The sequence below is a fragment of the Schistosoma haematobium genome, chromosome 2, assembly GCF_000699445.3.
Source record: "Schistosoma haematobium chromosome 2, whole genome shotgun sequence".
Lineage (NCBI taxonomy): Eukaryota > Metazoa > Platyhelminthes > Trematoda > Strigeidida > Schistosomatidae > Schistosoma > Schistosoma haematobium.
Window position 1 is genome coordinate 22,333,065 of NC_067197.1, and position 143,625 is coordinate 22,476,689.

At 35.9% G+C, this 143,625-nt stretch overlaps 4 protein-coding genes across 6 annotated transcripts; 2 read left to right on the forward strand and 2 right to left on the reverse strand.

Annotated features, from left to right (window-relative positions):
• Window positions 1-9,324: 9,324 nt before the first annotated feature.
• Window positions 9,325-52,517, reverse strand: ARRB1_2 (Beta-arrestin-1; the record flags this gene model as incomplete). Of its 2 annotated transcripts, XM_051214635.1 has the most annotated exons (13): window positions 52,229-52,517; window positions 52,159-52,189; window positions 52,066-52,126; window positions 51,072-51,430; window positions 49,599-49,658; window positions 47,291-47,358; window positions 39,209-39,344; window positions 37,068-37,152; window positions 25,371-25,443; window positions 19,169-19,315; window positions 17,705-17,791; window positions 14,986-15,243; window positions 9,325-12,039 (listed from the first exon to the last, which is right to left on the reverse strand). In XM_051214635.1, the coding sequence occupies exons 1-13, from the start codon at window positions 52,270-52,272 to the stop codon at window positions 11,838-11,840; spliced, it is 1,611 nt and encodes a 536-aa protein (XP_051067818.1). In that variant the 5' UTR covers window positions 52,273-52,517. The 2 variants fall into 2 exon arrangements, with proteins under 2 accessions (XP_051067818.1, XP_051067819.1); XM_051214636.1 differs by lacking the exon at window positions 25,371-25,443 and adding an exon at window positions 34,799-34,871 and having other exon boundaries at window positions 11,838-12,039; window positions 39,209-41,047; window positions 52,159-52,517.
• Window positions 37,349-51,273, forward strand: MS3_00006473 (uncharacterized protein; the record flags this gene model as incomplete). Its single annotated transcript, XM_035730881.1, has 6 exons — window positions 37,349-37,355; window positions 41,706-41,784; window positions 42,134-42,257; window positions 43,035-43,061; window positions 49,234-49,412; window positions 51,129-51,273. The coding sequence occupies 6 exons, from the start codon at window positions 37,349-37,351 to the stop codon at window positions 51,271-51,273; spliced, it is 561 nt and encodes a 186-aa protein (XP_035585554.1).
• A 5,636-nt stretch (window positions 52,518-58,153) lies between the features above and the next one.
• On the forward strand, window positions 58,154-80,582 carry EXOC8 (Exocyst complex component 8). Its single transcript, XM_051214638.1, has 13 exons — window positions 58,154-58,258; window positions 59,162-59,401; window positions 60,622-60,758; window positions 65,437-65,582; window positions 66,470-66,626; window positions 67,614-67,902; window positions 68,940-69,293; window positions 69,524-69,823; window positions 72,165-72,298; window positions 73,092-73,214; window positions 75,288-75,393; window positions 78,196-78,383; window positions 79,361-80,582. The coding sequence occupies exons 2-13, from the start codon at window positions 59,206-59,208 to the stop codon at window positions 79,586-79,588; spliced, it is 2,358 nt and encodes a 785-aa protein (XP_051067820.1). The 5' UTR covers window positions 58,154-58,258; window positions 59,162-59,205; the 3' UTR covers window positions 79,589-80,582.
• An 18,878-nt stretch (window positions 80,583-99,460) lies between these two features.
• On the reverse strand, window positions 99,461-113,910 carry WDR20_1 (WD repeat-containing protein 20). 2 transcript variants are annotated; one of them, XM_051214639.1, is made up of 7 exons: window positions 113,577-113,910; window positions 113,280-113,533; window positions 112,766-113,245; window positions 110,830-111,167; window positions 106,094-106,690; window positions 102,797-102,959; window positions 99,461-101,895 (listed from the first exon to the last, which is right to left on the reverse strand). In XM_051214639.1, exons 1-7 carry the CDS (start codon window positions 113,758-113,760, stop codon window positions 101,797-101,799), a joined length of 2,115 nt encoding a protein of 704 aa, XP_051067821.1. In that variant the 5' UTR covers window positions 113,761-113,910; the 3' UTR covers window positions 99,461-101,796. The 2 variants fall into 2 exon arrangements, with proteins under 2 accessions (XP_051067821.1, XP_035585552.2); XM_035730879.2 differs by having other exon boundaries at window positions 99,962-101,895; window positions 113,280-113,910.
• Between the last annotated feature and the right edge of the window lie 29,715 nt (window positions 113,911-143,625).

Genomic DNA, 143,625 nt, shown 5'->3' on the forward strand with positions numbered 1-143,625 from the left:
TTCATTATTCGTTTGATAACCATAATTCGCTTGCAGTAAAATAAATAAAATAGAAATTAAGTTAACTAGTATTAAATTTATGCATGAGAACAATCAAAACATTAAATAATAAGATGTAGAATGAAAAAAAAAGTGAAATATAAGAATGATGAACAATTGTTTACTGCTCTAACTTGATTCGATAAACAATTGAAAACAAGTACCTACACAGAACTCAATAATAAACATTATGATCAAATTAAATTATATTTATCAAACAAAACAAATATTTAGGTAATGACTGATCTCTTCATTATCAATTACGTAATGCTAAGCTGTCAATAAATAGATGTATGTATGATTAGACTAAGTTCTATGGTAATTAACTTACTATCATATTGAGATAAAGAAAGATAATATATCCTATAATCATTCATTTTGGTGTATGAATAAATATAATACCTTTTTGTTGGATCAATAATTTAAAGGGAACAATTAATTGAGGACAATAGAATGTCTAATTTTACTTAAACATTGAACCATATAACATTGGATTATTTATTTAACTGAAATAAGTTATATTAAAAATTAAGTTCTGAAATGATCATGGATGATTGATTTTGACTGGAAAACAAAACCCAAGTTAATAAAAACAGCACAATATTTTTTGTAAAACAGTGAATTACGCATGACTGGTCAATGTTTCTGCTTACTAATGAGTTGAACTGGTTGATGAAATAGGTTTTGGTGCATTCTTCAACAGAGATTTGTATTGGAAAATGTTACTTATTTTGTATTATTTGTTCGAATCTTTCTATTAATGTTTAGGACTGAAATTGATCTGCCACTTATTGGCACATGTGTATCCTCTGTGGATTGCCTTAAGTCACAAGCATTATAATCAAGGATGGATAGTGCCTGGTAGTGGAATTCAGGACGCGAGTTTTGTCTTATTTGGGACTCGTCAGATGACTGTCAGGACTCAGTAGCTAAGTGGATAACGCGATTCTGTTTAAAGTGAACGGTACTGGGTTCGAGTCCATGAGTGAACATCAACTCCAGGATGGATATAGATCCAGCTGACGTGTCCCAAATAGGACGAATCGCGTATCCTGGATTCCACTGCTAGCCACCATCTATCTTTGCTTATATCGAAAAATGTTGTTTTCAAATTTAAGGAGCTAAAATCCTAACTTCAATAAAAATTTGTTAGATGATAATACTTTGACTATAAACTTTTTTGATATGATATAAATGTTAAAACTTTGTTGTAAAATGTCATTTGGTCAACCGACAATCAAGACTATCTCATACTTTAATTGTTTTAAAGATTAGGTCAGTTAAACGTGTGTGATGTTAAGAATAAATTTAGTGATGGTTCTCTATAAAGCCATTAATTCCCTATTCTTTTTCTAAAAACTGATAATTAGTTTTATAATATAATACATTTATAGATGACTTTTTGGATATGAAACATCATTAAGTATCATATAGTGTTTTACATTTAAATGTTATTAGTTTTCTATCTATTGAATTTGGGAATATTGAACTGTAAAAGGTAACAAACTAATTAGGAAAAGAAAGAAATGAATTTTGTGGAAGTTTTTGAAGTTAAAAGTTTGGTGGTTGATAAGCATAGTTAACAATTCGAAAATAATACCCATTCAGAATGTCAAACATATGTGTACAGTATAAAATAAGGTCAGTTTATTTCGTTAGTTCTTTTTAGTTACAAACAAAATAAATTAGGAATTATTGAACATAAGATAAGTATGAGAGATGATGAAGTCTGATCAATAACGATAATAAAATGACGAAATCTACAATAAATTTCGGAAGGTAGAGAGGTTATGCAATAATAATTAACCAGAAAACGTTGCTGTTAATGTTACCACTACTAAATATGACAGTTATTTAATATACTGAGTAATAGTCGCAAGTCTGTAGTAAATTGCACACATTGATATGCTTTACAACTGTTAATACATCTTTCACAAACAATTTCCCTATGAAGTATGAATTGGTGAAGGTATTCAACATTTTAAAATCTATCTATCAGCAGAGATATTAAAATAACTTGAATCAGTATCGAATTAAAGAAGAATTGATCAAGTCTTCAGTGAATCTATAACATGATTTGACTAATGTTCATTAAATTATTTTTATATATTCTGTTGGAATTTGTTATTTTATGTAATATTCATAATTAATGAATTTTTAGATAACAAAGAGAAATGGATAGCTGTTTCATCTTAGTGTGATACACAGCATCTGAGTCTAACTATGTTCTCACGATGGGTCAGATCTGTGACTAATACCATCTACAGATTAAAAATAATTTCCATAAAACTCTTTCATCTAAAGGTACATAAATTTCAGTATAAGGTTTTGTGGGGATTATAGCAGTTTTTAGATTTATTCAACAATTGATCATAGTTAACTCACCATTAAAAACCTGAAAACACTAAAAGACAGTTTAGTTTTAGTATAGGGTTCTTCCACCGTTGGGTGCCCGGTTACTTGTCTGAATATTAAGCATTCGTGTGCGATACTGAAGATCCTGGGTTTTAGTTTCGTGTTCCATAACATGAATGTATACCACTGAGGAGTACCATACCATGGCTAAACTATAACGTAGCACTTCCAGAGTTTTAATGTTGGTCGAACTAAGATTTATTCACGTTTTAAACTATGAAAATATTTAAATTTATTCAACATGTATGCTGAATTTATGCTATTAGGATACTTTGAAATATTCACTATCTTTGATTCGAAATGTTCAAACATTTTCTACAATATGTGTGGTATAGTGTTTATTTGACAGAATACTTACAATTAAGATCTATCAAAGATATTTCTAATTAAATTTATTTAAATTTTATTTTGATTGAAACAATATTACTTTTATTATTATTTATTTATTTCCATTATTACTTGTTTTAATACAAAATTATGATGAACAATTTCTTAACTATTGAGCTTCAGTATCAGAAGGGGTTTTGTAGATATTATAGTGATTTTAATGTTTGAGATCATGAGCCAATCGAAGCTAGATAACCATGGAAAACATGGAAACACTGAACGATTGTTTCGTCTTATTTCCTAGAGTTCTAGTGAGAAGCACCGACCAGTGGAGTTCAAACGAGTCTGTTGTGAGATAGTTACTCACTGAAGACAATGGTGGATGTGTCGCTCAATTTTGTGGATTACTTGAAATTAGACATTATCACCGTTGGATACCGGCCAGCTCAGTGGTCTAGAGACTGGTACCGAGACTGATAGGTCCTGGGTTCGAATCTTGCGGGGGGTGAGACCGTGGTTACGCAAAGCTGAGTCCCATACTTGAACGAAACGTCCGTCCAGTGCCTCCAAGTTTTCTCTAGTGGTCTAGCCTCTACTGACTTGTGATCCTAACCATCAAAATTATTTAGTTTTAAATGACGTTTTCGCAGTTTAATTTTCATATCCATTTTTGTTATCTTCATTTATCAAACATCATCTGTCGTTATTCTGATTCTATGTAATTCATGCTTCACAATACTAAACCGACTTTAAGCTGTTTATAAATAAAAAAGAGGCGAAAAAAACAATATGAATACATTTTCTTTCATTAGTTGTTATAATTCTTTTTATGATGATATTATTGAATGAAATAATTTGTTCTCGGACTTCTTATCAGTGAAACGCTGAATAGTAGAAATGTTCAATAGAAAAGCAAAGTAATTATTGTCTTACTTCAAATATAGAAACTACGGACATCATCATATTTACCATTGTTATTGTATTCTTGTTACTAGTCTAACATTTATAAAAAAGACATTGATCTTTAAGTATTATTACATAATCAAATGACATAGAGCAGAACTAAAAGTCCTTTAGTTATATATTTATATATACATAGATTTAGTCAGGTAGATAGACGAAAAGATAAACAAACAAACAAGCAAACAAGATGACTTGATAAACCGATATGTATATTTGATAAAAGCTGAGATTTGATTCAATAATTAATGTTCTGAACAATTAGAATGATATTAAGGTAATAAAGACTTTTGTAAAGTACACTTACATTTTCGATGATGGAACAATGTGAATTATGTAGTTTGTTTTCTAAAAGACATAATATATCCTTGATACACAATTCAATAATTTAAATTGAATCGACTCAAGAATATGTATTGTATGCAGTAAATTATTAGAAGTAAGCTTTTTTACTTAGAGTCAGCTGAAAATATTATAGAAATCAAGAATTTGTTATTGCTAAACTAAACGATTAAAACTTTTCTATATTTGGCAGATCTTGATTGATAACTACTGAAAAATACATTGTATCTTCGTTCTTCTGTGATCAGCTACGATGTTCCATTGACCTAGGAAACTGTGAAAATACAGAGTATCTTATAACCATTCAACTCTTTTCTAAAAATTCCAGTTAGATAAAAGAAGCTGTGTAGAAACTTTATAATGATTACTTTGGTAACAAGGATAATTTCTATGTTTTTATCCATTTCTGATGGCATTTTCAATGATGTTTTACATTCAGGTGAATTCTCATTATAAAATTGTAACCAATGTAGTTCAAACATGTCACAAATCAGTGATCGACAACAGGATTCGAAAATAATAATCTCTTGATTATGTTAAATAACCCATAGTACAAAATATGGAATATAACCACATATATCAGTTTCAATCCATTCAGCTTTAGAATAATCATAAAAATACTTGTAAAAATTGTTTCCTACCGTGATTAGCTATTGCATACCTTTATCTAGAAAACATTTCCATAACACGTTTTCCACTAGATACATTTCACACAAGAATTAAATGTAATCTCATCTTTCTACAAAATATAAATGTTAAGTGAAATATACTGATAATTATTGTGATTCTACTTGGATTTTATCATAACTAGGTCTGTAACTGATTCTAGGCAGGTTCTTTTTACTAAAATTCACTTGAATACACCAAACAGCTAACACATATGATTAACCAGTTAAAACTATTTTAAAAGCTGAAAAATTCCCATTATATTAAAACATAATTAATATGAGTCAATTGAAGCTAGGCCATCAAGGAAAATCTGGAAGCACTGGACGCCGTTTTGTCCACGATCCCGCCTCCGCGAGATTCGAACCCAGGACCTATCAGTCTCGAGCGCGAGCATGACTGACTTCGAGAAGCATTTCCTGGAGTTCTAGTGAGAAGCACCGACCGATGGAGTTCAACCACATCTGTTGTGAGATAGTTACTCACTGAAGACAATGGTGTACGGTGGTGCGATTCCGTGAATTAGTTGAAGGTGAGAGAGAGAACCTGACACAATTCATATTATTCTACATATTACGCAATCTCGGATTTTTTTTTCCATTATTCACTCTCTCTCATCCCATGTTGACCATGTTTATTCTGATCATTATTTACCTCACCATTTCATTTCACTTATAAACTGATTGAGGTTAAATGCACTTGGTGTTGTTTTACTTGTATCTTCCTATTGTTATTTAGGACTACAATTGACCACTCTCATGTTGCCATATTATTATTATTAGCTTTATTCAATATTATATTTTTGGTGCAATACAGAGTCCTCTGTACAATGTATCTCAATAAGTTTCCGTTTCTTAGTTCTTAGTTGATCCTGACGACAAATATTTAGTGGTCTCCAGTTAAAAGTTAGCAGTCCAGTCAATCGACAACTAAATAATATACATTCATTTGAGGCATATTGCCATTAACCACGACATCATTGATTGAGCCCTTTTTAACCTGTACAACGAAAGGTTTTATACATTTCAGAAAAGCACCTCAATAAGTTATATCAATAATAACCATAATGATGTATCAAAACAAACAAAATTAGATAACTTGTTGAAATATCTAGATGACAGAAATAAATAACCCAGATGTTCAAGCAGGCTGCATCATGTACAGATTGTCTTAATATAGCCTTCAATTACAAGCTTTTTAACATTTCATATTAGTCAACCCCAATATTAACACTTTTAAAATTGGAAAAAAATATCGTTGATTTGTTTAAACTTCTTGTTTCTCAGTTCAAATAGAACAATGATGAATATGTTCAAGTAACAAGTAACCATTTATTCCTTTTGTTGAAATAACCATTATATATCTTCTTCTTCTTCTTCTTCTTCGTAGTTTCTTTTTTCTGATAAAAAAAATAATCTTTTTGCTCTAAACTTTAAATGATTAAATCAATAATATTCATTCAACCAAAAATCATTTAAACTTGATGGGTAAATTTTTTTTTTTAAAAAAAAGAGAAAACAAATTTTTTTATTGAAAAATCAAATAAATAAATGAATCTTTATTTTTTTAATGGATTCATTTAAATGAATAATTTTTATTGAATAAATGAAATAAATATTTGGATATTTATATGAGAATGAATGATTGAATGAATAATAGTTTCTTTATGGAAAGAAAAAATATTAATCGTAAAAATAAAGATTTCAATACGACAAATAAATATTATCGGCGAAACTATAAATTATGAACGAGCCAATCAGAAGCGACTGAGGGATTTCAAGGTCACGGCGCCAAACTCAGTACTTAATGCTAACGTACAATTGGTTCATAGATGATTTTATACAAAATGTGATAATTGAGCGTTGATAACAAACAAAACGGCGAGACTATAATTTGTGGACGAATCAATCAGGTAGAAGATAACAGATCTCAGATTTTGGCGTGAAAGTCTTTCATCTATTTGACTAAATAGATTTCCAGTATTATAGCTGATATCAGTTCGTGATGAAAACTCTATATATAATTCGTAACTAAGGCGAATTGTGACAATTATTGCGAAGTGGATAATAAAAGCACCAGTAACACTAGCTTGAGCCATGTACTACAATATATACGGATGATTGGAGAGCGTACAGACTCCTACATACGCTTTATCATGTGCATTGTTTCGTTATCCACAAGTGGCATTTTGTGTACTCAACAACTGGAGTGCACACAAACAATATTGAAGCTATGTGGTCAAGGCTGAAAGAGTTTTTGCAACCATATCATGGCTCCAGAGACCGACTATTGTGTGGCCATATGGATGATTTTCTCTACTGCGTGAATTACGATTTTAGAACTTCTGAAGTTTTTGAACCATGTATCAGAATTGTATCCAGTTTATTTCTTTGATTTTGTATAATGTATTTTTACTCTATACTTACTGTTTGCTGATTGGCCAATATTCCTCAAGGTCACTTAAGATTCGTTCAAAGATCGGCCATAAATTATAATCTCTCCATAATTTCTTTGTGAACTTTGTTTTTTTATTTTTTTTAGTTCTATTTTTCAGGTGACTGATATAGTTAATTAGTTGGTTCAGTTCAATAAAACAATGAACGTGAGCTCGACTCTTTATGGAAGAAGAGATTCAAACTAAATCTTATTATTTTCTTTAAATTACTTAATAAACTATACTTTAAATTTAATCAAGTAATTCAATACGAAGAAATTTCTTAATAAGACATTCGTAACTCTTTGTCAATAATGAAGCATACTCATTGTAAATCATCTCTCTATTTGAATAAGTTCCTAGACTATGGAATAATCTAACACAATCTATTCGTACGATAAAATCACTCTCATTCTTTGTTCGCTGCATTGATGCATACCGCTCCTCTAAGAATGCATTAAATGTTCTAATACATGTATGTGTATCTTATTCCACGTGTGAAATTTCTAGTCATTATTATTAATGAATTCCTAATTAAAATCACCTACCTGTTGTGACTTTAGGTTAAAACTGTACCTAGCAACCCTAACTAATTTGAATAATATCTAACATTAACAGTATATCACTATAATATATGACAAATGCATTACGGTAGACCTGATTGACATATTTTGGTATTTATTGCTTTGTTGTTCCGGGCTCTCTGCTTTCGTTTTACTTTCTCTAGTTGTAGATAATTATCAATATTTCGTTCTGGTACATGAAATAATCTTAAGTATACCGTTTATAAATCAACAGGCTATCTACTTAAGGAAAATTAAAAGTTCCTGGCGGATGCGTTGGATTGCTGCAACTTATTTACTGCCTAAACAATCACTGAACTAGTATACTTAAAACTATCTTATACCACATTGTTTGTTCTCTACATCTAATGTTACTATTTATATCAAATTTATCATGCCTGTAAACTGGCGTGAATTCTGTGGATACACTTAAGAAAACTCAGTTCTAATCATCATTGAAATAACTGATTCTAGTTTCATGGAAACATGAAAAGTAGTCAAATGTCTTTCATTTAGAAGGATTTCTATGTATTATTTGAATAGTGAAGTACGATTTTTCTAATAATATAAACTCACTGTTTGAAACTTTATTCATTGTCATTCGAAAATATGTACTTTACTAGTATCAATGTGTGAATACCCATGACTTATTTAAAGTAAGAACAGATATTAAAATCTGCATGATAAACACGCTGGTTAAGTGATCATTTAATTTCGGTATGGTAGATTTGTGGAGATTGTTCAGTTAGAAGACAGTTTGTATTATATTCTGAGTTTAACTAGATAACTACTGAAAACATGATGTCATTTGACAACTATTTTCTTATCACTAGTAAAGAAGCACTTGCTATCCAGTTGATCCATACGAAATTAGGGGTTTAAAACTAATGTCCAAACCGAGTTAAAAGAAAATCTAGGATTCAGTTATTGTCTGTGATCTCAGTTATTTTCAAAATTTATTTAAATGATGTATCAGTTAGACAACAAACTTCAAACAAGGTTTTACTACATACAAAAATGATGAATAAATAGAAGAAAATGTCAATGAAATACACGATTTCGATTAGACATAAATAAATATGGAATGTGGAAAAAACTGAATAATTAGTTCACAATATTTGATTCTTATGCAACTGGCACTGTAATCTTTTCCTGATTTCAATAGCACTTAACGTCAACCTGACGACTGACCAGTGTTGACGGCTAAATCATACAGTTGGTCATTTTTGCTATGATAACATAGTGGATTCATGTTTCACAAGTTGGAATATTTAAAGTATATCTAAATCACTACTTACATCAAAACTTAATATTGGGATTATTACAGACCAAACTGTGATCTAGTACTGATCAATATCTTAGTTTTTAAGGGAAATCTTTAATTTAATTTTCAAAAGAACATAGACATTATTTTTCCGAGAAAAATAAACCATCTCAGATGAACTTCGGATTCTTAAAATGAATATCATACACTAATAAAATATTTCTTTATTGTTCATAAAATGATTTTACGTGTAAAGCTAAAATCTAAATAGATACCAGTATGGTAAACTTATAAACTTAATAAAGTGACAATGAAAGTAAACTATGATATGATTCAAGGCTTGTTGATATAGTTCAGCAAATAAAATTTTCTTTCCGATATCATTCACTCAAGCTGTACCATCATATTTGTGATTAATTTATACATAAAATAGTCGACTGAAAATTAAGACGACGATTATATCATATTATGTATCGAAGAAAGTGGCTTTATAATCGTGCGTTGAAGAAAGATAATAATAAAGAATTAACTATGCGAAAAATAATTGTCCACTTGACGAGTATGAGAAAAATGAAGAATGAATCAACAACATGGTGATTATAACGAACAATTAAAATTAATAAGATTAAAAACATTAGATGAGTGTGATGAAATCAGATTACCATTTATAAAAATCAAGCGTTGAAGCCATGGAAAAATGGTTCTCACATATCTCTTTTGACCAGAGTTCAGTTTAGAAAAGATTGTTTGCTAACGGCTTTGCAGTGCATAAATTACTGATATGCACTCCTATCAAACCAAATTATTGATCGTTAACTACAAGACAATCTCAATAAAATTTAGTCTTAATTAGTGAACACAATTTGTATGTAAATATAAGAAGGTACATCAACAATGTGAAAGTTAAACTATATGCGTCCATGAATGGATATCAGCTGAGATGTAAGGATATCCTGGTGACTAGTCCTGTATAATATAAAATGAGCCTTCTGGACTCCAATGCCAGCCATCATTTTTTGTAGGATTCTAAGACATTCATTGCAATTTGAAACCTCCAAGTTTTAAAAAACCATAAAACATAGTCGAGCCACTGTAATATACAGTAATGTATTACTTTGTAGCTAGTGTTTCAGGGTACAATCGACTGTTTAAAAACTTCAATAATAAGTAGAGAAATAAATTACTTCAGTCTGAAATATTCTGTTGTACGGTGTATTTCAAAAAGTCTCTGGAACAGCTTAAATTTCACATCAGTCATAGACTACATAAAATGTCAATGTGCTTATATATTTTCTACGTTTAATTCGACTGTACACTTTGTTTTTATTTTTGATGACAACACAAGTAATGAAGTAAAGAATATAAAGATATATTTTTACCATACAAATTAAAGAAAACTTCATTGGATTTTTAATAGATTCGCTTAATTTCACTTCATTTATTCTTTTCTTTATTCGGTTTGTTCTTTGCAAAAGTTTTTCGACTGATAAATTTTAAACTTAATAATCATAATAATGAATAAAAACAGCTATGAAACAACATAAAGAAAGGAGGATATGTAAATGAGAAACGAAAATAATAGCCACAGGGTATGACAATCAGCAAAGAATAGGTATGTGTGTGTGTGTGTAAAGAAACTGAAGACAATCACAACAACATTTATGATAATGGTGATGTGTCAATAACAATATAACTACAAACAAACAGTTACGGTGACGAATAAAACAACGATAAATAGAAGTTAAGACGAACACTTGATGATGTATTAATGTAGAATTCTCACTTATTTACACGATAGAAACATTAAAGATACATTAGTTAAACAATAATTCATTTCTAAATTATAAAAAATAGATTGAGGGGTCATTTTAAATAAGAAATAATATCAGTAGCATAATCATCATTGTGTTCGAATACAACAAATCTCCATGAGATGAGTCTAATTTCAGTTCAGTAAAACTAAAACCAAAGATATATATATGTATAATACCCAAATAAACACTAAAACATATATACTGATATACTTTTCTTAATAGATGATCATTACTAATCGAACACTTATTACTTACTATACTTCTATCACCAAGTCCATTATTATTTTGATGTAAAACTCAATTAAAAGTTACAAATATACAAGACTTTTATTCTTTCAAAATAAATCATTAAAACTTAAATAATGATAATAATGATATTGACAAATTCCATTAAGAGATTTCTTCATTCATTTACTTTTCATTAGTTTTCATTTAATTTGTGAGATTTGCAACAACAAAATAAAAGAAAATTGATAGATAATTGTTATGAAATAATTTATACTTATGAATGAGAATAAGAAATAAAGTTGAATACATTGAAAATGAATACTTTGAATATATAACATTAGTACAACTTCTATAAGGAAACAAATTGATCAAACTATTCTGATGAAAGACACATATAAAACGAAGAGAAACCAAATGAGCATGGAGGGAGAGAGAGTGACAGAAAGAGAAATATTGAACAGTCAAAATGACCTGTTTATTTTTCCAGTTTTAAATTCAAGCTGATCTAAAAATCATAATCAATCAGCCTGAACAATAATTAAGAAAAGATTTAGTTCAATAAACTGAAATTATTGAATTAAAATTTCTTTTGAAATAAACAAAAGCATTAGTTAAAAGCACTGAATATCAGTAGTATTAGTAGTAGTAGTAGCACCCACAAAAATACAAATAATCACTATAGTTATATATTATAATGAAAGCAAAAGAAAAAAATCATGTAACTATTCAAGAAAGAATGTTAGTAGAAAATAAGGAAATATACATTTTTTAAGAAAAAATTACTGTTATGATGTTGATGATGGAGAAATGACAGCGTTAGGTGTATTGACATTTGTTGCCATTGTTGGATCAGCCGTAGATGAATCAGCTATATCCATACGTTTATCAGATTCATATGATTTTAAACGTAGACGAGCGAAATCTTCAAAAATCAAATCATCGTCATCATCAACACCGCCACCAACACTACTGACTAAATATGCTTTACTGTTTTTGTAATGATTCGTTGTTTTGAAAAAAAAGAATAGCAAAGAGAAATGAATAGATTAGTTTAAAGAAAAGTCCGTTTTTTCACATGGTATTTATTAAAATCATGAGTTCTCACAATAGATATGGTTTTATGTTAATTACTCTTTACAAACCAAGAAATGAAAACATTTGTACACGCACATTCTGATTGATCTAATAATATCCAAGTTAATTATCTTGTCAGCGAGAAATATAAATCTGGCGACTGAAAAGTGCTTACGGTGTTCTGTTTTCGTCATTCAGGCAAGTAAGTTACTTGTTAGAGGCAATTCGCAGTTAGGAGAGGAATACAGGACATGGGTTTAATCGAGTTTACGATTGAAAACCAATACGTACCGAAATTTCACTGCGCCTTACATCTAGTAACCATCATTTTAAATGCCAACCTATCGTTTAAATTGCCTACCGAGTTCAAATAGCTAATAAATTGTTGAAAAGGCATATATAAATTTCTCATTATTTATTATTTCCAACCGTTAGTAATAAAGACCTGAAATGTGTAGTCTGTGTTGGGATACGTGTATCGTGGTAAAATAACCTAGAGATGTTTATGTTACGATTTAGTAAATAAAAATATTGGCACATATTCTGATTTATTCTACAGTACTAAACAGATTGAATATCTGAATAAATGCTAAAAAAAAGTAGATTAATAACTTATGGATTGATTACGGTTAGCCAATAAAAAGCCATCAAAATTTAAGTTCTGTTAGCCAATATTCAACAGAAAATCGTATCTCTCATTATCAGTAACCCAATGACCATTATACGACTCTAACATATATCATACATTGCCGGAGATGTTACTATAGAGATTTACAGGCTACGGACGACAACTAGCACGAATTTCGGTATTAGAGCAATCGTAACAAAAGAATCAACAAAATAATTTGAATGAATAGCCTTAAAGCATAAGAATATCAGATTACCATTAATTTACAACTATTAGGCCCTTTTATCTTATATAAAGTGATATTATTATCAGAATATCACAGTAATGTCTAGTCCACACGATTGCTTAAATAAATACTGTTAAGCTTCATGATATTTGTTGTTTTCCTAGAGTTATATTACATACAAGTTTGAAAAAAGGTATACTACAACTTCACATCATCTGGGCTTAGAAATGTATGGAGTTATGAAATATCAGTATCTCGACGACAAAAAACATTTAGCATAATAATCCTTATTGTGCGATAGGCGCGCATGTTTGCTACCAGATTATAATATTTTTGATCAATAATCCATCTATTCTCTTCTTTTTAATGTACACTTGCAGACATACATGCAGAGATCCAGACAATTCAAATACATATTCACACTCACATACATAAAATACCTATCCTGTAAATAGTACGCTAGCTAACTACAAATAAAATGATGATTAATTCATTTCAACTATATTTTCAAGAAATATATATAATGTCAAGCATAGTTGTTCAAGTGAAAAAGGTAAAACACTTTATTGAAATCAATCGTAGATATATAACACATTCGAAAACCAAGGGGAATATTAATGTGTAAATATTAAATCCCATGTTGTTATTGTGTTTTTTTAGAGAGAGAAGATTTTTTCTAACACCTTCCATCCTGGGTTCAAGTCCCAGGAGGCGGGATCGTGGATGCGCACTTCTGAGGAGTCCCACAATAGGACGGAACGGTCGTCCAGTGCTTCAAGGTTTTCCATGGTGGTCTAACATCAATTAACTCATGATCTCAACAATTGAAAACTAAGAATATTAAAAAGATGCTCTCAGCTCTAAGTTTTCTTAAGAAAAACTCTTGTTCAAATATGATTAATCAACATGAAGTGAGGGAATAAATATTGTTAACCAGATTGAATCAATAAATTTACAGTTGATTTAATTACAAGATATTGAAGTCATATTATGTATTCTATAGATAATCAAACTATTATATTCAACTACAAATAAATACCTCACAGTATTCATTCACTCAATTATCATGTGTTTATTGTACATTTGAACTAAAACAAATATAACACACAAATGCAAATAATCACTAGTTTTATCAATAACTACAATACCACGTGGTTATAAAGTGTGACTTTTTAGTCTTGTTGTGATAAACTATTGATTAATATATGATCTAACCTATGTAGAAAGAAATATACCATGAATTATAAGATTGTGTAACATGATTACTTCGACTATTTAATTGTAGATTTATATTTTTAAAGAAGAAAAAAATCAAACAAATTTTCAGTCCTTTTTATTCGTTGGACATAATTCTAATGATTAATGATGTTGAGGGGTCCAACAATAGGACGAAACGGCCGTTCAGTGCTTTCAGGTTTTCCATGGTGGTCTAGCTTCAACTGACTCATGATCTCAACCATTGAAATTACTATAATATCAACAATACCCCTTCTCAGATTAATAATGTGTTAGTTTTTTTCAAGATAAATATTACATTATTCTATAGTTGCTTTAAATAATAATCCAACTATTTAAATGTTTAATACACATAATAAATCATTGTATTATAGATAAACTATATTAATAAGGAATAAGCTTTAATATCAGTATTATTTCTGTTTAATATGAAAATAGTTTTCATCATAGATAATACCAACAGCTAATAGATTATTGGAAATCAAAGAACATTGGATAGTTAGGGTTTTGTTTTAGTATATTATATTATATACGATGCAACGAATTCTTAGTATAATAAAGTACCGAAATGTATATCAAATCACATTGAATAGTCTATTCGTTACTATTATATTAATTGATTAGTTTTGATCAAGAAAAATAATAGATGTATTTATGATTATATTAAATAGTCTTGTTATTTTATGATTGTTGAATAAAATGTTTAACCTATGTTTATTAATCTGTAACTATAATCAAAATATTTTGGTTACTAATGTATCCAACTCACTTATCATTTATTCCATCATCCAATTTAATTAAATCATCTGTAATATTTACATTACGATCAGATGAACTTTGTTCGTTTGAATAAAACTGGGATTGTTGCAAGATATGCTGATTATGTCTTAGTCTATCATCAGATCCAGATAACAAAGGATGAAGGATATCATTATCATCATCAATAACTAGTTTTGATGAAGTACCATTGACATCTGAATCAGGTTTTGGATGAGTTAGTGTGAATGGAAGTTCCACGCTGACATCACTAAGAAAAACAGTTGGAAAAATTATAAACAGAAATTAAGTCGACGTATTAATAATATCAGAAGGGGTTTTTGTGGATATTAAAGTAATTTCAGTAATTAAGATTATGAGTCAATTGAAGCTAGACCACCACAAAAAATTTGGAAGCACAGGACAACCGTTCTCGTCCTACTGTGCGCATCCACGATTCCACCTCACGAGATTCAAACCCAGGATTTATAGTTCTCGCCCACGAACACTTAACCTCTAGACCACTGAGCGGCCGGCACCCAACGGTGTTAATGTCTAACTTCAACTAATCCGCGAAATTGAGCGACAATTCCACCATTTTCATCAGTGAGTTCCTATCTCACAAGAGACCCGGTTGAACTCCAGTGGTCATTGCTTCTCACTAGAACTCCAGGAAATACCTCTTGAAGCCAGTCACTAATGAGCATATACTAAAGAGTCCCATAATAGGACGAAACAGCCGCTCAGTGTTTCCAGGTTTTCCATGGTGGTCTGGCTTTAATTGATTCATGGTTTCAACTAATTAAATAACAATAATATCTAGGTCACAACTGAATTAGAAAGAACTATCTTCAAACTATTCAGTCATATGCTATTGGTGTTTCTATCTTCAATAAATAACTAAAGCTATTTTTCTACTCAATATCAGCAAGATACAAAATTCCAATTCTTATTTGTTTAAATGAAAACAATACATTTGCATTCAATACTTGTAATGGTAACATGAATTTTGACAGTCAGTGGTTGAAAACTTTTTTTGTGTGTTTAAATAATGCAACCGCATATTGCATTATTCATAAACTTTCGTAATCATAACATTTTTTTGACTTTTAATGTCTTTTCAATGCAGTATTTAAAGTAGAATTTTAACTAAAGTATTTCTCAAATACGATTCACAGATATTCATAAATAACATTTTTTTCTGTGAAAAAAACCGTCACATTTTAATTAAATATTAGATTGGTGACAATGTTGTCTTAAATAAGGATAAATGAAATTCAAAGCATTATGTTTCTTATTATAACATCATGCAAAAAGGTAAAAAAATACAAGTGAAATGTTGAAACAAATATTAATAACATCTCAAATAAACAAACTATTTCGATATATAAGTAGTATATCAGTTAGTGAAGAATCAAATGTAACAACACACTCGGGTTGACAGGTGCAGACTTCATAGTTTAAGCCCTTGTTATTATTTCAATCGATGGTTGACAATAATGTGTGAAATTGTTATGAATAGGTCGTAATGTTGATTTTATCTTCCATGATATACAGAATTTCAGTACTATGTTGCATATTTATATCACAACTTATTTGTCAAAACTTTTATATCACTAGTATTACTGTCATTACTTACAGTAATTATATGATGTGGTAACTTAAAGCGTTTCACATATGTGCCATTTTCTACGTTGCGTATGACTAATTGTAGTGAACAGACCATCCATATGAAGTAAATATATGAAAAGCGAACACGTAAGTACTAAATGCAAATAATTTTAAGTTACATGAACAAGACAAACTTTTACTTAGTAAATGGAAACTATTCTCAAAGATCTGTATTTACAGTTATGGCAGCTAACTACGAAGCTTACAAAATAACCTGTTCAAACAATTAACTTCAACTTACCACGGAATATATCAAGTACAAAAAGCCATGTATAATTATCGAATAAGTTATGTAAATAGAGACTATTCGTTCCTATAATTTATCAATACAAAGAATACAGCATTCAAACAAACCTCAACCGAATTCCAGTGAAAACAACAACGCTTGTATGCAGGTTCATCTAATTGATGGGTCCCAGATAAAACGAAAATTGAAAATTAAACTTAGTTGATAACCACTATCTATCAATTCTAAGTAGCTTGAAACATAATATTTACATCGAGGCAAATCCCATGTAATCCACATATGTCAACAAAGATTGACAAAAATGAGCCCCTTACTAACAATGATATAAATGCAACATTTATTTTGAATAATCTCGATAATGAATGCATGCTTTTGGGTTATTTTTTTAAATAAAAAAAAACCAATATTATCAATAAATTATTAAAACTTAATGAACCCCTAGTTGTAAGACCTTGAAGAAGACATAAATAACATACACAATATTGACTTACTATCCCGAGAAGTGTGAACATGAATTTCTTTGTTAGTTATCATGTTCTTTTCTTATGTTCCAATTATCTAGTTGACTTTTATTTCTCATATACAAACATACATACATACATACATACATACATACAAATATCATAAATAAATATGTGGTCACATTGTTCGACATGTATTATGCTATTATATTAAATAATTCTGGGAAACCATACCTTCATACGGAATCGTTCAGGTTGAATAAAATAATTAATTATTTTAAAATATATGCTGACGAAAATAGATGAATGAATAGTTTATAAAACTAATAAATAAGAATGTACGACCCTCTCACCTTGACACGAATCCTAATACTAATCGAACTTTTACACGATACTGAACAGTCATGCCAAGATTTTCTTTATGGTTCGGATTGCATATACTGTTAATATATTAAAATTAGAAAAAAAACCTAAATAATGATCCACTTCAGTCAGAAGTATTATATTACAATTGAAAGAGTATATTTAGTAAGGAGGAAAATAATTTGGTTGTACAACTAACATCAAAAGAATGTACAACCTAAATGCAATGACAATAATAATCAACATATGCTCACTAAGGACTGGCTTCAAGAGGTATTTCCTGGAGTTCTAGTGAGAAGCAGTGACCACTGGAGTTCAACCGGGTCTCTTATGGGATAGGAACTCACTGATGAAAATGGTGGAATTGTCGCTCAATTTCGCGGATTAGTTGAAGTTAGACATTAACACCGTTGGGTGCCGGCCGCTCAGTGGTCTAGAGGAACGATAGGTCCTGGGTTTGAATCTAGCGAGGCGGGGTCGTAAATGCACACTGCTGAGGAGTCTCATACTAGGACGAGAACGGTTTTCCAGTGCTTCCAGGTTTACCATGGTGGTCTAGCTTCAATTGATTCATGATCTCAACTATTGTTATTTTATCTTAGTTTGAAATCATCTTTACAATTTCAAATCAGATTGAAATAATAATTTTAAACTAAACAATCAGAATAATAGCAATAATATGAGTTTTGTTGTTATTGGATTATTCAATAATATAATATTTATAACTGCTAATTTATTCAATGGATTTCATGTTCTATCATCTATTTCCAGTTTAGAAGTATTAAAAACTTTGTTTAGCAAAGATTCAGATAAACTATTTGACCATGACCATATATATATTTAGAAATTAATGATTTTTGTTAACTCATGTCATGCTTTCTGGTGAGTGACCTATGTTCCTCCACGAGGGGTAACAGGCTTAAACAAGCAAGTAAATAAGTAAGGGATTACATGAAGTAAGGGATTATATGAAGCAATCTAAAGAAATAACGAAAACAAATAGTTAGAAGATATAGGTCAGATATTGCTTATGGTAATATTATGATAGTAATATATTATTATAACTATTATTATTAATAATATATTGCTATGATAATAATATAAAAATTAAACATTTAAACTTGATGTTACACCGTGTGTAAATAATGTTATTATTAAGGTGTTTTACTCTTTCTTATTGAAATCAATTACAATTGAATATAACGTTTATTCTATGGTACAATATTGTGAATAAACTTTTCTTTTAAAACAGAGAAAATAATTACCCTAAAAAGAATGAAACATAGAGCATTAAGTGTTAAATGGATGAAGATAATCAATATAAAGCTTAGACAGTTAAAAGTTGTCACAATAAACACAGTATCATTGAATCACTGAGTATCCATACAAAATTCAGTCAAAATGCAATAGTATATATCTATATTTTAAAATAACAATACAAATAACAAACTTACATTGTAGATGAAGCTAGATTAGTATCTTCATGTTTTAATTTACCATCTAATGCTAGACCACGTTTATGTCTGTTATTGGCAAGTAATGGACGTAGTTTATATACTTTACACCAACCCGTTTGACTTGGTAAAATAGGAAATGACTCACTATCAACCAAAATAATATTAAAAATGTTAACAAATGATTATTGTAAATATTACTCAAAATAAATAGTTAGAAAAGAATAATTGGAATGCATGTAAACTTATCAGAATCATTCTACAAAACTGTGGTAATATTAATTAATGATATTATGGTTTATGTTACCAATCGGAAATGAAATGCATGCGAGCAGAAGATTGAGAAGATTCAATTGAAGAGAACAGAAAGAAAAACAGAAATTAGCTATGATAACAATAGAAGTGAAAGAATCATGAAGCGTGTAAAGAACAACTGATGGGGGATATGCAAATTATATATTAAATGTATAGCTTTCAACAATAAATTGATCTTCCCCACTTAAGTTCTCGTTTACTACGACATTACCAAGGATAATGATGATGATATGAATGATAAAAACAAGTCAGACATATACAGTAATAAACTTAATCAATTATGAAAAAGATACGCATTTACACTTAATGATACTTTTTTATCAAACTTACGATCATTGCTTTGAATTAAAGGTGTTTAAAATTTTCAAAACGAGTTCCAATAACACATACTACGTCTAAGTTGCATTTATAATCCTAAGAGAATTTAATCGTTTTCGCGGAATGCGGTCTTATATCAGTGAGTATCATACAGAGATTACTATTCAGCCGTTTGGGCAATAACTCTCCTGTTATAAGGATGAGATGCTCGCATTAATTTTTTTCTGAATATTAAAGAAAATTATATCATCTAGTCCTAGTAATTGTCCTCATTCCATCGATCATCCCTATGGTGTGGTCAATGGTTCAAGTGACTCGACATCATAATTAGCTTTGTTTGATATTAAATAACTTTATGACAACAGCAGAAAGTGTTGAAATTCGATCAGTAAACAACGATTAACACTAAGTACTAAATAACATAAATGAAACTTATTCGTCGTAAAATCCAATGTAAATAATAACATTAATTGGACAGAACGATTATTTGAAAATTTTTCAGAATAATTCAACCATAAAAGATTTATTGCAGTGAATGAGAGTGATTGATTTCTAAATGTTATAGGGTCTACAATGACTGTGTGTTCGTTTTATTAGGTTTGAATTATATGTGTTGTTTCTTGATGACTAAACACTTAATCTTAATATATAACCAGTTCAAAACAATTTTCAGCTCTTACACTGATTACTAAGTAAGCTGTTTATTTTATAACAACGTATTCACTGAATAAAACTTATTCAACATTATAATTACCATGTTCATTCCAAGCTTTGAATTATTTTCCTAAATATTCGTTATCATCATCATCATAACTGTCACCACTAATTCTGATATTGAATTGCTCTCAAGCAATCGTGTCCATTATCTAACCGACATGTTTTTCTATACCTAATCGTAAAATTCAGTTGTACTAGTTCAAAGATATGTTAAAAAGCTTAATCGAATAAAACATTTTTCTCATTAATTTGTTTAGATTATTCGAAAATCAATTATTGAATAGTAGAATTAGAATTAGAGAAAAACTAATAAATCAGATAGTGAAGTCACTCAATGGCTAGAAAATTCATGTTTTAATTTTCAAATTAATAGAACATTGACAGTACAAACACCACTCTTTATTAGATACACTATGCTAGTCAATGTACATTTTACTAAAGCTAATTACTATCAATGAATTCATTTTGTATACTGGATATTCAAAGTGATTTTTTTCTCGTTCAAAGTAATTACGTTAATATATACGTGATCACAAATTACATCCCATAATTAAAAATCCCTATAATTGATCATACAAACTATTTCGATAAAATAAGTCGATATTATCATTCTATTATGCTCGAATAAGTTGTATAAAACCTAATGATACTACTCACACTTAAAAATAATAAACAAAATTTGTATTTAAAATCTAGTGGTTGAAAGGGAATTATTTTAGTAAATACGAAACCACAGCTCAACTATATTCAAACAAAAGATAAATGACACCTCCTAGAATTAGTTAGTTGAAATAAGTTGAGACGGGATGTGAATCATAAGTATTGCTACAATGAATCTACTGATAAAGTACAAGCTGAAAACAATATATTGGCTTGACAATGACACCCTCCATGAAGTACTATATTTATTAAAATACTGAGTTTGCTAGACTTATAAAGATACCCTGTTTGATTTAATATCCATAATAATCGAAATCTTTCGAATGTATTCACATAAATTATAATATCGTAATTCATATTGTTTGTGCAAACTAGAAAAATCGTTAGTTTAAAAGTTGAACTGACCCAGTACACTCGACAATGTAGTGCAGTAAAGTTTATGTAAAGATATTATTATGTTTTTGCATAATAATAATAATAATAAGTGAAGGAACTTTTTCGAATTTAACAATGATTTTGTACATAAATACATTCCTTTTTAATTAGAAAAAGAATATACATTGGAATTTTGTAAAATATTTCCCACTTAATAATTTCATGTTATATCATAATTTTGTTTCTCACTGTAACTGCAATTTATCGATTCAGTAATCTTGGCAAACATTATGTGCGCTTTTTGTCGAATAATATCTCATTTATACAACTTCGACATAATTTCAATATTAATTCAATGTAAACTAAGTAAAGTCCCAATTTTATTGGCTGATAAGTGATCAATTACCATTCATAATCATTTTATTGTATTATTAGTAGCCATTTAGTCGTTTTGTCTCATGATATCTAGTCATTTACAACCTCACTACTATTTTTTTCAGAAGTAAACTAGCTTTGAACGATTGAGAGGTATCAATTCAGGTTATCAACTACACAGGCGAATGCAAATAATATACTTCTCTATTACGATAACGATAACCAATTGACAAGATTATTGAATTATACTGTTAAATAATAGCAGAAATAAAACAGAGATGATAGTGGCCAGCAGTACAATCCAGGACGCGCATTTCGTATTGTTTCAGGCTTGAGATGGTGGAGAAGATTTGTAGCTCAGGTGGATGATTTTGGTGGAGTTTTGTTCTCTGAGCTGGATGGTTTGGTCGTGTCCTCTGTCTAAGATTTCTACATTTTCCCAATCGAATGAATGTCCGTAGTTATCCACGTGTATTGATATAAGTGAAGAGATATCATGGCGTTTGACTGCTAATTGATGTTCATGTAGGCGTAGGTGGAGGGGGCGTCCGCTTTGTCCGATGTAGTGTTTGTCGCAGTTGGTACAATTTATTTTGTAGATGATGTTTGATTTGTTTTCCTTTGTTATTTCATCTTTTGGTTTGCATAGGATTGATTGTAATGAATTTGTTGGTTTGTGTGCCACACCTATCCCGAAGGTTTTCAGCAGTCTCGTTGCGGTTTCTGATATTCCTTGTATGTACGGTAGGGTGATCCTTTTGTTGATTTTTGTGCTTGATTTGGGTTCTGATGCTGTGTGCCGTTGGTGCTTTTTGATGAAGTTGATTGGGTAGCCGTTCTTTTGAAATATGTCCTTCAGGTATTTCTCTTCATTTTTTCGTGCTGCCAGTGTGCTGCAGTGTGTCCTCGCCTTCTTGAACAATGCGTGTACGCAGTTGATTTTGTGAGCTCTTGGGTTGTTGCTGTTGTAATTGAGGATTTGATCTGTATGGGTCGGTTTCCTATATACTTGAGTTTCCAGTTTTCCTGTATCGGTTCTAGTGATCAATATATCCAAGAATGCTAGTTGGTTGTTTGACTCCTGTTCCATTGTAAACTTGATGTCGTTGAAAACGTTGTTGATCAGTTTGTATGTGTTTTCCAGTTCATCCTTTTTGACGATGACAAAGGTGTCGTCTACGTAGCGAATCCAAACTTTTGGCTTGATCACTGGTAATATCGTGGCTTCTAGTCTTTGCATCACTGCTTCTGCGATCAGTCCTGATATTGGTGATCCCATTGGTGTCCCTTTTGTTTGTTCGTAGATTTTGTTGTTGAATTGAAAATATGTTGTTAGGCATAAATCGATGAGCTCCAGTAGACTTTTAATTTGAAGTGTCGTGTATTTGGTGAGATTTGTGTCGTTGTTGAGTAGCAGGGATATAGTTTCTTTTGCTAGCTGTGGTTCAATTGAGGTGAACAGTGCTGTTACGTCGAAGGATATCATGAGTTCGTCGTTGTTGATTTGAATATCCTTAATTTGGTCCAGGAATTGTGTTGGGGATTTGATGGAGTGTTTGGCTGAATCTACTAGATGTCTCAGTATTCGTGAAATTTCTTTTGACAAATTGTATGTTGGCGTTCCGGGGAGTGCTACTATTGGACGTAGTGGAATGTTTGGTTTGTGTATTTTGGGTCTACCGTAGAATCGAGGGAGTACTGGTCCACTGGATTTCATCCTCCATTGGTCTTGTTTTGTTATTTCTCCTGCTTTGACTAGCTTGTTTAAAGTCTTTGAGATTTGATTGTCTAATTTTTTGACGGGATTTGTGTCCATCAGTTTGTATGTGCTCTTATCTTCGAGTAGTTCTTCGGCTTTGTTGATGTATTCTTCTTTGTCCATGATTACTGTGGTGCGTCCCTTGTCCGCTGGTATTATGATAATATCTTTTCTATTTCTGAGTTCTTTCAAGGCCTTTTGTTCTTGTGGAGTCAGTTGGTTGTTTTTTTTCACCTGTTGAGTTATCGGTACTATAGTTTGCCTTATTTCCTGTTGTGTTTCTTCACTGATTCCGGAAGTTTTGAGTGATGACTCTAGTGCTGCGAAGAACTGTAGTTTTGAGGCGTCGCTTGTATTGTAGTTTAATCCTTTTTGGAGCAGGTGTTCTTCCGTATTTGTCAGTGGTTGTTTTGACAGATTGATCACGCAGTTGTTTGTGTTTTCTTCCATGGGTGGTTTTGAGATCTTGATTAGTTTTTTCTTTAAGGTGTTTCTTCTTTGTTCTCTATGTCGTTTGCATGATATCTCGATGGCTGTTGTCACGATTTCCAAATGTTCTGATGTGAGCATCCTTTGTAGCTTTATCTTTTGGTCTTCTATGACGTGTTGGTATTTGCAGATCCTGTAGTGTGCATCCGTTATCATTAGGTGTACCATTTTTCTTCCACTTTGCTCGGCAATTCTCCATCCTAATGGGCAGTTGATTGGAGGTCTATATCTTACACTTGTTGGTAGAACATGCTGGCGAAGACACTCATGGAGAAAATATAGTTGTTCTCGAGTGGAAGCCTGCCTTTTGGCGAAATTCTCCCATTTTCGAACAACGAGAAGCGTATTACGCTCATATGATTTTGAGATGGTGGAGAAGATTTGTAGCTCAGGTGGATGATGACGACCAAACCATCCTGTTTCAGGCTTGTCAGCCAGATGTTTATGCATGTGATAGTTCAGGTTTGCTTCGGGACCCAAATGAGACGAAACACGCGTCCTGGATTCCACTGCTAGCTACCATCTAGCCTTGCCTATAATGTTTGTGACTTAAGGCAATATCGAAGCAATCCACACAGGATGCATATATGCCAATAAGACTGATCAATTTCAGTCCTAAACATCGACAGGAAAATTCAAACAACCAATACAAAAATGAATTATTTATCATTAATTTGCAATAAGTAATCAATATATTTATGAAAGAATTCTGATGTTGTTAACTGAAATGGAATAACCGGAAATGAACAGTTCTAATTAAATGTAGAAAATGTACAATCTTAGCCATATATACGTATATTATTACGCGAAATGTCATAATGTTTATAATTTGTTGTAAAACACAATAGGTGTATCATCGAATACAGAATAAAATCTAAAATCATTCATAATGAAATTACAAATGAATATGATGAAGTTCACTAACAGTTTTAAATGTAAATAAACTCTAGTTTCAATGTATATGTGGCCAAAACTCACTTTATTAGCATGTCATTTATATTAAACAATGAATGATATGATTATGAGAAATAACTAACATGCACAAATAGGTATGTGTAAAGGAATATTTAAAACATAAAGAAGATTCGAAAAAAACTTTAACAACACTAATACTGTATGAATGAATAAAGAATATAAAGTATGTATACACAATGATCATGATAATCTAACAATACGATAATGTATAAAACTTACTCAGTTTCTAATTCATCCACAACACAGTTATAACGATTGTTATTGTGTAAGCATAATTGAGTATACTGACGAACTACGTAGAGGAGTATAATATGACGAGGCATAGCAGATACATAACATATATGTATATATAGAAAGATTGTGCAAATTTATCATAAAATCACCCAGTGAACAACATCCAACAGAGATTATATGTGTAAGTAATTGTACATGCCATTAGCATTTTATTATCATCATCATCAAACGGTAGAAATAATCAAAAACAGTAGTAGATTAAAGTGAGTTTGAACCAATGGACGAACGAACGAACGAACGAGTAGGTGAATCAATAAACCAGGTCAACGAGAATAATTGTAGCCAAAAAATTATTGTAAATAAATGCATGCATTGTGAAAGAAGAATAAAAATGATAAATAAAACTGGATAAAATAAAATTATATAAGGGTTATAAGAAAAATATGCACATACACATATATAAAAGCATAATTCTAAAATAATGAAAATATTCATTATCAACATTTTGTATTTATTTTTGGATATTACTAATATGGAATTATTGTAAGAGTTTATAAATCAACTCAGTTTATTACATTAAGATTAATTGAGTCAATCACAAAAAATCATAGTTTATTTGACATATGAAAGAGAAGACGATAATATGTAAGTCAACACTTGTACTGAACTATTTTGTTTGACGCCCAATTTGAAAGAGTATATTTTTATTTAGTTAAGTTATTCCGGTTTCGGTAAACTTACTTTTGAAAAATATGTGTTTATTATTAATAACTTAAAATCGTTATAAGATATCAACAACATTGGAGTCAATTATGAGAAGACTGTAAACAGCTAGTAGGTATAGAAAAAAGTCGTAGTTCATTGTAACGCTACCCAGGTATTAATTAACAAAATTTTTGATTCTTTGTAAATGATTAGTATAACTAGAATGAACTTCCATTGAACCAATTTATGAAGCATATGTAGACTATAGAAATGATTATTTGTTCAATAAAGTTCGAAATCAATAACTGCATTGTGTTATTTGATATACAAAGGCATTTTAGTCAGTGAATTGGATTTTCTACTCATTTATTCGTACAATAAGCGGATTGATTAGCACTTGCGAAAATCACGGTTTTACAAGTGCTGCTGTAATAAAATTGGATTCTCAGATTAAAAAAGATTTGCTAATGTTAAGGTTGAAAAATTTCGTAAAATTATCACCTAGTAACAAAGTAATAATCTTATTTAAAAGTGATTAGTCAAATGGTATAGAAACATATTTATAAAAACAAGTATCATATAAACATACGTTTCGTGTAATCAATTGTCATTTCTAATTGTTTTATCTGAGTCTGCTTTCAACTTTGCCTTAATACTTTACGTATTTTTCTAATTTAACCTAGGTGTAATGTGTGGGAAATTCAAGCTGATAATAGGAACAGTAAGTTTTCATTAGTTTAATCCTAATATAGAAATGACGAAGAGCTTAAATGGTAGACGAGTGAAATTCTACATTACCATAGTTCATGAAATAAGCTTACATGTAATATTAAATTTTATACTTACAAAAACAACCGCAAATAATTTATTGTAGTTTATATACATGTCTTGAAAAGTATACCGAGATGAGGTGATATCTGAGAACCCAAAATGTCAAAGTGATGAAAATCTCACACATGTCATAAGTTATTAAGGGAGATATACTAATGGTGATTCGGTACGAAATTTTGGATTTCAACCGTGTCTGCATCTTATTACGTGGAAGTATATGGTCTTGCATGCCACCCTTATGAACTCTCAGAAAATTAACGTCAGTATAAATGCCTCGTTCAAAACAAAGAAAGAGGGTATTTCAATGAACATCATCCAATGCTATGCGCCTACCAACGACTACAGAGAAGACGCTCAAGATCAATTCTACAATAGACTGCAGTCAATCGTCGAGAAGTGCCCAAAAAAGGACCTGACCATTCTGATGGGAGATTTCAACGCCAAGGTTGGAACGGACAACACTGGATATGAAGACATCATGGGACGAGACGGACTGGGAGAAAGAAACGAAAATGGTGAGAGATTTGCAAATCTATGCGCCTTCAATAAACTGGTCATAGGCGGCACCATATTCCCACATAAACACATACACAAAACCACATGGACTTCACCGGATCACTATACACAAAACCAAATCGACCATATTTGCATCAACAAAACGTTCAGGAGGACTATAGAGGACGTGAGAACCAAGAGAGGAGCTGATATAGCATCAGATCATCACTTGCTGATCGCCAAGATGAAATTGAAACTCAAGAAGCACTGGACAATGGGGCGGACAATATCACAAAAGTCCAATACGGCCTTTCTTAAGGATACTAACAAACTCAACAAATTCAAGATAGACCTCAGCAACAAGTTCCAGGCCTTTCATGATCTACTCAATGGAGAAGGAACTACTGTGGAGAGCAACTGGAAGGGGATCAAAGAGGCAATCACTTCAACATGTCATGAGGTCCTGGGTCACAAGAAGCACCATCACAAAGAATGGATTACTGTTGATACACTGGATAAGATTCAAGAAAGGAGGAACAAGAAGGCAGCAATCAATACCAGTCGAACAAGAGCAGAAAAAGCCAAGGCATAAGTTGAATACACAGAAATAAACAAACAAGTGAAGCGGAGCATCCGAACCGACAAACGTAAATATGTAGAAGATTTAGCAACGACGGCGGAAAAGGCTGCAAGAGAAGGAAACATGAGACAATTTTATGACACGACAAAGAAACTCTCTGGAAATCGCCGCAAACCAGAACGACCAGTGAAAAGCAAGGAAGGCGAGGTAATCACCAACATTGAAGAGCAACAAAACAGGTGGGTAGAACACTTCAAAGAACTCTTGAATCGACCAGCTCCACTGAACCCACCTAACATCGAAGCAGCACCCACGGACCTCCCAATCGATGTTGGCCCACCAACAATTGAAGAGATCAACATGGCCATCAGACAAATCAAGAGTGGAAAAGCAGCAGGACCGGACAACATCCCAGCAGAGGCACTAAAAGCAGACGTAGCGGCAACTGCAAGGATACTCCACATTCTCTTCAATAAGATTTGGGATGAGGAACAAGTACCAACAGACTGGAAAGAAGGACTTCTGATCAAAATACCGAAGAAAGGCGATCTCAGCAACTGTGATAACTACAGGGATATCACTCTTCTCTCAATACCGGGAAAAGTCTTCAACAGGGTATTGTTAAATAGAATGAAGGACTGCGTAGACGCCCAACTTCGTGACCAACAGGTTGGATTCCGTAAGGATAGATAGTGTACAGACCAAATCGCAACTCTACGGATCATTGTGGAACAATCAATTGAATGGAATTCATCACTCTACATCAACTTCATTGACTACGAAAAGGCATTTGATAGCGTGGACAGAACAACACTATGGAAACTTCTTCGACACTACGGTGTGCCTCAGAAGATAGTCAATATCATACGGAATTCCTATGATGGATTAAACTGCAAAATTGTGCATGGAGGATAGTTGACAAACTCGTTCGAGGTAAAGACCGGTGTCAGGCAAGGTTGCTTACTCTCACCCTTTCTCTTTCTCCTGGTGATCGACTGGATCATGAAGACGTCAACATCTGAAGGGAAGCGCGGGATACAATGGACATCTAGGATGCAGTTGGACGATCTGGACTTCGCAGATGATCTGGCCCTTCTATCCCAAACGCAACAACAGATGCAGGAGGAGACGAACAGTGTGGCAGCAGCCTCAGCAGCAGTAGGTCTCAATATACACAAAGGGAAAAGTAGGATTCTCCGATACAACACAGAATGCACCAATCCAATCACAATTGACGGAGAAGATTTGGAAGATGTAAAAACCTTTACGTATTTGGGCAGCATCATTGATGAACAGGGTGGATCTGATGCGGATGTGAAAGCGCGGATCGGCAAAGCAAGAACAGGATATTTACAACTGAAGAGCATCTGGAACTCAAGACAATTGGCAACCAACACCAAGGCCAGGATTTTCAATACAAATGTCAAGACAGTTCTACTGTATGGGGCAGAAACCTGGAGAACTACGAAAGCCATCATCCAGAAAATACAGGTGTTTATTGACAGTTGTCTACGCAAAATACTTCAGATCCGTTGGCCGGACACTATTAACAACAACCCACTGTTGGAGAGAACAAACCAGATCCCAGCGGAGGAAGAAATCAGGAAGAAGCGCTGGAAGTGGATAGGACACACATTGAGGAAAGCACCCAACTGCGTCACAAGACAAGCCCTCACATGGAATCCTGAAGGCCAAAGGAAAAGAGGAAGACCAAAGAACACATTACGCCGAGAAATGGAAATAGACATGAGAAAAATGAACAAGAATTGGATGGAACTAGAAAAGAAGGCCCAGGACAGAGTGGGTTGGAGAATGCTGGTCAGCGGCCTATGCTCCATTGGGAGTAACAGGCGTAAGTAAGTAAGTAGGTAAGTAAGTATAAATGCAAAGGATGAAAAATCTCTCGGATAAATAAAGGTTAATTAGTCATGTTATGAACGGTGTGCTGTTAAACAAGTAGAATTTATTGACAAGAATGTGCACTTTTGAATTGCCGAGTAACATACTTCATATATTTTGGTAGTCCCCTCTCGTTATATTGAAAGCCAGTGTGATTGAGATGCTGTAATACATGCTATCATCGGTAATAACAATGAATTTCACAGTCATGTAAGCGAGGTGATTCGGAATTAACTTGTTCTCGCTAAATGTAACTAGTTATTGACCAATACAAATATATATACATAAAGGGTAAGTGATCAATTAGGATTCTTGATATCGTTATGGTTGTGCCACTGTACTAATCTGTGATATTTATGTTATAAACTGCCAAGATGGCCTTTAGTGTTCCCTTATAACCAGCCTAAAAGTGAATTATCCTGTTGTAAAATCTAATTATGAATTTACTGGTTGATGCTGTTAGTAGTTATACGTTTGTTTTGATAGCTAATGAATCAATATCTACGACAACATCGCAAAAGGAACATCAAACCAACTAAGACTCAGATTTTAAACGGTACTGGGACGACTGCAGCAAGTTTTGAGTTTATATAGGTTAGTGTTCTCTGATTCGCGAAGAGGATTGTAAATTTATTAAACCGGAATTCACAAAACTGAACGAAACATTTTAAATCTTGGCTGCGTTTACTATCTCATTAATATTCATGCCTGATAACGGGTGACATATTAAAAGATAGCTATATAATTAGCAGAAAGTAAAATTTAGAACAACATATATAGGCGAACAATATTGTTTTCGATTAGATCCTCATCAGGCTTTACTCGAATATATAGTAATATTTATATGCATATATGAAATTATTAAACCAATCAAGGTAGTTTGTGAGTCAATGATAACAATGAAAACGATTACATAAGTGAAAAGTGAAAAGTACAAATTGGTAGTGTGATAACAGGTGCATTAGTTTTGATAAGAATAATAAAGGCTCAAACCAATGTTACATAATCGGAAACAGGTCAATGATTAGAAAAACATAGACAGTGAGATAACATTTATAAAATGACGTAATAGGAAGTGTTCAGATAATTGGACCGTGAAACGTATATTTGAGAGAAAATAAAATAAAATCGTAGAAGGGGGCGAAGAAAAATAATAAACGAAGAGAAAGTTTGAAAAAATAACAAATAAATTCATTTATTAAGGCCAAGGAAGAGATAAGGGTGTTGCAAATTTCTTCTGAACAGAAAGACTTTGCTTGTTGGCTCGAATTCCTATAGCTTCTGCTATGTATAAGAGACGAGAGCGAACACATTAAGGAAAACTGGTGGGAATACGACAAATAACTTTAAATGACTTGTTTTTGTCCACTACATGACCGCTATCGATCAAGTGTGATAGAACCGAGCTGCGTATTGTCTTGACGTTACCTTTTCCTAACCACGAAAGGAGGTGTTCACTAACTCTTCGGTTCACTTGCCTGGTAGTGCACCCAATATAGCTTTCTCTACAGGAGCAGCTGAATTCGTAGACGCACGGACCTCTCAAAGAGGTTATCAATAAGCTTGATTTTTACTGTCCTTACGTTGATGACACTTTCATCATTGCCGATCAGAACATTAGAGAAGAACAACTACTAGAACTATTTAATAACAAACATCCTGCAATTAAATTTACATATGAAGAGGAAATAGATAACAAACTACATTTCCTTGAAGTTTTGTTAAATAGAAAAGAAAATGGTTCTATCAATAGAGCTGTGTATAGAAAAAGTTCTCCTTCAAGCCAATACACATATTTTTTTAAACTTTGTGCCTCTTCAATATAAGAGAAACTTAGTCAAATGTCTGGCAACTAGAGCTATTAAGATATGCTCAGTTGACACAATTGTTAAGGAATTAGAGCATATTCATAATATGTTGATTGGATTAGGTTATCCACAGGATTTCCTGAAGAAACACCTGCGTGTAACAAGCAAGAAAATAGTGACACTAACGGCTCATAAGAAACCTCTATTCTTGAAGCTGCAATTCAGTGGTGATGTAGATAGTGATGTATTACATGATAGACTGACTAGAGCAGTAAAGAGAACGTTTAATGTTGCCAACCTCTGCTTATCGTATTCGACCCGATCGATGGTGATTCCACAATTGAAGGATAAGTTACCTGGTTATGCCACTTCTATGTGTATCTACGAACTCAGGTGCGCCTGTGGAGAAAGCTATATTGGGCGCACTACCAGGCAACTGAACCAACGAGTTAGTGAACACCTCCCTTCGTGGTTAGGAAATCTTTACTCGAAGACAACCGAATTCTTTTGATAACCGTCAGTAAGAAAATAAGTTAACATCAGATCATTGAAATAATTTGCTTTCCTGTAAGTTACGTGAATGGATTTTTAATAAGTGGACTAAAATATTTTACTGTTTAAGTAATCATAGAATAACACTTAGTACGATTGTTACTCACAAGAAATGCTACAAACTAATATAAAAGACCAACGAAATAGTAAAAACCTTACAATTTTTAAAAATTCTCCTATTTTATTTAAAAACTGACAAAACTTTTTAAATATTTCAGCGATAAACAATTTAAAGAACCAGAAGTCTTAAGAAACGGAATATGTTTGAAACTGCATGATGAGTTGCAGTGAGTAACAAGTTGACTGAAATACTAAAGATAGCTAGTAGTAGGGTTGACTTTATACGTTAAGCCCAAAACTTGATGTATGTTTTTGAAAAACAATATACTGATCGATTTGTTGCTATTATCAAACATATGAAAATTATTAAATGTACTTCAACATGAATGAAATGTACTCACAATTCCATTTGAAGTATAAGCTATTTACAAATAAACTTGCTTCTGGACACAATACGTTTGCAAATACTAAAAGTTTATGAATATTGTTACTTGCTGACATAAACATTACATAAATGGAAGTTTATTTCTAGAATAATATTACAGTTTAGCCGATTGAACATGTTTTAACATATCTAAATGTATAGGAGCTAAAATTTAATGGATCTTTCCTCTTAAAATAAGTAAACTAATGTACCCTATAGAAAAATTAATAAACATACACAAATGACGTATTTATTTCAGAATAGACAGATATATATATGTATCGAAATAGTTTATGGATTTGACAAAACATCAGAAAACTGGTTAGTTTTTCGGTGAGCTAAGTGTAAATAAACCATTTGGTTAAAAATCCTCATAAATTTTCATGATTGTTATTGTTAATAAATTCTCATCAAACAAATAATTAATTTAGTAAAACAAATCTATTTTCGACGATTTCATTGACTAAGATGTACAGAAACAATTATATATTATTTGTAGGCACGAGATCATAGAAGAATTCTCGACCCTAAAACAACTACTAGTGGGGAACGTATACTAGCCAGAATTTTTTGAAGAGAACGGGAAACTCAAACTTTGCAGAGATTCATTAAAAAAGATATATATAATAAAAATTGACCTAGAAGGTGACAAAGAGCACCTGGCTTAAAGGAAAAGTTTCTGGTTCTCAACACCTTTAAGTTTGATATGCTTTAGTCTACTCATATTTACCAGTAGAATAGAGGAAGAGACCTCAGACTCAGCCACTCCAGTATTTGTTCTTGTGAAGCTAGGCATAAATTGCTTGGTTAAAAAGATACAGTAGTAGATTCACAGTAAGTCAGTAATAGATAACTCGTGAACATACAGGTCAATCGATCAGAAAGTGCTAATCATTTAAAATCCTATACCAGATGAAAAATTACCTGCCAAAAGTAGTTAACTTTTACATCCTTCGAGATTTTATTTACATACAGAGGTCAAAACTATGTAACCTAAATAAAATTACTCAACCTATTCTCCTACCACAAACACAATCACTAGCTTTACTAAATTATCACCTATTCCTTCTCTGCTCAATTAACATACTCTTAACAGATTTATTCATGCTTTTAAACCCTTTATGACCAAAATTTTATCTTATCCTCATTTGTAATTTATTTTTATAATAAAATTAGTTGCCTAGTTTTTATGGCACTCTTTAAAATTAATTTCTAAAGATTAACCAAGTATATTTCCAGTTTGTTATTAGAAACAATATCTCTGTAATTCTGATTATTTCATTTTCTGTTGTCATATTCTGGAAATTATTGCTACTATCGCTAGATATAAAATATCATTGTAAAATAGTATTCTCTTGTATGACTATATGACTTTATTGCATGTTTTCCACTCAAACAAATTATTAATTGAATAATTATCATATAAACAATATGAATGAACTTGTATAGAATGGACGTAGACTTCATCTTAGAAAAGTATAAAACTTTACTGAAGTTTACATATTCCATGTTGAAGAGTGAATACTTGGTAATATAAACAAAACAGTTCAAATCTATAAATGATTGTTTATGTACAGTGATACTTTTCCATGAAATTTATCGTATAGAATAGTACTTTATGGAACCTATTTATGTCATCCCAATTTAGCTTAATAAGTTGTTTTTTAGTTAACTATTCAAATGCAGTAATAAATGATTTTCAAACGATTTAAATAAAAGGGAAATTTTTTAAGCATAATTGAATATTCAACCGTGTATACAACTATTGAAATCATTTAAACAATTGGGAGATGAACAATTCTCTTGGGAATCTCATAAATAACTGAAAAGAAACAACAATAACAACACAGATATAACACACAACAATAATAATTTTAAAAGAAAACATACCCAAAATCGATATAGTAATAAAAACAAGATGAAAACTATTCCAACATCACATTCACAAAAGGTAAGGATATATGATCATTCAATAAACTCCATGAATAAAGAGTTATATATATGTATGCATAATTATTTAAGTTATATGCATTAAAGATAACACTAAACTAATTCTTACTCATATTCAGCTTCATCAACTGTACATTTGTATACGGCACGACTAAACAATGTAATGTCTGTAATTTGAATAACTTTAAGGGGGAAAATGTGATCAAAAACAATTACGACAGGAAAAAATAGAAATGCATACAGAAAGATGAAAATTTATGATACATCAATTAAAAATGACGTTTAATTATCTTCTACTGTTTAATTAATGAGAAGGAAAAATAACAAAGGAATATACACTTAATTGCAACCATGAACAACAAGTATACACAGAAGAAATCTGATTATAAAGAGATTTTACGTACTGAAGTGAATAATGAAATACTCATAACAATAAAACTGAAATTAGAAAGAATAATAAAACGGAAGTGTACACAAACAAACGTATATGTAATATATTTGTAAGAATGAAATTTGGAAAAAAAGTGAGGTAATAGTAGTAATAATAATTAGTATAAGCTACCATTCAATCACATTCATTCAAAGACAATTCTTAAATTATATGAAATCGTTTCCTGTATGCAAAAGATGTAATCACTGAAATAAAAATAGTTCTTGGAATAACCATAGACATAAATTCAGTATAAATAATAAATATTATCCAAATATTCATGTAAGAACATCAGAAAGATCCAATCAACAGAGTTTGTTTAAGGCTGACAGATATTCGTCTGTTGTGCTTGGATTGAATAAAAAACACTTTTATCTGAAAATAATCCCGTATACATTTTTTCAATTATAAACTTAACAAACAAAAGAATAACGACTTCTGTATATCATACGTTCATTAAGGTATATTTAATGAAAAAATTTCATTGGTAGAAACGCCTAAATACCTAAGAAATTTTGAATATGTTCAGGAAGAATCAAAATTCTTGAAAGGAAAATTGGGAAACTTTACATTTACTCGTGATGTCAAGTAAATCAGTTTAAAATCTTTCAATGTGATGAATAAACAATCTAATCGTAACCTTCCCTACTTTGATTTGATTGTAATAATCAAAAACTTATCGACTAACTTAAACCTTTATCTAACCAGTTTAGTTTATTAAACTAACTAACATTTCTATTCTTATTTCAGAGTTTTACTACAATAGTTAAACTGACAATACCAGTCAAGGCTATGGAAATCCAAACTTAGTAAGCAATGAAATTATTTGAATATTTACAACTTTAAAAAGAGAAGAAAAGGAAATGAAATATATTACTCATTATAATTTCATTATTATTTTTATTGGATAATATTTGATTGATTGCAAAAATTTTAATAACATATTAAAGTACTAATTTTGGAGAAAATTACTTAATCATATTGACAGTTGACCAAAACTACTATTTCAATCAACTAAAACATACAATCAAACATTCACCAAGCATGAATATTTATAACAATTAGTATCTAAATTATTCAAAATGATTCTGAACTATTGAATAAATAAATAAATCGACAAAAGAAATACTTATTTTTGTACTCTGTACTAACACTGAAAGTTTTTGTTGTAGTTACAATCATATAGGAATATAAATCAAGATTTCTTGTAGAGAAACAAAAAAAAAGGAAACAAAACAAGATAAGTCGAAAGTTGTTGTTTATCATGATAAGAAGGAAAAAAAAATACAATCGGTGTTTTTTGATGGAATCCAAAAAAGAACATGGTAAATTTGGTAAATTTTGGTATTTTTGATTAAGTAGAGAAAACTAGTTTTAATGACTAGGATTACTTATTATGACTATAATAATAGTAATTATTATCATTATTATATTTTTTTTATTGACGTCATGATTAATCTGGACATTGTCGACAAATAAACGAATTTTTTTCAATTCTCACGAATTATTCACAGACATTTCTTTGGATAGTTGTTTACAACAATTTTTGTGGCTATACAGTTAATGATTTTATCAGAAAATCGTGTACGTCAGAAATACTGTTTGTACAATATATATATATATATATATAATCGAGTTTTTCAACCCAATTTCATCTGATTTACATTATATTACATCTGTGACAGTCCAAATACATCCTTAATAACTCAGACTATTAATTAAAAGCAAATTGGGTACACATAAAATAACGTCGAAATTCAAGGAAAACACCTTTGTTAGTTCAATTCTCAAATAACGATTTTAATATAGCTCAAGTTAAGAAAATACAATAGATCATGTTGGACAATAAAAAAATGTCTGCAAATAATAGTCATAATAATTTGTAAGTACGAACCTGTGTAAATGTTTGCCTATGTATGAGTGTTTAGAGAGAGAGAGCGATACTTACCTGACAATTTGATTTTTCTCACTGTCTTATTTGAATTATTGTCTACCAAAACATTGATATCTATTGATTCACCATGATAATATTTCTGTTTATTGTTGTTGATGATGGTATTATCATTGGTTGGAACAAGAAAATGAATGAAGAGGGAAATGAAGGAAAAAAGCAAATAGATGAGAAGACAGATCAATGGATGTACATTTATAATCAATGTAAAATCAGTGTTGTCAGTGTATATTACTGATAATTATTTAACAAGAATATTGGATATGAGATAATTATTCATGGCAGGTAATGCAAGATGGTCAAGCAACATTGCTAACTGATTGGATTCGGACATCTACACAATCGGTCCCCGGATCGGCTGTCTAAAACTTAAACGTTCGCGCATGACACCAAACGTTCTGTGTTACATCTCCGGTAAGGACGTAGATGTTTCTTGCTTAGGATTTTAGTAATAAGACAAAATAGTTTACTGATGCTTTCTGATTTCCAGTATCTGTTTAATTATGATCTATCCATTATGCTTATAATGCTTTACTAGTGAATCTCAGTACGTGATAAATTCTGCTTTTTAAGTCATAAAACGATTTTCGCGAAATTCACTCTATATAAATATAGCTACAATGTTGAATAACTTAATTGTTTTTTATACGGTTTGAAACGAAAAATAAAGTGATTCATTTATAATTCATTGGAGAACAATATAAGCAGTTTTAATAATAAACTACAAAATATATGTATTTAAACCCTTTACAAAAGAATTAAAAGCATTCATTGCACTCCAGAATTACCTAAGGAAGCATTCTTTACGTGTAATAAGATATTCGACTCGAAAATAGAAAACATAATGCATCAGCCTCGTATGATTATCAACTATCATGTGATGCTATCTTCTGATATCACTTCATTACATTTTGGATTATGTATTTAGGTTTTATACTTGAGTATAATCCCCGAAGAAAACCACTTTTGATATTTTTACATGGTATCAATAAATGATAAGCTTACATGATGAAACGATGACACGTTCATAGAAACGAAATTATGTTTCTTAATATAGCAATAAAGGCAAATATATATAATACAGACCAATGAGTGTGACTGTGTAATATTGAAGTGATTCTTCATCAAACATTTAACATCTTATGTTTGACTGTTACTATTTGTAAACTAATGGATCTATTTAATTACAGTTTAGTTTGATGATCAGTAATTGTAATAACTTATTGAGTAAAACAGATCATTAAGAAATAATTTTGTTCAGTTATTCAAAAGTAACAGGATGCAAGTATTCGGTAATCAGTATTCCGAGAAAGTCCCATGGAATTTCATTTACAAATCGGATATCTAAAATTCAAACAAATACAATCCACACACAAGAAAAAAGAAAAGGTTTATCCTTGACTTAATCAGTAAGATACTCATTAAAAAGAGGAAAACGGTTGGAGTTTTGGGCAGACTGTTATGGTGTGGCATTCTTTGAAATGGATAGATTGTGAAGCATTCATTGTCGCGACTTAACCAAGTGGCTCTTAAAACTCAACAATACCAAAAATGTGCTTAAAAGTGACTGGCTTCATGAGGTATTTCCTGGAGTTCCAGTGAGACGCCGTGGCCAGTGGAGGTCAACTATCCAATGTAAACAGTTACTAGCTGAAGACGATGGTGGATGGTCGTGCAATTTCGTGGATTGGTTAAAGTTGGACATTAACACCGTTGGATACCAGCTCAATGGTCTATAGTTTAAGCGCTCGCGCGCGAGGACGATAGGTCCTGCGTTCGAATCCTACGAGCTGGATCGTGGATGAGCCCTGCTGAGGAGTCCCATATCAGGACGAAAAAGCTGTCTAGCGCTTCCAGGTTTTCTATGGTGGTCTGGCTTTAATAGACTCATTAATTCGACTGTTAAAAACTACTAAAAGTGTTATCAGTAGGGAAATTATGTGTCAACTCGTAGACTTTATATTACCATTCCCTTCTCTATTCATTTTATAAATCAATCTTATCTTCAAATAATATTTATTTGGGTTATTTTTCTATAGGTTCTTAGAGATTTTAAAATCTGGAATGAAAGTATTTAAAGCAAATTGATTAATCCAAATAAACAGAAAAAGTTTAAAATCAGTAAAACAACTACCTACTTCTTTATTTAGAGAGACCTCCAAACGAAGTGTACCTGGACTCATAATGAATTCTTTAAGGACCACTGCAGATGGTTGTGGGGCTGGTTCTTCTGGTGCATAAGTCAGTTTACGAATAGCAAGTCGAACAGCATTACTATTGATTTCGAAAAATATAAATTAGAGAATGATAATAGTTTAACGCTAAAGTCAACTTTAAGAGAAAACCATTCACGCACAAAAAACAAGTATTCATCATAATTGTTGTTATTGTGAATTTATGCTACACCGTATTGATGAGATTTTGCATTATAAAACAGTTTAGCGCAGGTATGGATTACAGAAATTTGTTAACTAACAAAAAAGTCACTCCAAATATCACCGTATACATTAAACTTCTCTTATATAATGGAATAGAATAAATTATAATAACTGTCTCCTGTTTATCACCTCTATTTTCATAGATACACACTCAAACACACAGTCAGTCATTATCAAAGTTGAGTGGCTTCAAGTTTCCATACCACAATAGCACGATGAAGCGAAATTAGGCGAATGAATAGCAAAAGTGATCAAAACAACGTAATAGCAATCACGGTTTTAAAAAAAAGGGTTCAAAAATCCATTGGGAAGGTATACATGAAGGAGTATCGGAACACAAAATCGACAGTAAAATAAAATTGAGTATATCTGAGTCATTGTAAACGATTCTGATTCATTTCACAAAACGTCTCCAGATACTGGTCATGGTTATCACACTGACCTTGCCCAAATAGTCTGCATCTGCCAATATGCCTCGAACCAACACTCTATGACTTCATAGACTGTCACGTTTTTAGTTTTATTGCAACTACCTTTCTTCCAACCTATTTTTGCATTGCTAAGCATTCCTCATCGGAGTAGGCGGTGGTTAGACATACATAGAATCTCTCCTGGTCACCTTAGTCGATAAAGGTTCACTACGTCATCGACTGGTTTGCCAGTATCCTATGCCTAACTTCAACATTGCTTGCACCCAAACAAACACAAAAAATGTTACTTGTACTATCGATTTGTATCTACCACTTTACTCGATCTTGTAAGACATGTTATATTAACAGTATAGAGTTTGCATTTGCCAGACGTCTATTTGGGCACTACCTTGCATTACTACGTAGACAGTAAACTTGTGCACTGCTGAGTCTATAGTAATTCATTAACTCAAGCATGATCTCAGTGAGAAAACATCACATATTCAGTCTTCTATTTTATTATCCAAGGACTTCTTCCACTATTAAAAATTTTCAGTATTAGTTATTCTCTTATTCTTTGTCTTCGACATACAAGTATACAGCTCAAGTAAACAATGTCGTTGAAGACAAATGTTTCTTTTATTGAACCATCTTCATTTTGTTTCTTATGTATTTTTCCATTTATCTATTATTTCTTTTATGTTAATTACAATTTAATAGAAGTACGAACTCAGTTTTAAACACTCAAAAAAAGTTAGTTAATCAAGTATAGGTTAATCAAAACTTCTTTCTTTCATCGGGGTTCTATTAACATCAATAAGGAAGCAGAAAATGTTAGTTAATCTTACTTATTATAATTTACATTACACCACGTTAAAATTTTCAGATATTTTTACAATATAACATCACCATAAATATATAAACCAAAACACTCAGAGCAATTTTAGTTTGATTAATACCAATATTATTAATTGTTAAGAATTGCAGTTATTACTATTATCATTATTAGTATTAGTATTATTGTTGTTAATATTAGTATTCACCGTTTATTACACTGTAATTGATTGTCCGGGCGGCAGCTTATAGCTCCGCATAAAAACATTCGGCTGCAAAAATTGGAGTAAATGAGCTGTAACAGTTTAATATGAAAAAACAAAAACATTCAATCATATTATAGAAACGATCAATTATCACCAAAATAATTGGCAAATTGAATTTTGTTTTTAGAAAAACAATGCACACACGTATAAGTACATACACTCAGTGAATGATAGAAACGATGATCTTGATAAAAATAAAATAATAAAAATCGATCTGTTTTCAAACATTAATCACGAGCTCATGAGTGAAAACATTAGTAGTTTAGTTACTTTACCAAGTGCTTTTTTAAACAAGTTGTTCAAGGCAATCATTTTCATCTTTAATTACTGAGTTACAGATTCAGACTTCATTTCACATACTTCAATTTGAGCACTCAGATAGTATTGCCAACTTTTAGATGAACAGTCTGGCTCATAATTAGGTATGAGAAATCCACGGTTTTATTCTGTGTTCGGCTATTGAAGAAGAGGATGTCTAAAAAACTTAGTAACATCTTAAATGCTCTGTACATAAATGCCTAAGGAGGAGTAAGAGTATGCAACCAACTCCCTCCACTGTTACATTTCAGAAACTAGGTTAAATAGGCTTGTTCAATCTCACCCTTTCTCTTCAACTCTGACATTGATGACATTCTGAGAAAAAAGCTTTAGAAGAAGTGATTTATATCCGTTATAATATGTATGTAGATTACATTGTCTTGCTGTGCGATGAATCACAAACAATACAAATCTTACTTATTCAGTTGACGACCAATATTCGTAGACGGTAAGTAGTTAGAATAAGTTGAGATGTGCGTGCGTCTGCGAAGTCGTGTAAGTATTCGTTGAAGCGTAATTGAAGAGATAAATCTACGCATAGTGAAAGTCAAAGCGGTTTATGCTAGTCTGGACCATCTTTGTCGAATTCATGATTTTAATTTGACCTTAAAAGATCAGGCTTACAACTAGGCAGTAAAATCAGTTTTGCTGTATCCATTTGAAACCTGACCCTTCTGAGTCGGTGATGCTCGGTGACTATCTGTGTCTGATCGTCGTTGTCTCTGAAGGGTTGCTGGTACTCGGTATAAACACCATGCTAGTTATGGGGATATTTTTTAACATGAATCTTTGTATAGTGATAATAATTCCGGCTGGTGTCACCGTCTTGAAAAACCTGCTTGTTTGGCTTGGATCTGTCGTCCTAGTGACCTCCACATTGTAACATTTATCGACGCTGAGACTGGTCGAAAAAAGCCTAAAGTAGGTCAGTGTATGACATGTTTGTGGGTTATGAAAAAGATCTGTACAGGATTGGGATCTGTTGGTTCACCATCACTGCTCAGTTGATATCCTAGAGACATAATCAAATATGGCTTAATATAAAAGTCAGTAGAAGCTCTACTATAGTTCTGTTTCACATTCTTTGTAAAAAATATGAGAACCTCATTTAATTTTAAAAAAGTGTCCTCTGATGTACTTTTTATTGAAGTACATCTTTTACTACATGCTACTCTTGTTTACTTCTTTTTGTTCCCTGGATTATTTTTCATTGGACTTCTCCACTTTTCTTTATTTCTTGACAAAATGTGGCATTTTTTACGCTTTAGACTTTCTTGGTTTTTAATAAAATGGTCAATAGAAATTCAGCAGTTGGTTAATTTAGCATAGTTTTTTTTTAAAAAAAAAAAAGAAAGCGTGTATTATGAATAACTAGAAGATGAACTTTTAACTGATATTCACATAGTTATTCAGAATTTTATCTACAATTATATCTGAATAAGGAGTTGATGTTTTATGCAAACAACTCATTTGTAATTATTTGAATAATTAATATTGAATAATACAACACAATTTATGGTTTGAATGTACAATTCCATTTATCGTATTACTTTAAATTTATAAAAGAAAATGTTATTAAAATTAAAGTTTTTCTATTAATTGATCTAAACACTACAACTACATATACATTATTGTTCATCAGTATTTCTCGATGAACTCCATTGTACTGAGAATAATAATATACTTATTAATGACTAGCGTCAAGATGCAATTCCTGGAGTTCTAGTAAGGATCCGTAACCAGTGATGTTCAATTATATCAATTGTGAGACAGTTATCTACAGTAGACAATCCACGGTAGTCACGCAATATTTCGAATTGGTTGATTTTGGACATGTAAACCATCAGATGCTGGATCAGTTGCCTGAAGCTTAAGTGTTAACCTACGAGAATAAAGGTTCTTGGTTAGATCTGCAGCAGGGTTGTGGATTTGCTCTTCTTGGAAGTCCTGTAGTAGGATAGACCATTTGTCCAGTGTTTTCTGGTTCTCAGTGGTCATCTAACTAAGCCCTAAATATTAGTATTTTCTATTATTGGATTTCGATATTTAAGACTATTCGTACGTAACAGTTATATGACTTTTAGTATTTTGAAATAATCTCCTGACATATGCACAGCCGGTTATGTGTATCTGTGCACGTTTTTATATTTCACATCAATACGAAACTATATGATAAACAAGAAACAAGGACCCTTGCATCTGTAAACACAGCTCGGACTAATAGTCATCGACTTCATATACTGATGGCATTTATTGGTCTGGTAGCCTATAGCCCTTCTCCAACTTAGTTCAATGATAGTACAGCTAAGTGATCGGTAGTAGTCAGATATGTGAAAAATTATTAGTGTTTCGTCTCACAGTATGCTGAATAACAAAGTTCACTTCTATTAAATGTTCTGTAAGATGGATTTCATGGTGGATACGTTTTTTCTTGTTGTTAAGATAAAATAATAAAAACACTTCAAGAAGTAAATACACATCACAAAATACTTAAACATTCCCTTATTTATTGTAAGGAATTGTAAATTACATAAGCATTTTTCAAATAACATATCATCATCTTGATAAAACATAATTTTGATATTGTGTCGAGCATTGAACAGTTACACACCTACGAATTGACATTCAAGTAGACACTATAAAATATTTCATAAGATTAGTGATGAATCACACCACTTTTCTACGATTTCACTAGTATTTTTAAAATCATTAAAACTAAAAAACATAGTTTAAGCAAAATTAAATATGATATTTTCAACTTCCAATAAACAAGATCTTTATAACTAGTGTACTGGTCGAAACAGGCATTGGTATTAAATGAACATTGTATAGGATGAGTAATTATCATGAGACATACAATCCACAGTAAAAGACATTTATTACATGGTATAATATATTCAACGGAATATAAAAAAAGAATAATATTAATTTCACCAGTTCGAAGGTCCCTTTTCATGCTACAGACGTCTATGCGAAACGAAAATGTTTTTAAAATATGTGATGTACAAATGCCACACGCGCGCATTTCCATACTTATGGCCACCATAAATAGATAATGAAGAAACTGAATTAGAATTGAGGGATATCGATACATTAAAAAAGATCAAATTAATACAAAGGGTTGTTTGAACTACCGATGTAATATTATATTATCTTTACTAATTCTACTTACCATCAATCGAACACTCTTAAAAGACTAGCGTTCATCTAAACTTAAGGAGTCCTAGTGAGAAATGACTTGTGAAGGACAACCACTTCATCCACTGTCGTTGATTGATGTCACTTAACAATGTAAATTGTTTCAAAGTAAAAATCTGTACCTTCAAACTTCAACTTGTCAGTCTAAAGATAATGAACTCGTAGCAAATTTTGAAGGTCTTCAGACCGATTTTTGATAAAGATGTGCGTATTATCTGCTTAGGAGCCTTACACTATAGTTAAACAACTATCTGATGCTCCCTATTTTCCAAGTGTTTTCCACTTGCTATCAATTTATGATGAAACTCAATTTGTGATCTGCTTTATTTGAATTACTTATGTTTTCTGTTCGGTATATTCACACGTTACTTTAATATACTTACCAAATTCACCGAAAATGTGTTCAGAATACATTTTTACAGTTGATTAGATTGTTTTTACAATAGAAGTACGAAAAATATACAATCACCTACTCACCTCAAACAGGTTATGTGCACTGAATATTTATTATCCTTGCCTAGCAAGGCATTAAATTTATGCGTATGCAATCATTTATATCATATAAATGAAATCAAGATGACTAAGCCATACTATGTATTTTGGAACATAATACATAAGTAAGATCGTAATAATCAGTAGAATCATATAAATGTACAGTTAGTTGAGTAGTTATCAGAGACATTTTGATGATGAAATGGCACTGTTACCAGTTGATCAGAGCAGGAAATCCATTGTATTTCAAACACGCTAAGTCAGTAGCATTATCTTATCTATGATACATGAGAGTGTGTCCTTTTGAGATGTCCTAAGCCAAGAAAAAATAGGTCTTTAGCGCTCGCGAATCTGTATGCTTCTTTCTGTAAGGACTGTTTTACAGTAATTTTGTTTGGTTACAAAGTAATTGAAACAGCAATTAACTTTACAGTTGATTACTAAGTAGTGACTGATATCATGTTTATGTAGTCTTTAAAACGCGTTTAAAATTGTGAAGCTTGATGAAACTGTATCGAACTCGTAAGCGAAAACTAGTTCTGTCAATATTACAGCTATACGATTATAACGAGTGTAAAAGAACATGAGACTTGAATAAATAGTCTCCAGTCGACTACATCTGACCAAATAATGATTAATTTTGCTAAACAACATAGTCATCTTTCTCTAGTTTCAGCTCTTATCAATGTATCAGAAGAATTAACCTTACATTAACTTATTTAATAACAAATCAGAAAAAGTCTGTATACAAATACTAAACAGCATTATATATGATATACTTCATACACATTAAACTAGACATTGACCATCCATTTGTATTATGAAAAAAGAACTAATAAACCTTAATTCAAATAAAAGAATTTACCACCATCATATAAATAAAAACTAGGCAACAAATATTATCAAAATCTTTTTTTTCAGAAAAATTCCTTAATGTATAAAACCATGTTACTTTTTTATTATTTTCCGCCTATTTATTTATTTATTCATTCAAATAAACCTCTCATTTTTCAAAAGTATTTTGTTAATCATTATCATATATTGTTATTTTGAGGGAAATGCAAACAATTTAGTCGGAAGACATCTAATTTGTTTAGAAGTAGATCATTTCAAAAAAGAAACAATTATTCATATTCAAATGAGAATAATACTAAAATTACTAAAGAATTATAAACTAATCATTTTAAAGATTCATTTTGTATGTTTAGATGAAAAGTTTCAATAAGTAACTATTGTTCTTTGTTAAACAGATTTCTCACAAGACAAGAGAAAATTAAAATATACCCTGATACAACAAAAAAAATATGGGTTCGAAAACTTATTTTTAACCATAAAATAGAACTTATACAATATTGATTTATTATTCTTATTAATGGCTTTATTTAACATTATATTTCTAGTACAATATAGACAGGACAAAATATTTCAACAAATTTTTTTTCACTGGTTGAAATCATGAGTCAACTGAAGCTAGACCACCATGGAAAACCTGGAAGCACTGGACGGCCGTTTCGTCCTGGTATGGAACTCCTCAGCAGTGCGCAGCCCCGATCCCGCCCCCCACGGGATTCGGACCCAGGACCTAATGGTTTCGCGCGCGGGCACTTAACCATTAGACCACTGAGCCGGCATCCTGGGTTCAAATCCCGTGGGGTGCGTGATCGCGGATGCGCGCTGCTGAGGAGTCCCATACCAGGACGAAACGGCCGTCCAGTGCTTCCAGGTTTTCCATGGTGGTCTAGCTTCAGTTGACTCATGATTTCAACCAGTGAAATTTCTAAACAATCTCCACAAAACCCATTCTGATAAGATTTCTTTTTCTTATTGCTTGATCGATTCTGACGATGAATATTGAGTGGCCGCCAGTTAAATGTTAACAGTTTAAGAATTGGCATCTGAATAATTTTCATTTATTTCAATGCATATGGTCAGCTACCACGATGTCTCTGATTGCACTTTTTTGCTAACTTTACAATGAAAGGTTTCAAACCTTTCATAAATGCGCTTGAATAGTTTATGCGATCAGTAGATATTACGATTTGTTAAAACAAGCAAAAAAAACAGTTAACTTGTTGTTGTTCTAGATGGCAAGAACAGGTGGCCCAGATATTCAAGCTAGCGGCTAACTGCCAGTCATAACTCAACATATAATATACTTGATCAGGTTTTATAATTTTATCAAACTTCTTCCAGTTTATTTTGTTTTAACTTTTCAATCAATAAAATTGTTAATTCTTTATTTCCAAAAATAATACATAACTTACCGTTTTTGTAATTTATCATCCGATGTCTCAGCCACATAAGTTCTTAGTTCATAGTCTACACCACATGGCTAGAAAAATAAATTATTGTTTTGAAGTATACAATGAAAAATCACAGTTTTGAATAATTTACAAATGTTTAAATGAAAATAATTAAAAAACTTTGGATTGCATGTCTCAGGATCGGTCACAGTGGCGCGGATATTTCGACTCTTTAATTTCCTCTTCATTTTGTATTCCAGTAATCCTTTCTATTTAAGTTTTTGAACCCTGTCTTCTCCGACCACATTTCAAATGATCAGTTTTTGTTTTTGTTAGCGCCACTCAAGTGCCTTGATCTCATTTGCTATCCACCTTGTTAGTTTCATCTTGCTGTGCTAATATCATATGGTAGCATCCGTCAAAGCACATCCCAGGCTCTATACTGAGAAAAACTAGCTGACACGAATATTATAATCTCATTTCAATCAAAAGTTAAGACAGAATGGAGATTTAAATGGTTTTTGGTTTGAATATCTATCTGTTCACTAAATAACATTTAGGTACTTTGAGCAATGGGCATTGAATTTTTGCATTTAGAAAGCGTTTAAAGTACAAATGAAATCATTTTAATATTTTCAGAAATCTTCCATGTACGAGGATATTTTGAAATTATCTGTGAACTAATACTGAATTTATATTATATGGTAGACAGAACATTTCACTTACAATTAAAAATCACTAGTATAGGGGTTGTGGAAATTATTAAGTTTTTGATTGAGATCATGAACCGATTGATAATAAACCACCTTTTGAAACTTGGAAGCACTGGACGGCCGTTTTGTCTTAGTGTGGGACTCCTCAGCAGTGCACATCCCCGATCCCGCTCGCGGGACCCGAACCCAGGGCCTTCAGCCACGCGCGCAAACGCTTAACCTACTAGACCACTGAGCCGGCATCCAATGGTGATAGTGTCTAACGCCAACCAATCCACGAAATTGCGCGACCAACTTCCATTGTACTGAGGTAGATACCTGTCTCTACCCGACATGGACTAGCTCCACTGGTCACGGCTTCTCACTAGAATTCCGAGAATTCCCTCATGAAGCTAGTTACTAGTGAGCACATGTTGATTAACTAGTATAGGGCTTGTGGAGATTATTAAGTTTTTGATTGAGATCATTTATGTCACAGGAAAATATTGTTGGAATATTAAATGAAAATTAGATAATTAACACTTCTATTCTGTTCGAAAGATTTACATTAACACTTGTCGATGGTTTGTGTCAACATTAGATTCATACTATTAATAATTCATATCGACGATGCTAGTTTTTGAATATCAGTATATGGATATACTGGCAGATCTTTTTAAATTGTAAGGACTGATGACATGATAAAGCCCGTTTCATGATGTCATGATTCGTTGCATAAAACTTGTCTGACACAATTACGTTAAATATTCATATAAATATTCACGAGACACTTGATAATTTGATCGTCGGAGACACTAGTTTTTGTGATTGTGTTGTGTCAAGAAAACACTAACAGTAGGGCCTCGCAAAATGGCTATAAGCTATGTTCGGACTTTTCCATGTACTTAGGGTGGTAGTTATGCATTAGATATTGCAATTCGATGACTGTTGTAACTGGTCAGGATAAAACTATAATAACTTTAGAATTAATCTTATAATCAGAAACATCATATCCGCGATAGTGCCTGAAACATTTATGAAACTACAGTTAATATCACTTAGGCATATGAAACAGACCAGATTTGTAGGTAATTTTGCTAAGGCTCGGTTATGGTGATAAGTGTAGTTTAGACAAAAGAAATAGATTTCAGTTCAAGAAAACAATTTTCATAGTGAAACCGTCTGATCAGTATATATTGCTTTATATCCCTAAACAATTTATGCTAAACAACATGAAATTATTTGTGCTTTCAACAACTTTATTATAAAAAGGAGATTAATGTTTGTACAACAACCAACAAGGAAAATTCAATGGGATATCCATCTATCAAAGCAACTAAACACAATGCGCTGGATAAAATGATAAAGCCATTAGTAACACATTCACTGCCAACAATTCGTACTATAGCGTCTATAAAGTCATCAAATTCGGAAATTAATTTAATGACACTGTAAAACAAGAACTTTCTTGCTCCAAGGTAGATACCACTGAGACGGTTTGTTATCATAGTGCAAGTGAATTTTCTATTCCTGTAGTTATCTAATACTCCCTATCTATAAATGGATTAAAGTTAGGTGGATATGTAGAAACCTCAAGCAAACTTTGTAATAGAAGGCAAATTATTTGTCTTGCTTACTTTGCCGTTCTCATTTGGACCTGGCTGAAGTGTAACTGAAGCAGGTGCGTCTGCAGGAAGCTTTAACAAATAAATGTATGTAAAACGAAACAACACGAGTTGATAAATATCCTGAAGGACAAATGATATGAAATAACTGACTATAACATAAGATAAAAGTTTATTTTTCAGTATCTGAACACAAGTTTAGAAATCGGAACGAAGAAACTTCAGGAGATTTATTGTTTATTTCAAGGAATAGATCCTGTCTTCTCATATTCAAAGCCACTTTGTATACAAACGTCCATAATCATCAGAAATCTTTTCGATTATTCCTCAATTTACTCGTGTAAAAATACTAAGTCATAAAACAGTGAATAAAATGTGTTTTGTTTGACACTATAATGCATCCTTTTTTATTTCGAAAAGCATAGCAGTCTGAGTTAAATATCTCTTCTAGAAACACGATTACTGAAAGTTTGAATAGTCTGGTTAGTTAAACATTACCAAGCATTTCAAAACGTTGTCCAATACCAGTAAACTGTTTTCACAAACATGAAGTATATATCGCGCCCTAAACTTTTTAAATCATTTTTGAATACCTACTAAGTATTTTGTCAAAACAAATGTTGTACAAAAAGATATATATCCAACATCTTTGTGAATTTAACGGCAAGTTTTACTCATGATCCGAAAGAACAGTTGGTGGCTATGTATTAAAAAGCAGTTATTCAACCAATACAATTCTTATATTTCTCCACACTAAATATATTTAACGTGAACCAGTAGATGGGTGACGGGATAATAAACGAAAGCTAAGTTTGTCTATAAAATCACTGCATAAATAGACGGAAATTGAATTTGGGCAGATTTCAGAACTGGTTGAAAAAAATCAAGTGTTTCTTTGCCATTGTAATTAGCCCATAACACTCAACGTCTATGGTTTATAGAAGGGATGGTACTAAACTTCTCCACAAATATCCTCATCAAACACAGTTTTGAATTCATTCCACGCAAACAGCTGGCATGTTAATCCACTTTATGCCAATTGTCATTTCAAGGTGATGCACAATATCTTATGTAATTTCAGCAAAGGTGTTCATGAGTTTGACTTGAAGTTTGTGAAGGTAAACCTTTCGTCAGAATTGTTTTGGGAACATAAAGTGTGCAATTATCATCTTATCAAGACCCGCTTTCCAAGCTATGTGTTGCAAAAATACATTTATATACTCCAGCAATCTGTACTAGGTCAACCAAACGCTTTTTAGTTAGCTGCACTTTTTCAAACAATCAAGACGCTTCTTTCGGTGAGTCTTCCTATTTCTGTTTAGTTTGTTGCTTTTATTACTGAGCAACCACACGACCACGATGGGCAAAACTTTCCGATAGTTGAGTTATTTTGACATTCTTGTTGCAAAAATTTGGCAAGTTACCTTTGGTGCCTAGGGACCATTTCTGGTACAAAATATAAATAACTCGAAGTTAAAAGCTTACCTTGAAGTAAAATGGAAAGGCATTACTTCCTAACTTTTTAATAAGACGTTCTTGTAGTCTTGTCAGTGGAAGAGTACCAGAGTGTAAACTATCATCTGTCCCTTCAGAAACTTCTGGACCAGGAGGCTTAGAACTTCCACAAACAGCTGTACTTGCCGGATTTAATAGAACCCTTCCACAGTTATCGGATTCGGATGCATAAACTGGAGGGTAAACTTGAGCTGAGGCTAGATAGAGATCCTTGCGAAATGTCAACCCAAGTACATCCAAATCTTCACGTCCATAACGAAATGCTGATAAAACGTGAGTGAACACCTTCCGTCCCTTGACATACTCTGGGTCAACCAATACGACGCCCTCTGAAAAGTAGAAGTTGTATATAAATCACGTAAACTTTGAATTACGATTTCGTATATTCTGTTTGACTAATATGACTAGCTATGCTTATATTACTATATTACTTTTAATATTTATGTGAGGAAACTGAGAGTCCAACATGTAAATGTCTGTAGTGCAGAAATAAAGTGCCATAACTTTAACTTTTAGAATGTTATTCTGTCGTCTGATATAATTCAAAGAAAACATTTGATAAAATATCTTTGTATCCACCTTCCAGTTTCTCAATTATAGCCAAAAACGGTTCCTCAATAAGCCACTCCAATTGCACATATGGATTTAGAAGTGCAGTTGTCCTGCAACCAGATGAAATCATAAAGCACTGTAATAATAGATCATTCTAAATAAAATTTGGTTGGAATGAGGTTTTGAAATAAATAAGTACAGCATATATCATCCAAAAATATGTGGTTTCTCTGACATCGCGAAACTTTTGTAAGTAACTACAGACATGTAGTAAGTAGAACGAAAAGTTACTGATACTACAAGCTTGATATAAAGACAGTTAACATGTCATTTACACATAAAAGTATATTTCGAAATATACATTCCGAATTCGAAATACATATTAAACTCAAATAGATTACACAGGCCTCACCAATCGGATCTACATCTGCTAGACTGTCGATGAAATCCCTTTTGCACAAGTATGTTGTGATCTACGAGAAAATACAGTTAAAACCACTATTACTTTTCCATTTGGGCTGCTTTTCTTGAAGACCCTATAATAAAGAAGTAAAGGAAAACTGCTACATACTAACCTGGTACCCTGTTTTTTGTGAAGATTATTTCCACTGTCATCCATAATATCATAGTGTATTTTAGCTAATTAACAAACTGTCATCTCCCACAACAAACGAAGACACCAATCGACGTCAAATTGGCGCTTTCCTTTCATTCATTACATTTAACCTAGGAGTTATTTCTTGGTGTGAGCAAACAAAATATCTGATTCGTTAAGAATGACTGTGTGTAGTATTTTAAGGGGGACAAAAATCAAAGACTAGAAACAGTATTTTAAGATGATATTGTTGTCTATCAAAAAAGCTGATGTATTTTGTGCAACAATCATCACACCTTTTTTCAACCCCTAGCACCAGAACTAATAACTTGGTTGGTTTTACTATCTATTATATGAGATCCAATAGAAGGGTGTGATGCAAATGTAGTGGGTTGTTTGTTCTGTCATGGGAAGAAGAGGGAGAATTAGAAGTACTGGGCCAATATTCATGTTCGTTTGTCTTAGTTTCTATATGGATAGTGGGAGAAGAATGGTCAGATGGTAGTTTGGCGAAAGAAATATGTTTAGGAGTGACAGGTGGAGTAGAGTGGGTCGAATGGATAAGAAGGGTATTTCGGGAGTGGCCAGGAGGTTTAGCCAAAGAGCCTTTTATGGTGGAGGACAGTCATCAATGGAGAGAAAGATATATCACTCCTCTTTAGGTTGGAGCGTATAAAGACTGGTCTTAAAAGAGTGGGATCATCGCCCCCGAGACTTCCCAGAAATACTGTCAAGAGGTGGAAACAAAAATGGGAGAGGTGGTGTTAATGTCGAACTGAGGAGACCAAAGAGTTTCGTAGAGCAGCTAGACTCGGAAAGTGTCTAGAATCACTAAGTGGGTGGCCAAATAGGCCAATGCTGTAGCTTTCTTGAGTACTTTGGATCATTACAGCCCTGTTATGGGTGGCTAAGCGTGTTGTGTGTTTCGGGTTAGAAATGAGACATTGTCTGAGATTATTGTCAAGGGAGGTGTTTCTATTATGTATGGTTGTGTTCTGATTCTTGGAACTCTCAATACTCACTCAAAGTAGGCGTGATGCTAAATAGGTATAGTCTAGCACTAGAATGAGTGGATGTTGTCAGTTCACAGTGTTTGTTTTAGGGTCATCTAGTGCTATCGACAGATGCAGGTTGTGAGCTATGTGTGCTGCATTCCTTGTGTTATTTCGCATTTCCGTGATCGAGCAGCTACAGATATTATAACAATTTCTATGACATTTTAAGTCTTTTTGGACTTTTATCGAAGCATCTGGAGTGATAATGGGGAACTGTAAAGGTATAACTGGATTTAGATTCAAAAGTATTTGAGCGTTTTAGCTTAAGAGGAATGATTGCAGCTGCTTTGTGTACAGTTTTGTAATTTAGTGATCGGGATTCACCGTTACATTAACTAGATATTTGTACGGTTATGAGTCGTGAATAGTTTGATTGAGGTTATGTCCCGCTTGACTGCTCTTAGAGTTGCCAATGATGAAAGTATTAGGGTTTGAAATAAAATTGTTATGGTTGACATGGTTGCCTGCAGACGTGTTGCAAGTGTCTATTGAGTGATCAAGTACACTAGTGCACATGTCTCTAGTGCTAGTTACTCCCGCCGTTTACTCGTGCTTGGTTGAATTTCTTCACTTTGACATTCAGAGCACTGGGCATAAATCACATTGCGTCAAGACCAATCAATGGACACCGTAATGCTTTGTTTTTATTAGACAGTCGGATCCTTCTGGTCCGTGCCAGTTCTGAGTTAGCCGTCGCGCGCCAGTTCATGGAAGTACAGCCGCTTGACGCGACGTGGAACAAGTCCTCGCGCGTTGCTGGCTGCAGGACACTAACAGCTGAAACTACTTACGATCGACCCGGGTCAGAGTTCAGTAACCTAACCACAATGAGCACCGAAGCACGCAAAGCAGCAAAAAAACCAGCCCCCAACTGGACCGACACGTACCTGATCTCGGTCTGTCTGACTCGGCCCTCAGAGCCAATCCTTCTCCCGAAGTTACGGATCCAATTTGCCGATTGGCCTCACCTAAATTGTTGAATTGCCAAATGCTGTTCACCTTGGAGACCTGATGCGAATATGGGTACGGCCTGCCACGAAACTTATACTGCTTCGCTCAGATTTTCAAGAGCTGACAAAAGCGTTCCGGACACCACAAAAATGGTGGTGCTTCACGGAGGGTAGCCCCCTATCTCCGGACAAGCCGATTACCAGGGGGTGGATGAACTCCTAACAAAGAAAAGAGAACTCTTCCCAGAACTCCCACGTCTCCGAGGTCGACTGCATTATCGCGCTGGGCGCACGCTGAACCAAAGGCCCGACACGCATCAATCTCCGTGGACAGGGTCGGGAATATTAACCCGATTACCTTTTGCTACAGGGGGCTGCAATGCAACAGTACTTTGCAGATTATTGAACAAAGCCCTCGAACGGACAATGTCAGGCACCCCTGTCTCTGTTCCGATTTACCGGATCACTTAGGATCGCCAGACCCATGGTTAACTGCTGTTCCCATGGAACCCTTCTCCACCTCGGCCCTCAAGGTACTCACTTGAATATTTGCTACAAACATCAAGATCTGCGCCTGTGGTTGCTTCACCTAGGCTTCCCGCGAGCCACAGCGACCCTCCTACTCGTTGCCGTTACTCCATACCTGAACCAAGTGCAGCTTGCCATCACACAGCATAGGCCCAGCTTACAGCAATGGTCCGGTATAGGTCCAACGCTCAAGCACCATCCATTTTCATGGCTGGTTGATTCGGCAGGTGAGTTGTTACACACTCCTTAGCGGCTTCCGACTTCCACGGTCACTATCCTGCTGTCTAGACCAACCAACATCTTTTGTGGTATCTCATGAGCATCGTGTTAGGCACCTTAATCGAACGTTCGGTTCATCCCACAGCACCAGTTTTCCCTTCCAAAAAATGGCCCACTTGGCTCTCACATTCAATGCAAAACTCCAATTAAGCGAGTTCAGCTTCTCACCCACTGATAGTTTGAGAATAGGTTGAGGATGATTTCTCCCAAATGCCTCTAATCATTAGCCTTACTGGATAAAACTGTTTATTTCTCAGAATGCCAGCTATCCTGAAGGAAACTTCGGAGGGAACCAGCTACTAGATAGTTCGATTAGTCTTTCGCCTCTATACTCACCTTATACGATTGATGTGTACGTCAGGATCGCTACGGTCCTCCACCAGAGTTTCCACTGGCTTCAACCTTCACAAGCATAGTTCACCATCTTTCGGGTCTCAACGTGTACGCTTTTGCTCCGCCTCGACGGTGCACACTACACGAGGTCACATATCTACGTCATGGGACGGGGCGGTGATGCGCCCGCTGTTCGCAACCTGGAAAGTACAAGCAAGACAACAGAATCTCACTTCAGTCCGGACAAGCCGAACATTAACCGTCACTTCGCCTTTGGGTTTCGTAACACACGATGACTCGCACACATGTCAAACTCTTTGGTCCGTGTTTCAAGACGGGTTGGGTAGATCGTCTACCACTACACTACAGACTATTGGCCCAATGCAAAACACACACGCAACCGCTAACGTGACGAAGTCAAGCCGTCAGCCGACCAGCTGAAGGCAGTAACAAGCCGACAAGACTCGACAATGCCCGAAGGTCTAGGTACGCATGCGAAGCCGTCATCTCCAACACACCGCACAGATCCACTACAACCGGTTAGTAACTCACAGCTCATAGATGAGCCAAAGAGTCACCTGCCGACCCAACCAAGACTGAATACACAAGCTGAATACACAGAAGTAAACAAGTAAGTGAAGGGGAGCATCAGAACTGAAAAACGTAAATATGCGGAAGATTTAGCAATGACGGTGGAAAAGGCTGTAAGAGAAAGAAACATGAGACAATTGTATGACATAACAAAGAAACTCTGTGGAAATCACCGTAAACCAGAACGGCCAGTGAAAAACAAGCAGGGCAAAGTATTCACTAACATTGAAGAACAGCGAAACAGGTGGGTAGAACATTTCAAAGAACTCTTGAGTCGACCAGCCCCACTGAACCCACCTAACACCGAAGTAGCACTCACGGACCTCCCAATCAATGTTGCCCCACCAACAATTGAAGAGATCAGCATGACCATCAGACAAGTCAAGAACGGCAAAGAAGCAGGACCAGACAACATTCCAGCAGAGGCACTGAAAGCAGACGTAACAGTAACTGCAAGGATATTCAACATTCTTTTCAATAAGATTTGGGATGAGGAACAAGTACCAAAAGACTGGAAAGTAGGACTTCTGATCAAAATACCAAAGAAAGACGATCTGGGCAAGTGTGATAACTACAGGGGCATCAATCTTCTCTCAATACCACGAAGAGTCTTCAATAGGGTGTTGTTAAATAGAATGAAGGACTCCGTAGACGCCAAACTTAGAGACCAATAGGCTGGATACTGTAAAGTTCGATAGTGTACAGACCGAATCGCAACGCTACGGATAATTGTGGAACAATCAAGTGAATGGAATTCATCACTCTACATCAACTTCTTTGACTACGAAAAAGCATTTGATATCGTGGACAGAACAACGCTATGGAAACTTCTTCGATACAACGGCGTGCCCCAGAAGATAGTCAATATCATACGGAATTCCTATGATGGATTAAATCATGCAAGCAGGACAGCTCATAGACTCGTTCGAGGTGAAGACCAGCGGCAAGCAACGTTGTTTGCCCTCACCCTTTCTCTTTCTCCTGGTGATCGACTGGATTATGAAGACGTCAACATCTGAAGGAAGGCACAGGATACAGTGGACATCTAGGATGCCGCTGGATGATCTAGACTTCGCAGATGATCTGGCCCTTCTATCCCAAACGCAACAACAGATGCAGGAGAAGACGAACAGTGTGGCAGCAGCCTCAGCAGCAGTAGGTCTCAATATACACAAAGGGAAAAGTAGGATTCTCCGATACAACACAGAATGCACCAATCCAATCACAATTGACGGAGAAGATTTGGAAGATGTAAAAACCTTTACGTATTTGGGCAGCATCATTGATGAACAGGGTGGATCTGATGCGGATGTGAAGGCGCGGATCGGCAAAGCAAGAACAGGATATTTACAACTGAAGAGCATCTGGAACTCAAGACAATTGGCAACCAACACCAAGGCCAGGATTTTCAATACAAATGTCAAGACAGTTCTACTGTATGGGGCAGAAACCTGGAGAACTACGAAAGCCATCATCCAGAAAATACAGGTGTTTATTAACAGTTGTCTATGCAAAATACTTCGGATCCGTTGGACGGACACGCTAAGCAACAACATACTTTGGGAGAGAACAAATCAGATTCAAGCGGATGAGGAAATCAGGAAGAAGTGCTTGAAGTGGATAGGACACACATTGAGGAAAGTACCCAGCTACATCAAAGATAAGCCCTCACATGGAATCCTCAAGGTCGAAGGAGAAGAGGAAGACCAAGGAACACATTACGCCGAGGAATGGAGACAGACATGGGAAGAATGAAAAAAATTGGATAGAACTAGAAAGGAATGCCCAGGACAGAGTGGGTTTGAGAATGCTGGTCAGCGGCCTATACTCCATTGGGGGTACTTGCGTAAGTCTGTCAGTGGACGCAAGGGATGCCTAGCTTGGCAAACATACTCGTGATCTGATGAGGATGCGTGGCCGAGAGCCTTCAGCCAGAGTGTGTCCAGTAAAACTAATCAGACCACTATCAATTTCGAAGACTGACGGAACTAATTATTTTGAGGATTTACCTCTAAAAGGGGTTAGTTGCTTCTGCCTACTCAAGAATTAATAAAACACGTGGTTGAGTATATGTTTTCGGCATTTTGTAGGTGCAAAGTACAACAATCTACAAAAATAAAATATATCCTCTTCTGTCTTTCAATTACAATTGACCTTCATATATACAAATGTCAACGCAGACAAATCAAGCGCGTAACGTAGTTGGGTTCGAGGTATCGGATATTGGGGGTCTTCGGAGAGTGTTTGCAAAACCAACTTTTAACAGTGAAAAATGTGAGGAAGACATCATTCTCCGTCTTACATTTTTACAAGCTTCGCTCGTTAGTTCTAACCCTTAAATACCAGAGTTTATAAATTTATAAACTCTCCCAAGTTAATTTGGGAAATTGGGTAGTGTATATCCTACCATGATTGGATGCATTGTCATCTCACTAGAGTTTTGAGCCTTCCGAACTATCGGAATCCTAGTGAATAAAATCACTTTAGTTATATAGTTGGGTGGAAAGTAAATACAGTTAGACAATTGCCATTTGACAGTTAACTGTCACATGGCCTCATTTCTATTATTTGTAACTCGTAATTATTTTATATAATTTTTAACCCCTAAATGCCGTGGTACGGCCGAGAGTGGAGAGACTCAACTCGTCCTCTCGAAATGCTCTCACGTCCACGTGCCTACAACCACTGTCAAGGGAGTCCTACTCACTGCCTCCTCGCGGTATTACTGTTATTTACGGAATTGAGAAAACGAAAAGCGAATATCTGGAGCTTTGGCCGGGTTTGTGGACACAGAGATTCTACCTAGGTTGGAAAACCCTAATTCCAAACCAATGATGCACATGGGCTCCAGGATCCAAGGGCATATGAACCAATCGTTGATCACCGGCAACCATGGGACTGCATCTCTTTACGTTGCTCCACTGCCTTGTAAATTAGACCTTTAGGTCAAAGGCTCGGGGTGTGACCCCTTAAGAGAACCACCTGCTTCGGTTTGGACACCTGGGCAGTATCCTAGCCCTCACACAAATCAAATGATTTATGTGGCGCATATCTATTTGGTGCCTTTCTGTACCTATGTTTATATGTTTAAGAAAAATAAATTTTAACTCCAGAAACTTCAGCAAAAGAATATCACTTTGGTTCGCTTAACAATTCTAATATTTTTGAATTCTTCAGTTGCGAAAAATGTATCCAAAAATGGAGATACGGCTACTAGCAATATGCTGGAAAAAGTTAACATTATATCCTCTGAAGCTGCCAGCAAGATGAAACGTGCAGTTTTTGAAAATTACAAACTGTTTATTAAGGCTGGTAAAGCCGCTAGCCAATTAGAAAATACAATGCACCAAATTCACAACGAATTTACTGAGAAGCAACGTGTAATGAATACTCTTACTGAGCTATCTTTATTTAACGGTAAGATGTTCTTCTCTAAGTTGCTTGTTTTTCTGTATGTACATTGCACTAGATAGTTCAGCGGCTTATTATCCTAATAGAGTAAACTGAATTTTCAACCGAGACGTCCAGTATCTGTAGCCACTACAATTCAATTAGCAGTATATTTACGATTAGTCTCACAAAGTACGTATCTTTGTTTGGTTACTCCTCAACTTAGTTCTAGTATGTTTACAGTTCATGATTAGGCTAGATCATGAGCTAGGTCATGATTTTGATAGTGATATCGTTTACGGTTAATCTACTCATGATCTTCAGTGGGCGTAACCAGTAAAGCAACCCAATTATTTTGGTTTATGACAGTACCATATGGTTTGCGTTTTCTTCCTAGTACACTATCTCAATAGTTAGCTTAGTAGCTTTCGTAAGAAGAGCATCAACTTAGTGTTTACTCATTCATTTGATCATAGAACAGTTAGTGAATCTTATGAGTTATGTGGAGAACCTGTTTAAAATGATTACCGCACCAGATTTGTATATTTATATTTTCACAAATGAATAAATTGACTCCTATGTTAATGAACTCTTGTAATCAGTCGATTGATTAATTAGTGTCGATTTTCCATTGTTTTTATGAGTTTTTCAAAGACGTTTCTTTTGCTAAACCGGATATGGTGATTCCATGAGGTTGGAAAAGTGTTGAAAATACGGCAAAATTAATCTTTGTCGATACTAAAGTATCTCCTGACATTGAAATAGGTATTTACTAATAACTATGTATTCCCACAATGGCCTGAGATCTTTTTATCGTTCATTCTATGGGCTTCTTATGTAATACAAGTGGCTGCACAGCCATCATTTCGTGATCTTCAGATAAATAGTTTTTAGAGCTACTATATTATTATTTGTGAATACACTTATCGACAAGTCATGTAATGGGAGCTTATTAGTGTTCCTTATTTATTGTTGCCCATTTTATGGTTGAGGTGGATTATCAATTTTAAATAGTGGCCTCATAAGGGCCGTAAGTATTGATTACCGGATTATGCTGTTATCATAAACTTAAAAGGTCTTGGTTCCTATTCTAATTACTAACGAAGTAAAAGTAAAATCTAACTTTTCAGTATTTTTTCCTCATCACTTATTTTAAGTGAGCTTCGCAAACAGCAATGTATTGCTCACTAATTTCTAAGACGTGTGACAATATTAGATCAAATTGTTTGCTTTTTCATGTTTTCAAGACATTATTACTGATGTATCTGCTTCAGAACGTGCTGTGTCCATATCACAGGTTGATGAAAAAACTGAAAACTTACCCTGTAGTGAGCATTCTGGAATTTCGGCAACCCAATTGGCCGAACTGGTAGAGGGAGCTTCTGTAAGTTTATTTGCTTTCAAAATTTAGACATGTGTAATCTAGATTGATATATTAGATATATTTTTCTTGCATTTGGGATTATTCACTGAATGATGCATTTATAAGCAATTTGAAAAAGGTTTATGAAAGCGCTTGAAATCATTACTTTTATTTTCATCTTAACATAATCCTTAGAGCTGAAAATAATTTATCGATTGTGCTTTTCGATGCAATCTTTGGTTATAGAATTATCAGTTCAGCTAGATACACTGGTCTTTTACCATATCAGTTTATTTGTTACTAAGTATTTATTGGTCAAAACAAGCTACATATTTGTTCTGGTCACTCGGTTGTTATTTTCCATTCTTTCCAGTAGCCCCAAAATGCCCTGGTATGGCGTTGGTGTCGCACTAAGCGCTAGAGCTGAGGCAGCACTAGTCGATTGGATCCCCATTAACAGTCAGTTATGTGCTGTTAGGTTAGAGAGTTCCATCAAAGTGAGAAGCGATGTCTTTTCGTCATCGCCTATGTCCCGACAGATTGCAGCCCGGATGCAATCAACGGTGAGTTTTACCACCAGTTATCTGTTCTCCAGAAAGTGCGTTCGACAGATATTGTAGTACTGGCCTGTTAGCGGGACATAGACCGGATCAAAGCATGCTCAATTCACGATTGCTTTGCTGCACGCTGATTGGCTAATTCTTATCCAATCAGCACTAGTCGATAGTTGGAGAATACTCTGGAATCTTCTTATGTAAAAACTATAAATATACTGACGTTTTCCCCCTTGTGCTTCTGACTTCCATCTAACCTTGTTATTTGGAATATAATCTCTTCCTGTTCAACCGTGTTTTAATTTGGGGACTTGTCGAGTGAATCGGTGTCCGAGAATACTAAGCAATAGGAATAGCTGGGTCATAACCGTAAGAAAAGCGATTTATAACAGTGGCGACGGGGAAAAAGGAAAACAAATTCAAGATGCCCATATCAGATGACCAGCTTAACCGAATACTACAACAACAACAAGCACAACTTGATGCACAAATGCGGTTGTTGGAGACTCTGACTCAACAGCTCAACATCCACAGCTCGAGTTCACACGCTATTTCAAGTTCGTCTTGTGATGCAGTTGCTAGCAGCATCCCAGAATTCATCTATGATCCTGAAAGTGGAAATACTTTTCTCACGTGGTTCAGACGTTGGGAAGATACATTTAGAACAGAATTCTGTAACCAAGACGATGCGTGGAAGACCCGATTGTTGGTACGTAAGTTGGGAAGCAGTGAACATGCACGTTTTGCTGACCATATATTGCCAAAGTTACCTCGAGAGCTCAGTTTCGAGGAGACGGTATTTCAGTTGTCAGAGATATTCGGCGAGTCATCCTCGTTGTTTAGTATTCGATATCGGTGTCTAAATTTGGTGAAACGCGAAGCTGATGAATATGGTGTTCTAGCAGACATTGTCAACAGAGAATGTGAACGTTTCAAGTTACGCTCGTTGACTGATGACCAATTTAAATGCTTAATATTCATCAAAGCTCTTCAGTCACCACAAGATGCTGAGATCAGGACGAGACTCTTAGCTCGACTGGATCAAGACCCAAACGTCACACTCAGAACATTGACAGATGAGTGTAAGCGTCTACAAAGCATCAGACACGACAACGAGTTGATTGAACGGGTAAATCCTAATTTAACCTGCGGTAGTGTAAATACTATTACTAGGTTAAAAGTTCAGAAGCCGGTAACAACTCGTAACAAACCAAGGACTGCGTGCTGGTTATGCGGTGATTGGCATTATGCCCGATTCTGTCCATTCAAGAAGCATAAATGTCAGGCGTGCAACAAACGTGGACATAAAGAAGGTCATTGTCCACCGAAGCGTACGCCTCAGCCTAAGAAGAAGCATAAACGTCCTCGACATGTGAAATCAGCCGAGTCCAAATCTCTTTCTTTGGTAGCTGCCTTTCAAACAAACTATGACATTCAGAGAAAGTATGTTACCATCCAGATAAACGGCATATCAGCTCGTCTTCAAATTGACACGGCATCAGATATCACGTTAGTGTCTAGAGAAACGTATAACTTGCTGGGTAAACCGCCAATGAAGCCATCTAAGAAAACGGCTAAAAACGCATCAGGTGGTGTGCTAAAACTGGTTGGTGAATTACAGTGTGAATTTTCCTTCAATGGAACTAACTGTACAGGAATATGTTACCTAACAGAACGGCCGAACCTTGATCTTCTTGGTCTAGATATGTTAGACAAACTTGGAATAATGGATGTACCAATTAACAGTGTCTGTAACGCATCACGTTCATCATTGGACACCCCAGTACTTCCAAAGAAGACAGGTGATAGGTTACTAGGAAAACCGAAAAGAAAAATACGAACACATTTCGATGTCATCCGTCCTACGCCAGCTATTGAACCCCAACGAAACCTATCGATGGAGAATCAGTGCAACCGACATCATGGGGCACAAAGACGATTGTTCACGGTGGGACAAAAAGTGCGTGCTATGGACTATCGTGGGAAACATCCTACATGGACAGCTGGTCGGATCTTGAAAAAGAAGGAGAGTGTGGTTTACGAGGTGTCAGTTGGCTCAGAAGTTTGGGTACGTCACGCTCACCAATTGAAAGCAACTTCGATAGCCAGCAACAAGATTCAATATCGATTACCTCTTGATGTTCTGCTAGACACCTTCGAAATCAAAACGCCGGTAACAGACACGTCAGTTTCTGTGCAAGAAAAAAGTGATACTTCTCTATTGCCTAGACGATGGACTAATCAAAAGCACAGACCAGTCACTCGGTTGCAGTTGGACCCTAGCACCAGATCCTACGAATCTGCTCAAAGGGGAGGTGTTAGCGGGACATAGACCGGATCAAAGCATGCTCAATTCACGATTGCTTTGCTGCACGCTGATTGGCTAATTCTTATCCAATCAGCACTAGTCGATAGTTGGAGAATACTCTGGAATCTTCTTATGTAAAAACTATAAATATACTGACGTTTTCCCCCTTGTGCTTCTGACTTCCATCTAACCTTGTTATTTGGAATATAATCTCTTCCTGTTCAACCGTGTTTTAATTTGGGGACTTGTCGAGTGAATCGGTGTCCGAGAATACTAAGCAATAGGAATAGCTGGGTCATAACCGTAAGAGAGAGAGAGAGTTATAACATGGCCAGAGACTTGAATGCTCAGGTCGGGCGTCTAGGCACAGAAGAGAGTCGTTCAGGTGGCCGATGGGGACTTGTTGGTCGCAGGACAGATAACGGGGACCGTCTACTGCAACTGTGCACAGACCACAACCTGTTTCTGGCTAGCACTAACTTTCGGCACAGTCATCGCCGATGCGTCACGAATTGTTATGTCCGGTTGTCGCTAATTGTTACGTCGGAATCGCTTGTCACTTATACTTGTAAGATGAAGAACCGTTGCAATTCCTATGACGCTAAAGTAAAAACACAAAAACTGGTACAAGTGAAGATTTATTAACCCCAAAACACGACGACGACCCTAGTCGATAATACACTCATTTATGTATTGATTGTACACCTATTTCAATTATTAATTAGGATGGAATCACATAAATAATAGTCACAACAAATCATATGCTACATGTCATGCTGAGCATACTTCATGTTAATTCAATACAAGAATATCGTATCTTGAACAAAAATCACAGAATAAAGGAATGTAATTTTGCGTTTTAAACCCAACATTCTATTGTGCGACCTATTGAATAAGTCTATATTACGTATTTGGGCACGATACAGAATAGACTGCCCCATTTGAAGTTTATTTACGAATTATCTTTAAGATAAACTGTTGTAAAATCTCAGTAGTGTACCCCATCTTTATCCCTTCAGGTTGTTGAGGAATGTTAAAAGATTTTCCCAAGTATGATTTACGAAACCCCACGGTTTTTCTTCTAGATTGCAACCTGTTGTTTTTCTCATATGAGTTTTACGAAAGGCAGATTTATTCTACCTGTATGTTTCTATTTATTATGGAAATCTTGACGTCCACTTCCGTACAAACTGTGGTTAGGAGTTTCGACACCTATAATACACAGTTGATATAAGTAATTGTTTGTTATCGCTCATTTTTATAGATCAATCTGGTTTATCCATTTTAATTGGTAACCTTGTGCTGATGAGTTATGAATGTTACTGATTGCTACTAGTCACCATCATAGACTAAAAGGAGGTCTCAATAATACTTTCTACTATGAAGTTCACCTATTTTTAAAGGATGCTTAATTATTCCAATTTACACTTAATACTTTACCCCTATTTCATGCTTTTACGTTACTTCTTAACTTAACACTGGCTTGGTGAGTTCATGCTCCATTCTTTCCTTCATATTTCTAGTGTCACCCGTATCAGTGGTTTAGAAATACAGTTTTGAAACCCTTTTGATCGAATTAGTGTCTATAAATGTGGATAATCTATAGGTATTCGCTTTTAGTTTGAGATTATGTACCCTAGCGACGCCAAGTCATTAAGCAGAACTTTCCCGCTGGTATAAATAATCATAAAACAGAATGAATTAAATCCATTGATCAACCATATAAAAGCATTTGAGCAGATTTGAATATGGTCATAGTTATTTAAAAATAAGCATTTTCTTGTATCCGTAATATTAAAAATCTTCGTTTTGTTAATATTTGATATTTTCGAACCAGGTTTTGGTCGGGGATTCAAGTCGTCGTGTTATATTTGATGGGGATCTGCGCGAATTAAGTATGAATGATTTCACTTTTGTTTGCATGGCTCGGGTCTTTGTATTAACAGATACTTTGGTTATTGCATATCACAGTCAATCTGGTTCGTAAGTCTTATTAAAACTAATACTTCAGCTATGAGTATTCACTTATTTCAAGTTATTAGATAGATCAGTTTTCCATTTTCATTTATAGTCATAGTATACAGTTGATATTGTCACATATCCCTCTTTGTTTGAATTGTGGTTAACGGCACATGTAATACAATAGACAATGGTGAGCAACCATTGATCTCTCTATGAGTTCCACTTTCATCCCTACCAATCCAAACCATTTTCGTTGAGCATTTTATGTTTATGTAAGATTTTTAATTCCTTAACAACTGCCATTTAGCTAGCGGCTTTATCTTCTGGGGTATATTCGGCTAGGATTTGAGGAAAATTTTCCATTTTACCCACTTCAGTCATTTCATTAGTGTGAACACTTACTTGTGTTCTGTCATAGCAACATGCTTCGAGGTTCTTAACTTTATTGAGTAGAACCAATTCGATTTTTGGAGGATAAATTCGAAACTTTTTAGTGATTAAGACAATCAACGCAAATTGATCATCAAATAAATAGGAATACATTTAAAAGATTGGTCATCACTATCGAGACAGATTTTCATACATCAAGAGTTTACCTTAAATTAAGGCACTGGGCTAGGTCCTATTGTAGAACAAATATATCTGCTATAGATGAACAACATGGGTGAATTGCATTTATACCTAGTAGTCAGTACTTGCTTGTCTTCCTATGTATTTTGCGTAATCAGTGTGTAGGCATTATTGAGGGCTACTAATCAATGGTTAATGTACAATCAAAACATGTTACTTGTCCTAACTTATTTACTCTCAATATATGATGTTAGCTGTAATACATGGAAAGATTATATAATAGGAAAGCTTGAAGTCAAGAATATATATGTTAACACAAATTTTACTTCCGTTTACAGCTCGTACCCATATCGTCTTCAGTCAACGTATGATTTGAACAACTTTGCTGTGGCTAATTTTCCTCCCATGGATCGCCTTCAAACTCCAAATAATGCGTTTAAATTAATAGTTTTTCCTACTAATCGTCTTTTCCAAACTGAAACGCCCAGTGACAAGGTATTAATAATGATTGTATCTGCCAAATAATCGGTTCGCTTTAACTTATTTATACGTATTAAAACTACATTCCTTGACATCTGAACAGTAATCAATGTTATACTTGGCTTATTGTCTCAATTACAGTGCTTGGATTTAAAAGTAAATTAAGACAAACTACAATATTTTTCGAGTTGTGCAATTTATGGACACATCTTCCAGCTTGTGATTTTTCATAAACTTCATATATACATACATTTATTCATAGTATTGTCCGAGTTTCCAGTTTTCATCTTCAAACAATAAATTATGTGCTTAATATGAAATACTGTATGGACTGTCATTCGATCAACACTTCATTATATTAAAATAATCCACGCATTTCAGAAGACCATACTTTTGGTCAATGTTTTAAAAGAAATTCGTTCGTCAAATACAACTTTATACAATTGAATCTAGCCACACTTTTCGTGTTAAGGCTGTAGATACTAACTGGTAGGGGAAAGGGTTTTCAAATATGCTTATTACTCAAATCTCTCTGAAATTCTTAGAAAATATTTCGGCGAATGGTTTAAAACAGTCTCCGATATTCCTGTTTCTCCACACATCAGTTCCATGAGATTATGTTTTGTAATATTCTTCAATATAAAACTACAGAAACTAGTCGAGCTATTTTCTTGAAACGACAGAAAATCGTCAAATCACCATATAAATTTGAATAAGCAATTTTAGGAAGCCGTATCAGAAACATCCTCCCCACTAAGCCTCTTATTTTTCACTTGTTTGAAAGATATATATGATTAGTACATCAAGTTAGTTTCCCTGATGTAACGTATCCACCTGAAAAAATAAGTTACTGTTTGTCCTATTTATTTCTGTCTAGATAGTTACTTATTATCATTAATTATATAGTTTATAATTGCTTGTTTTGTATCTCTGTTAGAAACTTGATCTTGTGTCTTTTATTTGTTTTATCCATGTAACTCTATTTTGTTCATTTTATTTTAGAAACGTTGGTTAACATTATTGGATGAAGCGATGCGTAAATATCGAAATACTAATTCGTATGTTGCATCAAATTTAAAATCCGATTCCCATATTACTACAAATTCTTATGACGTTTTGGATCACAATTCTATGAAGTTGAGTATGTTACCTCCAAAGGTATCTGCTGAAGCTGTTGTTGCTGGTCATAAAGCTTTGTCTTCCACTTTACCTGATTGTGTAGACCTCTTAACACCTATCGATAAATTGGACTTGTCTGCTAAAAAAAATCCTTTTGATGATTCCCATGAAAGTAAGTTTCTTTGGTAAATGACACGCCATATTTCGTTAAAATGTAAAACTCATTTTCTGTTGTTAATGTAATTCGTCTTTATACTCGTCCACCTATCATTTGTGCGTATTTCATTTCTATTGTTCGATCATATGCACTTGTATAAAAATCTTGCTATTTTGGCGCTTTCGGGGTAAATAATACATAATTCATTCCATGACGATAACAGTACATCTCAGGAAGTTTCCAAATAATTTGTTAGCATCATTATGTTTTAGCGGTCCAGGGCTACATTTTTAAAATTCGAATCATGTCAATCATTGTCTTCCGTATGAAATAGCAACATTTGAAAACTTCTGAAAATCAGGCAGTATCCATTGTGGCACGAAGCTTATCAATCACACATCATCAATTATTCTGTAATATAATAAACTGGAAACCAAATTCTCTATATCTGCTTCATTCGGCGCAATTCATCTCTGGTTTCATCCGTAGATATCCATCCTCCTTTTTTAAGTATTAGTGTTTTATAATGAAAGTAGTTTCTCTCACTCTCAGCAACCTCACATTTAATATTTATTTCAAAGTAAGTTTTCCGAAGTTGTTACTGAAGGCTGTTACTTGTGTCATCAGCCACGATTGGGCAGAAATATCCATTAGGATCATTAGATAACGACTTAGTCATGTTAATAATTACCTAATGTCCGAAAATCTCAAACATTATTTACGGATTCACTTTCTGTAAAGCCGAATATCTGTTAGATAATTCAAACGTTTAGGTCTTCATTCTTGAATGAAGCGACAGATGTCAAATATTTATTGCTTAATTGCTATCGGATTGTAATAAAAGTTCCTCTTATAATTAATCAACGTTTCATGAAGTTGTCTGTAACTATCTTTATGCTCCAATCATTTAAATATCCAATTGTTATCTAGCTTCATTTTTCTTATTCATGGATATATGGATGGAATTCTTAAAATAACCTATTTATTGTTTTAGTTCTTCAAAATGCACTTATTAAAATCTTAAATTGTTTTCCTTTCTATTGAAAACGTAGCTGTTAAATCTCCCATGGCAAAAGTTGGAAGTCATAAATCTCGACATAATTGGTTATGGGATGTACCAGAAGATTTAGATGTAGCAATTTCTGAACGAAATTTTCAACGTGCTACTAATTTAATTGTAAAAGCTAAAGAATCATTAAATCAAATACTGACTGGAGATATATCAAAACCATCTATGGATACAAATATACAGTCATCTAATTCTAGTACACCAGGTCAAATATCTGATACTGTTGATCATAGATCTAAAACAGATTGGGAGAAATTATCTAAGCGTATTGAACGTAACGAACGAAATCTTACAGAATCTTTGCAATATGAATTAGTATCAGCAGCTTGTAGACATGGTATGTAATGCTTGGAATCTGTATTTGTTAATGTTATTTCTATTTAGTGCTTGATATTTTTAGTTAATTCTAAACCTACTCAGTCATTAACATTAGATTAATGATAACAATCGGTCATTTGAATATAATTGGTATCATATGATTTGATTCTTAATTTCTCCATTACACTATTTCCTTAAAATTTATTTTTCATTTCCGTTTATTTGTTAAAAAATATTTCCTCTCTAAAGGCGCTCCTAAATCCGTGAAAGCAGCTGTTTCTCAATTAGGTTTACTTGGTAAAGCATCTCTTGCAGCTGAATTATTTCTAGTTTATCGTTCACAAGTAATGACAAAGTCTTTAACACATGGTGTACATCAAGAAGGCAATCAATTAATCTATTTAAATAAATTATCGCTTACTTTCCATCGAAATTTAGCTGAAACAGCTGTAGAATGGTGTCAAAGTGTAGTTAAACCGTTGGGTGAAATTCTTGCCTCAAAAACTAATGGTATATCACCGCAACAATTTGAAAATATCTGTTCTTTAAGTAAGTTTACATTGTAAGCGTTGCTTAAAGTCACATTATAGTATGTTATTTTTAAAATGTTCTTGAATTGTCCAGTCATTTTATCGCATGGAGTTTACAATTTCCCCCATGATGTTAATAAGCTTCCCTTATTTAACATTGTCTTTCATTTCATCTAATAGAAACTGTTCTCCAACTCATTTATTTTAGTTATATATTATTGCTTAGATGTATTTTGTAGTTACTTGTTTGATAATTATTGTTTGTTTATTTATTTGAACACATAAATATTGGTACAAGGGGGCACCAGCTACATATGCGCCACACGATAGTGATGAGAATGGGAAGAGATAAAAATGTATGGTGCGTGTGAAAAGAAAGAAAAGAACAATGATACTTTCAATTGGGTAATAGAGTGTCTTTAATTCCAATATCAGGGATTAGTACCCAATAGTTACTAAAATATATTGTAATTGTAATTACGAAACGTTTATTTTCGTTTTTAGTTTTGATTGTGTTTTGCATCATTACTACCAACCACTTGATAATTTCTCGCTTTAGGTAATTAATTGACGAAAATATCATTATTAATTTCATGAGATCCAAGTATACATATATTGTAAACAGTTTAAAATGTTGAACGTAAACTTGGAAATTTTATTTTTTTACCGCCATCGGTTTCGTGTTATCACTGTATAAAACCATCCAAATATCCGATAAATTATCATTTATCAACATTGTGGATGTTAATTAGTTTGTTGGAGGAATTATTAGGGTTTTTGTTATTTTATGTTTGGTTTCGATTTTTCTAGTTACCATTAATTGTCTGTTGCAGTCAGGTGGTATATTTCTGGAAACAACTAACTTATCGCCATCGATTTTCACTTATTTTTCTTTATTCCGTCTTACTCTGTTGTTAATTATAAACTCTCAAATTAGGTATCAAAGATAAAGCAGATTTATAAAGTCTTTTTGCATAATTTTAAATTGGTACTTAAATTAACAGATATGGCTTGAGATGTTAATTTCATGATTGGAGGTATCTCTTGTCCAAACGACACAGGTCTTGAAAAATCATTAAAGTACTTACAGTGTCTTCACAGACTATTCGCTCATAGAACAGTTCTTTTAATTGAGATTGATTTGATTTCAGAAGACAGAACCAGAAACCAATTGATTGATTATTTCTCAGTGGAACAACTCTGTTATTTAATATTATTGTTGTAATTCTTTAGGTATTGACCTTTTAATGTCTTGTATCAGGAATGAAACTGTTAGTTATCACTGTAGATTAGACGACTACTATGTAATGGCTCTTCAGCGAGACAGCCACACTCGGAAATAAGAAAAGAAGGCTACGTTCTTCTTTAACCGATCAGCCTCCTCAATGACAGCTCTCTGCTAATCACTGACAAGTTAAACGCACGTAGAACTGATTCAAGGAACATGTTCTTCGCTTGCTGGTCTTTTAATCTCTTTAGCTGGTTTTCATAATGAATTTACTTTTGTTTGCAGTCTTCAGTTCATATGCCTCATGTCCTCTGCGATCCAAAATGTACTTGCTCCTTCATTTATCACTTTCTTTCTCACAGTTTTAGATTGTATCAGCTTACTAGACAATCTTTTTTTTATCAGTTTTGTACAACGATCCTGAGTGAAATCGATTGCATTTATTCATGGTGCATATTTCGAAACATTTCAATGGTTGTGCATAAACAGGTAAAATTTGTCTCCTCAGATTGTCTTATAGGTTCTCAAGAAATAAGGTTTAACACATCTTTCTTCCTTACATCTGAGTTGCTGGAGGTGTAATGATTTGTGTTTTGTGCGCAGAAACTATTATGGTTCTCAACTAAACGCCTTATTGATGCAGCTACTGAATGAGTCACACATTACTATTCTTAAGCTCCAAGTGTCTTACTATTTCCAAAAAATAATACATGGTAAATAAATACGACCCTGATAACCGACCAGATAGTTTTCAGTGTGTTCTCTCTGAATTTCAGATTTAATGCAATGGTTAAAATTCTCGAAACGACAATTAAGGTAAACTTTGACAGTCAACTGTGCTTGATTTACCGGGGCATCCAACATTTCTCGATAACTTTGTCAAAAAGCCAATTAATTGATAAAAAAAACCAAATGTGATTTACAAAAGCGATTATGGTCACCAATACATGGGACTATTTTATTACTCACTAACTTAAAATATTTACAAATCTTGGGTAGGAAAATTTTCATGCCGTAATCATAAGAAACGAAAGACTCGTTTTACTTTTAAATAGTTTAACAAGATTTATTTTCAAATATTTCCATTCCAATTTTTATTAAAAAAGCTTTGCTTATTTTAAAAAACAAATAGAATTTTATAGTTGGACATTGGATGAGACCGAGAAATTCGGTCAACAACTTCGTGTTCTACTGATCGATAGTCATGCAGTATCATTTTATTCAATGGCTTATGCTGCTCAACGAATTAAGGCACATGCTGATAAGGTGAGAAATTAGTAAAATTTATCTAAGAGGACTGAATTTTTTTCATGCCTAAAAGGATGGGTTGATGGTTAGAGTATTCGGATTCAAACCTAGAGGTCATAAGTTCTAACATTGCTCCGCCTAGTGCGACTTAGACAACTGCGTAATATTACTTATTAACTCACACAAAGGCGTGGTTCAAACCCAAGGTTTTAATGTAACTCACTTACCAAGTACCGTTTCTTATGCTTAACTTTTGAACCACATTGTTTTTGTGTAGGCCTAGTGATACTACTTGGCCATCCAGACGGAATTAGGTGGAGAGGCTCCGAGCTATTGGTTGAAATCCGCATAGATGAACCTGCACTTAGTAGATGTGGTTTGTAACCTCTACTATTATTATTGAATATTTTTATTAAGATATAATAATTGTTATTAATTCGCTTGTTAAAAAGCCTTTCAGTTTCTTTGTATACATTTACACATCTAATAAAAAATCTGTTTGACCTTAATATGTATTGATATTTGTAATTAGTCATATTCGTAGTTATATTAATTGTTTTTATCTTATAAAGTAAAAAAAAATAAGTACATATTTGTTATCGATCATTTATGCTTTCCACACAATTAATACATGCAGAAAGGAACCCAGGAATATTCTATCATATTTAATCAATGGTCTTTCATATGCTTGGCAATTATGATAGTTCGTTATAATTCTTTTTTTTCAATGCACCATTGTATATTGAACTACTGTTATACCTAAATTACTATTGCAAATTAAAACAGACATGTATTGTTTTTCTTTGATTAGCTTACTGAATTACTGAGTGTTGATATTTCTTCTACTCTCAATCGAAGCTTATCACGTGCATGGAAACGTGCTGCTGATGAACAGTCACGTTTACTCTGTGAAGCTGTTGAAAATCGTGCAAAAGTAACTATCGTATTTTTCAGTCCATAACTTGTTATTTTAATAATAGAAAACTGATGTCAATAAAGTTTTGCTTACATTAAGCTGCTTCTTGAATGTCGTAAAAGAAAAAGATCAATCTCATAATTACTGGTCAAGTTACAACTGGTTTTAGTCATCAAACTTATGGTAAAAAAAACGAGAGAATATGTTAGTTGTTGTGTAAGATACTTCGGTTCGTTCTCAACCTGGTTCTCCTATGTAGATGCAGAACAGACTTTACATGAGGCGTAATACAGTGCTCGTGTTTAATTTTAGCTTGTCTTTGTTACATGCCACTCACCAAACGAGAGTTATATTAAGAATCTTACATCCTATTGAATCATTTAGACTGTGAACTTGACCGCTACTATCACGATGTGGTGATCAAGCTTACTTATTTAAGCCGTAATACTGAAAATTCATATTTATTAAGATCCTAACATGCTAGAAAAATTGACTTTAGTATTTCAGACTTAAAAGCACCTCTTTTCAGAGTGTAATTAATTTGGATAAGAAAAAGTTTTCAATTATGAAATCGTGCTTTTGGATCAACTGAAATATCACAGTCGTAAGATATTTCTTATAAATAACTCAATCATGTTGTCCTCTCTCTTTGAATAGGAGGGGAGTAATTAAAACTGACGCTAAAGTTTGCAAAACATACCCTTACCGCTTATCTTTTGTTTCCAATGACATGATTCTTTGAAAGAGAAATAAAACTCCCCAAGTACCGTCACATCTAAAAACGCTATGTTTGACCAATGATTAGCAAGTATCTTTTGAGTATCCTCCAGTTGACTAATTACAAGTGTCAGCTGTCACTCACTAATTCAGATTTTCTTTAGCTTAAACTTTCCATCTGTTAATCAGCAATCATCTTTATCAGTGTTTTTTGTCCTGTTTTCATTACCGTCTCCGTTTTAAATATCCATTTTATAGTTTCCGCTGTTTTGAAAGTATCATTTCTCGTCGCATTAAATGACAGTTGTTTATTTAGTACTGATGATTCCAACATCTACAGGCTATATCCTATTTAACAATGGACTTATGTTAGGAATCACATTTTAAGATACGGGTATTTGTTATGCTCTTTGAAATGAACACGGAAGATCCACTTGAGGCTATTCACTCGAACTTGTCTAGTTGGTATGATGAATTAATACCAATCTCTCAATGGCCCTATGGGATTATAAGTAATCGGTTCTTGTTAACTGTCCGAGGTATGGATACCATTCAGTTTTGGACAATTGGTGATCAATCGTTTAAACAGTTTTCCGTTGAACGGACCTGTACGAACTGAGAGCACTGTAAATTGAAACAAAACCTATAAGTAACATTTGGTTATACACCTGATTGCAGTTCAAATAACATAATAAATGAGTTTTACTGAGTTTTATGTAGTATTTCTTCGAGGACTCTAATATGTAAATGTACCTTAATTTAAAGGCTGCTGTACTATGGAACTGATAAAAATGTGAATTGTATTGATTTCATCTTCGGAGTTATGCGCGGACGAATAACTAATAGTAAGTGTCTCTTGCGATTTATTTCAAGTTGAACAATTCTGTCTGTATAACAATGGACCTTATGTCACGACAAAAGTAGCAAACTAAACGTGACAACAATCAATCAAATGACAGCCAAAGTCACTGTGGAGATATGAATTTCAAGACGTTATCGCGATCATGTTCACAGAAAAATTCCAATAGTCATTTACAAGAAACTGAGGCGTCATTAGCAATTCCGTCGCATATTAACGAATGAGTTGGTAAATGCAACTTGACACTCCTGTTTGCCTATTTTGATTGACTCAATTTTACTCATACACAACCGTAACTGGTGATAATTGTAATATAAATAAATGTTCACACTACCATACACCACATCACGGTATATTCTGATATTGTTTACAAACAAATACATACACTTCTCTGTTGAACGTTTAAAATAAATTTTTCATTCTCTATTTTGTAATCACTTAATATGCATGTGAAGATTACAGTTAAAGTACTTGTCAGTGTATATAGTAAGTATGTTTCTGATTTATTTTCTCAGCAAGAATCTTGGGAAACTTTATCAAATCTACCTAAAGGGGAACAAGATAAAATCATTGCAGATCTATTGGAATTCGGAATCCTCAACCAATATACCGCAGCTGATTGTAAGTTACATTTTAAACGTGTTGTTCATTCATATATATAAGGTCCCTTAATTTATGTCCCCTTATTTATATCATGAATTCTTGTCAGGTACTTACAATCTAGAAACAATGATAATAATTTATATGTATCAATGCTGAGGTTGGACTTTAAAGTTTTAAATGAATTGAACATTTTGTAGGAAGTTAACAATAAATGTATTATTGCGATATTCCAATGAGTAGAAAATTGTATTTCTGACATTTCGTGACTTAATGTAAGAAGTAATTTACATTATGTCACGAAACGTCAGAAATACAATCTTCCAATGATTGGGATATCAAAAAAATATATTGCTAATGGTAATAATTATTTTTAAAAATTGTAGAAATGCTCAAACATTTGATTTGTGTGACTTCTAAAACACTACCCACCCGCCTAAACCAAAGCAGGGGGTTTTCTTAAAGTATACCTCCCTGAGGCTTTGACCTAGAGGTCTGATCCACAAGGCAGTGGAGCAACGTTAGGACATGCAGTCCCATGGTAGCCAGTGACCAACAGTAGGTTCATACACCATTTGTTTCCTCAGGATCCTGGAGCCCATGTGCACCAGTGTTTTGGAATCAGGGTTTGCCTATTCCTCTAGATGGATCTTCCATACCAGACTTCTTCACTACCTTAATAACTTTGATTTATAACATTTAGTGAGGTTAATATCTTTTTTTCTTTATGCTGTCAATGCTGAACTACTTTTTTCATTATTGTGTCTCTTTTAAACATATTAATTTATTGATCTTTACAGTCATTATTACACAGTCTTATCGTCACTTTTCATTTTCTAGAAACTTGTCTTTGTATATTTTAAGTTTTTCTTACGTCTACGATTTTCACGTTGGTTAACATTGAAATATTTAATGGTTTGGACATTTTGTAAATCCTCCATATTCACTAGACTATATACACTTTCTCGATATACTTGTGTTATAGTTCTTAGTCAGCTTGATACAAGAATTTTACTACTGAAAACTGAGACAGAAAACATAAATACTGGCAAGCATTTTGAAGTATCTCAGTCAGCTATAACGTAGGATCAGGCACATATATGCATCGGTCCAGGTTGCCATACCTCATTAGCACAGCAAAATGAACACCGAATTCATAGTAGTTAATTTAATGGTGGTAATATATAAAAGAAAGATTGTATATAAGGATATAGTACAAGAAGAAAAAAATTAGTTCGTAGAAAGAAAGATATGAAGCGATTTTAATCTCAAAGTATAAGGGAAGACAGAGAGTGTATACACCGACGCCATTGTGACCGATTCTGAGCCATGTCACCAAGAGTCTCCAACCATTGGTTGCGACAGTCACGTGGACCCCAACCAAGTAGTCTGCATCTACCAACATGGCCCAGACCAGAAGTTAGTGACTTCAAGGACTGATGCCACGTTTTGGTTTGGCTGCCCCTAATTTTCTTCCAACCGTCCCCAACACTAATCAGGATTGCGCGTCGTGGTAATCAGTGTTCAGGCATACGTAACACGTGGCCCATTCATCTCAGTCGATGAAGATTCACAACCTCATCAACTAATTTACCATCATTCCCTAATTCCCTACGTCTAACCTCACTATTATTTACCCGGTGATCCCAGCAATATTTCTAAGGCATCTGTGGTCAAATACTAGTAGCTTACGAGTGTCTTCTACTCTTAATGGCCACGTTTCGCAGCCGTAAAGTAGAGCAGAACGAACTGCTGCGCAGTATACTCGTCTTTTACTTGATAGGTGGATATCTCGCCTTCGCCAAAGGTGACGTAAGTTGTCAAAAGCCAAACGAGCTTTTCGAGTCCGTGCTGAGATTTCGTCAGACGCAAACCTATTAGGGCTGATCAGACTTCCAAGATAAGTGAAGTTGTCGACGCGTTCAACTACTTCACTCCCTATCCTTAGTTAAGGTGTTGACGCAGACCAGTCCTGAAGCAACAACTTGCATTTAGAGGTGGAGAAGCGCATCCCAAACATCCTGGCATTGTTGCTCAGTGTTACCAAAAAACTGCTCCTTATCACCTTCTTCACCAAACTGGACTGTCATTTGCGTATTCTAAGTCAATAAGCGGACATCCTGCTAGGAGATCAATGTCCGAAAATTCAGTCGATGAGAGTGATATTTCCATCAGTATGACTATGATAAAGTTTGACAAAAATGGAGAAAGTGGACAGCCTTGACGGATACCACTTGAGGTTGCAAAATCAGATGACAGTTCGCCATAAGCTCTGACTCGATTAGTAGTGTTCAAGTAAAGAGCTTTCACAAGGTTTATATACTTTTGAGGTACACCTTTCAGCGAAGTATCTACTATTGATTATTTAAGTCTACAAAAGCTTTTGCAGGTTGGTAGTTTAATTATTTATGTTGCCATGCAGTCAATTATTTGAAGTTTATTTTTTTATCGTTTTTAAGTCGTAAGTAATGAGTACAATAAAAAATTATTCTCCCTGTCATCTTCCTCTTCTGATAGAAGGTAACTTGTGGGTCAACAAGCATTTAAGATTTTTCCGTTTTTATTTACAGTCACCGTAACATAGCCCAAGAAAAGCTCGTTACGTTACTGGTTTATGAAAGGATCACTGGTCCTACAAGCAATATAAGCAAATAAGTCGGTTATCGAACTAGATAATTCAATTTCTCTCATAGTAAACAGCCTGATCACACAGATTCAATGCAATTCAAGAATGTGTTATTTTAAGAATGCGACAAATCCTAAATTTGGTTCTACATAATTTGTATTATCATACTTTACTATCCTTTTATTATTATTTTTCAGATGGTTTAAAATTAACAATGAGTACATATTACCTTATTCGGTCCCTACGACAATTTATTCAAAGTGTCCATCTATTAAATTGTTCCGAGTTAGATTTAACTTTAATATCGTGTTTCGTACAAACATTAAATTCAGAACTTGATTGTTTTGAACGTGTTTCACCTATTGATATTTCTGATCCGGCTAGAGTAAGTAATCTACGACATTCCATTTTAATTTGTTTACTTGATCTATTTGTTTTGTTAAACCAAAGCTAAGATTTGGTTGATCAACTTAATTTTGTTACAATGTACGTGGTGAGTATTTGTTTAAAATATCTGAATTATTGATAGAAAAACTTTTCATAAACGAATATTAGATGACATAATGACTGTTTAGCAAAGTAAATTGTACTTATATAAAGGAATTCTATACATGTTTACAGAATATTTAATAGAAAAATAGTTTACTGGATGGGATGGGTGGAAAGTTTGTTGAGATTGTTGGATTTTCCAGCTGACATCACGAACTGCTCTTAGATAATCAAACCGAAAAGCACTGGATATCTATTTCATCCTAGTGTGATTGTTCGATACCGCAAAATGATTTAAGCTATTAACTGCCGTCACAGCTGTTTAACTGTTAGGCGCTCGTTGCGAAACTTGATAGTCTTGTCCTTAATCCCCGATCGGATCATGGATACCCGAAACAATTGTCCACTGTTTCTTGGTTTTCAATGGGTTTTTTACTAAGATCAGTTCGTGGTGTACAGTAGAAAGATAGATTTAAGGATTTATATAGAATATAAGGGATTGTCGAATTCCGATTTTGTAGGTCATTTATCAGTCGAGTAAAACTATGGCCTAACTACCAGACTCATGTATTGCTTACTATATCAATAGTGTAACTGATATATATATATATATATACCTGGTTTAGTCACATAAGAATCAGTTCGAATGTCAATTAGTAGTCTCATTGTTAACAGAAGTTTGGGTCGCTTATGCATTAGAAAATCACTTGAGCAGTGTTAGTTGGAAAAAATTTTGTTCATTGACCCTTATAGGAAAAACCATAACAATTTTGTTCATGAAATTACATGTTCATCACTTTTGTTTGGTTAATTTTCATTCCATGATTTGCGTAAATTTCCTTGTACACATTTTGTTTTGTTTTTATATTTTAGCAATCTGTCATTATAATCAATTTAGAATTTTTAATCAAGACCATTGTGCCCAAATTTGCTAATATTTTAAATTGTTCCGAAAATTCAACTATCCAACAACTGGTCTGCAGTTTGAAAACGTCACTTCAAAATATTAAAGGTTTAGAAGAGGAAGAAACAGTGGTGGTGACGACGGCGGCGAAAAAATCGAATGTTGTTGTTGACGAAGAAGGAAATGATGTTATATAAACCTTTTTTCTCGTTGAGCAAGGCAATGGAAGGGATTCCTTTCCTCTATTTTATTTTCTCTTTTTTTAATTAAACTCTTATTTTGGTATGTTTTAATAGTTTGACAGCTGTGTCTTGTTTTATTGATATTTTCAATTTTATTTATTTGAAATAAACATTTGTTTCTCCATTGTGATAATAATGATCAACACTTAAAATCATTGTTTTCAATTTAACCGCTCTGTGTATTTTTGATTGAACGTATTAGATTACTACCTGGAGCATGGTGGAATTATATTGACCACTGACTAGTAACCAGCGTCATATTTGTTTGGTCTTTCAGTTTTAATTGATTTCTATCAATCTAGTCGCAATATGTCCACTACTCCAAGTAGTTCGGCATTTTGTGGACTACATAGAGTTGTTATTTAGTTGAAAGAAGTTGATAAGAAATGCCTGACGTATGTTTCGTTCTACCTGGCGCCTGTGGACAAGGCTTACTTGTAATCTTCAAACGACTGATCTCTACAGGGTTCCAGTTTGTATTACTCAGCTTCACATGAGAAATCTAAAATTAACAGTAAGGGATCAATATGTAACATTTTGTCAAATTAATCATAGTGAAACACAGTTATGGAACACTTCTTGAATAAAGAAATACAAGTTGTAAGATAATCAGTCCTTGATGATTACGATTCCTCTTAAACTCAATTCATCGATTTCAATGTGGTCTTACAAAGATTTCCCATTAGTCATTGATACTACATCGCCTTCACAGATATGCTTAGTAAAAATTATAATCCTGTTTTTATATTAAATTCATGAATTTCAACGAATCTCGAGTGAATATTTCGAAGTGACTTCTTCAAGATTCATTTTACGTAAAAAGTAAACACTGATACTCTATTCGTATATTGTCAAATCATCAAGACCAAAGTGTTTTTCCAACAATCCCATAAAGTACATGGTAACATGAATTATCATGAACAAAGATATTCTGATTTTTATTGCTGACTAACTCCATTATAACTCCGCCTGTAGCTCTTCTAGAGTTACTGCCGGTCTCAAGCCCGGGTAAAGGAGGAGGGTTGGGCATGGCGTTAGCGTCCCCATCCCGTAGAAAACTAACTCGCTAAAAAAACGCTTACCAGAAAAAATAATTCAAACCATTTTAACTCTGCCCTGAGAGTTAGAAGGTCTTCATTTAGAAGAATTATGACGCTTCATGGTGAAAGCCGAATTCCTTCGGAAGCCACGAGGCCGATGCCCCTTCTAACAACCAGAGCAAAAAATTTTATAGGTACATGGAACGTTAGAACAATGTGGGAAACCGGGAAGACCAGCCAAATAGCAACGGAAATGAGGAGATACAACTTGGCAGTACTGGGAATCAGCGAAACCCACTGGACCCAAGCTGGACAGAAAAGGCTAGCTACGGGAGAGATGCTGCTATACTCCGGTCACGAAGAGGAAAATGCTCCACACACACACAGGGAGTTGCTCTAATGCTGTCCAAAGTAGCACGAAATGCACTTGTAGGATGGGAATCCCACGGATCCAGAATCATCAAAGCATCATTCAAAACAAAGAAGGAGGGGATCTTAATGAATATTATCCAATGTTATGCACCCACCAATGATAGCAACGACGACATTAAAGATCAATTCTACGAGCGGCTGCAGTCAATCATAGAGAAATGCTCAAGAAAGGACCTCACCATTCTGATGGGAGATCTAAATGCCAAAGTCGGAATAGACAACACTGGATATGAAGATATTATGGGACGACATGGACTGGGAGAGAGGAACGAAAATGGAGAAAGATTTGCAAATTTGTGTGCATTCAACAAATTAGTCATAGGAGGCACAATATTTCCACACAAACGTATACACAAGGCTACATGGATCTCACCGGACCACACTACAGAGAACCAGATAGACCATATTTGCATCAAAAAAATTCCGAAGGACAATGGAAGATGTGAGAACCAGGAGAGGTGCTGACGTAGCTTCAGATCACCACCTAGTTGTAGCCAATTTAAAACTGAAGCTAAGAAAGAACTGGACAAGTGGACAAACAGCAATACAAAGGTTCAATACAGCCTTCCTTCGAGATACTGACAAACTCAATGAATTCAAGATAGCTCTCAACAACAGATTCCAAGCCTTTCAAGATCTACTGAAGGAAGAAGAAACTACCATGGAGGACAACTGGAAAGGCATCAAAGAAACATTGACTTCAACGTGTCAAGAGGTTCTGGGCCTAAAGAAACACCATCATAAGGAATGGATCTCTATAGAAACACTGGACAAGATCAAAGAAAGGAAGAACAAGAAGACAGCAATTAACAACAGCCGAACACGAGCAGAGAAAGTCCAAGCACAAGCTGAATACATAGAAGCAAACAAGCAAGTGAAGAGGAGCATTAGAGCCGACAGGAAGAAATACGTGGAAGAATTAGCAACGACGGCAGAAAAAGCTGCTAGAGAAGGAAATATGAAACAGCTCTACGATACAACGAAGAAACTATCAGGGAAATACAGTAAACCAGAGAGGCCGGTCAAAGACAAAGAAGGCAAGCCAATCACTGAAATTCAACAACAGCGAAACAGATGGGTAGAATACTTCGAGGAACTCCTGAATAGGCCGGCTCCAATGAATCCACCGAACATCGAAGCAGCACACACAGATCTTCCTATAGATGTCAACCCACCAACGACGGAAGAAATTAGAATGGCCGTCAGACAAATCAAGAACGGGAAAGCAGCAGGACCCGACAACATACCAGCTGAAGCACTGAAATCAGACGTCGAAGTAACCACAAGCATGCTTTACCCTCTATTCAAAAAGATTTGGGAGGAGGAACAAGTGCCAATGGACTGGAAAGAAGGACACCTCATCAAGATTCCAAAGAAAGGAGATCTGAGCAAATGTGGAAACTACAGAGGCATTACACTACTATCAATACCAGGGAAAGTCTTCAACAGGGTGTTGCTGAACCGGATGAAAGACGCAGTGGACGTCCAACTTCGAGATCAACAAGCTGGATTCCGAAAGGATCGGTCGTGCACAGACCAAATTGCAACACTACGGATCATCGTCGAACAATCAGTTGAGTGGAACTCGTCACTATACATCAACTTCATTGATTATGAAAAGGCATTCGACAGTGTAGATAGGAGGACATTATGGAAACTTCTTCGACACTACGGAGTTCCTGAGAAGATTGTCAATATTATCCGGAACTCATACGACGGACTACAGTGCAAAGTAGTGCATGGAGGACAGCTGACAGATGCATTCCAAGTAATGACCGGAGTCAGACAAGGCTGTTTACTCTCTCCCTTCCTCTTTCTTCTGGTGGTCGACTGGATTATGAAGACCTCGACATCTGAAGGAAAACACGGAATACAATGGACAGCTCAGAACCAATTAGACGATCTGGACTTCGCAGATGACCTAGCCCTCCTATCACGTACACGTGAACAGATTCAGATAAAGACAGCCAATGTAGCAGCAGTCTCTGCATCAGTAGGCCTCAGCATACACAAAGGGAAAACCAAGGTCCTCAAATTCAACACGGAGAACAGCAATACAATCACCCTTGATGGCGAAACTCTGGAAGATGTAGAATCCTTCACATATCTGGGAAGCATCGTCGATAGACATGGAGGTTCAGATGCAGACGTAAAGGCGAGGATTGGCAAAGCAAGGGCAGCATTCATACAATTGAAGAACATATGGAACTCAAAACAACTTTCAACCAATATCAAAGTGAGAATCTTCAATACGAACGTCAAGGCAATTCTACTGTATGGAGCTGAAACTTGGAGAACTACAACAACCACAATCAAGAAAGTACAAGTATTTATAAATAGCTGTCTACGCAAGATACTCAACATCCATTGGCCGGATACCATCAGCAATAGCCTTTTGTAAGAGAGAACAAACCAACTTCCAGCTGAAGAGGAAATTAGGAAAAGACGATGGAAATGGATAGGACATACATTACGCAAATCGTCAAACTGCATCACGAGGCAAGCTCTAACTTGGAATCCTGAAGGGAAGCGGAAAAGAGGAAGGCCAAAGAACACATTACGTCGGATAATAGAAGCAGATATGAAAAGGATGAATAACAACTGGAATGAGCTGGAAAGGATTGCCCAGGACAGGGTTGGATGGAGAATGCTGGTGAGCGACCTGTGCTCCTTCACGAGAAGTAACAGGTGTAAGTAAGTAAGTAAGTAACTCCATTATGTGTTGCGTAAACAAATGTTTGTTGTGATGCTTTCATCTTACACAATAATCAAAGAATTAACATGCAAGGGTGTAAGTTTCTTTGGCTAAGAAAACTTTGGGAGTTAATGTTTGTAGAAAGGTTACTGACTTGTAAAAATTACATGATAGGACTTATTACTGGTTAATGTTAATTGCAGTCGCTTGTGAAAAGACGTTTTATTAATCATTTTAAATATGGATTTCTTCATAGCACTTTTTATAAACCTAATTATCTTTGAAATTCCCACGTATAACTACTACCTTTAACTACGTAAATTTTCTATCTGTTTGTTGATGGACCAGCCAGTTAGTGTATGATACAAGCTGAAGTCATTTACCAAATTAAAAGAATCATGATTCAAAATCATATAGTTTGTGTGTATAAAATTTGCTTTATTTAAAGCACATAAATTCTATTACAGTTTGTCACTAAACCAAGAATGCTTCACACATTAATTAATAATATTGAGGATAAATAAGTGTGAACTATACTACAAATGATTAGGAAATAAATAGAAATAATATTTGGTAAGAAGTACAGCCAAGAGCTAATCATTTTCGCCAATGAAGCTCATCTCATTGTTATAACATACTACAGTAACTTTGCGACTTACCTCTGTTCTGAGCGATATTTGATAATGGTGCACAATTAGGAAGTCATGATGAAGCGACAAATTCCAAATCTACATAGTTATTTTCCATATCATGGCGTCATTTCATAAACATACTAGCTCATTGCTCTTTCCATCCACTTCCAGCGTCTGCAAATAATGCGCAATGTGGAAATCACTTGGACGATATTTATAACATGACCAAACCACCAAAAGTCCATTTTTCGCAATCGTGTCGCTTGTTAAGATGTCCGTAATAATATTATGGTATTTTAATCAGATAGTTTATGTGTATATAATCTACGATATTAAACCACACTGAAATTCTCTTAGGTTTAAACCACACTCTTGATTTAGCTTATATATTGATGCTTAGTGAATGAAAACACTGGCCTAATCTATGTAACGACCAATTAGTCGAGTGAGTTGGTATAGTAGCAGCCAAGAGATTGCATAAAATGACATGGATGAACTATAAATAGTTCTACGTTCTCTTGTTCCTTGTCTTAAACTGGATAGAGGGTGTCAGTTTTAGGTATATAACAGAAATTCTTTATTCCAACATTCTTGGAATTATTTTTGTTCGATAATCATGGCTTTTTGTATATGAATATTAATTAGCTTAAAAAATGTTAGCTTGCTGTACTAATCAGATCATGCAACATTATGGATCACAATCTAGCGTGAAAAAAGTCTACTTCATCACAATTGGCTGCCCAAAAATCAAAGTAATTTGAGAATTGTTCTCGAAATATGAATATTTTAGGTTGTAATATTAAACTATACTTAGAAATAGGCAGAAGCTAAAACATATTAATTAAACTAGCTACTTTAGTATCGAACGTTTTTCCCATCAGTTTAATTGTAAATTGACATGAAACTTCAGATTTATGAACTAGTAACGTTATGCTTAGACAAAAAGATTTACTTTGGAATTTTTAAACAACACACTAAAAAGCCTACAAACAGATGATTTGTACGTTTTTAAAAGAGAAGTAAATTATAAACTAGTGTACACTTTATGGAGTTTGTAAATCTAAGTTGTCTAACTTGAGTCAGTTCGTGATCTCAGTAAAATTCAACAATTTCCATGACCCTTCTTAGTGATGGCATCTGAATAATCCAAACTGTCATCAGTATTGTGTATGATGACGTCATACTGAAGCAACGGACATCACCGATCCGAGGTTTTGTAACCAGAAGGCGATGATGATAGAAAGGAGAAATATTTTTGATCTTGGGCAGATAGATAGGCTTGAGACTACTAGGGTGATTATTTAGATGGGAGGAGAATCTTTCATGAAGTGTGCCGGTTAATTGGTGAGGATGTTTGATCGTGCATCGTCAACCAGTAATGTCCGTTGGAACGAACAAGGTTAATATCACTGGTGAATACATACTAAGCTATTTATTTTGTGATATTTTTTCTGTTACATTTATGTTTCAGTCTCTAACCGGTGACAATTTTTCTTAACTGTTCATTCATTCCAACGTATTGAACAAATAGGTTTTCTTTCAAGTTCTCATATAACTTCATTTCAAACAACTATTTCCAATCGATATTTATTTAAATAATAATATTAATCATTCGTTAGTGTTTAGTGGAATGGCGCAATTCCCATCTCTATTTCACCTACTCGGTGAACAACCTAAGTAATGTTATATTTTAAATTCTGTACTGATTGCTATTACTCATTAACATTCGTAATTGTAACATCTCTCTAAAATTTATTTGAGGTGTGTTCATTCTTATCTAATGATCCTAGTGTCGAAGTTTCACTTCGTACACCCTTGGAAATTTTATCTGTTCGTTGTACGTCTTTGGGGTTTATTTATTTTGTCTACGGATTGTTAGAGAATTTCTTGCACATAATTCATCTAGTCCTGCTAACTAACGCTCTGATTTGAAATTCGGTCTATTACTGTAGTGTACTTCAAAAATATAATTGTTATTTTCTTTGGCCTGTCAAATATCACATAACAAATTTGCTAACCAGAATACTGACTTTAATGATCTTTTGTAATGATGCATCAGAACAGCACTGGCAGCATTGAGTCAACTCTGCATTTTCACTGGTCCACTGTATATTATTTTCTCACCTAGTCTAGTCTAGACCATAAATATCGTATTCGTCAGATATACTTGCTTTATATATGAGCAACCCACAACACATTAAACCATATTAGTTATACAATATCAAGCTAAAAGCGGTTGTGAATAATCTTCCCAAAATCTTTTTTGTTTGGTATCCCATTGTTAAAACTGGGTAGTTTAATAATGTAACTAGCTTAAGAAAATATCCGAAATTGGTTGGGATCTAGTATATTTGTAGTCAAATTGCACTCCAAGAAATGCACTATTAGACTTGTACATTTTTTATTAGGCCAATAAACTAAATTCCTTTTAATCACGTGATAATATAGTAACTACAGTAAATAGTAGGTTAGCTGTTAAAGCATTTGTATTTCAACTAACAGATCACAGGTTTACAATTCTCTTCAGCTACTCCAGTTTGAACGGCCAAATATATTAACCTGGGTTTTGTAACTGTTTTACACTTATCTATTGTTATGAACATGTTATGTGTTTCAAAGTAACTTCAATTGGTAGCCAATTACCTGAATACTTGCAATACCAGACATTCATGTACTTTTTAAAGTCAAACTTCATCATATCAAGCGCGTAGTGAACTTGAACAGATGAAATCCATTATAACTTGTGTATTCATTTGACTTCAAACACTTCTACAACCAACTAATTAGAAATATTATACAGGTAGCGCAGAAAATCTTGGTATAATTTGTAAGCGCACTGAATAGACCTTTTATTTAATTACCTACATACAATTTATAAATGTGCAATCGATAGCCAATAGAATGACAATGAGCTGATATAACAGAATGTCATTTCATTAGCCAAATACAGTTTAACTGGTTTTGTTAATAAATCAGATTCTATATGCCTCAATTTAAAAAAATAAATCATAATCAGATAAATAAAACCTATTACTTAATATTCGCGAAAAACAACACAGCAATATTATAGCTACTCTTCTAAACAAATATGTATAAATAATGGATGTATGCGAAATTCAACGACTGGCTTCAAACTAATCAGAATTGATAATTATACTTATGCATGTATATATACACTGAAACTACATCCACCTCCTGTTTAACTCTCGCTCTCTGTGATAACACGAAACATAACAAAGAGGTTTTTTACAGAGTTTATACTTCCCAGTTGTTAGCATTTTGAACTAAACAAATCCTCAGTGATAAACAGGCTCTCCTATTAGTCATTTTTCGAAATACTGCCAACCTCTATATTTAACTGGAATAATAGCGAACCGATCAATGTTATACCACCATTTAGAACTTGAAATCACTGCATGATCGACTCGTCCTAGTATGGAACTCCTCAGTAGTTCGCATGCAAAAACCTGCACGCCTAAATCAAACTCAGGTCCTTCGGTCTTGCACAAGAGCACCTAACCTCTAGACCATTAAACCAGCATCCAACGGTATTCATACTTAACTTCAATCAACCCACGATATTGCATGATCATATTTATTATCAAGTATCTATTCGAGGAACTTATATGCTAATGGAGATTGACTAATTAGTCTTTTGCATATCAACAGCGAAAATATACAAACCCTTACAAGTCATAAAATATTATACTCAATGAATAATTTAGCGACTGATGGATAATAATGTTTAAAGTTATGATAATTTGGTGAAAATAGAAGCCTTAGGATTCAGATGCATCTAGCTGACGAGTCTTGAATAGGGAGTGGGTGAATACTTGTACCATATTCAACTCTCAGCTTCCATCTAAGATTAAGTGGTATTCAAATAATTCTCTACAAATAAACTACGCTAAAATAATACTTTAACTGAGAATAATCCCTTTTAATTTAATAATATCAACCGTCAAACATTCTATAAATTCAAATTTTCATCAAGTCTACTGAAAATATTTTCACTTTAGAAGATTAACTAAATGAATTGTAAGTAGAAAAGGGATCAAAGCAAAATCTATTATTATTGGCATGTTATCTGAATACACTTTAGCTACTCTTTAGATTTTATCCCAGCTTAATTAAATTATCATAATGATTAAACGTTAAGTTGGATAAATTATCAATTATTGAACAGTATAATTCAATATGACGGAAGAAATCAGAATGGCCATCAGACAAATCAAGAACGGGAAAGCAGCAGGACCCGACAACATACCAGCTAAAGTCAGACATCGAAGTAAGTACAAACATGCTTCACCTTCTATTCAAAAAGATTTGGGAGGAGGAACAAGTGCCGATGGACTGGAAAGAAGGATACCTCGTCAAGATTCCAGAGAAAGGAGACCTGAGCAAATGTGAAAACTACAGAGGCATTATACCACTGTCAATACCAGGGAAAATCTTGAACAGAGTGTTGCTGAACCGGATGAAAGACGCAGTGGACGTCCAACTTCGAGATCAACAAGCTGGATTCCGAAAGGATCGGTCGTGCACAGACCAAATTGCAACACTACGGATCATCGTCGAACAATCAGTTGAGTGGAACTCGTCACTATACATCAACTTCATTGATTATGAAAAGGCATTCGACAGTGTAGATAGGAGGACATTATGGAAACTTCTTCGACACTACGGAGTTCCTGAGAAGATTGTCAATATTATCCGGAACTCATATGATGGACTACAATGCAAAGTAGTGCATGGAGGACAGCTGACAGATGCATTCCAAGTAATGACCGGAGTCAGACAAGGCTGTTTACTCTCTCCCTTCCTCTTTCTTCTGGTGGTCGACTGGATTATGAAGACCTCGACATCTGAGGGAAAACGCGGAATACAATGGATAGCTCAGAATCAATTAGACGATCTGGACTTCGCAGATGGCCTAGCCCTCCTATCGCATACACATGAACAAATGCAGATAAAGACAGCCAATGTAGCAGCAGTCTCTGCATCAGTAGGCCTCAGCATACACAAAGGGAAAACCAAGGTCCTCAAATTCAACACGGAGAACAGCAATACAATCACCCTTGATGGCGAAACTCTGGAAGATGTAGAATCCTTCACATATCTGGGAAGCATCGTCGATAGACATGGAGGTTCAGATGCAGACGTAAAGGCGAGGATTGGCAAAGCAAGGGCAGCATTCATACAATTGAAGAACATATGGAACTCAAAACAACTTTCAACCAATATCAAAGTGAGAATCTTCAATACGAACGTCAAGGCAATTCTACTGTATGGAGCTGAAACTTGGAGAACTACAACAACCACAATCAAGAAAGTACAAGTATTTATAAATAGCTGTCTACGCAAGATACTCAACATCCATTGGCCGGATACCATCAGCAATAGCCTTTTGTAAGAGAGAACAAACCAGCTTCCAGCTGAAGAGGAAATTAGGAAAAGACGATGGAAATGGATAGGACATACATTACGCAAATCGTCAACCTGCATCACGAGACGAGCCCTAACTTGGAATCCTGAAGGAAGGCGGAAAAGTGGAAGGCCAAAGAACACATTACGTCGGGAAATACCAGATATGAAAAGGATGAATAACAACTGGAATGAGCTGGAAAGGATTGCCCAGGACAGGGTTGGATAGAGAATACTGGTGAGTGGCCTATGTCACTCCACGAGGAGTAACAGGCGTAAGTAATAATTTAATATCCATTGCATAATCTATTATCTAGCTGCTGGATGCAAAAAAAGTGTGAGCGGATTTCTAAAATTATGTTTCATGATATTAAACTGATTGAAATTATAGCTTTTAATATAATCAAAATTGACTGTTTGTTTATTTTTAACTCCAATGGTAAAAGTATAAATAAAGAGACAAACTTGTATGATTCTTAAAATAACCGTTTAATTTTAGATCCAGTTTTCAATAAAAAAACACTATGTAAAGAAAAATGTATTTACCAACAGAAGTAATGAAACTTATTAGAGTTTTGTGCTATTAGAAAGTTAATTGATTTTTCAAGAATTATTATCAGTTTCTCGATCACAGTATTACGAATATATTGCTATATAGCCTCATTATACTAGGTGTGAATTTTTTCATGCTAATATTTTCTGAACTTTTCTAATAGCCAAAAATAGTTAAAGGGAAGATTCATCACCACATACAAAATCTTTATTGATAAATTTGTTTGTGTCAAAATATAGAACTTATGGTAACACGTAAATTTATTCATTTTTATGATCTGAACTAAATGTATTACTTATATGTATCGATTGTAAAATCACTTTCCATTGTTACCTACATGTATACTTACTTTACCTACCAGCATGCAAATATACATCTAGGTTCATCATTCTTTGTTCTGTTTTAGTGGCTACGGTAACCAACCAGAAAGTTTAACAACATTGTGTACGTTTTAGGCTATTACTATTATTATTAGCTTGTCTCAAATCGTAAACACTGTAAAACTCATATTTCTCTTCAATAAGTAGGCATCAATTACACAGAAGGAAGTTGAACAATGGGATAGACTATATTTTTAGTGTTTTAGAGGAAGGAATTTCAGGAAGTATTTTTGTGTATTATATGTTATTATTTTTATTATTCAGTTTATATTTGTTTGGAATATAATTCTGTAAGTTTTTCACTTACATGTAACTATTCTCTTTACATAGTAATTTATTTCAACGGTTTGCATTACTATAAATTATGGGTAAAACCAATGTAACCGTATTAATATAATGAAGTTATGTGTAAACATTGTTATCTATTTTAGCGTTCCTACTTCATCAATTTACCATTGACAAATTGGACTAAAAACAAAAACTCATTTATTCATATGTTATGTAAAAAAGAAATTGCCACTTGATACACCTAACATTATCATTTTTAATGTAGGATGATAAAAAAAGAATATTACTTGACAGATTTTGAGTCCAATACAAAGCTATTACTATCACCTATTTTACGAGATTTTTGCGTTAAATTTTTTCATCCATATGGTGAAATGGCATTTTGACATTATAGATTATTTCAGTTTGTTATGAAAAGTCTAGCTCTCATTCCTAATCGTAATTTATAAAGTTAATTCTTAATTTTAATTCCTCACACTAATTTGTAGCTCAACTTCGACTCTAGTATGTGGTTAGAGTTTCCCAAGGGCACTTCAGTATCTCACGAAATTCGTCCACAAATTATGGCCTCGTCACGTTTCATAATTCAGATTGGTTGCTATTAGTTACAGAAAGCTAACAATCCTTGAGAAAAAAATATTGAAAAAGAAACTATTAGAGAAAACTTGCAATTATTTATTGAAGTAATCACGAATAGAGTCTAATTCATTCATACAAATAGAGGTGTTTATAATTATATTTTGGCCGAATAAGTAACAAACTTGCAATCGCATGTTTCTACAATTATGATGATACTAACTTATAAAACAGATGTGTAATTATGTGATAGCCTTTGTAATTTAACTAGTTGGGGCTATTCAGTATTTCATTTAATTCGTAAAGCAATAACAACCTACAATAATCTATATTTATAGAAGTTAAATTAGAAAGAGACGGAATAATCAGCTGTTGTTCTTAGATTTGATATACGAACTTCATAAAATAATTTCATAAAATTTAATTGTTTGAATGATCAAAAACGAAAATTGGTTGAAATTAAGTTTGACATTAGTAGATTAATTATAAAGTGGTAAAAACGATAGAATTAGTTAGCTTTTAATTCAAAACTTTTTCGATGGGAAACTTCTCACATATACAACAAATATAGTAATAATACCATTAGTAATAATGGTAAGGATAAACATGTGAATATGGGTGTTATTTTGTACATGTCATATGACTGATGCATTCAATAATTGTTATTTTGTTAATTTTAAAAGATACATACATAATAAGCAAAGATGGATAAGGACTAGCACTGTAACCCAGGACGCGTGTTTCGCCCTACCTGTGACTCGTCAGCTGGAAGTTCCTGCATCCTAGAATTGATGTTCACTCCGGAACTCGAACCCAGTACCGTTCGCTTCAAACGTCACCGTGCTACACACTTAGTTACTGAGCTGTGATAGCCATTAGCTTGTACATTGGTGTGAAGTTTAAATTTACTTGTTATTGTTTGCTTGTGTCTTCCCGTTGATGTTTAGGACTGCAATTGATCAGTCTCTTATTGGCATATGTGCATACTGTGCGTATCGCCCAGATATTACCTTAATTTACTAGCACTATAAGGAGTGAAATTCAACTCTAGGATCCAGGTACATCCAGCTGATCAGTCCCAGATAGGATGAAACGCGTGTTCTGGATACCATTGCTAGCCACTGTCCATCTTTGCTTATAATGCCTGTGAATTAAGGCAATATGTACAGTATGTATATATGCTAATAAGTGACTGATCAATTGCAGTTCTAAATGTCAATTGGAAGATTCATGTAAACAATATCAAGTGAATTTATACATGCATAATGTATCAAGCAAGCATTATAAAACAAATTGGAATATTTAAAAAAGAGAATAATTAAGCGTGTGTTAATTAGACAAATAATTAAAAAAACACTGATTCGTTATTGAAAAGAATGAAATTTAGTTTAAAGATTTACAGAAACTGTAGACTGTTTTTTCCTTTCAGATCACGTACTGACATAACTTTATAAAAACATTAGCAAAGTCAACACCAGTACTGGGTGGTCATTTTAATTTATATCTTTTGAAGTAATTCACACTATCGATCTGGAACAGGATCGAATAAAATATTTTTAGAAATATCATGATTTACATTTTGTGGTAATATATTGATTTAATTAAATAGGAAACAATATTTGAAACAGGCTTTAAAGACTGAACTTAGTTGAACGATCATTGAAAGCCAGGAAGCATTGAACAGTTTTTTGTCCCCCCATGAGACTTGTTAACAATGTGTATCCACGAGCCCATTGTGGACTGTACCGTCAGATTTCGACATGAGTGCTTAGCATTTAGATCAATGGAGCTCAGTCATGTCAAGTGTGAGGCAGTTAACTATCAAAGGAATAGGCTGGTGATTATGCAATATTGTTAAATTCATAGAGCTATACATTAACGCAACTGAATGGTGTCCCAGTGTTCTGGATATTAAAAGCTTACAGAGAGGCCTGACGATGTTAGGTACAATCACCGGTATGGTTGTAAATGAGAACTTCTGAAGACTAGGAGGAAACATCTGCAATTAGCTCGCTGGTTTTCAATGCTTGCATAACTAAGATCATTCCGTTATATTAACCATGAAATTCAGTAAAAACGAATGAGAAAGTAGTGGGAAAGTTTTAAAATAAGTAAATACACGATGCTTCTGATGAGCATGGAACGAAACAGATTCCATATTTAGATATAGTTAGCTATTTTTGCAAATTATAAATAGTAGTTTACATTTTTGTTGTAAAATTAAATAAATTCAACTACATTCAAGTAACTAGATTTGATATATACATCAAGCTTATCTTATTATCAAGCGATAAGTGGCAATTGTCTATGCTTGAAGAAACTCTAATGTTATGTTCAGAATTCTGAAACTAACAAAAATGATTATGATGTAATAATGAGCAATACAAAGATTGCTAATCAAAAATCAATAGGCAGACAATAATTAACACAAATTAATTGATTTTCTATTCTTAAAAAACATTTTCTGATACAAAACAGTGAACATGTCATTGTTTGAAACTTTCAATGACTATACTATGTCAAAATCTGTTGTTATAGTGCAATCAGTAACATCTTCATATTAATTAATCAACAAATTAGGGTAATCAGTTCATCATTGACATTTTTAATGATTTTTTTAATATTCGTATCATAAATATTTTTCCTCGTCTCATTTTTATTGATTAGTTTAAATATTTCACGTGAGAGTTTTGATTTAGTTTTGACGTTTCCATTATAATAATGACATTACAGTATATATATGCTTATAAAGCTTGTGAATTAAGGCAATATCAAGGCAGTCCATACAGGATGAACATATGCCAATAAGAGACTGATCAGTCGCAGTCCTAAATAACAATTGGAATATACAAGTAAACAACATCAAATGAATATATATATACTTATGAAAATCTTTCCGAAATTGTAGTTGAACTCTGACGTTTAGCATAAAACTTACTTGATTTCATTTAGTATACAGTAAGATACTATGTACAGAGAAATAGTTTTGTTCAACATCTAAACATAACTTCGATTGAAGATAGTCTTGTCTTATATATTCATTTAATTAAAGAATGTAATCATGTTGTTTGTTTGTTTTTTAATTTTGATATAATATAGTCAGATGAAACTACTGGTTTCTTTCATTTTGTTTTTTAGTTCAAAAGAATAAACATTGAGAAACGATGGGAAATTAAAGTGTTTCTACTTATAAGCTTGGTTTATCAATAAATGTGGTATAATCAATTCAGTTATGTTTTCTATTAATTCAATATGTATTAGTATTTATAATTACAGAATGTATGTTAGATATTGAATGTTTATTAAATTCCTTAAATTAATCAACAACAAAACAGAATTACTTTTCGGTAGTCTAAATATTGATCTACAAATAACACACGTATCCAAAGCTGGTGACCTAGAGATCACCATTAATTTAATTCCATTTTGTTATAAGATGAATACATTTATTCAACTATATAGTTTGATTACTTAAAATAACATAACTAGAATGACATGAAAGATTTATTGTAATTTTATTACGTTATTGTAAAGTAAGATGAATTTTATCGAATGATTGATGGTAAAGGAAAATAAATAAGGGATAACTTCTTTTTTTTCTTTATCTTCTATAAGCCAATTCCATGATAAAATGAATTCATTATTTGTATTGTTACTTAAGGGACTGAGTCATTATGAGATGATTAAAAACCAAAGAGCACTAAAAAATTGTTCTGTCCTAGTGTAGGCTTAATCAGAATTGCACATCTGCAAATTGAGAACCTTCAGGTGTCAAAGGAAGAACATAGCCTTCAATTTATCGAGTTGGCATTAAATGATTTACATTATTAAACTAATTCATTTCGCTGGTTTACAACTCATTAGTCTAGGTGCTTATCTATTATCTCAATCTTAGAAAGCCATTGGTTTGGTCTTTGGTACAGTCATGGATATTTACTACTTATGAGTTCCATACTAAGCTTAAACATCTTTCCAGTGCTTCCTGCTATCTAGTGATTTGAAGCTTCAATCTCAACAGTCTTTACAACAACATAATAGAAATCTTAATTTGTCATCAACAAATAACTGATTATTTAAATGGATTCTCATGTGTTTACAAGTACATTTACAGTGTCCAATTGAACACAAATCATACTAATTAGTATAAATCATTCAAAAACCAATAGCAAAATAAGATTAAAAGTTTTAGGAATAAAAAAAACATTCTTAAGAGATTTCACAGGTTAATGTAACATAAAAATATAATTTAATAAATTTGATTGAGATCATGAACCGATTAATGTTAGACCACCATTGAAAACCTGGACGCACTGGACGGTAATCATGAACCGATTGATGATCTCAATCAAAAACCTGATAATCTCCACAAACTCTAGACTGATAATTATCATGTGCTCACTGGTGACTAGCTTTGAGAGGGAATTCTCGTAGTTCTAATGAAAGGCCGTGACCAGTGGGGCTAATTCGTGTCGGGTAGAGACAGGTATCTACCTCAGTACAATGGAAGATGGTCGCGCGATTTCGTGGATTGGTTGAGGTTGGACAGTGACACCATAGGAGGCCGGCCAGGTGATCTAGAGGTTAAGTGTTCGCGCGCGAGACCGATCAGTCCTGAGTTCGAATCCCGCGAGCGGGATCGTGAATCTAGACCACCATGGAAAACCTGGAAGCACTGGACGGTAACTTTGGTGCATTAGAAATCTTACGCCATTAGATTATTAGACTTTCTCAATCTTATGATTGTGTTGTTACTAACTAAGGTGAGACTATAAATAATGGATGACTGATATAACAGGATTAAAAAGCAAAATTACATTCTTTTACTCATTGTGAGCTATATTCAACATTACTTCAGTTTAAACTCAATATGATGATTATTTAATGTAGTATTTTGTTTTGTTTTCCAGTGTGATAATTTATTTGACATAACATTAATCGAGTGTGGCGTTCAGGATATAATATTCTTGTATTAAATTAACAAGAACTATGCTCGGTATGACACGCAGCATGTGATTTTTTATATCTCCGAGTATTTTTCATATATGTGATTTCATCCTAATTAATAGTTGATATAGGTGTATAATCAATATATGAATGAGTGTATTTTCGATTAGAGTCGTAGTCCTGTTCCGGGTTTAATAGATCTTCACTCGTACTAGTCTTAGTGTTTTTACTTTGTGCCGTGGTAATTATAGTGGTTCCTTATTTTACAAGTAAAAGTAATAATCAATTCCGACATAAAAATTAGCGACGATCAGACATAACGACTCAATCATAACAATGTCCTTTGAACGAATCTTATGTGGCCTTGAGAAACTTCAGCCAATCAGAAAACAGTCAGTACAGGGTAAAAATATATTATACAAAATTAAAAAATTAGAGTGGATATACTTCTCTAAAGACTTCTCAAGGTTAGAAAGAGGCTCTGCAGTTCTGAAATTATAATATATACGGTACAGGAACTAATCCATTTGACTGCATCATAATCGACCTCTGGAGCCATGGTGAGGTCGCGAAAATTCTTTTAACCTCCACATCGCTTCTATATTAGCGCTGTGTACTCCCATTGTGGTAACTACAAAACGTGGCTTGTGAACGACGATATGATGCACGTAACTATGTCTAGGTAGGCATCGATATGCTCTCCAGTCATTCGTGTATATTGTGGTACCCGGTTGCACATACTCTCGTATAATTGATATCATCTTTATATCCTGTCGGTTTCTTACGCCCTAAAAGTATCCCTTTTGAGATAACCAATCATATAGACCAAGAACCTGCTAAGTATACTTAAGGGAGTGCTACTTACCCAGTCTGCTCTAACACTTCAATCTCGACTGTTTCGTCGATTTCTACGATTCTCCCGATTTCTCAAAATGACTGATTTAAACTTGTCATTTTCATGGAACATATATATCGACAGTATTCGTGCCATTGAGCTGCCGAAGCTTCAGTAGCATATGCAAATTTTGCAGCCAGTGTTACTGGTGCTTTTATTATCTAGTTTACAACAATTATCATAATCTGTCTTAGTGTCAATCGGGATCGAGTGAAAAAAGTCCCCGTTCTGGCAGACTTTTCCCTCCAATATTTATTACATCGAAGTACAACATCGTTACGATAGTCTGCACATTTTCCAGTAGAATTTTGAACACCGCTTCTCAGTAATCCCGTCTGTTGTAACCGCTCAACTACAGCTTCCTTTAAATCAGCAGTAAACTGATTTCTGTGACACTGAAATCATTCACTCGCTTCTGATTGACTCGTCCATAAATTATAGACTCGCCCTAATTGATGTCTATTGCTTTCACTATTTAGTGCTTGTACATTCTATATGGCTATTGGGTCATTAGCTCACTTTTCTTTTTGTCTGTTTTACTTCGAGAATCTCGCAATCCCCCAGCACACAAGGTACTTTTAGGTTGAACGCAAACCTACGAAAAGGCTAAACACAACATTTATTCCTATTAATGTTTCTCCTGTTAACCAATAAATAAACGCTAACATCCATTAATTTGATTGTCTTTTCTTGAAATATAAAGGCTGTCTTGCAAATTCCGAACTTCTCTTTTTATTCGTTTATCGATTAGATCCGTCCTCGTATTAATAGTATTCCCCAACTTTAATATTTCAGAGCCTAATTTGTACAAATTACAATAAGTTTAGTTTCAGAAATAATGCGGTAAGAAAACGAATACGGGAAAAGAGAATGGAACCTTTGATTATTTATTGGTGAATCTTATATACCTAAAACCTACTGCAAACAATTTACGTTTTATTTGGATTTAAAAATCAGTCAAATAGTGAATATAGCAAATTTAGCTGAAATATCGAGTCTTCAATAAAGGACTGTAACCACACTCCTACTTGGCGTTGAAACTTCTATTATTATGTTTCGATTTATGTATTTAAAGGAAGTCATTGTCACGAGTCTAGGGTGTTTCATTTTTAAAGCTAATCCATATAATTTTCTGAATATAAATTTAATAAATGTTCCTATGAACTTCGTTCACTTAGAAGTGGTAAAAACTATCATTTAGGTATAGTCAAACAAAATCCAGGGACCCAACTACACTTGAGAAAATGCGTTTCTTCACAGTATAAATTAGCCGAATCTTTTGTTTCGACACATGGAATAAGAAATTAGAATCGCACATTTATCAGACATTCCATTCATAAATAGCTATTCAAATCGAGACGTGTAAACAGTTTATTTCTTTACCAAATCAAGCGGTTCATGGATTTTATCTTCCTTGCATTGACTACGGGTAATAAAAATTCCTTCCAAGACTGTTTTTCAATAAAAACGGAAAAGTATAGTTTGATGTCATTAAATACATTGGACCAATATTAAACTTAATATTTCTAATAGATTATATCTGCATGAAAAAACCCTAGATTAATATCATCAACTAAGAGAAGTCTGAATTCATCTAATATTAATGATCTATGTTTCATGTTAATTAACCTATGGATTATTTATGTAGATGAAAAACAAAATTGTCAAAATAGTTCTCGGAATGGGATTTGGACCTAAGGTATCTTGGTAGGAAATAACTTGTTTATAATGTGATTTTTCTATTTTACAATTCAATAGTTCATAAATTCCCGTGAAATATAGTGTTAAAATCTTCACAAAATCGTCCTTCTGTTCACTTCGAGTCTACAAAGTCATCGTGGTTTATATGCCTTTTAAAACTTAACCCTAGAACATGATCACCACACATCTTAAAATACAAAAGTTTATAACGTTTTTACTTTAGTAAACGAGTTAGCAAATATAGAAATGTTTTACAAAGAAACGACTTGTATTTTAAACATAAACCAATTACAGTTCATAACAGTTCTATATTTAAAACATGTTCAGACCTTTCTCACTTATACCCCAACATAACGATTTCTCCATTTTAAATTTAATTTAACTAATGACATAAGTTGATTCATGCACTTTTACTAAAAGCTTACAACTTATCATGAAGCTAAATATGGAAATTCGAACCAAGCCGCAATAGGTGTAGAGATACTTTTCTTTTATGTGTCTTTTATAAAAAATAGAAGGAGGCGACGAAGAAACTATTACTAAAGAACAATTCATTGTAATATTGTATATTTCGTGCTGAAAATTCTTTACTATAACCAAGACAAATGTTGCTGAAGAAATTGACTTTTATTATTTTTAATGACTTTAATTTGAAAATCACTGGTCCCTATTCCTCTACTAACTATTATATTAAAGGTATTTTCCACAATACACTAAGTAAAAACATAAAACAACGAGAATGGCAAAAGAAAAAAATATATACAGCAACAATTAATAAACAGTTGAGATTTACCCATGTTTATTATTAACATTATTGCTTTCATTACTAATTTACACAATTATTTCAATAACAAACAAACAAAAGAACACAACTTATCTGTACATTAAAACAAATAATTGATCATAGTTAATATGGATGAAAACTATACTAACAATTATAACAGTGAATATTGCTTATTGAAATGAACAAAACAAAACAAAACATTTCCCCTAATATCTTTCTTGTTTTACATTAATATACATTACAAATAAAAAATATAGATTAGTTGGAGAGATTATTTCATATGATAATTAGTTTTTCTTTCAGAAGAATGAATATCTCCAAAAAAAAGGAATTAGTTAGTTAACATTTATGAATTAATTAAAAGTAAAAAATAAACGAGACATGAAAATTGAAATGATAATGATTATAGTGATTAAGAAAGGCATTGAAAAAATCTCAACATTTAAACAATACAATTCAATGTAGGAGATTCATCAAAGTAAAATTTGTTAAGTTACATAGTAGGTTGTGATTATATAACAACTGTTATTATTAGTATAATAATTGGTGAACTTTGGCAATTGAACAATAATCTTTTGAGATCAAGAAGGAGAATGAAAAAAGGAAGAGAATCAGTAATGAGGAATGTACACATGTATGTATTTCTCTATTTCTTACTTAGAATCCATTAGATTCAAAAACAGACAAACATGTATTGAACAGCAAGTCTATAATAAGTAGTGCTGGTTGTTTGGTGAGCAACAGAGAACAGAGGTAAACACATATAGTTCCTGTGTAAAAATAAAATAGTTGGAAGGAAACAAGCAATGGAATACAGTAAACAAGAAAGTGTTGATGAATGATGACTCAGTTTAAAAAACAAAACAGTGACAAAACAAACCAACAAAATAACCGCCATAACAATTACAATGATATAGGTAAAAAATAAGTTAATTTTGATAGTATTGCAAAATAAATTATTTACGTTAATCAATAATAAAGAATTTTCTTCTAATCGCATTAGTAGTAGTGACAATCATAGTAGTACAATTCATGTAATCTGAAAAATGTGCAACATTAACAATGAAAAAAAGACACATGTATGGTCTGATTGAGTAAAGACAATGGAACTATCTTTTTGGTAACATTTTGTTTTCCCCTTTCCCTCCCCTACCAACATACACACTCGTTTTCTCCCAAATAAATGAATTAGGGAACCAGAAAGTAAATATTATCCGTACACATTGAATTGATAAAGTGAAGAGAATAAGTCACATTGAGGATTTTATTTCTTGTTAGTAATGATTTTGCAAACTGTACAGTTATATATATATATATACGTGTACATGTAACATTTTCCAGATAATTGAGGATAAGATGAACAAATAAATAGTACGAACTGTAGTATATATATTATGATGAGGAATGGAAATACCGGATATGAAAGATAATCATACAATTTATGAGTAAGTTTTTCTCTTTGTTCACTTTACTCTTAATTATACATAATACCAGTGGAATTTTTCTTATTCATAATTTACACACATGCAAAAATAGTTAATTTTGTTTACAAACAATTAACTAATATGAATATAATTACATTAATGCCCTTTTTCACATTAACGAGAAGAAATGAAAATAATATGAATTGGGTTTCATTAATAGGGAGGAATTTTCTTTTTTGTTCTTTTTTGGATTGACTGATTGGTTGTGGAAAATATATATATGTTTAATAATTATAAAAATCATTTTATGACCTATATTTGTGTGTGTGTGTGTATTGGTAATACAAATATCACAGTATAACACAATAAATGATAACTCAATTTAAGTTTATTTATTATTGAAAAACTTTATTAGATGTTGAGGCAGATGAATCCCAATCATTTGAATGACATAGTGGTATTTGATTAATCGATGTATTTTCTTTCACTTCAACCTGAAATTTGAAGGTGAATAACAATAAAGACCCTTTCACATGATAGAAAATTTATTTCTAACACATAATAAGCAAATGAGTATGGATAGCACATATGAATACTAAATATGAACTAATATTGTCTATATAACATGAATGTTATCTGTATAAAGATGACGATTTATGAAATGATGAATTTTAGTCAATTGAAAAAGTAGTGTACTATCAAATTGTATAGTTAAAATTATATTGAAATTTGAAAAGGTGACAAGTTTCTTCGATATTGACACAAACAGATAAGCAGTAGTTTGACTATAAGCACTTCAACAATATCCACTATGATGAATTATTTCCAACCTCGTTGATACTAATTCACAATTAATTCCTACCGTTAAGTGGTTTATTTAGTGGTTTTATTCGTTTCAATATCACCCTATTTTTATGGATTTATTCTTTGTATATTACTTACTATTTGAACTGATACATTTTTCTGAAGACTTATACGTAATTTTATAAGTCTGATATTAAATATTGTTCAAATATAGCGTTATGTTAAATCGATACACCTATTAGATTGCATTTGGTTTTTATCATTTCAGCTGTGTATCAGCCAACTGGATTAAAAATTCCATATTCTTTACCTCACGGAACATCTCTATTGATATCGGTTAGCAAATATACCAATTATCCACATATTTATTACATTTTGAAATGAATTGAACGAACTGTAATGAATTAAGAATATTCTAAATTTTTTTTTTTTCTCATTCAAACTGAACAAATTACACCATATTGTGTTATACTCATGTCAGTCTTGAATAATTGCGACAATATATGACGTTGAAACAATCACTAAAGTATTGAGTGATAATTATAAATAAAATCACATAAATTAAACATTATTACATAAGAAATAACTTACAGGTCTTTGCCATGCCAAAAACAAGCCTTGCTGATCTACAATATGAATCGTATCACGACGAAAGACAAGATCAGTTACTCGATCCTTTAAGATTCGTGTACATACAAGTGGTTCAAGTATAGGTACATCACTGATTCGAGGGCACAGCGGAGAACCGAAAATACTATAAAAAAAAATTAGAAATGACATTTTAAGATCAACCGATAGCACAATAAATAAAGATGGTTTTTACAATAAACCGTTAATGGTCAACTCAAATGTGGAACTTATATTGAGAATGTAATGATAGTGGTACGTCATTTTAACGCCTAAGCTGGTAGAATTAGTTAGTCCCAACGTAGAACCTGGTACATATGCACATCCGTTCAAGTTTTCATAACCCATTAGCACAGAGAAATGAAATTGTCAGGCCAAATCTCAGAATAGTGGAGGTAGTAACAGTATCAGTGGTGATGAAACTAGGTATCAAAAATACTATACGACAGGAAAATATAAATTAGTGAAATAAAAGCGAAGAGTGACGAGAAATCTATGATCTCAGAATCTGGGAAAAAAGAATAAATGCACCTGCGCCACTGCAAACGATTTTGAGCCGTCATCCAGTCTACAACCATTGTTTACGATAATAGCGTGGACCCCAACCCGGTAGTCTATGTTGTGACTTTGAGTCTGGCTAGTTATCACGTGATTTATTCGCCAATCGAAATACGACTTATCCACTCTTGCACTGTGCTAAACCAATAACTAGTATGGGGGTTGTGGAGATTGTTAAGGTTTTGATTGAGATCATGAACCGATTGATGTTAGACCGGTATGATCAGCCTAGTGTCTTTATTATTACTTTGTTCGCCTAGCCCGTCCAGTTGAGTCCAGAACACCAATAACAGCTTCCACTATGCGAATCACTTATTTCAAACACACTTCGTTTATAGATCAACCAAACAGACCGCATCACATCATAAAATAGGAAATAACATTTATACACGATCAAGTCGAAATGTGGCTGTGAATGTGGGAGAGTGCAATCAATAAACTGAACATAACTTAAGAACAGTAAATCGTATAATAATAATCTATAGGTCAAAATGAAGCTTATAATAATAAGAATATGGGATATATAAGCTAGTTACTGAATAGGAATATATATATCGGAAGTTACTCGTAATTTAATCTTCACTAGGATATAATAGTCTACACCTATTAACATGGCTGTTTAATCATCTGTGACTTTATGGACTGACACCATGTTTTTGTTTGGCCGCCCCCAGCTTTCTTCTGGCCTACTCATACACAAGAAAGCATCGCCCGTTGAAGTAGGCGGTAGTTCGGCATACGTAACACATGTCCCAACCACCTAAGTGATGTGAACAGATAAACATAGAGGCCAGGACAAACAACGGAGGCTATTTTTGGGGACGTTATTTCACTCAATTCAAAGTTGGTGGAATACTAATATTTAATTTTCTTTCTAGCTTACTGTATAAACCATGAGCTTTCGTTTAATGTATGATTCACTGACATACCCATTTCTGTTCCAAAGCTATTTTTATTTAAACTCAACCTTTTGTACTCTATTTTTCTTCCCCAATGCCCAGTTCGGACGTAATTGTATTTTTTTTAATTTTATGTGTTGTGGTCGTGTTGGCCACATATTTATTTATGTATCTTTTTACTTTAATCTGAGTGGAGAATCGGGAATCATGAATAAATTGAATGGTGCTCCAACTGACTCATCTTTTCTGTCGCTTGTCAACTAATCAGATGATAGAATAGTTTTTGTATCTCTACCCAAGGCCGTCAATATCAGTTCGGACTCACGCATTTCTAGACCCAAGGTTAAACCAGTTAGCCCGTCGTGTCAAGGCTTTGACCTAGATTGAGATAAGTTCTTTTCTGTGTATTATTGGGTAGACAGATCAAGGATGTAATACTCAGTCGGAGATTTGCTGCCACATCAATCGATCAGTCATCCTTACTTAATGCCCTATTCCTACTTTAGGCATTGTTTACTCCGAAGTCCCAAAATACACGGGCAATACTTCGCAGACACCTACGATCGAATATTAGTAAATAAAAGGCACTTTAACAAATCTTACGGTATCGCAGCTCAACAAACAGATGACGGTAGTTGGCTGCTGCAAATAACCATTTGTTCCCAGCAAGCACTAACTTTAAGTATAGAGACATCGTCTAACATGCAAACCCTCACAATCAACTCAACGATGGACATGAACACACCATATTGTCATCAACTAGTGTAGTACAAACTCGACAAAAGATTACAGCTTATTTTAGAGATGCTAAAAATCTGATAATGTTCTAGTGTGAGAACAGTTTATCTAAATTTTACTGGACGCAGAAAGCCACAGTAAGAAAATCCATAAGAGTTAACTTTATCGGTGAAGGTCGGGAATATATTTCAGAAACAATTAGCTAATCCGTAAGTCAAATACGAAAAAGATATTTACACTGAGGTGACGTGGCACGATAGCAGAACACCTGTGTAAACAGCAATACTATTAATCAGAAACCAAAATCAAAATGCGAAGATAGACTGAAATGATGAGCTTGTGTCACTTTTTACTTTGCACATCATTGACTGACTGAAAGGATTACTTATGAAAAACTCTTAAGGTGTATACGTAAGCTATTGCAATCACGATAAATGACAGGGTAATTTAAGGAATCAAGATTGCTTATAGAATTTTATAATTATGAATTTCCACCAATGTCACATAAAAATCGAAAAACTACTAAATAAATGTATTTAGTGTCAGGAGCTTTCATCATATTAGGCCTTGTTAAGAAGTCAACGACTGATAAGTATTTAATTCTAAAAATTGTGCTCTGAATATATTTCCACTGACGTTTTTAAGTAAGAGTTTTCCAAGTCTTTTTAATTAACTACACTGTGAGTGTATGTTTCGGTGATGCTGCGCGGTTGTCCAAACCAAAGTGGATGGAGTGGGGTTCGAGCCTGAAACTCAAACTCCTTAACCACCAAGTCATCACTCTATGACTATGTGTAGACTCAAATTACATTTTTCTTACCGAGAAAAAGGTAGTAATAACAACAGACAGACTACGAGGGCCAACCAGAAAATAAATGAAACAAAAACTATCAAGTACCATTGAGGCTTTATTAGACCATAGTCTGAATTTTATGCTTAAAAATTGTCTAAATTCAATGGGATTCTAACTTGTCTGTTTTTCCAATTATACAAAAGTGTTCATCCGAAAACAGCCTTGAAAAATACTGATTTTAAAACCTAGTGTGAAAGTAGTCAGAAAACATACTTATGTTCAGCTATTGATAACATCCATCTAACTTCACTTAAACGACTCAGGTTACAAGCTTTAAGTGAATTAGTTGCAGATCCATTAAACTTTTCTGAATTACCAAGACGAGGAAACCGAACACTTGTACTAATTCGATTACTTGAATTTGAATTTGACCAGTGGAAACCACGAAGTGGGAAAATGGATTTGGATTTATCGGATCCGCTACTGTTTGTCCCGTTCGACGAAGGACCAGATGAAGGTATGGGACTGGCAACATTCTTGCGTTTATTCAAGAAACGGCTATCACTCAATTTGACTGGAGGTCGGGTGGAGTGAATATGTGGAGAAGAAACAGTTGAAGAAGTAGATGAGCCATTTCCTGACTGTGGAGATGGTAAAGTTGTAGATGTATTACAGCTCAAAACAGAACTAGACGTCATATTCAAAACAGAAGAGTTTGTTATATGAGGAAAAGTAGTATCACAGGTAAGATTCCCGAAGCTGTTGTCTGAATTTTTTATTGCTGAACGAATAAATGCAACTCCTTGACGAATTATATCATCTGTCAGATCCCATAAACACAACATAGTGTCATGCCCAACTGAGCCAAGACTAAAAATTAAGAATACAAAACATTTACACAAAAGTTAGGAAAATAATGTGACAAAAACTGGACTAAACTGTTGAAGTAGTTTTATGGGTGCTCATAGGAATTATTTCAGGCATTTTACATACCATTACAATACTTAATTGGTAAGCTTACACCGTAAGTAACAGCAATGCAAGTCAATTGTCGGCTAAGAAATAAATATGGAATCACTCACAACGATTTCATACTTTCCAGTAACGCTCACAAGTTACAAGACTGTTTACAGTAGTAATCACGAGATGAAACAATGGTCAAAAGCAACAACGATATGGAACTATTTGTACTGAGTTGCCTTTCAGCAGAAATGTTCACTAAAGACAACAAAACAAAAGTGTGACTTTTGAATCATCAGGTGTTGCAATCTCTATCGACAAGGTTCTATTTATAGTAACTGATGAATACAAGTGACATAGACAGGCGAAAACGTAACCACGTGCTTCTACAAGTCCGAAAGTAAATCCACGATATTATTTGATACAAGACTGACAATATCAGTCAGTCAGTTAGTCATAGCTTAACGTAAAACGTAACGCATGTTCATCAGTTCAGTTTTTGATATCATATTAGCACAGAGATTTATTTATTTATTTTAACACATAGATATTGGTAAAAGGAGGCACCAAATACATATGCGCCACACAAATCTCATTCGATATGTGTGAGGGCTGTGATACTACCTGGGTGCCCAAACCGAAGCAGGTGGTTTTCTTAGGGGACCACTCCCCGAGCCTTCGACCTGAAGGTCTGATCCACAAGGCAGTGGAGCAAAGTCAGGTTTTGCAGTCCCATTGTAACCGGCGACCAACGATTGGTTCATACGCCATTTGTTCCCGCAGGATACTGGAGCCCATGTGCACCATTGATTTGGAATCCGGTTAAAGCGGCGGACATTCGCTTTTCGTCCTCTCAATTTCGTAAACAACACCCCCGCCACGAGAAGGCAGTGAGTAGGACTTCCCTGGCAGAGGTTATATACGCGTGACCATGTGAGAGCATTTCGAGAGGAAGAACGGACTCTCCCCACTCTCGGCCGTACCAGGGCATTTGGGGGCCAGAGATTAAATTATTAAGAAAAAAATCCTAGAATTGCAAAATTAGTAATAGGATCAATAGTAGAAGGAAAGGTTAGGCATAAAAAGGTTGTAGGGAGACTTCGGGACTCAGGTTCTAAAGTAATACATAGAGTGAATACACCTGCGCCATTGCAAATGATTCTGAGCCATAGCAACAAAAGTGTATAACCATTGGCCCCTAACTTTCTCCCATCCCCAACACAAGACAGAATTACACGTCGTGGTAATCGGTGTTCAGACATACGTAACATGTGGCCCATTCATCTCAGTCGATGAAGATTCACGACCTCATCAACTGATTTACCATCATTCCCTAATACCCTACGTCTAACCTCACTATCACATACCCTGTGATCCCAGCAGATGCCAGCAATATTTCTAAGGCATCTGTAGTCAAATACTAGTAGCTTACGAATATCTTCTACTCTTAATGGTCACGTCCCGACCGTTGTTGCTACCTTGACGTGGTGGTCGGGCTTGCCTATCGTGATGAAGCAACCGAGCTATACTGGCTGGAACAACTGTTCCCCAAAGTCCTACCATGTCAGACAGGTCGGTTGAAGAGCGGTAAGACTAAGAGCAACAAACCCAAGGTCCGAAGGCGAAGTCGTACTGCTGACTGTACAGTGTGACAGCAGTAAGGTGTTTCCTCCAGACAACCAGCATGACAGCGATGCTGCCTTCCCACAAGGAGGGGTGGGGTTAGAAAAGATCGACCCTGAAAATAAACACCTCACCTTATCCCACGGATATCCGTCTCCGGCGGAAAGGTTTCAACAAGTACGGAGCTGACACAAAAATTACTCATAGAAAGGTACCTCCAGAAGAACCCTTCCACGGTGTGAGCAACCCGGGAGTGATAACCGCCCTCATACCTCTAACAGCACTCAAGATCACTGTATTCCTAATCAACCTCCGTCTTCAATTCCTATTATTCCTCCTACATCGACTTCCACTTCTAAACTTCCTCTTTCGGCCTCCCCCTCAAGTGTCACCATAGCCAACGATTCTAGTGCTCAAAACACTGTCCTAGGTCTACTGAAACCTCGCTCCAAACTTCACATTAGAGCCTTCAACGTACGCACCCTATGTCAAATCGGTCAACAGGCCTTCTTGGCTAGAACCCTAGAATCTCGTACCATTGATGTATGCTGTACCTCTGAAACACGCATACAGGATCCCAGTGTGGTCATTCACTTGACCTCACCTCGGCAAAAAGGAGAACCAACGAGATACACCCTCCGTGTACCTGGTGACCCGACGGCCAGCTCTCGTGGACTGGCAGGAGTAGGGATAGCACTAAGCATGAGGGCTGAACAAACACTGTTAGTGGATCCCCGTTAACAGTCGTTTATGTGCTGTTCGGCTAAACGGCTCCGTAAGAACTCGGAAGGATAGGGACACACGTCGTTGCCTTTTTGTCGTTTCTGCCTACGCTCCCATCGACTGCAGCTCAGATGAAGTGAAAGATGAATTTTACAGAAAGCTGTCAGAACTTCTTCAGAAAGCTAAACGCTCAGACATAGTACTCGTAGCAGGTGACTTTAATGCTCAGATAGGTAGCTTAAACCAAACAGAAAGACATTTAGGTGGATATTTCAGCATTCAGACACAGCGAACAGATAATGGTGACCGTCTGATGCAACTGTGCTCAGACAAGCGCTTATGTTTAGCAAACACAAATTTTAAACATAAGGAGAGACATCGTCTAACATGGCGACCCCCTACACCAAACCAACGATGGACTCAAATAGACCATATTGCCATCAGTCATCGTTGGAGAGGGTCGGTAGAAGATTGTCGCTCATTCTGGAGTACCTGCTTGGACTCCGACCACGCCCTAATACGGGCACGCAACCACTTGCGCCTCACTGGACGCAAAAAAGCCACACCAAAAAGACCCATTAGAACTGAATTGAGTAGCGAGAAAACCAAAAGTAGGTTCCAGGAACAACTGAGGTCGCGCGCCATTTGTTCCTTCAAGATACTGAAGCCCATGTGCACCATTGGTTTGAAATCAGGGTTTTCCAACCCCCCTAGGTGGACTCTCAGTGTCCACCAACCTAGTTAAAACGCCGGACATTCGCCCTTTCAAATTCGTGAACAACACCCCTGCCACGAGAAGGCAATAAGCAGGACTTCCCTAGCAGAGGCTATATACGCGTGGCCATGTGAGAGCATTTCGAGAGGGAGAGCGGACTCTCCACTCTCAGCCGTACCAGGGCATTTGGGGGCAGTACAACTAAACATTTCTGACTGACTTTGATGACCATAACTCGATAAAAACACCTTTTCAGTATGTATTTACTTTGTACATAAAATATTAGGTGATGATAACATATTTAAATACAATTTGCACATACGTCATACAAATGACTTCTGATGGGCTAAATATTGCTATCTTAACTTTTAGGGCAACTGAGTTGTATGACATTTTTCACTGGTGGAAAAGATGAGTGCTTATCAGAAACTCAGTATTATTAGATGTTCCAGTCTGATTATAATTAGTAGTCCGATTTTCAAGCAACGGATATTTGAGACATAGCTAGTCCAAGTTAAGCACAGACTGGGTAGAAAACTCCGCGATAAATACTGATTCGGTACACTTAAAGTTTGAAAATATTGATTGCACAAGATCAACAGCCCTCTTTCTATTTGTAATCTTCCCTATAATTCGGACACTGATATGTTAAGCATAATGCTGCAATGTTACGTACAGTTTCCAGTATTTAGGGACAAAAATAGACTTCATAACACTTGAGTAGGAGTGTCGCTAACGAGCAAATAGAATCCGACATAGTGTATTATCTTAAGCGATACTAATGGGATAATTGACAGTTACACACAGCATTCGAAGCAAAGCAAAAAGGATTGGCCTTTGAGTGGAAAAGAAATATAAACCTTTGTTAGTACCCCGAGGTTTGAATTTTAACTTATAAGTAATTTGCCAAAATAGGTCTTCAAAACCATTATTCAAGAAAATAAAAATACCAAAATACTAGAAAAGACGTAACAAGAGAGCAACTAACCGGTAAGTTCTAAGGTCATTACTTTCACAAACTGTAACAGGTGAATTTCTAATAACTGAACTTTCGTCCAACTCTTCATGGTTCGTTGTAAGTGAGTGGGAACGTGAGGAGGCAGATACTGAGTCATCATTAGAAATATCATTATTAGTGGGGCATAGATATGGATCGAAGCGCACCATGCTAACCCAAGATTTGTGGCCCTGACAGCGACAAATAACAGCTCTGTCTAGAACTGACCAAATCGTTACTAGGTCATCTTGTCCCCCAGTGACAATAAATAAACTATCTGGAGACCAGTCTACACAAAGTAAACCACCAAAGTATGAACGCATGAACCCCTATAACAGAGAAAAACACCCAAAACAACCAATATTCTAAACAGCCAATTTCAACATAATGCTGTGAATTATAAGACTAAGAAAAAACTGGTAAATTTAATACACTGAAATCCTGTTACATTGTTTCATATTTAAAACCTCATAGTATTTGAAAATGAGTATATGCACTGCGACTGATCAGAACAAACATGCAACTGGTGAGTTTACTAGTTACTTACAAGTCCCTTCAAGTTTGGTGACGAAAGGCACGATAATCTATTAGATGTATGTGGTACGAATCTCGAGAGATATAATGAGCAATGTTTAAAAACTAGATCCGGTTATTAGTACCAGTTTTCACACAGTTCAACAGGTAGGAATAGTTACCCAAACGACTCAAACAAGCACTAAATAGTTCTCATTTCGGTAAGGTAAATTCAACTGATTTAAATACATTTACATCCAAAGATTTAACAACTAATTTCCATTTAGCGTGTTACACCTTCCACTTGGAGGTTTTACCACACAGGACAAGCAGTTAAAGTACTACTAGCTCAATACATGTAGATTTTCAGTATCTATTAAAAAGGCCGAATTCCACGACTTTGCAATAAAACATACTCAATTACTGCTGAATTGTCACTTTACAAGATACAGAAAATTTCTCGTCATATGAGCTTAACGTATCTATGCTGTTTTCGATGATACTATAAGCGCTCGTACGTCTATCAAGTTAGATAACGCAGAGGTAAGCCAAAATCACTACTAAGAACATTGCATTCCATTTATTATATTCTTCAGTAGATGCTTGATACAGTCAGAAGACTTTCCTGACCACAAACGATCAACTGTGACTAGTCTCACGAATTAAACTACAGTGTTCTATAGTGATAGGATTACCTTTGACGGGATAAACACTAATCATAATTTCGACCATAAATAAACGTCCTGATGGGTGAGTAGAAAGAATGAATTTGTTTGATTGTGACCCACAAATTCACATGACCTCTTGTGTAAGGATAAATGTTTGAATTTTTGAGATACTTTTTATTAAATTATTTGCTCATATCCATACTGTCACTGAGTCAAATAAACTGGGTGCTATAGAGATATATACTGTAAACTGAGCATAACCCCAATCAAAACCAGGATATTCTTACTCTAGTATGGGTGCAGTTCTGTAAGACAAAGATAGAACACCTTTCTCAACGCTTTGAAAGACTGTGAATCTCTGATGAGTTTTTTAATATGAATGTGGGATGATGTGATAAAACAAGTACAAAACAATACCTAGACTGTAAGAGTTCATCAAATTTACTTTATTTTTTAAAGCCACATCGCTCTTCATGGTTTGGTTGTCTTTTACTGAAGCCGATTTTCCACCTTATATAGAATATAATTGGTCTTAAAACATCACTTTACGTCCTTATTTGGATCTACAACCAAATATTGGACGAAAACTAATGCACAAAACATAGCCTAGAAGTATTTGTTCCATCCTGTCTCAATACATTTGTAAATCCCAATAGTGAATTATCACATTTCAAAGATGAGAAAGAAATGCGCTTTTAGTTGTTTAAATATATTAAATAATGAGGCAACATGCAGTAAAAACTCACGTATAGCTCCATCTCATGATACTCCATCACCCTCATGTAACCATCTTCTGTAATGATGGCAAGGAAACGGCCACAAGGAGAAAATGCAAATTGATTGATGGAAACATTATTATCATCAAACAATGAGCTAATAGCTGATGAGTCGCAACTTAACGAATCGGTCTGCGTCTCACATATTTTGTTGGCAACGAATCCATTAACGTGGTCAGAAGTTTTCGACGGTGGTTTCGTGTTATCCAACTTTGATGTGTTAGGACTTCCCAAAGACCATCGATACAATGGGTTTCTTGTAGATTTCGTCTTACAGGTATGTACTGAAAACCCAATACCTTGTTTAAATAGGTTATATGTTGGAGCTGACAGCTGTGCAAGTGTTTCATCGTACAAATACATACACCCACTGGAATGACTGACTAAGAACTGGTGAGGTGAATGAGGAACCCAGCCGACACAAGTTACGGGAGTTTCATCGACAGACTTCTATGAAAGCATGAAATGTAGAAAACACACATACCCCTTCATTGAAAACTTTGTTTGGGTCTTCTTTGAGAGGATCAATCAACTTTATTTCACCATTGGCCAATCCAATCAATAACTGAGAGTCTCTTACTTTGTCTGTGGCACGTCTAAAGCAATGTGATGTTAAAGGTGCTCTGAATCTAATATGGGCTGGAGAACCACCACAGAATCTGCGCTCGTTCGAAGAATGCGCGTGATCCCGTGTATATATGCGTATTTCATTTCCTACGTTAATGCAAAATATGCTGCCTAACAGAAGTTACAACCAGTAATTTTAAAAAGATCAACGAACCATCGATACTTGTGTCTGTTTGAAAATGAGGAGTCTCATTTTTGCAGTAGTATTCAAGAAAAGATAAGCGGATGGCAGCGTTACCGACGCCAAATTGATTCATTTGTATCTGCTTCTCCAGCACACATGGTTCGGACGTAAAAGATTGATATCGACCTTCTATTGCATCGAAAGAATGTGACATAGGCGGAGATAGACACAGGTTGATATACTACGACACGACACACCATATGAAAAAACCACGACAATCTCTTGCACCCATAGAATACTTCCAGCAATCCGCCAACCTATTCCATGTGACCTAGAGTTAGTCTGTCTTGTAACAACTTTAAACAGTGTGGTTTTGTTTCATTTCAGAGACTTTTAATTAACTAGTAAGGTTGGAATATTTTAGTGAGCTTACATGCTTCTAAGAAATTCGACCTTTCGAAATAATGTAACTTTTGTGCCCAGTGTTGATTCAGATCCAGAATTGTGTAGTAAGGACAGAAGGCCTACGGCCTATGTTGTTCCTTTTGTAGTATGCTTCTCTGAGTGTCTAGTCTTCTCTTGAATGAGTCGATTGAAGGTGCGGACACTACTACTTTGGGTAATAGGCTTCAAGAATTAATTATTCGGTGTGAAAACCCGTATGCCACGGGTATTTTGTTTGTTATTGGCTTTTCTACTCGACTGCTATGTCCTCTGAGATATCCCGATCTAGTGAAAAGAAGAAGAGGGGATAGATCAGGTCCAACATTTTTTCTAAGTATCCTATATGCATCAAAATCAGATCACATCTTAGTCTGTGACAGCACAGAGTAAGAGGTCCAGCTTTCCAAGCTGCTCTTTGTATGGCAAACATCGGAGTTCTGGAACTGCACGGATAGCTGCCCTCTGTACTTTTCCAAGGATATCCGAGTCACCTTTTAAACAGGTGCTTACAGTCTGAACGCAGTTTTCAAGCTTAGTCCCCACTAAGATTGTGTATACTATAGTGAACATTGTAGTATCTAACGTGGTGAAGGTTCAGCTTAAAGCCCATAGGGTTCCAAACCCCTTACCTGCAATCTCCCAACAGTGAACCGTGGTCTTAAGATCATGACTCACTATCACCCCAAGATCCTTATGAGATCGGACTACGAGTACAGGCACTTCCTCTATGTTGCATCTATTTACCGTTGTATCCCTAAAGTGCATATAGACACACTTTGCCGCGTTGATAGGCGTTAACCACTCTTTAATCCGGCTAATCACAATATTTAAGTCTGCCTGAAGTACGCATGCATCTGTGTCTCCCATTATTTCTCGTCAGATTTTTACATCGTCAGCGTATAACAGCATTAGGAACTTGACTATACTAAACTATACAATACATGTAGTATAAAAGGTAAAGGAACTAAGACAGAACCTTGAGGTACTCCACTTAGTACTGGTCTCCAGGTGGAACACTTTCTGTCTAAGACCTACTAGAGAATCCTTATACCATTTAAGGAGAGGTCCGGCAACGCCTATATTTTCGAGTTTCAATAGCAGTTCATTTGTTAGCAGCTTGTCAAATGCTATGCTGAAGTCTATATAGACAACACCCACTGATTTTATATTGTCTAGCGCTTTTGTCCGTTGTTTCCTTGCTATAAGGAGGTTAGTCATGCAAAGTCAACCTTTTCTGAAACCATGTTATTCGCTGTTTAACAAGTTGTTGGTTTTCCACCTATGTAATTATGGTCCTTATGACTATTCTTTCCAGTACATTACCTACGACACTGGTGAGGCTAATAGTTCTGTAGTTCGATAGAAGTTGCCTCGGTCCTGTTTTATGAATAGGAGTGACGACTGTATCTTTCCAGTCTGTAGGTAACACGACTTGGTCAAGTGACATATTGAATATCGCAGTTAGTGGGGTCCTTAGCGTATCGAGAATGAGTGTGCAAGTCACTGTGCGTAGGAAAAATTGAAAAGCACAAAAACGAGGAGGGAAATGGGTAGATGGTTCGGTAATATCACAATGAGCACTTAACTTTATTAGAGAAGAAAACCGACAGTGATCACCAGTAACGTAAGTCGTGTGTGAATGTGTTAGGTACGGTATTTCACCAAAATCCATATTTGTAATTTTATAATATCGATTAACTTATCGTTTAAGTGTTTAAATAGCAGTCAATTGGCGAACTTATCGATTAAATATTTGAATGCCTGTCGATTGATGAACTCAATGAGTAATGTTTAAAAACATTTTACTAGGACATTATCGATTATATATATATTCGTATATATACGTGTAGATCACCAACGTAGATGATCTATGTCGAAATGATTGGAGGCCTACTCGAGTTAGACGTGAATAGTGTGACGAACCAACTAACGTCGAAGTCACACCTCGTGGTCAGCACCTTACGTGGACTACCCCCATTGACGTAACAAGGTACTATAGATGCTTTGAAGACTGTAAAACACAAAGGACGTTATTACAGAAATATATTAGTTAAAGTAGATACAAGCGAAAGTAAGACCACTGCCGCATGGGCCAGTCCATGGCGTATGATTAACTAATGCGCGTTGCTTGTACATGACCTTGGCAGGAGCGATGATCTGTTCGACATTCAGTGATCCAACTGCCAGATGATTTGGCTAGGGCTCGGTGACATTTCACTGGCCCTACAATACTCCCCCACCAGATTCAACGGCCGTTTGAATCGGTACCAAACATGTTGGGAGCAGTCGCGCGCCGGAGAGTGCCAAGCGAATATTATAAATCCTCCAGGTATTGCTTATCTGTAAAACAAATGGAAAGGAGGCGGCAGAACTGGTCGGGAAACAGCGAGTCGTAATATGTTAGTAGGACGTTGCTTAAATGTAAATTGATTAACCATAGAAATAATGAAAAGAACAAAACGTTTTAATGTTGCATCAAGTCGCGCTGAAATATATAGCCTTGATAAGTAATTCAGTTCCTCCGATGACAAACGTTAAGTCTGCCGCAAGAGTAATGATGCTATAGCGATAGTAGGATAAGTGTATTATCAATCGATATCCATATTTGTACTGTCATTAGTTTAAAGTTGTAAGTCGGACAGTGTCGTTGACAGCTATTAATTAGTGCCGAATTCTAGTTATATCTATATCTAACAGACTAACCGTAAGTACAGAAGTATAACAGTGAAGAGTGGTCGTGATTTCGTTGTGCGAAGCTGTTGACCAACTTGTAGTCACAGTTTGAAAAGTCGATGACTGCTGTTACAGTCAGTAAGGGTTGAAGGCTACAAATCCATAGCAAAGGTGGCACGATGAAGTCTCTAAAAGATGATAAACGGTGAGTGCTGCGTGTTTGTTCGGTTAGTGAACAGAAAAATATCGAAAAGAACATAAGAAAACAAGAGTGTCACTCTGGACTCATGTCAATGATACCCGTGAAAAACGCTGTCAGTGTTGGGCTAGAGGCGACAATATCGTTTTCAGTTTGCAGGAGATTCGCTCGACTGCATAAACTGATGATTCGCGCGAATGATATTGTCGTCAGACCACCAATTGAACTGGACAGGTTGTAAATCGTCGAGTAGTTGAACAGCTGATTGATGTACCGAAATCATCTGTTAAATAACAGCCACGAGGAAACAATACTTCATAAAATAAAGTACGACATCGAAGTAGAATAACTACAATAGTTCGGATGTGTTACAATATCAAGTCTAAATAACATCGTTCTTACGTATACTGACAGTTGCACTGAACGTTCGTTTAAGCATTATTAGCGTAACAGTTGGATGTGTGAATAAAAACATATACGAAAACTATGGTTGGGTTCGTGGAGAATTTTCGAGGACGTTTAGATATTTTCCAAACCCGTATCGCATGTAAATAAACCGAAAATAGAATTAAAATGACTGTCGTGTAATAAGGAAATGGAGCCATGATTACCCGTGTGAATTAATAGCAAATACAAAGAGTATAATAAACATTAATTAAAATGGTAACCACCAATGTAACTAAGGTTTAGAGGGTCCAGGTAACGTGGCCATTTCGTAAAAGGATGATACAAAGAGCTTATTACCTGGCGTTAAGTGACATATTAAGTACGACAACGTGTGCACTTGGGACATGGACTAAGCGTGCTCGTGTACATGCAATATGTTTTACCACAGTATGTCGACTAACGAGTCATAAATGTACATGATTTCGACTAAAACTTGACGGCAGTGACAGAATATATGACTAGTTTACGTGAAAGCAACTACAAAATGTTATCACGCATCATAAATATAGTACGAAATAATCTAATGAAATTATGAAACTCGCCTGTGTTACCCTTGCCTTTAAGTAATGAAGTAGGCAGTAGTTTGAATCTGCATTATGTACGAGGTACTGTTGATTAAATTTTTCGATTAACACAGCATTGTAGACAGAATTTGTATAAGTCCAGAATTAATTTAAGCCGAATACATAGCATTACCTGACGAACAGTCTAAACGAGATCTAAGATCGCAGGAAATTTATAGTTCAAACTCACCGTAAATTTCTAGCATTCGTATCCTCTGTTTGGCCATGGAACTCAGCAATTGGAAATTAGGCATACGGTGGTAAAAAAAAGCAAAACATTCTAGTGGATAGTGGTTAAGCAGAAAAATGAATTTGTAGTCGATAGTTAATCTTGTCTTATTTATACCAGTGGATAAGTTACAAACAGATGTGCGTTCGTGTTGCCTTGTGGCTATACTCACGAGTGGTTTATATTTTAACAGACATATTACACAGGAGCATTTACATGCTGCTAATGCTTGTTAAAGAACCATGATAGCCGATTGTAATCGTAGTTGATTGGTTAGTTCTGTCGATTGAACTAAGTATCTAAGTTTAAATACTAATCAACATTGACATGAAGCAACGAAAGTTCACAGTAACAGATTAACATAGGCGATGATAAAAATGAAAAAGAATAAGTATAGAATGCAAAAATAAAGATCATAGTGATAGACTGCGTTATTCGAAGTCTTGCTCACCAGTGTAGATCACCAACGTAGATGATCTATGTCGAAATGATTGGAGGCCTACTCGAGTTAGACGTGAATAGTGTGACGAACCAACTAACGTCGAAGTCACACCTCGTGGTCAGCACCTTACGTGGACTACCCCCATTGACGTAACAAGGTACTATAGATGCTTTGAAGACTGTAAAACACAAAGGACGTTATTACAGAAATATATTAGTTAAAGTAGATACAAGCGAAAGTAAGACCACTGCCGCATGGACCAGTCCATGGCGTATGATTAACCAATGCGCGTTGCTTGTACATGACCTTGGCAGTAGCGATGATCTGTTCGACATTCAGTGATCCAACTGCCAGATGATTTGGCTAGGGCTCGGTGACATTTCACTGGCCCTACATACGTTTACAATTGCGTTTCTGGGCTCGCTCGATTTCTAGCTGTTTGCAGAATATATTTTCCATACCAAGCTTGGACTTCTCCTTCTAGATAGCGGGGCTGGGACGCATCAATAGCTAGATTACTGGTCTTTGGTCACTGAGTCTTGTTCTCATTCGCAGAGTAAGTGAACTCGTGAAGCTTCAAACCTAACAATTTGGCGACGGTAGTTTTGGAAAGATGAATCCTTCTAAACTTGAATTATTACTCCAGCAGCAGATGAAACTTATTCAAATGTTAGCAGATGCAAAGCTTACGTCTAATCCTCAACCAAGCAGTTCTAATCCTACTACTACTGCACCATCAGTTGATGGTATTGCTAACAGTATCTCCGAGTTTCATTACGATCCAGAATCCAATGTCACGTTTGATATGTAGTTTCGACGTTACGAAGACTTATTCAAATTCGACTTTACTAATCAGGATGATGCTTGGAAGGTCCCCTTGCTGCTTAGAAAGTTGTATCCTAGTGAACTAGACAGTGTCAGCAAGCAGCTAAGTGTAACGTGAAAGTACTGCCGGTCCCATGGCCACAGCCTGAGTATCCCTGGTCCAGGATACATGTCGATTTCGCAGGCCCAACTAATGGAATCACCTATTTAGTCGTTGTTGACGCCTCTTCGAAATGGCCAGAAATCGTTCCCGTCATGCCACCAACGACAAGCCAAACAATGCAACTTTTGACAGAGATGTTCTCCCGCAACGGATTACCGGATATAATCGCATCCGACAATGGTTCGCAATTCACTTCAAGTCAATTTCAAGAATTTTGCAAACGCCTATCGATCAAGCATTTCCGCTCTCCACCTTACCACCCACAGTCAAATGGCCAGGCAGAAAGATTTGTGGATAGATTCAAGAGAGCTCTAATGAAGTCGAAAGGAGAGGGGACGCCAGTAGAAACACTGTAGAATTTCTTGTTTGTTTACCGAACAACACCTAATGATGTGCTACTACAGCAGAAGTCCCCGGCAGAGATCCTGATGGGAAGGAAATTGAGGACGATCCATAATCTGGTGTGCCCAAGAACCAAACCACCACCATCTCAGACCAAATCTCAGAAGCTTCCAGCGTACGAGGTCTGATGCCCGGTGTTCGTTCGAGACTACAGAGCAAATCATGGTCCTTGGATCGAAGCACGTGTGGTTGGAAGACTAGACCAAGTTATGTACGAGGTAAAGGTGGGAAGAGACACGTGGACTAGACACCGAAACCAACTATGGAAGCGGATAGCCCCAGACCACCCATCAACAGGAGTAAATCTTCCCCTCGACACCTTGCTTGATACTTTCAACTTACCTGCAGCCCCACCACAAGGGGCTCAACAGCAAGCTGATCCCCATCCCAGAAGGTGGCCTCTCTGTCAGCGGCGAACTACAGTCAAGATGCAAGTCCACCCCAGAAAAGTACGCTATTAAAAGGGGAGGAGTGTTGAGGACAGTATATCCCCAAAATTCACATTTGTAATTTTATCATATCGATTAAGTGTTTAAATATTTGAATGGAAGCCAATTGATGAACTTATCGATTAAATGATTAAATAGCAGTCAATTGGCGAACTTATCGATTAAATATTTGAATGCCTGTCGATTGATGAACTCAATGAGTAATGTTTAAAAACATTTTACTAGGACATTATCGATTATATATATATTCGTATATATACGTTTTAAATTGTGTTTGTGGGCTCGCTCGTTTTCTAGCTGTTTGCAGAATATATTTTCCATACCAAGCTTGGACTTCTCCTTCTAGATAGCGGGGCTGGGACGCATCAATAGCTAGATTACTGGTCTTTGGTCACTGAGTCTTGTTCTCATTCGCAGAGTAAGTGAACTCGTGAAGCTTCAAACCTAACAATTTGGCGACGGTAGTTTTGGAAAGATGAATCCTTCTAAACTTGAATTATTACTCCAGCAGCAGATGAAACTTATTCAAATGTTAGCAGATGCAAAGCTTACGTCTAATCCTCAACCAAGCAGTTCTAATCCTACTACTACTGCACCATCAGTTGATGGTATTGCTAACAGTATCTCCGAGTTTCATTACGATCCAGAATCCAATGTCACGTTTGATATGTAGTTTCGACGTTACGAAGACTTATTCAAATTCGACTTTACTAATCAGGATGATGCTTGGAAGGTCCCCTTGCTGCTTAGAAAGTTGTATCCTAGTGAACTAGACAGTGTCAGCAAGCAGCTAAGTGTAACGTGAAAGTACTGCCGGTCCCATGGCCACAGCCTGAGTATCCCTGGTCCAGGATACATGTCGATTTCGCAGGCCCAACTAATGGAATCACCTATTTAGTCGTTGTTGACGCCTTTTCGAAATGGCCAGAAATCGTTCCCGTCATGCCACCAACGACAAGCCAAACAATGCAACTTTTGACAGAGATGTTCTCCCGCAACGGATTACCGGATATAATCGCATCCGACAATGGTTCTCAATTCACTTCAAGTCAATTTCAAGAATTTTGCAAACGCCTATCGATCAAGCATTTCCGCTCTCCACCTTACCACCCACAGTCAAATGGCCAGGCAGAAAGATTTGTGGATAGATTCAAGAGAGCTCTAATGAAGTCGAAAGGAGAGGGGACGCCAGTAGAAACACTGTAGAATTTCTTGTTTGTTTACCGAACAACACCTAATGATGTGCTACTACAGCAGAAGTCCCCGGCAGAGATCCTGATGGGAAGGAAATTGAGGACGATCCATAGTCTGGTGTGCCCAAGAACCAAACCACCACCATCTCAGACCAAATCTCAGAAGCTTCCAGCGTACGAGGTCTGATGCCCGGTGTTCGTTCGAGACTACAGAGCAAATCATGGTCCTTGGATCGAAGCACGTGTGGTTGGAAGACTAGACCAAGTTATGTACGAGGTAAAGGTGGGAAGAGACACGTGGACTAGACACCGAAACCAACTATGGAAGCGGATAGCCCCAGACCACCCATCAACAGGAGTAAATCTTCCCCTCGACACCTTGCTTGATACTTTCAACTTACCTGCAGCCCCACCACAAGGGGCTCAACAGCAAGCTGATCCCCATCCCAGAAGGTGGCCTCTCTGTCAGCGGCGAACTACAGTCAAGATGCAAGTCCACCCCAGAAAAGTACGCTATTAAAAAGGGGAGGAGTGTTGAGGACAGTATATCCCCAAAATTCACATTTGTAATTTTATCATATCGATTAAGTGTTTAAATATTTGAATGGAAGCCAATTGATGAACTTATCGATTAAATGATTAAATAGCAGTCAATTGGCGAACTTATCGATTAAATATTTGAATGCCTGTCGATTGATGAACTCAATGAGTAATGTTTAAAAACATTTTACTAGGACATTATCGATTATATATATATTCGTATATATACGTTTTAAATTGTGTTTGTGGGCTCGCTCGTTTTCTAGCTGTTTGCAGAATATATTTTCCATACCAAGCTTGGACTTCTCCTTCTAGATAGCGGGGCTGGGACGCATCAATAGCTAGATTACTGGTCTTTGGTCACTGAGTCTTGTTCTCATTCGCAGAGTAAGTGAACTCGTGAAGCTTCAAACCTAACAATTTGGCGACGGTAGTTTTGGAAAGATGAATCCTTCTAAACTTGAATTATTACTCCAGCAGCAGATGAAACTTATTCAAATGTTAGCAGATGCAAAGCTTACGTCTAATCCTCAACCAAGCAGTTCTAATCCTACTACTACTGCACCATCAGTTGATGGTATTGCTAACAGTATCTCCGAGTTTCATTACGATCCAGAATCCAATGTCACGTTTGATATGTAGTTTCGACGTTACGAAGACTTATTCAAATTCGACTTTACTAATCAGGATGATGCTTGGAAGGTCCCCTTGCTGCTTAGAAAGTTGGATCCTAGTGAACTAGACAGTGTCAGCAAGCAGCTAAGTGTAACGTGAAAGTACTGCCGGTCCCATGGCCACAGCCTGAGTATCCCTGGTCCAGGATACATGTCGATTTCGCAGGCTCAACTAATGGAATCACCTATTTAGTCGTTGTTGACGCCTTTTCGAAATGGCCAGAAATCGTTCCCGTCATGCCACCAACGACAAGCCAAACAATGCAACTTTTGACAGAGATGTTCTCCCGCAACGGATTACCGGATATAATCGCATCCGACAATGGTTCGCAATTCACTTCAAGTCAATTTCAAGAATTTTGCAAACGCCTATCGATCAAGCATTTCCGCTCTCCACCTTACCACCCACAGTCAAATGGCCAGGCAGAAAGATTTGTGGATAGATTCAAGAGAGCTCTAATGAAGTCGAAAGGAGAGGGGACGCCAGTAGAAACACTGTAGAATTTCTTGTTTGTTTACCGAACAACACCTAATGATGTGCTACTACAGCAGAAGTCCCCGGCAGAGATCCTGATGGGAAGGAAATTGAGGACGATCCATAGTCTGGTGTGCCCAAGAACCAAACCACCACCATCTCAGACCAAATCTCAGAAGCTTCCAGCGTACGAGGTCTGATGCCCGGTGTTCGTTCGAGACTACAGAGCAAATCATGGTCCTTGGATCGAAGCACGTGTGGTTGGAAGACTAGACCAAGTTATGTACGAGGTAAAGGTGGGAAGAGACACGTGGACTAGACACCGAAACCAACTATGGAAGCGGATAGCCCCAGACCACCCATCAACAGGAGTAAATCTTCCCCTCGACACCTTGCTTGATACTTTCAACTTACCTGCAGCCCCACCACAAGGGGCTCAACAGCAAGCTGATCCCCATCCCAGAAGGTGGCCTCTCTGTCAGCGGCGAACTACAGTCAAGATGCAAGTCCACCCCAGAAAAGTACGCTATTAAAAAGGGGAGGAGTGTTGAGGACAGTATATCCCCAAAATTCACATTTGTAATTTTATCATATCGATTAAGTGTTTAAATATTTGAATGGGAGCCAATTGATGAACTTATCGATTAAATGATTAAATAGCAGTCAATTGGCGAACTTATCGATTAAATATTTGAATGCCTGTCGATTGATGAACTCAATGAGTAATGTTTAAAAACATTTTACTAGGACATTATCGATTATATATATATTCGTATATATACGTTTTAAATTGTGTTTGTGGGCTCGCTCGTTTTCTAGCTGTTTGCAGAATATATTTTCCATACCAAGCTTGGACTTCTCCTTCTAGATAGCGGGGCTGGGACGCATCAATAGCTAGATTACTGGTCTTTGGTCACTGAGTCTTGTTCTCATTCGCAGAGTAAGTGAACTCGTGAAGCTTCAAACCTAACAATTTGGCGACGGTAGTTTTGGAAAGATGAATCCTTCTAAACTTGAATTATTACTCCAGCAGCAGATGAAACTTATTCAAATGTTAGCAGATGCAAAGCTTACGTCTAATCCTCAACCAAGCAGTTCTAATCCTACTACTACTGCACCATCAGTTGATGGTATTGCTAACAGTATCTCCGAGTTTCATTACGATCCAGAATCCAATGTCACGTTTGATATGTAGTTTCGACGTTACGAAGACTTATTCAAATTCGACTTTACTAATCAGAATGATGCTTGGAATGTCCGCTTGCTGCTTAGAAAGTTGTATCCTAGTGAACTAGACAGTGTCAGCAAGCAGCTAAGTGTAACGTGAAAGTACTGCCGGTCCCATGGCCACAGCCTGAGTATCCCTGGTCCAGGATACATGTCGATTTCGCAGGCCCAACTAATGGAATCACCTATTTAGTCGTTGTTGACGCCTTTTCGAAATGGCCAGAAATCGTTCCCGTCATGCCACCAACGACAAGCCAAACAATGCAACTTTTGACAGAGATGTTCTCCCGCAACGGATTACCGGATATAATCGCATCCGACAATGGTTCGCAATTCACTTCAAGTCAATTTCAAGAATTTTGCAAACGCCTATCGATCAAGCATTTCCGCTCTCCACCTTACCACCCACAGTCAAATGGCCAGGCAGAAAGATTTGTGGATAGATTCAAGAGAGCTCTAATGAAGTCGAAAGGAGAGGGGACGCCAGTAGAAACACTGTAGAATTTCTTGTTTGTTTACCGAACAACACCTAATGATGTGCTACTACAGCAGAAGTCCCCGGCAGAGATCCTGATGGGAAGGAAATTGAGGACGATCCATAGTCTGGTGTGCCCAAGAACCAAACCACCACCATCTCAGACCAAATCTCAGAAGCTTCCAGCGTACGAGGTCTGATGCCCGGTGTTCGTTCGAGACTACAGAGCAAATCATGGTCCTTGGATCGAAGCACGTGTGGTTGGAAGACTAGACCAAGTTATGTACGAGGTAAAGGTGGGAAGAGACACGTGGACTAGACACCGAAACCAACTATGGAAGCGGATAGCCCCAGACCACCCATCAACAGGAGTAAATCTTCCCCTCGACACCTTGCTTGATACTTTCAACTTACCTGCAGCCCCACCACAAGGGGCTCAACAGCAAGCTGATCCCCATCCCAGAAGGTGGCCTCTCTGTCAGCGGCGAACTACAGTCAAGATGCAAGTCCACCCCAGAAAAGTACGCTATTAAAAAGGGGAGGAGTGTTGAGGACAGTATATCCCCAAAATTCACATTTGTAATTTTATCATATCGATTAAGTGTTTAAATATTTGAATGGAAGCCAATTGATGAACTTATCGATTAAATGATTAAATAGCAGTCAATTGGCGAACTTATCGATTAAATATTTGAATGCCTGTCGATTGATGAACTCAATGAGTAATGTTTAAAAACATTTTACTAGGACATTATCGATTATATATATATTCGTATATATACGTTTTAAATTGTGTTTGTGGGCTCGCTCGTTTTCTAGCTGTTTGCAGAATATATTTTCCATACCAAGCTTGGACTTCTCCTTCTAGATAGCGGGGCTGGGACGCATCAATAGCTAGATTACTGGTCTTTGGTCACTGAGTCTTGTTCTCATTCGCAGAGTAAGTGAACTCGTGAAGCTTCAAACCTAACAATTTGGCGACGGTAGTTTTGGAAAGATGAATCCTTCTAAACTTGAATTATTACTCCAGCAGCAGATGAAACTTATTCAAATGTTAGCAGATGCAAAGCTTACGTCTAATCCTCAACCAAGCAGTTCTAATCCTACTACTACTGCACCATCAGTTGATGGTATTGCTAACAGTATCTCCGAGTTTCATTACGATCCAGAATCCAATGTCACGTTTGATATGTAGTTTCGACGTTACGAAGACTTATTCAAATTCGACTTTACTAATCAGAATGATGCTTGGAAGGTCCGCTTGCTGCTTAGAAAGTTGTATCCTAGTGAACTAGACAGTGTCAGCAAGCAGCTAAGTGTAACGTGAAAGTACTGCCGGTCCCATGGCCACAGCCTGAGTATCCCTGGTCCAGGATACATGTCGATTTCGCAGGCCCAACTAATGGAATCACCTATTTAGTCGTTGTTGACGCCTTTTCGAAATGGCCAGAAATCGTTCCCGTCATGCCACCAACGACAAGCCAAACAATGCAACTTTTGACAGAGATGTTCTCCCGCAACGGATTACCGGATATAATCGCATCCGACAATGGTTCGCAATTCACTTCAAGTCAATTTCAAGAATTTTGCAAACGCCTATCGATCAAGCATTTCCGCTCTCCACCTTACCACCCACAGTCAAATGGCCAGGCAGAAAGATTTGTGGATAGATTCAAGAGAGCTCTAATGAAGTCGAAAGGAGAGGGGACGCCAGTAGAAACACTGTAGAATTTCTTGTTTGTTTACCGAACAACACCTAATGATGTGCTACTACAGCAGAAGTCCCCGGCAGAGATCCTGATGGGAAGGAAATTGAGGACGATCCATAATCTGGTGTGCCCAAGAACCAAACCACCACCATCTCAGACCAAATCTCAGAAGCTTCCAGCGTACGAGGTCTGATGCCCGGTGTTCGTTCGAGACTACAGAGCAAATCATGGTCCTTGGATCGAAGCACGTGTGGTTGGAAGACTAGACCAAGTTATGTACGAGGTAAAGGTGGGAAGAGACACGTGGACTAGACACCGAAACCAACTATGGAAGCGGATAGCCCCAGACCACCCATCAACAGGAGTAAATCTTCCCCTCGACACCTTGCTTGATACTTTCAACTTACCTGCAGCCCCACCACAAGGGGCTCAACAGCAAGCTGATCCCCATCCCAGAAGGTGGCCTCTCTGTCAGCGGCGAACTACAGTCAAGATGCAAGTCCACCCCAGAAAAGTACGCTATTAAAAAGGGGAGGAGTGTTGAGGACAGTATATCCCCAAAATTCACATTTGTAATTTTATCATATCGATTAAGTGTTTAAATATTTGAATGGAAGCCAATTGATGAACTTATCGATTAAATGATTAAATAGCAGTCAATTGGCGAACTTATCGATTAAATATTTGAATGCCTGTCGATTGATGAACTCAATGAGTAATGTTTAAAAACATTTTACTAGGACATTATCGATTATATATATATTCGTATATATACGTTTTAAATTGTGTTTGTGGGCTCGCTCGTTTTCTAGCTGTTTGCAGAATATATTTTCCATACCAAGCTTGGACTTCTCCTTCTAGATAGCGGGGCTGGGACGCATCAATAGCTAGATTACTGGTCTTTGGTCACTGAGTCTTGTTCTCATTCGCAGAGTAAGTGAACTCGTGAAGCTTCAAACCTAACAATTTGGCGACGGTAGTTTTGGAAAGATGAATCCTTCTAAACTTGAATTATTACTCCAGCAGCAGATGAAACTTATTCAAATGTTAGCAGATGCAAAGCTTACGTCTAATCCTCAACCAAGCAGTTCTAATCCTACTACTACTGCACCATCAGTTGATGGTATTGCTAACAGTATCTCCGAGTTTCATTACGATCCAGAATCCAATGTCACGTTTGATATGTAGTTTCGACGTTACGAAGACTTATTCAAATTCGACTTTACTAATCAGGATGATGCTTGGAATGTCCGCTTGCTGCTTAGAAAGTTGGATCCTATTGAACTAGACAGTGTCAGCAAGCAGCTAAGTGTAACGTGAAAGTACTGCCGGTCCCATGGCCACAGCCTGAGTATCCCTGGTCCAGGATACATGTCGATTTCGCAGGCCCAACTAATGGAATCACCTATTTAGTCGTTGTTGACGCCTCTTCGAAATGGCCAGAAATCGTTCCCGTCATGCCACCAACGACAAGCCAAACAATGCAACTTTTGACAGAGATGTTCTCCCGCAACGGATTACCGGATATAATCGCATCCGACAATGGTTCGCAATTCACTTCAAGTCAATTTCAAGAATTTTGCAAACGCCTATCGATCAAGCATTTCCGCTCTCCACCTTACCACCCACAGTCAAATGGCCAGGCAGAAAGATTTGTGGATAGATTCAAGAGAGCTCTAATGAAGTCGAAAGGAGAGGGGACGCCAGTAGAAACACTGTAGAATTTCTTGTTTGTTTACCGAACAACACCTAATGATGTGCTACTACAGCAGAAGTCCCCGGCAGAGATCCTGATGGGAAGGAAATTGAGGACGATCCATAATCTGGTGTGCCCAAGAACCAAACCACCACCATCTCAGACCAAATCTCAGAAGCTTCCAGCGTACGAGGTCTGATGCCCGGTGTTCGTTCGAGACTACAGAGCAAATCATGGTCCTTGGATCGAAGCACGTGTGGTTGGAAGACTAGACCAAGTTATGTACGAGGTAAAGGTGGGAAGAGACACGTGGACTAGACACCGAAACCAACTATGGAAGCGGATAGCCCCAGACCACCCATCAACAGGAGTAAATCTTCCCCTCGACACCTTGCTTGATACTTTCAACTTACCTGCAGCCCCACCACAAGGGGCTCAACAGCAAGCTGATCCCCATCCCAGAAGGTGGCCTCTCTGTCAGCGGCGAACTACAGTCAAGATGCAAGTCCACCCCAGAAAAGTACGCTATTAAAAAGGGGAGGAGTGTTGAGGACAGTATATCCCCAAAATTCACATTTGTAATTTTATCATATCGATTAAGTGTTTAAATATTTGAATGGAAGCCAATTGATGAACTTATCGATTAAATGATTAAATAGCAGTCAATTGGCGAACTTATCGATTAAATATTTGAATGCCTGTCGATTGATGAACTCAATGAGTAATGTTTAAAAACATTTTACTAGGACATTATCGATTATATATATATTCGTATATATACGTTTTAAATTGTGTTTGTGGGCTCGCTCGTTTTCTAGCTGTTTGCAGAATATATTTTCCATACCAAGCTTGGACTTCTCCTTCTAGATAGCGGGGCTGGGACGCATCAATAGCTAGATTACTGGTCTTTGGTCACTGAGTCTTGTTCTCATTCGCAGAGTAAGTGAACTCGTGAAGCTTCAAACCTAACAATTTGGCGACGGTAGTTTTGGAAAGATGAATCCTTCTAAACTTGAATTATTACTCCAGCAGCAGATGAAACTTATTCAAATGTTAGCAGATGCAAAGCTTACGTCTAATCCTCAACCAAGCAGTTCTAATCCTACTACTACTGCACCATCAGTTGATGGTATTGCTAACAGTATCTCCGAGTTTCATTACGATCCAGAATCCAATGTCACGTTTGATATGTAGTTTCGACGTTACGAAGACTTATTCAAATTCGACTTTACTAATCAGGATGATGCTTGGAATGTCCGCTTGCTGCTTAGAAAGTTGGATCCTATTGAACTAGACAGTGTCAGCAAGCAGCTAAGTGTAACGTGAAAGTACTGCCGGTCCCATGGCCACAGCCTGAGTATCCCTGGTCCAGGATACATGTCGATTTCGCAGGCCCAACTAATGGAATCACCTATTTAGTCGTTGTTGACGCCTCTTCGAAATGGCCAGAAATCGTTCCCGTCATGCCACCAACGACAAGCCAAACAATGCAACTTTTGACAGAGATGTTCTCCCGCAACGGATTACCGGATATAATCGCATCCGACAATGGTTCGCAATTCACTTCAAGTCAATTTCAAGAATTTTGCAAACGCCTATCGATCAAGCATTTCCGCTCTCCACCTTACCACCCACAGTCAAATGGCCAGGCAGAAAGATTTGTGGATAGATTCAAGAGAGCTCTAATGAAGTCGAAAGGAGAGGGGACGCCAGTAGAAACACTGTAGAATTTCTTGTTTGTTTACCGAACAACACCTAATGATGTGCTACTACAGCAGAAGTCCCCGGCAGAGATCCTGATGGGAAGGAAATTGAGGACGATCCATAATCTGGTGTGCCCAAGAACCAAACCACCACCATCTCAGACCAAATCTCAGAAGCTTCCAGCGTACGAGGTCTGATGCCCGGTGTTCGTTCGAGACTACAGAGCAAATCATGGTCCTTGGATCGAAGCACGTGTGGTTGGAAGACTAGACCAAGTTATGTACGAGGTAAAGGTGGGAAGAGACACGTGGACTAGACACCGAAACCAACTATGGAAGCGGATAGCCCCAGACCACCCATCAACAGGAGTAAATCTTCCCCTCGACACCTTGCTTGATACTTTCAACTTACCTGCAGCCCCACCACAAGGGGCTCAACAGCAAGCTGATCCCCATCCCAGAAGGTGGCCTCTCTGTCAGCGGCGAACTACAGTCAAGATGCAAGTCCACCCCAGAAAAGTACGCTATTAAAAAGGGGAGGAGTGTTGAGGACAGTATATCCCCAAAATTCACATTTGTAATTTTATCATATCGATTAAGTGTTTAAATATTTGAATGGAAGCCAATTGATGAACTTATCGATTAAATGATTAAATAGCAGTCAATTGGCGAACTTATCGATTAAATATTTGAATGCCTGTCGATTGATGAACTCAATGAGTAATGTTTAAAAACATTTTACTAGGACATTATCGATTATATATATATTCGTATATATACGTTTTAAATTGTGTTTGTGGGCTCGCTCGTTTTCTAGCTGTTTGCAGAATATATTTTCCATACCAAGCTTGGACTTCTCCTTCTAGATAGCGGGGCTGGGACGCATCAATAGCTAGATTACTGGTCTTTGGTCACTGAGTCTTGTTCTCATTCGCAGAGTAAGTGAACTCGTGAAGCTTCAAACCTAACAATTTGGCGACGGTAGTTTTGGAAAGATGAATCCTTCTAAACTTGAATTATTACTCCAGCAGCAGATGAAACTTATTCAAATGTTAGCAGATGCAAAGCTTACGTCTAATCCTCAACCAAGCAGTTCTAATCCTACTACTACTGCACCATCAGTTGATGGTATTGCTAACAGTATCTCCGAGTTTCATTACGATCCAGAATCCAATGTCACGTTTGATATGTAGTTTCGACGTTACGAAGACTTATTCAAATTCGACTTTACTAATCAGGATGATGCTTGGAATGTCCGCTTGCTGCTTAGAAAGTTGGATCCTATTGAACTAGACAGTGTCAGCAAGCAGCTAAGTGTAACGTGAAAGTACTGCCGGTCCCATGGCCACAGCCTGAGTATCCCTGGTCCAGGATACATGTCGATTTCGCAGGCCCAACTAATGGAATCACCTATTTAGTCGTTGTTGACGCCTCTTCGAAATGGCCAGAAATCGTTCCCGTCATGCCACCAACGACAAGCCAAACAATGCAACTTTTGACAGAGATGTTCTCCCGCAACGGATTACCGGATATAATCGCATCCGACAATGGTTCGCAATTCACTTCAAGTCAATTTCAAGAATTTTGCAAACGCCTATCGATCAAGCATTTCCGCTCTCCACCTTACCACCCACAGTCAAATGGCCAGGCAGAAAGATTTGTGGATAGATTCAAGAGAGCTCTAATGAAGTCGAAAGGAGAGGGGACGCCAGTAGAAACACTGTAGAATTTCTTGTTTGTTTACCGAACAACACCTAATGATGTGCTACTACAGCAGAAGTCCCCGGCAGAGATCCTGATGGGAAGGAAATTGAGGACGATCCATAATCTGGTGTGCCCAAGAACCAAACCACCACCATCTCAGACCAAATCTCAGAAGCTTCCAGCGTACGAGGTCTGATGCCCGGTGTTCGTTCGAGACTACAGAGCAAATCATGGTCCTTGGATCGAAGCACGTGTGGTTGGAAGACTAGACCAAGTTATGTACGAGGTAAAGGTGGGAAGAGACACGTGGACTAGACACCGAAACCAACTATGGAAGCGGATAGCCCCAGACCACCCATCAACAGGAGTAAATCTTCCCTCGACACCTTGCTTGATACTTTCAACTTACCTGCAGCCCCACCACAAGGGGCTCAACAGCAAGCTGATCCCCATCCCAGAAGGTGGCCTCTCTGTCAGCGGCGAACTACAGTCAAGATGCAAGTCCACCCCAGAAAAGTACGCTATTAAAAAGGGGAGGAGTGTTGAGGACAGTATATCCCCAAAATTCACATTTGTAATTTTATCATATCGATTAAGTGTTTAAATATTTGAATGGAAGCCAATTGATGAACTTATCGATTAAATGATTAAATAGCAGTCAATTGGCGAACTTATCGATTAAATATTTGAATGCCTGTCGATTGATGAACTCAATGAGTAATGTTTAAAAACATTTTACTAGGACATTATCGATTATATATATATTCGTATATATACGTTTTAAATTGTGTTTGTGGGCTCGCTCGTTTTCTAGCTGTTTGCAGAATATATTTTCCATACCAAGCTTGGACTTCTCCTTCTAGATAGCGGGGCTGGGACGCATCAATAGCTAGATTACTGGTCTTTGGTCACTGAGTCTTGTTCTCATTCGCAGAGTAAGTGAACTCGTGAAGCTTCAAACCTAACAATTTGGCGACGGTAGTTTTGGAAAGATGAATCCTTCTAAACTTGAATTATTACTCCAGCAGCAGATGAAACTTATTCAAATGTTAGCAGATGCAAAGCTTACGTCTAATCCTCAACCAAGCAGTTCTAATCCTACTACTACTGCACCATCAGTTGATGGTATTGCTAACAGTATCTCCGAGTTTCATTACGATCCAGAATCCAATGTCACGTTTGATATGTAGTTTCGACGTTACGAAGACTTATTCAAATTCGACTTTACTAATCAGGATGATGCTTGGAATGTCCGCTTGCTGCTTAGAAAGTTGGATCCTATTGAACTAGACAGTGTCAGCAAGCAGCTAAGTGTAACGTGAAAGTACTGCCGGTCCCATGGCCACAGCCTGAGTATCCCTGGTCCAGGATACATGTCGATTTCGCAGGCCCAACTAATGGAATCACCTATTTAGTCGTTGTTGACGCCTCTTCGAAATGGCCAGAAATCGTTCCCGTCATGCCACCAACGACAAGCCAAACAATGCAACTTTTGACAGAGATGTTCTCCCGCAACGGATTACCGGATATAATCGCATCCGACAATGGTTCGCAATTCACTTCAAGTCAATTTCAAGAATTTTGCAAACGCCTATCGATCAAGCATTTCCGCTCTCCACCTTACCACCCACAGTCAAATGGCCAGGCAGAAAGATTTGTGGATAGATTCAAGAGAGCTCTAATGAAGTCGAAAGGAGAGGGGACGCCAGTAGAAACACTGTAGAATTTCTTGTTTGTTTACCGAACAACACCTAATGATGTGCTACTACAGCAGAAGTCCCCGGCAGAGATCCTGATGGGAAGGAAATTGAGGACGATCCATAATCTGGTGTGCCCAAGAACCAAACCACCACCATCTCAGACCAAATCTCAGAAGCTTCCAGCGTACGAGGTCTGATGCCCGGTGTTCGTTCGAGACTACAGAGCAAATCATGGTCCTTGGATCGAAGCACGTGTGGTTGGAAGACTAGACCAAGTTATGTACGAGGTAAAGGTGGGAAGAGACACGTGGACTAGACACCGAAACCAACTATGGAAGCGGATAGCCCCAGACCACCCATCAACAGGAGTAAATCTTCCCTCGACACCTTGCTTGATACTTTCAACTTACCTGCAGCCCCACCACAAGGGGCTCAACAGCAAGCTGATCCCCATCCCAGAAGGTGGCCTCTCTGTCAGCGGCGAACTACAGTCAAGATGCAAGTCCACCCCAGAAAAGTACGCTATTAAAAAGGGGAGGAGTGTTGAGGACAGTATATCCCCAAAATTCACATTTGTAATTTTATCATATCGATTAAGTGTTTAAATATTTGAATGGAAGCCAATTGATGAACTTATCGATTAAATGATTAAATAGCAGTCAATTGGCGAACTTATCGATTAAATATTTGAATGCCTGTCGATTGATGAACTCAATGAGTAATGTTTAAAAACATTTTACTAGGACATTATCGATTATATATATATTCGTATATATACGTTTTAAATTGTGTTTGTGGGCTCGCTCGTTTTCTAGCTGTTTGCAGAATATATTTTCCATACCAAGCTTGGACTTCTCCTTCTAGATAGCGGGGCTGGGACGCATCAATAGCTAGATTACTGGTCTTTGGTCACTGAGTCTTGTTCTCATTCGCAGAGTAAGTGAACTCGTGAAGCTTCAAACCTAACAATTTGGCGACGGTAGTTTTGGAAAGATGAATCCTTCTAAACTTGAATTATTACTCCAGCAGCAGATGAAACTTATTCAAATGTTAGCAGATGCAAAGCTTACGTCTAATCCTCAACCAAGCAGTTCTAATCCTACTACTACTGCACCATCAGTTGATGGTATTGCTAACAGTATCTCCGAGTTTCATTACGATCCAGAATCCAATGTCACGTTTGATATGTAGTTTCGACGTTACGAAGACTTATTCAAATTCGACTTTACTAATCAGGATGATGCTTGGAATGTCCGCTTGCTGCTTAGAAAGTTGGATCCTATTGAACTAGACAGTGTCAGCAAGCAGCTAAGTGTAACGTGAAAGTACTGCCGGTCCCATGGCCACAGCCTGAGTATCCCTGGTCCAGGATACATGTCGATTTCGCAGGCCCAACTAATGGAATCACCTATTTAGTCGTTGTTGACGCCTTTTCGAAATGGCCAGAAATCGTTCCCGTCATGCCACCAACGACAAGCCAAACAATGCAACTTTTGACAGAGATGTTCTCCCGCAACGGATTACCGGATATAATCGCATCCGACAATGGTTCGCAATTCACTTCAAGTCAATTTCAAGAATTTTGCAAACGCCTATCGATCAAGCATTTCCGCTCTCCACCTTACCACCCACAGTCAAATGGCCAGGCAGAAAGATTTGTGGATAGATTCAAGAGAGCTCTAATGAAGTCGAAAGGAGAGGGGACGCCAGTAGAAACACTGTAGAATTTCTTGTTTGTTTACCGAACAACACCTAATGATGTGCTACTACAGCAGAAGTCCCCGGCAGAGATCCTGATGGGAAGGAAATTGAGGACGATCCATAATCTGGTGTGCCCAAGAACCAAATCACCACCATCTCAGACCAAATCTCAGAAGCTTCCAGCGTACGAGGTCTGATGCCCGGTGTTCGTTCGAGACTACAGAGCAAATCATGGTCCTTGGATCGAAGCACGTGTGGTTGGAAGACTAGACCAAGTTATGTACGAGGTAAAGGTGGGAAGAGACACGTGGACTAGACACCGAAACCAACTATGGAAGCGGATAGCCCCAGACCACCCATCAACAGGAGTAAATCTTCCCCTCGACACCTTGCTTGATACTTTCAACTTACCTGCAGCCCCACCACAAGGGGCTCAACAGCAAGCTGATCCCCATCCCAGAAGGTGGCCTCTCTGTCAGCGGCGAACTACAGTCAAGATGCAAGTCCACCCCAGAAAAGTACGCTATTAAAAAGGGGAGGAGTGTTGAGGACAGTATATCCCCAAAATTCACATTTGTAATTTTATCATATCGATTAAGTGTTTAAATATTTGAATGGAAGCCAATTGATGAACTTATCGATTAAATGATTAAATAGCAGTCAATTGGCGAACTTATCGATTAAATATTTGAATGCCTGTCGATTGATGAACTCAATGAGTAATGTTTAAAAACATTTTACTAGGACATTATCGATTATATATATATTCGTATATATACGTTTTAAATTGTGTTTGTGGGCTCGCTCGTTTTCTAGCTGTTTGCAGAATATATTTTCCATACCAAGCTTGGACTTCTCCTTCTAGATAGCGGGGCTGGGACGCATCAATAGCTAGATTACTGGTCTTTGGTCACTGAGTCTTGTTCTCATTCGCAGAGTAAGTGAACTCGTGAAGCTTCAAACCTAACAATTTGGCGACGGTAGTTTTGGAAAGATGAATCCTTCTAAACTTGAATTATTACTCCAGCAGCAGATGAAACTTATTCAAATGTTAGCAGATGCAAAGCTTACGTCTAATCCTCAACCAAGCAGTTCTAATCCTACTACTACTGCACCATCAGTTGATGGTATTGCTAACAGTATCTCCGAGTTTCATTACGATCCAGAATCCAATGTCACGTTTGATATGTAGTTTCGACGTTACGAAGACTTATTCAAATTCGACTTTACTAATCAGGATGATGCTTGGAATGTCCGCTTGCTGCTTAGAAAGTTGGATCCTAGTGAACTAGACAGTGTCAGCAAGCAGCTAAGTGTAACGTGAAAGTACTGCCGGTCCCGTGGCCACAGCCTGAGTATCCCTGGTCCAGGATACATGTCGATTTCGCAGGCCCAACTAATGGAATCACCTATTTAGTCGTTGTTGACGCCTCTTCGAAATGGCCAGAAATCGTTCCCGTCATGCCACCAACGACAAGCCAAACAATGCAACTTTTGACAGAGATGTTCTCCCGCAACGGATTACCGGATATAATCGCATCCGACAATGGTTCGCAATTCACTTCAAGTCAATTTCAAGAATTTTGCAAACGCCTATCGATCAAGCATTTCCGCTCTCCACCTTACCACCCACAGTCAAATGGCCAGGCAGAAAGATTTGTGGATAGATTCAAGAGAGCTCTAATGAAGTCGAAAGGAGAGGGGACGCCAGTAGAAACACTGTAGAATTTCTTGTTTGTTTACCGAACAACACCTAATGATGTGCTACTACAGCAGAAGTCCCCGGCAGAGATCCTGATGGGAAGGAAATTGAGGACGATCCATAATCTGGTGTGCCCAAGAACCAAACCACCACCATCTCAGACCAAATCTCAGAAGCTTCCAGCGTACGAGGTCTGATGCCCGGTGTTCGTTCGAGACTACAGAGCAAATCATGGTCCTTGGATCGAAGCACGTGTGGTTGGAAGACTAGACCAAGTTATGTACGAGGTAAAGGTGGGAAGAGACACGTGGACTAGACACCGAAACCAACTATGGAAGCGGATAGCCCCAGACCACCCATCAACAGGAGTAAATCTTCCCCTCGACACCTTGCTTGATACTTTCAACTTACCTGCAGCCCCACCACAAGGGGCTCAACAGCAAGCTGATCCCCATCCCAGAAGGTGGCCTCTCTGTCAGCGGCGAACTACAGTCAAGATGCAAGTCCACCCCAGAAAAGTACGCTATTAAAAAGGGAGGAGTGTTGAGGACAGTATATCCCCAAAATTCACATTTGTAATTTTATCATATCGATTAAGTGTTTAAATATTTGAATGGAAGCCAATTGATGAACTTATCGATTAAATGATTAAATAGCAGTCAATTGGCGAACTTATCGATTAAATATTTGAATGCCTGTCGATTGATGAACTCAATGAGTAATGTTTAAAAACATTTTACTAGGACATTATCGATTATATATATATTCGTATATATACGTTTTAAATTGTGTTTGTGGGCTCGCTCGTTTTCTAGCTGTTTGCAGAATATATTTTCCATACCAAGCTTGGACTTCTCCTTCTAGATAGCGGGGCTGGGACGCATCAATAGCTAGATTACTGGTCTTTGGTCACTGAGTCTTGTTCTCATTCGCAGAGTAAGTGAACTCGTGAAGCTTCAAACCTAACAATTTGGCGACGGTAGTTTTGGAAAGATGAATCCTTCTAAACTTGAATTATTACTCCAGCAGCAGATGAAACTTATTCAAATGTTAGCAGATGCAAAGCTTACGTCTAATCCTCAACCAAGCAGTTCTAATCCTACTACTACTGCACCATCAGTTGATGGTATTGCTAACAGTATCTCCGAGTTTCATTACGATCCAGAATCCAATGTCACGTTTGATATGTAGTTTCGACGTTACGAAGACTTATTCAAATTCGACTTTACTAATCAGGATGATGCTTGGAAGGTCCGCTTGCTGCTTAGAAAGTTGGATCCTAGTGAACTAGACAGTGTCAGCAAGCAGCTAAGTGTAACGTGAAAGTACTGCCGGTCCCATGGCCACAGCCTGAGTATCCCTGGTCCAGGATACATGTCGATTTCGCAGGCCCAACTAATGGAATCACCTATTTAGTCGTTGTTGACGCCTTTTCGAAATGGCCAGAAATCGTTCCCGTCATGCCACCAACGACAAGCCAAACAATGCAACTTTTGACAGAGATGTTCTCCCGCAACGGATTACCGGATATAATCGCATCCGACAATGGTTCGCAATTCACTTCAAGTCAATTTCAAGAATTTTGCAAACGCCTATCGATCAAGCATTTCCGCTCTCCACCTTACCACCCACAGTCAAATGGCCAGGCAGAAAGATTTGTGGATAGATTCAAGAGAGCTCTAATGAAGTCGAAAGGAGAGGGGACGCCAGTAGAAACACTGTAGAATTTCTTGTTTGTTTACCGAACAACACCTAATGATGTGCTACTACAGCAGAAGTCCCCGGCAGAGATCCTGATGGGAAGGAAATTGAGGACGATCCATAATCTGGTGTGCCCAAGAACCAAACCACCACCATCTCAGACCAAATCTCAGAAGCTTCCAGCGTGCGAGGTCTGATGCCCGGTGTTCGTTCGAGACTACAGAGCAAATCATGGTCCTTGGATCGAAGCACGTGTGGTTGGAAGACTAGACCAAGTTATGTACGAGGTAAAGGTGGGAAGAGACACGTGGACTAGACACCGAAACCAACTATGGAAGCGGATAGCCCCAGACCACCCATCAACAGGAGTAAATCTTCCCCTCGACACCTTGCTTGATACTTTCAACTTACCTGCAGCCCCACCACAAGGGGCTCAACAGCAAGCTGATCCCCATCCCAGAAGGTGGCCTCTCTGTCAGCGGCGAACTACAGTCAAGATGCAAGTCCACCCCAGAAAAGTACGCTATTAAAAGGGGAGGAGTGTTGAGGACAGTATATCCCCAAAATTCACATTTGTAATTTTATCATATCGATTAAGTGTTTAAATATTTGAATGGAAGCCAATTGATGAACTTATCGATTAAATGATTAAATAGCAGTCAATTGGCGAACTTATCGATTAAATATTTGAATGCCTGTCGATTGATGAACTCAATGAGTAATGTTTAAAAACATTTTACTAGGACATTATCGATTATATATATATTCGTATATATACGTTTTAAATTGTGTTTGTGGGCTCGCTCGTTTTCTAGCTGTTTGCAGAATATATTTTCCATACCAAGCTTGGACTTCTCCTTCTAGATAGCGGGGCTGGGACGCATCAATAGCTAGATTACTGGTCTTTGGTCACTGAGTCTTGTTCTCATTCGCAGAGTAAGTGAACTCGTGAAGCTTCAAACCTAACAATTTGGCGACGGTAGTTTTGGAAAGATGAATCCTTCTAAACTTGAATTATTACTCCAGCAGCAGATGAAACTTATTCAAATGTTAGCAGATGCAAAGCTTACGTCTAATCCTCAACCAAGCAGTTCTAATCCTACTACTACTGCACCATCAGTTGATGGTATTGCTAACAGTATCTCCGAGTTTCATTACGATCCAGAATCCAATGTCACGTTTGATATGTAGTTTCGACGTTACGAAGACTTATTCAAATTCGACTTTACTAATCAGGATGATGCTTGGAAGGTCCGCTTGCTGCTTAGAAAGTTGGATCCTAGTGAACTAGACAGTGTCAGCAAGCAGCTAAGTGTAACGTGAAAGTACTGCCGGTCCCATGGCCACAGCCTGAGTATCCCTGGTCCAGGATACATGTCGATTTCGCAGGCCCAACTAATGGAATCACCTATTTAGTCGTTGTTGACGCCTTTTCGAAATGGCCAGAAATCGTTCCCGTCATGCCACCAACGACAAGCCAAACAATGCAACTTTTGACAGAGATGTTCTCCCGCAACGGATTACCGGATATAATCGCATCCGACAATGGTTCGCAATTCACTTCAAGTCAATTTCAAGAATTTTGCAAACGCCTATCGATCAAGCATTTCCGCTCTCCACCTTACCACCCACAGTCAAATGGCCAGGCAGAAAGATTTGTGGATAGATTCAAGAGAGCTCTAATGAAGTCGAAAGGAGAGGGGACGCCAGTAGAAACACTGTAGAATTTCTTGTTTGTTTACCGAACAACACCTAATGATGTGCTACTACAGCAGAAGTCCCCGGCAGAGATCCTGATGGGAAGGAAATTGAGGACGATCCATAATCTGGTGTGCCCAAGAACCAAACCACCACCATCTCAGACCAAATCTCAGAAGCTTCCAGCGTGCGAGGTCTGATGCCCGGTGTTCGTTCGAGACTACAGAGCAAATCATGGTCCTTGGATCGAAGCACGTGTGGTTGGAAGACTAGACCAAGTTATGTACGAGGTAAAGGTGGGAAGAGACACGTGGACTAGACACCGAAACCAACTATGGAAGCGGATAGCCCCAGACCACCCATCAACAGGAGTAAATCTTCCCCTCGACACCTTGCTTGATACTTTCAACTTACCTGCAGCCCCACCACAAGGGGCTCAACAGCAAGCTGATCCCCATCCCAGAAGGTGGCCTCTCTGTCAGCGGCGAACTACAGTCAAGATGCAAGTCCACCCCAGAAAAGTACGCTATTAAAAAGGGGAGGAGTGTTGAGGACAGTATATCCCCAAAATTCACATTTGTAATTTTATCATATCGATTAAGTGTTTAAATATTTGAATGGAAGCCAATTGATGAACTTATCGATTAAATGATTAAATAGCAGTCAATTGGCGAACTTATCGATTAAATATTTGAATGCCTGTCGATTGATGAACTCAATGAGTAATGTTTAAAAACATTTTACTAGGACATTATCGATTATATATATATTCGTATATATACGTTTTAAATTGTGTTTGTGGGCTCGCTCGTTTTCTAGCTGTTTGCAGAATATATTTTCCATACCAAGCTTGGACTTCTCCTTCTAGATAGCGGGGCTGGGACGCATCAATAGCTAGATTACTGGTCTTTGGTCACTGAGTCTTGTTCTCATTCGCAGAGTAAGTGAACTCGTGAAGCTTCAAACCTAACAATTTGGCGACGGTAGTTTTGGAAAGATGAATCCTTCTAAACTTGAATTATTACTCCAGCAGCAGATGAAACTTATTCAAATGTTAGCAGATGCAAAGCTTACGTCTAATCCTCAACCAAGCAGTTCTAATCCTACTACTACTGCACCATCAGTTGATGGTATTGCTAACAGTATCTCCGAGTTTCATTACGATCCAGAATCCAATGTCACGTTTGATATGTAGTTTCGACGTTACGAAGACTTATTCAAATTCGACTTTACTAATCAGAATGATGCTTGGAAGGTCCGCTTGCTGCTTAGAAAGTTGGATCCTAGTGAACTAGACAGTGTCAGCAAGCAGCTAAGTGTAACGTGAAAGTACTGCCGGTCCCATGGCCACAGCCTGAGTATCCCTGGTCCAGGATACATGTCGATTTCGCAGGCCCAACTAATGGAATCACCTATTTAGTCGTTGTTGACGCCTTTTCGAAATGGCCAGAAATCGTTCCCGTCATGCCACCAACGACAAGCCAAACAATGCAACTTTTGACAGAGATGTTCTCCCGCAACGGATTACCGGATATAATCGCATCCGACAATGGTTCGCAATTCACTTCAAGTCAATTTCAAGAATTTTGCAAACGCCTATCGATCAAGCATTTCCGCTCTCCACCTTACCACCCACAGTCAAATGGCCAGGCAGAAAGATTTGTGGATAGATTCAAGAGAGCTCTAATGAAGTCGAAAGGAGAGGGGACGCCAGTAGAAACACTGTAGAATTTCTTGTTTGTTTACCGAACAACACCTAATGATGTGCTACTACAGCAGAAGTCCCCGGCAGAGATCCTGATGGGAAGGAAATTGAGGACGATCCATAATCTGGTGTGCCCAAGAACCAAACCACCACCATCTCAGACCAAATCTCAGAAGCTTCCAGCGTGCGAGGTCTGATGCCCGGTGTTCGTTCGAGACTACAGAGCAAATCATGGTCCTTGGATCGAAGCACGTGTGGTTGGAAGACTAGACCAAGTTATGTACGAGGTAAAGGTGGGAAGAGACACGTGGACTAGACACCGAAACCAACTATGGAAGCGGATAGCCCCAGACCACCCATCAACAGGAGTAAATCTTCCCCTCGACACCTTGCTTGATACTTTCAACTTACCTGCAGCCCCACCACAAGGGGCTCAACAGCAAGCTGATCCCCATCCCAGAAGGTGGCCTCTCTGTCAGCGGCGAACTACAGTCAAGATGCAAGTCCACCCCAGAAAAGTACGCTATTAAAAGGGGAGGAGTGTTGAGGACAGTATATCCCCAAAATTCACATTTGTAATTTTATCATATCGATTAAGTGTTTAAATATTTGAATGGAAGCCAATTGATGAACTTATCGATTAAATGATTAAATAGCAGTCAATTGGCGAACTTATCGATTAAATATTTGAATGCCTGTCGATTGATGAACTCAATGAGTAATGTTTAAAAACATTTTACTAGGACATTATCGATTATATATATATTCGTATATATACGTTTTAAATTGTGTTTGTGGGCTCGCTCGTTTTCTAGCTGTTTGCAGAATATATTTTCCATACCAAGCTTGGACTTCTCCTTCTAGATAGCGGGGCTGGGACGCATCAATAGCTAGATTACTGGTCTTTGGTCACTGAGTCTTGTTCTCATTCGCAGAGTAAGTGAACTCGTGAAGCTTCAAACCTAACAATTTGGCGACGGTAGTTTTGGAAAGATGAATCCTTCTAAACTTGAATTATTACTCCAGCAGCAGATGAAACTTATTCAAATGTTAGCAGATGCAAAGCTTACGTCTAATCCTCAACCAAGCAGTTCTAATCCTACTACTACTGCACCATCAGTTGATGGTATTGCCAACAGTATCTCCGAGTTTCATTACGATCCAGAATCCAATGTCACGTTTGATATGTAGTTTCGACGTTACGAAGATTTATTCAAATTCGACTTTACTAATCAGGATGATGCTTGGAAGGTCCGCTTGCTGCTTAGAAAGTTGGATCCTAGTGAACTAGACAGTGTCAGCAAGCAGCTAAGTGTAACGTGAAAGTACTGCCGGTCCCATGGCCACAGCCTGAGTATCCCTGGTCCAGGATACATGTCGATTTCGCAGGCCCAACTAATGGAATCACCTATTTAGTCGTTGTTGACGCCTTTTCGAAATGGCCAGAAATCGTTCCCGTCATGCCACCAACGACAAGCCAAACAATGCAACTTTTGACAGAGATGTTCTCCCGCAACGGATTACCGGATATAATCGCATCCGACAATGGTTCGCAATTCACTTCAAGTCAATTTCAAGAATTTTGCAAACGCCTATCGATCAAGCATTTCCGCTCTCCACCTTACCACCCACAGTCAAAT

Bases quoted from the DNA above. Each gene is read 5' to 3' on its own strand.
- EXOC8 (XM_051214638.1), top strand. From the start codon at position 59,206: ATGCTGGAAAAAGTTAACATTATATCCTCTGAAGCTGCCAGCAAGATG. The intron at 69,294-69,523 runs GTATGTAATGCT...TCCTCTCTAAAG, and splicing joins ATCAGCAGCTTGTAGACATG to GCGCTCCTAAATCCGTGAAA. The intron at 72,299-73,091 runs GTGAGAAATTAG...TTCTTTGATTAG, and splicing joins TTAAGGCACATGCTGATAAG to CTTACTGAATTACTGAGTGT.
- WDR20_1 (XM_051214639.1), bottom strand. From the start codon at position 113,760: ATGTCACATTCTTTCGATGCAATAGAAGGTCGATATCAATCTTTTACG. The intron at 111,168-112,765 runs GTGAGTTTTTAC...TCTCTGTTATAG, and splicing joins ATCATGAGATGGAGCTATAC to GGGTTCATGCGTTCATACTT. The intron at 106,691-110,829 runs GTTAGTTGCTCT...CTTAATTTTTAG, and splicing joins AATGACCTTAGAACTTACCG to TCTTGGCTCAGTTGGGCATG.